The sequence below is a fragment of the Manis pentadactyla genome, chromosome 4 (genome assembly GCF_030020395.1).
Source record: "Manis pentadactyla isolate mManPen7 chromosome 4, mManPen7.hap1, whole genome shotgun sequence".
NCBI classification, from domain to species: Eukaryota; Metazoa; Chordata; class Mammalia; order Pholidota; family Manidae; genus Manis; species Manis pentadactyla.
In genome coordinates this window covers 175,839,002-175,954,645 of record NC_080022.1, presented here as the reverse complement: position 1 = coordinate 175,954,645, position 115,644 = coordinate 175,839,002, and the positions used below count along the sequence as shown (strand labels likewise).

The 115,644-nt window shown below is 52.3% G+C and overlaps 6 protein-coding genes across 8 annotated transcripts; 4 read left to right on the top strand and 2 right to left on the bottom strand.

The window, feature by feature from the left end:
* Positions 1-9,884: 9,884 nt before the first annotated feature.
* ICAM2 (intercellular adhesion molecule 2) lies at positions 9,885-27,513 on the top strand. The gene is made up of 6 exons (XM_036899781.2): positions 9,885-10,021; positions 20,097-20,202; positions 21,976-22,242; positions 24,162-24,476; positions 25,151-25,284; positions 27,109-27,513. The coding sequence occupies exons 2-6, from the start codon at positions 20,130-20,132 to the stop codon at positions 27,136-27,138; spliced, it is 819 nt and encodes a 272-aa protein (XP_036755676.2). The 5' UTR covers positions 9,885-10,021; positions 20,097-20,129; the 3' UTR covers positions 27,139-27,513.
* Positions 26,179-28,565, bottom strand: PRR29 (proline rich 29). 2 transcript variants are annotated; one of them, XM_036899784.2, is made up of 6 exons: positions 28,471-28,565; positions 28,129-28,204; positions 27,876-27,973; positions 26,714-26,940; positions 26,524-26,594; positions 26,179-26,321 (listed from the first exon to the last, which is right to left on the bottom strand). In XM_036899784.2, the coding sequence occupies exons 1-6, from the start codon at positions 28,528-28,530 to the stop codon at positions 26,293-26,295; spliced, it is 561 nt and encodes a 186-aa protein (XP_036755679.2). In that variant the 5' UTR covers positions 28,531-28,565; the 3' UTR covers positions 26,179-26,292. The 2 variants fall into 2 exon arrangements, with proteins under 2 accessions (XP_036755679.2, XP_036755677.2); XM_036899782.2 differs by having other exon boundaries at positions 26,179-26,594.
* A 5,907-nt stretch (positions 28,566-34,472) lies between these two features.
* SCN4A (sodium voltage-gated channel alpha subunit 4) lies at positions 34,473-77,131 on the top strand. The gene is made up of 25 exons (XM_036899889.2): positions 34,473-34,571; positions 48,618-49,286; positions 49,377-49,495; positions 49,618-49,707; positions 49,998-50,126; positions 50,588-50,679; positions 52,560-52,856; positions 53,748-53,811; positions 54,049-54,190; positions 55,032-55,241; positions 55,811-55,964; positions 57,657-57,895; positions 59,680-59,853; positions 60,633-60,989; positions 65,059-65,547; positions 67,368-67,500; positions 68,318-68,472; positions 68,999-69,172; positions 69,287-69,409; positions 70,685-70,963; positions 71,243-71,296; positions 71,491-71,628; positions 72,138-72,242; positions 72,783-73,053; positions 73,834-77,131. Exons 2-25 carry the CDS (start codon positions 49,014-49,016, stop codon positions 75,054-75,056), a joined length of 5,484 nt encoding a protein of 1,827 aa, XP_036755784.2. The 5' UTR covers positions 34,473-34,571; positions 48,618-49,013; the 3' UTR covers positions 75,057-77,131.
* A 3,529-nt stretch (positions 77,132-80,660) lies between these two features.
* CD79B (CD79b molecule) lies at positions 80,661-84,082 on the top strand. 2 transcript variants are annotated; one of them, XM_036899900.2, is made up of 6 exons: positions 80,661-80,832; positions 81,482-81,526; positions 82,479-82,781; positions 83,016-83,134; positions 83,349-83,390; positions 83,477-84,082. In XM_036899900.2, exons 1-6 carry the CDS (start codon positions 80,766-80,768, stop codon positions 83,573-83,575), a joined length of 675 nt encoding a protein of 224 aa, XP_036755795.2. In that variant the 5' UTR covers positions 80,661-80,765; the 3' UTR covers positions 83,576-84,082. The 2 variants fall into 2 exon arrangements, with proteins under 2 accessions (XP_036755795.2, XP_036755793.2); XM_036899898.2 differs by having other exon boundaries at positions 81,479-81,526.
* A 7,385-nt stretch (positions 84,083-91,467) lies between these two features.
* Positions 91,468-93,477, top strand: LOC118919713 (somatotropin). The gene is made up of 4 exons (XM_036899896.2): positions 91,468-92,252; positions 92,446-92,562; positions 92,751-92,912; positions 93,186-93,477. The coding sequence occupies exons 1-4, from the start codon at positions 92,049-92,051 to the stop codon at positions 93,384-93,386; spliced, it is 684 nt and encodes a 227-aa protein (XP_036755791.2). The 5' UTR covers positions 91,468-92,048; the 3' UTR covers positions 93,387-93,477.
* A 10,397-nt stretch (positions 93,478-103,874) lies between these two features.
* On the bottom strand, positions 103,875-114,927 carry LOC118919669 (intercellular adhesion molecule 5). Its single transcript, XM_036899800.2, is given in 9 exon segments — positions 103,875-104,351; positions 104,541-104,783; positions 107,093-107,386; positions 107,921-108,184; positions 108,420-108,740; positions 109,594-109,845; positions 111,278-111,353; positions 114,359-114,488; positions 114,764-114,927. Coding segments are annotated over 9 exon segments (1,950 nt in total). The 3' UTR covers positions 103,875-104,145.
* Between the last annotated feature and the right edge of the window lie 717 nt (positions 114,928-115,644).

The window sequence follows — 115,644 nt, the reverse complement described above, 5'->3', positions numbered from 1 at the left end:
GGGTCCTACCACTGAGCTTTCTCCTTCCCTGCCCCATCCCCTCTGTGGAACTGGAGGAACTCTGCCCACCAGGAAGGGGCCGCTCACAGGACCACCGCAAGGGCCCTTCAGCCTCTGTGACAGCATAGGTGGGCTGGTTCCTTCTCCACCCACCACACCCCACTCCCCCCTGACCCCTTGCCAACTAGGCACTGCGCTGGGGCATCCTGTGCCCTGATCATACACTGGCCTTATTCCTCTCTTCCTGAAGACCAGTGTTTCCCAGGATTTGAAACACTGAACACTTTAGTGAGAGACTGGCCAGACCCTTGGCCAAGGACAAAACTCAGGTCATGAGCCTATGTCTGGGCCAATTATCTGTGGGCGGAGGGAGCAGGGCTCGTGAGAACATGACAGTCCCCAGGAAACCACGTTGACAGATGGCAGGGATTGGAGGAGACAGTTTCCAGAAGCAGGAGGCACAGGAACTGCAGGACAGTCACTGGGTAAGCCTGGCCTCTAGAAAGGTTGGCAGGCAATCCCAGCAGGGGTTCTTCCCCATCCCCTCCTCCCTTTGCCTCTGCAAACCCACCGTCCCCTTCCCAGGCCTGCATGGTGATGTGGATGAAGCCATAGAAGCGTGTTCACTAGTTTGCCCACAGGCAACACAAAGCTGGAAAGAGAGACTAATCACCATGTGATTCGTGATCCAGTCAAGGTTCCAGAAGATACTGAGCAGCAGGAATGCTGAGCCCAAACCCAGGAGGTGATGAGATGCCCTGCCTTGGCATTAACACTGGGGCTGGGTGGGAGGTGTGGCTGCAAGGAGCTTGGGAACCGTCACGGACGCTTGAAGAAACGAGATGGGTCCTCAAACAACTGTCACATGAGGCGGAGCTGGCCTTGCTGTCTTGCTGCAGAGGGTTTAGGCTGGAACAGGGGGAGCTAAGGGTCCGGGGTGGGTGGCAGATTCCAGCTCCAGGAGGAAGGGCTGCCTGGCAGCTCGTGCTGCTCAGAAGAAGGCTTTGCAAGTGAGTGAGTGCTGAGTCTCTGGGGGAGCCCGACAGGCAGGGCCTTTTCACAGAGACTGGAAAGAAATTCTTCCTTGGACCAGAGGTTGGACTCAGATCCCTTCAAATAAGCACCCGTGGTCTGAGGCCCAACCTCCCTCTGATAGGTTCCTGGAAGAGGGCTGGGTGTGAATCACAGGAAGCAGGGAGGGGCGGCACCACAAAGAGCTGTGGGCCTGGGTGGGGGCGGGTGCCTCGGGGCTCAGACACATGCCCTAGGGGGGCTATTCAAGGTAAGAGAACCGAAGTTCACAATTGATTCATTTAGGACAATTTCCCAAAGCTTGCACCTCAGAATACCAGTTCCAAGGGACATCAAATCGAAAAAAGGGCTCAGTGACCAAATTTGGGGGAATAATGCTGGATTAAAGAGCCCATATTTACTGCATTGCTGGTCAGAGGCCTTTCATTTGCTAACAGGATGTACCCATATCTCCAATTATTGCCTGTAATTAAGAAGGAAAGAAGGAAGGATGTTTGGAGTGGCAGAGATAAGGCTGTCTTCACTCCATCTTATTTTATTTTCCTCCTGGATCCCCATAAGCCCACCTTCTTTCTCTTGTGCTGCAGAGGGAAGAAACTGGCACGAAGAAAAACAATGATGAAAAGAAAGAAAAAAGCCACAGCTGTGGCTTAGCAAAGCTGCTCCTCCCTGTCAACAGGTGAGCCGCACTTTGTCACTCTCGGTGCCTGGGGGGACTGTCACAGCGGGTGGGAGGGCAGACAGCGGGGAACATGTCAGTTGAAAGGGAAGGCCTCTTAGGATTTGCTGGAACCAGGTTGACAAAGCCCATTGCTTTTGTTTTGTCTTTCTTACCATTTTAAGCTAGGTTATTGATTTTCAAACTTGGGGGTTTGTTTTTATTAGCCAAATTTTGTTTTTATTATGTATTTTTAATTGAAGTATAGTTGACGTATAATATACTGGCTTCAGGTGTGCAACAGAGCAATTCAACATTTATAAACATTATGAAATGCACCCCACAGTAAGTGTAGTTACCATCTGTTATCATACAAAGTTATTGCGTTATTACTGACTGTATTCCCTGTGCTGTACTTTACATCCCCATAACTTATTTATTTTATAACAGGAAGTTTGTACTTCTTAATCCCCTTCATCTGCTTCGCCCACCCTCCCACCCTCCTGACAACAACGAGTTTGTTCGAACTTTGATCATATCAGAATCGTGGGCTGGGGAATTTGGTAAACATGCACAAGCCCAGGCCCTATCCTGCTTCAACAGACTTGGGACTCTGCATTCTGTAACTTCCAGGTGGTTCTGACATACTCTGAAGTTTGAGAATCATATTGTAGAAAGGAAGTTCACAAGATCACCGTCATTCGTGCTTTGGTGCGTCTTTCACCTATTAGAAATAAATGTGTATCAGCTTGAAAATCTAAATTTGAATGATATTGTATATACTTAAAAAAAATCCTGGATTCCTCAAGCCAGTCCCTGGGACTGAGAAATAGCTAGCTGGTCATCAAAACCCACAGCCGGGCGGGCGCCCTAACTGTGTTAGGGTCAGGGCAGAGCTCATCTAGTGCTCTTAGCTTCTGGCTCCCTGAAGTAACGTGGCCAAGCGCCCCGTCAGACCTCCAACACCCACCTCACCCCCCCAGTAGAGTGTGTTGTGTGGAAACTTTTAGGGTGGCCTTTTATGCTTGTTTGCAGTGGCCCGTCTAGGTGTGGGTCTTTCTCCTTCATTATGCTGGTCACTGTGAGTCCTTTCAACCCAAAGGTTTGTCTTGCTATTAAAAGTTTGCTTTTGTAAGTTTAAATAATTGTCTCCCCTCCATTTTCTCTGTTTTTATTTTCTGGAACTTTCCCAACAGTAGAATGTTGGAACTCTGGGTTTGATCCTCTGTTGTCACTTATCTTTTCTTATATTCCACTGGTTGATTTTATTCCGTCTGGAAAATTTCCTGGCTTTATTTTCCAGATTTTCTAAGATGATTTTCTTAGTTTCAGCAATCATTTTTGATTTCCAAGGGTTCTTGATCTCTGTCCCTTTCTTATGGGGAAATTAGTATTTGAGGATGCAAATCAGAGTTTTTTTAAGTTTTCCTCAGTTTCCTATATTATCTCTGTATTTTGGGGGGCAACTTTTGTTTATCTTAATCTCTCTCTTTCAAGTTGCTGATTTTCCTAAGTGTCTGGTGATGCTTGATGAGTTACACTTACCCAAAAATGAGTCAATAAAAAGCCAACTGAAGCCCTGTGTTGGTGGATAGAGCTTGTCAGTTAAAGAGCCTTGTTTTTAGGTAATTATATGGGGAACCCTGAAATGCCAGACTGCAGAGAGGCCTTTGCTCTGAGGTTCTTGGTCTTTAGGAAAGAATCTTCTGTTCCTTGGCCTGGGATTGACTGCTCCTGTTTGTCCTTCTGCATCAGGGGTAGGAAAGGGTTAAATGTTCTGTGAACCAACTTCTAGTTAATTTCGGTTCCCACGCGTCACTCCAACCTGCACCATCCCTCCCTGAGCCTCCCCTGAAACCTCTCTGGTTCTGCTGGAAGAGCTGCCCCTCCTCGGCTGGGCATCTGTCCATGTGTTCCTGCAGGCAGAGGCAACTGCCCTCGGCTAAGGCTGCAGCCTGCAGAGGAAACTAGCCTATTGAGGGCGGGGGTACTGAGTGGGCACAGCCACCCAGTGGGGCAAAGAGGGGACATCAGGGGAGTGGATGGGAAAGTGGTCGGCCTCCGGGTCCAGACGGACAGAGGGAGACAGGGACATGGTCAGAGGAGATTATGGAAGTGAAGACCGTAGAGGTGGAGCAGTATTCTCATGAGGACAATGTAAGATTTGGCTGCAGGGGTGGTGATGGAATGGAGATAAAGACTAGTAGTTCAGGAAGTGAGCAGATGTGGAGGCTCAGGTGTAAACACCGAGGTTGCCAGGGTGACAGCAAGAGTCAGGTTGGGGAGCAGGTTGATAGGAAGTCAGAGCCAAAGTCCTCCTTGAATCCTGGGTGGGAGAATGGCCTCGAGAGGAGAAGTGCCCTCAGGGAGGAGCAGCACACAAAGGTGGGCTTGCTTCCAAAAGGCCGAAATCCTGAGCAGCCAGCCAGGGCCCAAGGCTGGCCCAGAGTCCCCTCTGGGGAGGAATGGGGAGGCAGGGAAGAGGCATCCGCAGAGGAGGGCCTGGCTCCAGCAGGGCAAGGAAGTGGAGGGGGAGGGCCTGTGAAGAGGTGAGGGGTGCAGGCAAATTTAACAGGTTTCAGAGGGCAGGCAGGAGATTTGCAGGAAGGGAAACACCAACTGATAGAGTGAAAGGTCAGGGGCTGGTGGGAAGGGAGAAGATTGTACTTGAGACTGAGGAGGCCCGTGGGTGGATTAACCTGCCTTTGGCCTCCAACTGTAACGTATAGAAAGTTGCTCAGAAGCCAGAAGTGACCTGGTGCCCTGCAGGCTGCTCGGGCTTAACTGTGCCAGTGGCTGGAGCCTGTGTGTACACCGGCAGAGGGACTGAGGCAGTTCCCTGCTGTCCGTGCGGAGCCAGACTCCGGCTGGCTGGCCTCATTACGGCCGGAGAGGCCATGCAGCGGCTGGGGAAGCAGGCTGGATGCAAGCCCAGGACTAGCCTGATGAGGTCCAATCACTGCCGCTGGGGACCCCACACTGTCACTTCTAATCCTGGACACAAATTCTAGTGGTTCTATTTGCAGAAAGAATATGCAATTAGAGCCATTTAAAAAACATAAGTGCCTGGTAGTATTACACTGATTGTTTTAAAATAATCTTTATACTCAAATATATCAACAAAGAGGCCCCTAAGAGAACAGCCTCACAGTAAAACTAACCAAAAAAAAAAACCATGTACCTCTGGACTGTGCCTTTGCAGTCCCTGACAAGCCAAGGAGATGTCTTCGGCATCCTTCCTGAGGACACTGTCTTGCCTGCTGAGTTCCTGGTAGGTCTGTAAATAAGAATCTACCTCAGTTTATTCTCTCTTGTAGGAAGGCTAAAGGAGGGAAAGGGCAGAAGGTGGCACCTTGACGTCCACATTTTCCAGCGGGAAGACACTGACCCTTCTGTCAAAGGCCCTCTCAGGACCTCCTTCCCTCAGCTCTTTGTCTAGAGGGTGTTTATGGATAAATTTGCTGCATCTGCATAGATCACCCCCATTTTTTAAAAAGTCTCCCATTTTAAACCTACTTGTGATTGTAAAGAAATGTGATCCATGCTGCCACACTGCTGGGGGACCATAATTGTCCTGCCTTTTAGACTGGGGGTTTGGTGGGGGGGGGCACTTGCTCACTTTAGCCACTAGATGGCGCCCGCGTGCAGCCTCAGTTCCTAAGGGACCCCCAGTGTCCTGTGTTTGTCGGGCCCAAGGCATGGCCACTGCTCTTCCTCCTCCTCTGCATGCTAGGATTCAAACGGAAGACCAAAGGCCTGGTTTTATCAATAACTCAAGTCCTTCATGAGCTGGTTGTTTTTCAAGTAATGCATATTCATAAGCACATAATACGGGCAGGCCCTTCTCTGTATGGGGGATGGTCTTGGGGTCTGACATTCTCTGAATCCATGCAATAGTCAAAACTCGAGCTACAGTGTCCTTGCACACAGCCTACAAGGACACAGGTAGGTACATGTCCGGGGACCAGGATAACCACCACCACAAACTTGTTGAGTGCTTACCATGTACCAGGCTCTGAGTCAGTGTTGTACAAATCATACATTTATTCCTCCAGAAGCCCTCTGAGGGGGACTCTAAGGTGGCTGAGAGGGCCTTAGAGCTGAGAAGTGGGATTCCAACTGCCTGGGCTGATCTCTGCTGAGACCGTCGCTGCTGTGTGCCGCCTCACCAACAAATAGCTCAATGCCCATAATAGCAAGCATGACAGAAATGTTGGCTTATGACCCACAGTTTACAGATGAGCAAACTGAGGCTCAGACAAGTTAAGCAACTTGCCTGACATCACACAGCCAGCAAGGAGCTGAGCAGAGGTTCAAACACAGGTCCCTGTCACTCCACTCTGCCAGACGGACCCCCACAGTCTCCGATGTCAAGTCTGTAGGCCAGTAAGCCTGCAGTCCAGTGACGCGCTAGCCTTCCATGGGCCTGGTCAGCTGTTCTACTCAGAATCTCTGGTTTCTGCTTGTAGTTGCGATTAACTTTATGTCATTTAGACTGAAAGCACTTTCTCATTCTTGCAAAAACAGTGTGGCCCCAGGACCAGGAGCACTAACATCACCTGGGAGCTTGTTGAATGCAAATTCTTGCCCCAGACCTGCTGAATCTAAAACTCTGGGATCAGGGCCCTCCGGTGATGCTCATACATGCTCCAGTTTGAGAACACTGCTGTAAAAACATGTCTCATAACCAAGCCATTAGCTTAAGTCCAACAAACATTTACTGAGCATGCTCTTGGTGGTTTAAAGAAAGCGCCAGAAATGTGGCAGAGAAAGGAAGTAAGTAAACAGATACGGGAAGTGGCCTGCACAGAAGCTGCAGAACAGGGGCAGTGGGCAAGGAGGACTAGGGAAGGGACTGGCCCAGATGATTCATCACAACTGTCTGGGTATCTTTTAAAGCAGGCGCAGAGGGGTTATAATTGGACAGTTCTGGGGTGGGCCCAGCACCTCTGCTGCTGAAAGCCCCACAGACAGCTCCACCCTATTAGAGACCGTTTTTGGGGTTTCACAGCTGGGCTTCAGTCAGGCTTCCACATCTAGATGGAGTAGCATGTTTGCAGTACAGAAGACGGCACCCTCCCTTCTGACGGGAGACCTCCTTGGCCTTTCCCCCCTCCTGCCCCCTCCTGGGGTTTGCACGTGACTTCCTGCCTCCTCAAGCACCTTCCGTCCCCTCTGCCCACAACTGACCCTGCCACCCCAAAGGCACTAAACCAGACCATGCCTTCACACTCCGCCCCCAGGGACTTCTCACCCACCTTTCTGCTCTTCTACCCCGTGTGCTGGTCTCACCATTGAGCACATTAGAATCACCTGGAGAGCCTAAAAACCACATGTATATACATGCATACCTCTCTATATAGCCATCCACACAATATGCAACTACTGCAATATGCCATATTTGAGACATACTACAAGTAATTTATCTGAAATTCAAATTTAACTGGGTGCCCTGTATTTTAAAAGAGCCAGAAATTGTGTTGGTGACCTAATCTAGACCCCCAGGACAGGAAGACCGGTCAGTGAGATCTACTGTAATCCCTGGGCACAAGCCTACTTTCTCAGTCCCTTCCCTCATTTTGCCCCCACTCCCAGAGCAAGCTTGGGTCCCCAGGCACATGCTCAGTCAGCAGGGTGGTCTTGAGGCCTGCCTGCCAGCTCCAGGTTATTACAGACCCGGCTCAGATTAGTGATCATGGGACCTGGTGCCACGTGGCCTCACATCTCTTTCCACAGAACGACCCATGCATTCCCCCCTTTGCACCCCTGGCCCACAGAGTGTCCAAATGCAGGGAGACCCTCTGACAACATAGACAAAATCTGGATCATGAAGGAGCAGTATGTCAGCAGCAGCAATCTATGGCAGACTGCTTACACACTTATATTTTCCTCAGTATTGTGCATTTTGGTTTCAATGACTAAGTGAATTAGAAAAGCAATTGTCGGAATGCCAGATTGCATACTACAGCTTGGATCAAAATATGCGAGGAGATGTTCCCAAACAGTGAAGCCTTTCCACCCACCCTCTTGTGAAGACCTGGTACCAAATGAATCCACTAGTGCCCAGGCCAGTCCAAGCCATGTGCACTTTACTCCTTTGTTGTCTGGGGAGGCTCTTTGGCACGATTCATGGACTCTTATTCTGGACTCTGGTTGTATAGAGCAGAAACCAGCTGAACTGACTTAAGCAAAAAGGGCAAAAGGATTGGCTCCTCGAAATCAGCTTGCAGGACTAGGCCTCAGGAAGGACTGGAACCAAGGGCCAGAATACCATCAAGACACCGGCAGCTCTTCTCTGCATTTTGCTGTCTTCATCCTCTACAGACCTCCCAACTCCCCACACCCCCCGTGAATGGGGATCTGTCCTCCAACCTAGGCAAGTGGGCAGGGAAATGTTCTCTTGCCCCAGATTATTAAAAAGAAAAAAACACTCAAGAAAAGACCAGAAAGTGGTTTACCACAATGCCAACCTTGGACCAATCATTTGGCCAGGAAGGTGGGGTTGAGTAGGAGGACAGACACCACAACACCTGTCTAAAGTAGAGAAAGGACAGGTGCACCTCAAAAGCAGGGCAAGTCCAGACTTAACTCCCAGGGAAATCGTGAGTGAGACATGCATCCCAATTCCCATCTGTGACAGACGCCGTCTATACTTAAAGTCACTGGGCCCCTCAAGCCTTGGGCCTTGATGCCCCCCACCCTAACATTCTGCATTGGCTTTGTTGTATCAGCAATTTGATAAAGATTCCAAAAAGTTTCTCTGAAGAAACAGAAAAGTCCGAAGAGAGATTGCTCCAGAGCCCAGCAACCCTCAGCGTTTGTGGCCTTGACTATCCAATTGGTCCCTGACATGATTGTATTTGTGACTTTGCTAAGCCAGGAGTTGAACTGGTACGTGCTGTGGGGCTGCCTGTGGGAGCAAGACCCCCTGCTTGTGGGTGAGCCTAGCTGGCCGCCGAGCACCCACCTCTGCCCCCAGATCTGACACTCGCTGCCTATTCGCACAAGGGCACTCTGCTAGGGCCGCTTTTTTAAGTTGCCAGATGAGCTGGCAGATGTAAGAAGATCTGAGAAAGCAGTGGTTCTTAGTTGCAAATATAAGTTTTGGTGATGGGGCATGTTAAATACAGGGCAGACGCAGCTCTGTGGTATTGACAGCCTACTGCTGGGGCACAACAGGTGGCTCATACTAGAACTCTCTTTCATCAAAAACCCCCATTGGTGCAGAAACTGCACAGCAAAAGGGAGAGCAGGGGAAAATGGCATAGAGATTCCTTAAAAAATGAAATGCAGGACTACCGTATGTAAGGTTGGAGGCACCGGAGGGAGGGGTGAGCACGTCGGACACTGATGACATGCCAAAGCCCCCTCCCAACCTGAAAAATGTGCCTTAGGCTAGCCAATCCTCACGCAGCTGTAAATCTAAGCTCTGCCTCCCCCTACCTTCTTTAAAAACTCACTGCCTGCCCTGCTGAGCGCAACTTCCCCGGCCTGTGACTAGCCAGACCGGGGAACATCGCCCGGGATTGCGCTCAAATAAACTGCCTGGCCCTTTGTTGCCTCTCGTCGCCTGCTTATTTCGGTTAGAATTTATCTTACACCGTACGATCCAGCAATTCCACTTTTGGGTGTATACCTCAAAGAGTTGAAAGCCAGGACTCAAAGACATACTTACACTCATGTTCACAGCAGCCAAAAGGAGGTAGCAACCCAGCGTCCATCAACTGACGAATGGATTAAAAAAGGTAAACATGCACAGTGGAATGTTTTTCCGTCTTAAAAAAAAGGAAATTCTGACACACTGTGACATGGATGGACTTTGAGGACATTGTGATCAGTGAACTAAGCCAGTCACAAAAGGACAAACACTGTATGATCTCACTTATATGAGGTCCCTGGAGTAGTCAAATTTATAAACAGAAAGTAGAACGGTGGCTGCCAGGGGCTGGGGGCGGGGGTGTAGTGTTCAATGGGCACATGCTCATTTGGGGAAGATGGGAAGGTTCTGTGGATGGGCAGTGGGGATGGCTGCACAGCAGTGTGGGTGTACTTAATGCCACAGAATTGTGCTCCATAAATGGTTAAAATGGTCCCTTTTATGTTGTGTGGATGTTACCACAATTTTAAAAAATGGACTGAAAGTGAGGTTGGTGGGAGGTGGGAGCTGCCACAGGAAGCACGTGGCCCCTGGGTGAGGGAGGGGCAGAAGCCGCTTTAACACCCACGGATTGGTGGCTGGGCGCTGGCCTACCCCTCATCCTGACCCTGGGGTGTGCGGACCTGGACCTGGCTGTTCTCCTTCCCCATCAACGTCTCCGTCTCATTGGGACGGTAAGGTCATGCTTCTCACTTCCTGCTTGGCAGCCTGGAAAGGGTCTCGGACGCAGCATCAAAGCCGATTCTAGGTCCTTCCCCTCTCTGGTCTCAATTTCCTCATGGCTGGGTCCCCTGCTCTGAGAAACTCCCTCGTTGTCTCTTGATTCTGAGGACCCAGCTTTGGGCTTGTTTCCTGTTTTTGTCCTCTCTCTTCCTCTCCTGTCTGCCATCCGGTGACCGATTTAGAAGCGTGAGGCTGCCTGCTTGTCCATGGGCCCATGTGGGTGCGGCTTGAGCCATCTGAGCCGACGTGTATGGGAAGGACAGTCCCTTCTCTAGGGATTGTGTCTGGGGTTCTTGATGACTGTCATTCAGTGAAATCCTACTGACTCAATGAGAAGATAACTTTTCTAACCCGAGGCTCACATTCCCATGAAGCTCTTCTTTCTAGATATGTAGGAATTTCTCTTTTCCCTTTGTATTCCTAATGTAATATGTGACATAATGTTCACATATATATGTAACATCTACATTATACAACAGATACTACAGTAATCCCTCATCCATGGGGAATACTTTCCAAGACCCCCAGTTGGTGCCTAAAACTGCAAATAGTACCAAATTCTATATATACTTTTTTTCCTATACATATATTATCTATAATTAAGTTTAACTTATGAATCAGGCACAGTAAGAAATTAACAGAATGATTAATAATAAAATAGAACAATAACACTATGTTAGAATGTGAATGTTGTCTCACAAAATACTGTACTTTATCCACCTTCTTCTTGTGATGATACGAGATGATAAAATGCCTACATGATGAGATGAAGTGAGGTGAATGACACAGGCATTGTGATGTAGCCTTAGGCTGCTACTGGCTTTCTGACGCTGTACTGTCAGAAGTAGGATCATTTGCTTCCAGACCATGGATGACTAGGTAACTGCAACATGCTGCAACTGTGAGTAAGGGGGGACTGCTGTATAATGAACAGCCCTGAACCCATAGCTCAACCCAAGGATGGAATATCACTACATCTTACAACTGTATGTACTCACCTCTCACCCAAAGGTAACCATCCTCCCAAATGTTGTTTATTGCTCTCCTCATTCTCTTTTTGGTTTTAGTGCTTTATCACATGTGCATGGCTATTTTTATTTTACCAAACACTTATGTAACATTTACTGTGTGCTAGGCACTGTTTTAAATACTTTAAAATTAACTTATTTAATCTGTTTAATCCACACAACCTATGCTGAAGGCAGTACTATTAATACCATTTCACAGAAGAGGAAACTGAGGCACAGAGATTAAGTAACTTGCTCAAGTTCACAAAGGTAGTAAAAGAACATGTCTCTTTGTTCTTAGTACAAAATTTAGCATATATATCCAAGAGTGGAATTGTGGGTTATAAGGTATAAGAATATTTGGTTTTATAAGATAACGTCTAATTATTTCCCAGAGAACCAATATACGCTCTCACTGGCAATTGTAAGTTCCTGTTGACCTACAACCTCTCCAACAATTACTTCTGTCAGAGTTTTAAATTTTTGCAGTTTAGATATAAAATGGTGTCCAACTGTGATTTTAATTTTAATTTCCCTGACTACTATTGAGTTAAAGCATCTTTTCATTTGTTTAGACAAATTTCCTCTCTGAATTGTTTAATGTGTGTTTAATGCAATCAGTCAATAATTGTTTATTCTATAATTAGTGACTTTGGGGTCTTGCTTAAGAAATCCTTTGCTGCCCCCAAGATATAAAAATACTCTCCTGTATATTCTTTTTTTTTTCTCCTGTATATTCTTATAAAACCTGTTGAAGTGTTCCTTCACATGTATGTCCTTAATCCAAATGGAATTGATTTCTGCATTTGGGATGAGGTAGGGATACATTTTCCCCCCTTTTTTCACTATATAGTCAACCAACTGATCCAGCATCATTTATTTAATAGACACTTCTTTCACCCAGTGATCTAAGATGCCAGCTTTGTCATGTGTCATGTTTCATGTTTCATACAAATTATGTCTGGGCTCTTTGTTCTGTTTGTTAATTTGCCTACATCTGCACTAATGGTGTATTTTATAATAAGTTTTAATATCTAGTAGAGCAAATCCCCTCACATTATTCTTTAGGGGTGTCTTGGTCCTTTTGTTCTTCCATATAAGTTTTAGAATCAGCTTTCAATTTCTATGAAAAACCCTGTTGGGATTATTTGGAATTGCACTGAATCTGCAGATCAGTAAAGGAAGAATTGACATCTTTATAATACTGAATCTCTTATCCATGAACATGACCCATTGCTCCATTTATTTAGATTGCATTAATGTCTTTCAGTAAAGTTCTGTAACTTTCTTACTCTAAGTATTATACATGTTTTGCTAGATTTATTCCTTTTTTTTGCTGTTATAAATGGTGCACTTGTAAAATATTTTTATGTTACTGATATACACAAAAGCAACTTATTTTGGATATTAATCTTATAGTTAGCTGCCTTGTTAAAATATCTTATTTCAAATCATTTGTCTGGTCATTCTCTTGGATTTCCTACCGAGGCCATCATATCATATGAAAATACTGATGATTTCGCTCCTTTCCCATCTTTAGGCCTTTAATTTCTTTTTCTTGTCTTACTGCACTGTCCAGGATCTCTGACACAGTGATAAATGCAAGCAGAGATAGTGGGTATCCTCATGTGATTTCTGATTTTAAAGGAAATGCTCCTAAGATTTACTCACTAAAAATAATACATATGTAATCTTTTTGGAAATTCTCTTTATCAGGTTAGAGAAGTTCCCTTTCTAATCTGCAAAGAGCTTCTATCATGAAAGGATGTGAATGTCATCAATTTTTTTTTTTTCCTGGATCTGTGGAGATGATCATATGTTTTTTCTTCTTAAGTCTGTTAATGTAAGTTTTTTGTTTGGGCTCCTTTAAAAGCAGAGCCTAGAACAAGGACCCAGGTTCAGTCAGGTTGTTTGAGAGGTGACTCCAGGAAACAGGGAGTGAAGGAGCAAGGAGACTGAAACAGGGAAGGAAGAAAAGCCAATTAAAGGTGCGTGACTAATGTCACAGCTGTAGGCAAAGGGAGCTTGATTCTCTTGGGACCTCTGATTAGCCTACAAGATGCCTCCCAGAACTGCCCAAGGAGAAAAAAGAGACTGTGCATGCATCTACCAGCTCCTTTCCCAAGTTCTCCCCAGCATTTTAGAGAGTCCAACTCTCTCCCACACTTGTGGGTAACACCAGCAGGCAGATAAGTGGCTCCTAAAGCATTGAAGAAAACTCTCAAAACAAAAAGCAAAAAGAAACATGTACAAACTTGAGATGGGATACTGGCAGCATAAGGTGAGTCTAACTGCATGAGATTACCCACTTTAAGTACAGCCGATGTCAGAGAAGAGCAGAGTGATATGACGTAGAGCACCAAAATCTGCTGTTACCCTCATGATAAATGACATTTGTAGGTTTTTCTTTTCTATTGTTAAATCACCTTTGCATACCTGAGATAAGCCCAATTTGGATGTGATACCTATTTTTAATACACTGCTAGATTTGCAAGTGTTTTTCTTATAATTGATGCAACTATATTCATGAGTAAAATTGAACCCTAATTTTTCTTTCTCATCCTGTACTTGTTTTGATATTAAGGATACACTGACCACAAAGTTAAAAGTGTTCCTGATTTTTCCATTCTCAGAGTTTCTATAAAATTAGAATTATATCTACTTAAACTTCTGTAAAACTATTTGGACCTGGTATTTTCCTTGTGGAAAGAGTTTAAATTACAGATTCAGTTTCTTTAATAGTTATAGAACCATTCAGGCTTTTTGCTGCTCCTTAAATCAAATTTGGCAAGTTATATTTGTCTAAGATTTGGTCTACTTTGTTTCATATTTTTTGCATAAGTATTTTTTTTTTGTTTTAATTGCGGTAAAACTACACATTACGTAAAATTTACCATCCTAACCATTTTTAACGGTACAGTTGGTTGTGTTGAATAACTTCACATTGTTGTGCAACCAACTCCAGAACTTTTTCATCTTGCAAAATGGAAACTCTCCACCCATTAAACACTAACCCCCCGTTTTCCCTCCCCCCAGTCTCTGGCAACCACTGTTCTACTTTCGGTTCTTATGAATTAGTATCTTCTTGGTAATCTTGTAGTTATGTTTCCATTTTCATTTCTAATAATGTTTATTTATGCCTCTTTTGTTTATAAATAGATTTCACCAGACATTTGTCCATTCTACTAGGTTTTATAAAGAGCTAACTTTTCTACCATATCTTTGTTTTCTATTTTATTGATTTCTGTTTTTATTATTCCCTTTTCAGTTTCTTTAGTTTTTTTGTTTACTTTGCTTGATTTCTGCTATCTTTATTCCCCTTTTGGTCACTTTTTGGTTTACTTTATTCCTTTTTTAACTTCTTGACTACTTAAACTGGATAGTTGTTTCAGACTCTTTCTAATACAACTATTCAAGGCTATAGCTTTCCCTCTAAACACCACTTTTGATACATCCCGTAAATTTTAAGATATGATATTTTCATTGTCATTCAATTCTAAGAATTTTTAAATGTGTTGTTTTTCTATCTTCTTTGGCCCATGGGTTAGAGTATCTTTTTACATTACCAAATACATGGGGTTTTAAAACTTACCTGTTGAAGAATTTGTATTCTCTAATCTTTAGGTGCTGGTGAAGCTTTTAAATTGTGTTTTAGCTCTTCCATTCATTCACTGACATGTTTATTTGCTTCATTATTCATAATTGAGCTATGTGTATTAAAATTTCTTGCTATGATGGTGGTTTTATCACTTTGTAGTTCTTTCAAGGTAGGTGCTTACAAATTTAAAAGTATGATAATTTCTTGGTGAATTGACCCTTTTATCTAGACACTCACTTTATCCCTAATACATATTTTTTCTTAAAAGTCTTCTTTGTCTGATATGAATAGAGTTTTCCCAGCTTTCTTTTGCTTACTGTTTGCCTGATATATCTTCTTCCATCCTTTGACTTTCAACCGTTTCAGATTCTTATGTGTTGAATATGTCTCATAAACAAATAGAACTGAGTTTTGAGTTTAATATCTTTAAAATCTAATTTTGGAATGACTGAGTCCATGACTATCTGTAAACCTTACTAAGAGTTAAGTTTGAAAGTCTGCATTATCAACAACAATCTATAGTTGGCAAGAGTCCCAGCCCAGAAGGTTCTCTTCGGAGGTAGTGTGTTTGAGCTATTTTTTAAACAGACTTTTTTTTTAGAGCAGTTTTAGCAAAAGAGGGGAAGGTGCAGAGATTTCCCATACACCCCTCGTCCCCACAGATGCACAGCCTCTCCATCCTCAACCTCCCCCACCACAGTGGTACATACGTCATATTCAGTGAGCCTCCACTGGCGTATCGTTATCACCCAAAGTCCGTAGTTTACATCAGGGGCCACTCTTGGTGGTGTACATTCTGTGGGTTTGGGCAGATGTATAATGACATGACTCCACCATTATAGTATCATCCAGAGTAGTTTCACTGCCAGAGAAATCCTCTTTCTCCACCTATTCACCCCTCCCTTCTTCCCATCCCCCGGCAGCCACCGATCATGTGGTCAACCACTCATTATACGTAGGTTTTCATCTCAGCTTCATCACCTAATAGCTCTGTGACTTGGCCACATTAGTAGTTCACCTGAGCCCATATTTCCTCATATGCACACCCAGAGTGGATTTTCCTTTTTGTATATTTGGTGTGGTAATTAAATAAAATAATGTAGTAAAACCTCAGCTTTGTCCCTAGCAGAGAATAAACATCAACCAAAAGAGTTCCCGTTTCCGTCCTCCTTTCTCATGAAATCATGTTTAGCTAAGAGAAAGTAGAGGCAAGTACCCTGGTGACTGTGTATAACCAGGAGCTGAGATTAAGATGAGGGGAGGGAAGGGAAGAGGACGAAGGAGAACCAGTTGCTGCCAAGCTCTCTTTCCAACTTGGAAAATCCCTCCCTGTCTGCTTTCTGGCAGGAATGCCGCCCTCAGGCATATCCGTTTTCTTAGCCCAGCACCGTCAACCTACATCTGACAAATACGCAGACACACTGGTTGTCCTTTAAATTGTTACAGAAGCTGAAACGATTTAGAACTGAGTGTGTGCAGGACAGGGCACCGGGTGACTCAGGATCTAGGTCATGCCCATCTGCTGCTCACGTGGGATTTTGTTGTTTCCGAGGGAATCGACTTGGGTTTTGTTAAAAATTTGAGGAGTTGTAAAGATAACAGGCCCAGGCGCTATTCCTGTTCTTCTGGCCACTCTGTTGTGACTGATTTATGAATTCAAGGCACTGTCCTTGTTTTAAATCCAGACCTCAGACAGGAATAGACTAACTCAGGGCAAGGATTAAAGAAAAAATTCTGAGAATCTCTTTAACTGTAATTAAATTTTTCATCTTTGTGATTATTAATTAAGTTGGACTTTTTAATACCATCTTTTAAAAAATGTACATCTGTTCCACTTTTTTGGGCTATTCTTAATTTTTTTTATTGAAAGTTGTTTGTTTCTATACCATTTTAACCTTCTCTACTGGCTTAGAATTTACGTATTATCTCTGCCAGTTTTCCTTGAAATTTTAACATGCTTGTATAACTTAACATGTACCCTCCCTCCTCTCTTACATATTATTGCCCAGTATTTTAGTGTTGAGCTTTTTGGAACTTCTCAAATTAAATATTATAAATTACGGTTTCAGACAGTGGTTGTTTGGAGTTACACGCTCATTTGCAATTTTATTTTCTCACACTTCCTTCTTGCATAGAAAACTGACCTGCAGTCACTTTCCCGGCTTCCTGATATGCATCTTAAGTGTTCCTTTAGCGTGGGTATCAGGGGGATGAGCTCACTCAGCGTTTGTTTATCCGTATCCGTGTCTTTATTTCATGTTGGTTTTTGAAAGACAGTTCTGCTGGGCACAGTTCTAGGCTGACAGTTCTTCCCTTTCAGCAGGAGTATAAGTGATAGAGTGAAGTCACTGGACTCAGACCCATCAGAACACAACCCTTTAAAGCCCCACGGGAGAGATGAGTTTACTTCCTGAACTGACATTCAACCTCCCCTCCCCTCAAGTTCTCTCATATCTTCCAGAAGTATCTTAGCTCTTCTGGCTTTATCATCCCCCTCACTGAAGAACTCAGAGACCTAAAGAATAAGCTAGAGAGCGCTTGATGGTGAGACATTGTTCCAGGAAGGAACACCTGAGTTTCTTCTCTCTTCTGCATGATGGTTGGTTTTCTCTCATCTCTTGGCAACTTCTTGGCATCAGAAAGCTCAGGCCTCCCCACTCTGTTTGGAAGCATTCATCATGGCATCCTAGGATCTGATCCTCAGACCCCCAGATCCTGTTCATTCTCTCTCCCAGAGGGCCTTGGGCCTCACATGAGTAGAGCACTCACCCCCATCCTGCCTCACCATCCCTCCCTGCAGGTCACTTCACAGTACGGGCCTCCTACACAAGCGCCCTAGCCTGACTCCCTTGGGCAGGTTTAAAGGGCCAGAACCTTCCAGCCTGCAAAGCTCTTTCATTTCAGCCTCACAGAATCATCACCAGCCACTCAACCCAGCCCCCCAGTCACCAGAGCCCACCCCGCAGCCAGCACGTTACCTGTGAAAATTCTGGATCACCTTCCCACCACTGCTGAGCCAGCTTTCCTTTCTATGAGCCTCTTCACTTGCAGGGGCATGTCCGTGCAGACAGCTGCTGGCTGCCTGGTGCCTGCTGTTCCTGCTTGTTCCTACCAGCTCTGGGTCAGAAAGTCCCAGGAAAAACCCTGCTCAGCCCTAACTCTGAGTATGCCTCCTCGGGCAGTAAGGGACCATGGGTGGCCTCAGTTAATGGTCAGCCCAGCCCTGTGGCCTGGGGGGACCAACAGACATCAGCAGAAGGAGAAAGATACACTAGACCCCAAAGAAAGGCCCTCATCGAAGCTTGTTTGGTTTATAAGCCAGGACAAACTACTTTCATTCACCTGCTAATCCATCCATCCATCCTCCTACTGGTGAACAGTTACTAAGCACCTGTGTGCCAGGCAGTGTTGTATCTGATGTGTATATAGCAGTGCATGGGATTCAGCTTCTGCCTGCGTGGGTGGACAGACCAGAGAGGTGTGTAAGCTATCAGAATGCAGTGCGCAGGTCTAACAAAGCCATGCTCACACACCTGGTGTGCCACATCGAGTAGGGCCTGCCCGAGAGAGATGGGAGAGAGGTCAAAGGAGGGTGTGGTGGGCAGCAGCCAGGGCTGGCCGGCTCAGGGCAGAACCCGTGGGCCCCAGAAGCCTCACCTGGACACCAGTGGGGATGGAGTCAGGCTGTGTGTGTGGCTGGAATTCACAGGCTACTTGGAGCTCTCTGGGGGTGAACCACCCAACCTTCCCTCAGCCCTTCACAGCAAGAAAGGCCCCAGTAGTTTCCTCTGGCCTTCCCCTGTCTTGCACCCCCCCAACCCCCTGAGTGTCTCCTGGGGATCTAGCCCCTAAGAATCTTGCCCTTGCCCTTTTGCCCTGCTGGGCTTCCCCACTCACTGGGGCTGCCTCCCACTCAGTGACTTCACTGGCTCCTAGCCATGAGACCTCAATTGCTCTGTGCCTCAGTATCCCCATCTGTCATATAGGGACAGTAACAATACCTATCTCATAGGGCTGGGGGGCCAATTTTTATTTGTAGAATGCTTATGACAGTGCCTGACCTGTTAAGTAACTGCTCACTGTTGCGTTCTTATTATTTTTGTTGTTACTGTTCTCTTATTCCGACCCAGTGGCCCCCACAGAGTCTCCACGGCAGCAGCACTGCTCCCCACCCCCCGCCAGCATCTAGCCTGGGTTGGAGGAGTGTTTCCTGCAGTCCCACATGGGAGCAGCTCCCTGGGCTGGGGTTACAGCACCCCCTTTCCTCCATCTTCTCTCTGGAGAGGGTCAGCAGCCTGCCCAGGGACTTCTCTGGATGCAGGCTGACCAGGCAGCACATGACTGCACACAAAGGTAACAGCCTCTGGCCTCAGCAGCCAGACGAAGGACACAGTCTCGCCCGCCCTCCCAACACAGGAAGGAGTTAGACCTGAGCCCTGAAAACACTGGAGCCTCCCTTTGGAGGGGACCCTCTGGGGTCCCCCTGAGAAAGCAGAGGAACCTGCTGCTCTCCTGCCTCCCTGGTGCCTGCTGCTATCAGGGGCTCCCAGGCATAACTGGGGCATTAGAAGACTGATGTGTCAGACCAGAAGCCTCCTGGGAAAGCCCTCCCGACCGTCAGAAACCCCCTCACCTGCCCACCTTTTCTGGGGATTACCTCAACAGGTGGCAGGCCTCCCTAGAAACACTACAGGCCCCAATCCCACCAGGCCAGGCTCCCTGCCAGGAGGGGTGGGTCAGGCCTGGGAAGTGCAAGCTGAGGTTTCAGGCTGCAGCCAGAGGGGCTCCACGTCAGTGCTGGGCCTGCAGGGGGCCATCAAGGGAGCATTTCCCTCAAGCCATCCCTATCAGCTGAGTCAGGGACAGGTTGAGGCTGAAAGCTGAACGGGATGTTAAGGTTTAAGAGGGCTTGTGCTGGGCCGTGAGCTGGAGAACCTCCAGTTCCTGCCCAGGTTTCCTTAAAAAAAGCCCAACTCTCCAGCTGCTTTGCTCTAGTGACCCTACATCCTAGATGGGTCCTGACTTTGGATGTCCTTTTGCTAGAGGGGACCCCAGCAACGTGTCCTATGGGATTTGGGGTTCCCCAGATATGTGGCTTGTAGACATTGCCATCCCCTGTACACACACAATGGACCAGAATCCTGAGAGCAGACACACTACGCGCATGCCTGTCCCTCGCCCTGCCCCCTGCACACTACGGGCCAGGAGAACTAGGCTGTGCCCCTGCTTATCGTTTGCTTCCCAGCTTCCTCTGCCCGGGTTGTTGTAGGCCTGAAGCCCCAGGAGCTGGCCTTCCACGTGGCTTCCCAGAGGCCTCTCAGATAATGAGAGGAAATGTGGTCATCAGCTCACAGAAGGCTGGGATTCGGGCTGTTGCTTCCGGCCACCACTCCCTGACCCGCGCACTCTGTCTCTCCTCAGGGGGACCCTCGGCTGTTCCTTGCAAGACTGTGGATGCCACTCGGGATGTCCCCTTTCTGTTGCTGGGGCCTGCCTGTGGCCCTTCTCACCCTGCTCTGCTCCCCAGGTGAGCCGGTTTCTGGGGTTCCTGACTTGGCATGTGCCAGCCCAGAGGGTGAGCTTTCTCCAGCAGCTTCAGGTCGGGCAGAGGGTTGTCCCAAAGCTGCTGAGGCTTTGAACACAGTAGCTGCCCGCCATGGGCATAGGACGCTGTGCCACCTGACTGCTCCCCACCCTGGGCAGTGGGAAGGGGGGGGGTCCTGGCCTTCTAGACACCTGGTTGAACAGGCCCCACAGCTTCAAGGCGTGTGGATTGGCAGGTCAAGGAGGCTGAATGGCGGACTGGGTAGGGGCTTCAGGAGGCAACGGGGTGTTAAGGTTTAGGGAAGGTAAGGCCACACCCCAGCTGGGCTTCCAATGGAGCCTGGGGCACAGCAGGGGCGTTACCTTCCTGTTCCTTCAAAGTGAAAATGAAACCCCTTCCAGGGGGTCAAAGGGACTGTGAGGTAAAATGCCACCATGTGCTGAGCACTCTGTTTTGGATGGCCTGCCAGGTGTTTTTCAAGCGCTGTCTCATCCAGCCTTCACAACAACCCCATGGGCAAGAGATTACTAGCCCGTCTGACCGATAAAGAAACTGAGGCACAGAGAGAGGGCGCCTTGCGCAAGGTCACACAGCTGGTACAAGGCAGACTCAGGATTCAAGCCCAGCTCTGTCCACCCGCAAAGCCTCTCTCGCATTACATGCCACTTGCGGAGGGCCTGGTGGGGGTGGGCGGGGGTGGTGGGAGCAGAGGACACAGGACAGGCCCAGCTGGTTGGGATCAAGGACCCTCTGGTCCTAACCGAGTGGGAGGTGAGTGCTGAGGGATCAATCTTCATGCCTCAAATACTTCCTGAATGTCTGCCATGCACAGGGCAGTGTGCTAAGCACAAAGGGAAGCATGTAAAACCTGGGCCCAGCCTTTGAGAGAATCTGAAAATACAAGGCAGAGTCTGCAAGACTAGGAATCATTTGCAAGGTGGTCTCATGACCTTCCTGACCTTGTCTCCCCTGCCTTCTTCCTCACTGAGCTCTAGCCCCCTGACCTCCTCCCTCTGCCTCAAACACACCGAGAGCACTCCTTATTCAAGTTCTTTGCACTGGTGGTTCCCCCTCCCTGGAACACTGACCCCCAGATATCTGCAGGGCTCACCCCTACCTCCTTCCTGTCTTGGCTCAAATGTCTATGTCTCTGTGAGGCCTGTGCTGACCACACTATTTAAAATGGCAAGCCCACCCCACTCCCTATTTCCTCTTCCAGGTGCTTGTCCCCCCTTCTGCAAGGCGGTATGTGTATTTCACGTGTTAATTATTGTTCGCCTCCTTCATTAGAATATGAGCTCTGCAAGGGCAGGGCTTGGCCTCCTTTGTTCACTGCAGTGTCCCCAGAGCCTGGAACTTCTGGCACGCTGCAGGTGTTCAAAAGTATTTGCAGAAGAGAGTAAACGAGGGAGGGACCCAGGGCCACAGGGGCTCAGAGGACACAATCCACCTCCATATCAGAGAGGCCTTCATGGAGGAGGGGTCATTGGTCTGGGTCTTGAAGGTTGAGTAGGATCCTACTCCATGGAGATGGAAGATGTCCATGAGGAAAGACTTACTTGGAAGTGATGAGCTGGAAGAAAAGAACCCAGAGGCAAGGAGACAGCTAGGGAGCTGCCTTCTCGGTTTAGATCCAAGGCAATGAGACCCAAACGAGGACAGAGGAGCAGAAGGGCATCCTTAGCCTTTCTTCTTGGGCCCCTGCCCCTTGATCAGACTGCCAGTGTCGGCTGCTCAGTGTTTTTGGTCTTCCAGGGTCTGGCAAGAAGGCGTTCGAGGTACACATTTGGCCAAAGCAACTGGTGGTGGAGCCCGGAGGGTCCTGGGTGATCAACTGTAGTACTAGCTGTGCCCATCCAGATGCTGGGGGCCTGGAGACCACCCTAACCAAGACTGTGCTAAAGGAGCAAACTCAGTGGAAGCAATATGAGCTCTCCAATGTGTCTAATGACACAGTTGTGTACTGCCACTTCACCTGCTCTGGGAAGCAGAAGTCGGAGGACCTCAGAATCAGCACGTACTGTGAGTGCCACACGGTGGCCCTCCTCCCCCAGGGCAGAGCGTGTGTCTGCAGGATGCGCCCAAAGCTGCTCCGTACTGCCCCTGGCCACTCTCATTATTATCCCCTACCTGCCTGGGCTCTGGGGGCCGCAGGGAGCAGGACCCAGGCCATGGGCTTAGATAGATTCTGCTCGCACCCTCCACTGGCCTCTTTGAGCCTGCTGGAGTCCCTGGGTTTGAGGCTTGCTCAGAGGAGGGCTGTCCAGTTATGGCTGACACAACTGCAAAGGTCGCTTCCCACACAGCGCTCATAGTGCCCTCCCAGCTCAGCCGCGGCCTCGCCACCAGAACAGGGAGTGGGGGCACCGTCAGGAGGGCCAGCACTTCTCTCCCTTCACCTCATGGGGAGAAGGTTGACGTGTCACCTGGTATTTTTATCTTCCCCTGAGGGCCCTCGGCAAATGTGTGGCCATCACACACACACCTGCCACGGGCCATGGAAACCTTCCAGTAGGCCAGGAGTCTCTCCACCTCTCAGCACCAGGGGTGTGGCTTGGGTCCTGCACAGGACCCAGGATCAGTAGAGCAAATGGATACAAAGGTGTCCTAAATCCAGCATCTCCTAGGGGATGGGGTTAAGGTAATCTACTTCAAAAGGAAATCCAGGGTATCACTGAGGGCCCTGTTTAATAGATAAGGGACTGAGGTGGCTACGAACCTGATCCCCGCAAACCAAGGCAGGTCTGACCCCCACCCCCACCTCTTCAGGGGCGACCTCACCGGTCCAGCCCAGTTGCAGTGACACCCCCTTCTAAGCCTCTCTCAGTATAATCATCCAACTGTTCAATTTTTGAGTCTGTATTTAATTTCTAGAGAGGCAAGAGATCCAAACTTTCATTTGTTTTCATGTTATTTATGCGTTATTCCAGTCAAGAGTAAGATAGTTCACAGTTATGTTCCATTAAAGACTCAGGTTTGGGTGTCTGTGAACATGTTTAGAAAAAAAAAATGGAGTCTTATGAATACATGACCCCCAGAACCAAAACCAGGTTTAATGAGACTAAGTATTAAGACCCCAATTCTGGCCCCCACATCACAGATACTGGCAAATAACTGAGGTTTGTGAGGCCACTGCAGCTGCCTAGATATTCTGGGGCCCCAGAGTAGTTGTTCACAATAAATAGCTTTTCTGAAGCTGCCCAGAGTTGGAAGGGATTGATTTTCCCAAATCATAATTCACGGAGATCAAGTATGATGCTATGTTGTGCATTCAGCCACCTAAATATTTCTAGGTCTTCCTTGTTCAGACAAGGTAGCTGGAAATGCACTGATATTTATGAACTCTTCTGCTAATAAACACCATAGTGGGGACTTCACAATGGTCCTGTACCTTGATGGCGATCTCAAGGAAGAGGAATTAAGACTGCCATTTTTAACATACAGCTATGGAATAGATAAGGACATAGAAGTTGAAAACGGGGATGCCTGTGCTATTAGCATATAAAAATCCACTTGTTTCATTTATGACATGAAGGTTCAGTGTAAATCCTGGGCAAACACAACTCTAGCCCACACAGTCAGCAGGAAATTTTTATATTAAAATGAATATAATAGTACAATACGTAGGTGCAGATCCAAACCATTATATCATCCTAGTTGGCTGTACAATTTCTGTACCTTCTTTGTTAACACTGACCACCTCCATTCTTGTCCGTTCTAGAAACCATCATGTCTGTAAAACTACCATCCGGTACATCCTTCACCCTGAGCCACTTCTTTGTTCCTGTCTTACATTCTAGAGCAGGCCAGGCCACAGCCCACCTCGGCCCCACTAGTCCAACCGAGGACATGAGGACACTGGCAACGGGGGAGGGCCTGCCCAGGTGGGGCCTGCCGGGACTGCACCCCTATCCTGACCAGACCTCCTTTCTTCCCTGCAGGCCCTCCAAAGCAAGTGCTACTGAAGCTGCAGCCCGCGTGGGTGGCTGTGGGCAGACCCTTTACCATTGAGTGCAGGGTGTCCGCCATGAAACCCCTTAAGAATCTCACTATCACCCTGCTCCGCAGCAATGAGACCCTGCACATCAAGACCTTTGGGGGATCTTCTCCCAAAGAGGCCAGGGCCACACACAGCATCACGGCTCACAGGGAAGACAGCCATCACAACTTCTCCTGCCAGGCCGAGCTGGACCTGCGGTCTCTCGGTGGGGAAGTGGTCCGTCGTATCTCAGAGCCCCAGGAGCTGATGGTCTACGGTGAGGCAAGCCTCCAGACAGAGGTGGGAGGGAGAGGGACTCCTTTGCAGCCCTTGGGGGAAGGGAAAACCGTCGCCCCACTCTCTGCCAGCTCAGGGGGCAGGAACCCAGGGCCCCTTACTTGATCCAAGGGTTCCCTCTTGCCCTCCCTCTTCCCTAAAACTCTCCCCAAGTTCCCAGCTTGGAGCCCAATAGTTGCTTGGCCTTTGGTGAGCTGTATGACCTTAACCAAGTCCACCTCCTCTCTCTGGCCTTGGCCCCTGTCTGGGATGAGGGTTTGGCCTGACCTACCCCTCAAGCCCCCTGGAGCTCCGCTCTTCTGTGGCCTGGATGGCCAAAGCATTCCCTGTCTTCAGAGGTGGGTAGAAACTCACTCAGCTCCACCAGGGAGGGGCTTGGCCTGGGCCATGCCACTGACAGGCCATGGTGTCCTGTGACCACGTGCTGGTACCAGGGGCTGGTGGCAGGGGCACGTCAGCCCTCACACACTCACAGAGGCAGAGGCCTGGCAGGACCCGGGCCACCTTTCCTCTAATAATACACCATTTTCCACTCATCTCTGCAGGACAGTCAAGGGGTGGGTGGGTAGGGTGACAGGTGGACCTCTCTTCCACCTTGTGCTGTGGCGCCTGGGATGAGAGGGCCTCTAAGACCACTGCCCCCTTCCTCCCCAGAGCCCATGCAGGACAACCAGATGGCTATCATCATCACAGTGGTGGCAGTGCTGCTGTTCCTGTTTGTGACGTCTGTCCTGCTGTGCTTTGTCTTCGGCCAGCACTGGCTCCGGAAGCGGATGGGCTCCTACAGGGTATAAGATCCTTGGAGGGTCACAGCCTACATGAGTGGCAGGGCCACTACATGTCAGTGACTGGGACTCAGCATAGCTCCTGAGGGTTATGGTCCAGCCCTGGCCGAAGGACTGGATAAGCAGCAGAGGACTGTGGGATCATTTCCTTTTCTAGTCTGCATATAAATACCTGGGCTTAACCCCATGCCTCTGTGTCTCCTCCTGAGATAATAATGGCTAGGAAAGGGACCCACCAGGCCTGGATTTTTCTCGCCCAATGTCTCTTCGGTCTCCCTCCACTCAGTCCTTTGCAGGGGCCTTCCAAAGCCCTGGCCAGCCCAGGCCCTGGGGCGTCCCCAAGCTGACCAGCCCAGGCACCAGACACCCAGGCTCACTGGGCCTTGAGTGACTGATTTCTCCTGATGGACAGAGGGGGAAACACTCCCTGACTGGCAGGGCAGAGAGACTTTCTGTTCCCCTATGGCCTTCTGGGACTTCAGACCACTCCCGGCCGGAGGAGGACATGACCTCTCCTTGCTGCCAACAGCCTGCTTCCTGTGGTGAGGATGGGGGCCCCAAGGGAATGGGATCAGCTCCAGGCCTCTCTCTCGTCACTGGGCCTTCCAAGAACTGTGGACAATAAACATAGTCCTCTCCTCTCACCTGCTCCATCGTCAAGCCAGACCAAGACCTCACAGCCGTGGCCATCCCAGCAAGGGGTGAGGGAAGGAGGTCGAGGGAAGACTATGGTCCCCAGCCTCCCACTAGCCAGGGCAGGAAACGGGGCAGAGTTGAGCTTTCATGTGGCTTCTGGGCCCTGGACAATGCTCAAAGGGGCTCTTACTGCAGAGCAGAGATCAGGCTGCATCAGGGTCTCAGTGGGCTAGGGCCTCATTGGGGCTAAATGGGGAAAAGAACTGCCAGGCCTGGGTGTAGAGTTGGCGGGCACTAGAGGGGTGCTTGGTGGCTCTGGGGCCGTTTCTAGCCCTGCGGTGAAGCCGGCGTAGGTCCCAGGGCCAACATTTGTCCTCACGGAAGGTTCTCGGCGTCATAGTAGTCTGAGGAAGACAGCACCCTCATCTTGACTCCCTTCCATCTCAGCAGACCCCAGGGAGTCAAAGGGAAGGAGAGAGGCGAATTGCCTGCAGTGGTGACAGTGGGGACACCCCCGCCCCATGCCCCAGGCAACAGGGCCCTCCTGGCCTCCTGACCCATCCATCCCTAGGCCTGAGTCCCACTGCCCAACCACCATGTCCCTACCTGAAGCCGGAGGTACATCTGCACCCACAGTTCCTGTGGCACTGGGGGGCGGGGGTGGGGGCACCGCTCTCCTGAGATGAGAAAGAGAAGAAAGACCCCCATCAGAAGTGGCCTCTGCAGTTTCACCCACAGGTATCTCCACGCCAGTCCCTGACCAGGAATGCCCAGACACCCCTCCAGCCTCACTTACACCCCCCTTTTCTTGGAGGCAGGAGGGTAGTGCTCAATCCTGGACATGTTCTGCAAGTGGGGCTGGTGGAGGGGTGGGGAAAGGAATGGGGCTGGCCAGGGCAGCAGGGGGCCCAGGGCGGGCCCAGGGCAGGGCAGGTAGTGGTGGTGGAACACCAAAGGCCCTCTGTCCTGGGCTTGCATCTCTTCCTCCTCCGCATACACCTCTTCAGTGCCCCCCAGGTAGACCTGCGGATTGTGTGAAATGGGGAGGGAGATGATACAGGGATGGGCTCCCCTTTCCCCACTCCATTCCTCTGAATTACTTCTCTAGAAACACATCATAAACTGGCTATCATTGATTGAATATTTACCACATGCAAGCAAGATACTTTGGAGACATTCTTTATTTTGCAGGTGGGAGAACGGGAGGCTCAAAGAAGTTGAACGACTTGTCTGAGGTCACTCAGTGAATAAGTGGCCAAGCAGGGACTGGAAGAAACCAGGTGTGGCTCTGGCAATGGGTCAGGAGGCCAGCAATCTGCCTCTGGCCTCGCGCCCAGCTCCTGGGCCCACCTGGGCCCCATCAGTGAGGAGAGTGTTCACCCCAGGGGCCCCCTGAAGACCTGGGGGTGAGGGGCAACAGCAGCTCCTGCCAGCCTGGATAATAGACACGCCCCTCACCTCCTCCAGGCATCAAAATCCCACCTACTTTTCAAGGATTGGTTCCAAGGCCACCTGCTCCTCCATGGGGCCTCTCCCACTCCCCCAGAGTGTGTGCACTCACACTTTGTACTTCTCTGTGTGCCAGTCACAGCCAAAGCTGCCTTGTATTCATTGTCATTCATTTATTCACTCACTTGTTCAACAAGTATCAGTCGAGCCCCTAATAAGTATCAGGCACCCTGCAGGCCCAAGGTTCAGTAGTGCCCGCCATCCTGGGCCTGCAGTCCAGTCGGGGATGCACTGCAGGGAAGCCTTGAAACAAGACCTGAGTGGTCTGGATTCGGTGATCCCCATCCCCACCCTAGAGAGGCTGGCATGGGGCCTGGCAATAACAGATGCCAAACATACCCAGCCAGATAGGTGTGGGCTGGCTTCCTGCTCCTCTGCCGCCTGCCCCAGAGGAAACCCCACGGGGGGACCTGCAGGGGGAGTCTCGGTGCCCCCCGTCGCCCACGCACCTGCGCGGTAGGCCCAGGGTCCACCGCCTCTGCGGCAAGGCGGCCCAGCAGCAGCTGGTACATCTGCGCGTTCTGCAGCATCATCAGCTCCAGCAGGCCTAGGGCGCAGGAGCTCAGCACGTCTTCACCACGCCTCCCCCGCCATTTGCCAGGACGCCCAGCCCCGGGGGTCGCGGAAGGGGGTGCAGCAAGGATGCTCGGAGAGTGTGCGGGGCAGAGGGGAGCAAAGTAGGGGCGGAGCCCCTCTTCTCACCTTCTTTCACGCAGCCCGGCTGCGCGGGCGGAGGTGGGACGGCCCACGGGAGTGGCTGCAGGACGGTCACCCAGGGCTGGGAGAGGGAGACTCAGCCACGCCATGCAGGGAAGAGATGGGAGCCAACCTCCCTCCACCCCCCTGAGCTGCCTCCCTAACCCCGCGGGGGCTGCGTTCTCCTCTCCGCGCCCCACGGCCTCCTCACTCAGTCTCTTCCTCTCTGGCTGGGGTCGCTCTCCTCACCCACCCCTACTCCCACGCCAAAAACGGCCCCCCAACTCAGCCAATCCCCACCCTGGCCTCCCCGGTGAGGTGGTCTCTGCTCCCCAGCTCAGCCCTTACCGTCGGGGCTGCGCTCTGTGGTGGGAGATGACCCCAGCTCTCTTCATGCCCGGAGGCCATGGCTGGCTTCCGCGCGTCAGGGTTACCCTGGCAACCCCGGCGACGCCAAAACCTACCACGCATGCGCAGGTCCTGCCCAGGCTCCGGGTGCCGGAGGCGTTCGCCCTGCGTTGCCACCTTCTGCTGTCCTCTCTCCACCTCCAGGGGCCTGGGTCCCCGAGGACCAGTCTCCTCCTCCTCCGGCCTCGAGGCCCTAATCTGCACCTCCAACCTCCCTGCGCCGGGCTCTGCAGGCCTCGGTCTGATTCTTCGCTCTACCTCCCACCCTTGAGCATCCCCACCCAGTACCGGCCCGGTGGGAGCAGGGAGCGGGGAGCAGTGCCTGTTGCGTGAGTGAGTGAGGGACTGGGAAGCCCGGCCCCAACTCAAGACACTTGGTTTTCGGGCCCCAGAGCCTAATTGACTAGGATGATGAGTTTATTAAGCAGGAATAGAGAATTCTGTAGGAGTAGGCTTGGGGGCCCAGGTGCGTGAGGAAGGCGGAGAATCTGCTCCGTTCCGCTGAATCAGAAGGGCATCCTAGGGTCCAGGGGGTTTCTGGGGCAGATGAAGGAAGGAAACACACCAACCAAGTCCACAGAAAAGGCCGGGCCCTAGTCAGGAAAGGGTGGCTGGCCCTTGACTCCCTCCTTGTAGCTGTCTGCTCCCTGGTTCCTGGCCAAGGTGAACCGCTGCTCTCAGAAAAGAGGCCTGCGAAGTTCTGCACCAGCGCTCTCATTATTGTCCCTCATCCTGGAAGAATTACCAAAGCATGCATTCTTTTGACAGGAAGTTATCAAGTTCTTCTTTGCTTAAGAACAGGTGAGGGGAGAGATCTATTTCGGCAGCTGTGACCATTCTAAGATAGGCCCTCAGCAGCAGTCAAGGAAAATCCGGACAGGAAGCTGGGATTAGCACCCTCTGAGCTGCCCTTCCCTCACTCTCCACTTCCCTTCAGCTCCCCTTCCCTGAAGTCCTGGTGTCTAGAACCACAACGACCATTCCCACGTCCTCCTTTAGGCCTTAGTCCCTGTCTCCAAGGGAGCAGGCCTGTGAGCAGTGCTTTAATGGAGAAATGGAGTTCTGAGGGAGGCGGAGGCCCTTGGAATGGGGCCAAGCAGTATTGGAGGGAGTGGGCAGCCCAGTCTGGGGACACAGCCTGAGCAAAGGCCCAGAGGCAGGAACGGTCGGGCATGGAAGGATCCAGCAGGTCAGACCACCTGGCTGTGGTGAAGGGGCTGGGCAGAGAGAAGTCCCAGCAGCTCGGGCAGCTATAGGTTAGACTCGAAGGCCAAGTTACGGAAGTTAGGCTTTGCCATGTGGGTACTAGAGAGCTCTTGGTGGGTTTTGAGCAGGAGAAAAGTAAGGAGGCTATGTGGGCACAGCCATGTTTCAGGAAGATTCATGTTGTTCCTCATATTTTTGTTTATGTCAGCCAGAATTAAAAGAACAAATGTCTGATGGAGATGTATCCTCCTAATGGAATACTATATCAGCCACTGACAGTTTTGGTATACAGCACGGCTGTTGATGGGTGGAATGGTGTCAAAGAGAGTGGAGCAAAACAATCAATAAGCATAGTAAGATCTTATTTTTGTTTTAAAAATCACATGTATGTATGTGCACGTGAATGTACATGTGTGTGTAGAGAAAGAGAGGGAGAGAGGGCCTGGGAGAGAGCAGGCAACTATAGAGAAGCTGTCAGGCCACACACCACCCCCCTCCCCCCGCCTGGGGTCTTCTGCAATTGGTCTCACACTCACCTACAGCCTCTCCACCTGGGGGCATTTCTGGTCACAGATGAGGCAGGCCAGAGCTGCTCCAGGAGCAACCCAGAAGCATCAAGGGACAGGAGTTGATGCTAAACTCCCCAGCCTCCTGGCTTCAGTGGGACAATAGTGAAGGGTCTTCCCCACAGTGTCAGCCATGCCCATGGCTTTAGTCCCCATCTGTCCCACTAACAGCCTGTTCATGGACCCACACTTTGTTGGCTTTCCTCGTTCCCTATCCCTTCTCCACTCCCTCACAGTGTTTCCTGGGATCTTCTTCCAATTAAACTACTTGTTTCTAAATCCTTGCCTCAGGCTCTGCTCTGGGGGATCCAAACTAAGATACCAACTCCCCACATTCTCCACATCTGCCCCTAGGCTGCTGAAAACTCCTAGAAAAGGCTATTATAGTAGCTAGATAATAGATTTCTGTCTAGTGAAGTGAAATACCAACATAGACACTCATTGAAGAAAATTCACCTAGGAGTATAAGGCTCACTGGATTAAACTGAGGCAAAGCTGGAGGCAGGGAGGCCAGCAAGGAGGTCACCACCCTCATCCCTTTAAAGGAAGCCCAGAGCAGGCTGGAGGTGACTAGAAAACAGAAAGGACCAGGTGGTCATTCAGTACAAGATTGGGGTTAATCCTACCTGGAACCTGTATTTTGGAAGACAGGGCTGAGGTAAAAACTATCTGGCTTCTGTGTTCAAGTTCTTTGTCAAGGGAAATTGAAGCTTTTGCCTCTTGAAGAATGGAAAAGCCCGTACACTCACCTGCCAGAGCTATTTTACCTACAGAAGATTTAACATCAGCCCAGCAGTGGAGGAGGTGACCTTCTGGCTACCCGCCCTACCTACTGTTATTTTCTTTGAGGCATTGTGCACTCCACCTATTTCCTTTTCATTTTTTCCTCAATTGGGACTCTTTTTTGCATCTTTGGTTTTGTTTTTTGTCTTTTTTGGTGTTGTTTTGGGGTTTGTTTGTTTGTTTAGTCTCCCAAGACAATATGTACCAAAAGTCCCTCTATTACCTTGAAATCTATTTATGGGAATAAACTAAATATGAGAAAAAAGATTTCTACTAAAATATGTCCATCACAGTGTTATTTTTAAGTGCTGAAAATGGAACATTATCTGAAGTCCCATGATGTGAATGGTTATTAGATGAAGGCAATTCACTCAAATGGGCAGAGGCATGAATGGGAAAGAGAGCTGCCCCCCCCCCACCCGCCCCACCTCTCCTCTAAGGCACGCGGAAGGGAGGAGCGGACTGTCAGGAGACAGGGACCAGGAGTTCAGACAGTGGAAGCGGCAGAGCAAACTGGAGCCACACCAGGGCCAGAAATGATGCGAGGGACCCCAAGGAGCAGCGCTGGGGAAAGATAGGAGACAGAATGGCTGCTTTTCCTCTCAATGCTAGAAGCAGACCATTGCAAAGAAGAAACGGGCAGGCAGACAGGCAGACACCTGGGTTACAGTAACAATAAAACTTGCTAGGCAGCTGCATCTGGAGAGCTTTCTCCCCACACAACAGGTGAAACCTCAGTATGGATGGGGGAGGGTTCTGGACTCCAATGAGAAGGAATTCACGGACAGTCAGGTGAGTGTAGGTACGGAAGGAATTGAGTGAAGCAACAGTAGCAGCGAATGGCAGCAGCCCTGCAAGCAGCAGAGACCAAGTAAAAGCAGAGGCAAGAAAGGGAAGCTCATTGAACTCCTGCTCCACGTAGGGCACATCCCTTGCAACTCCTGAAGCCAGGGTCACCTGGCGTCCAGTGTCTGCTTGGATCTGCAGTGCGTGGGAACTAAGCCCCCACCACCCCAGGATTTGGAGGAGCCATAGAGCACTGGATGGAGTGAGATTATGTTCTGAGAACTTCCCAAAGCAAAGAAAGGAGATTTTTGAACAGGATCCTGAAGAGCATGATCGTACAGTGTTTGGGTCACCCAGGTGACGGGAACTTGCAAGCCCAAATCAGAGATCTCGCTAGCTACTTGTCTGAAGTAAGACAGTGAGAGTGAAGACTTGTGGTTAAATCTAGAAAATGAATGAAATAGCGAAGTTACAAAGATGCTTGCCACTGGGAAAAAGGGTCTCTTAATTAATCTCCAAGAGGCTTGGAAGAGTGCAGAGACAAAACCCGGTAAGTTGAGCAGCAAGAAGGCTTTATTTAAGGCAAAATACACAAAGGGGAGCGCAGGCAACTTCAGAGAGCAGGCGCACTTAAAGCTTAGGATTTGTGTCCTTGAAGGATTTCAAGAATGAGGCCAAGGGCCAGGGGGCATGGGCCTGACCTGAGATCTCATGATGTCTGTCTCCAGGGAAAGACATTATGTCACCATCCACAGTCAGTCCTCTAGGTAGTCTGTAAGATAAACTTAACACAGGAATTTGTTGATCCTGTTCTTCTCCAAGATGGTGGTTACTCTCAAGCGCTGGGAGCATATCATTCAGGACTGCTTTCCCTGTCTTAAGAGAGGGTATTGGCTAATTACCATAAAGTATGTTAGGAATATTACCTCCTAACTCCCTGGTTTTTAAAATGTAATCTTAGCCTTAAGATGGAGTCCCTCCTGTTCTTACTATGCTGTTTTTCTGCATTTTCATCATATGCAGGAAAAATTAATCGTGATGTTTGTCCCATGTTCCCGCTCTACCTCAAAACTGCATGGAAAATGTTTGTCAGAAAGGCCAGTGAGCAAAGCAGGATAAAGACCTGTGCACAGAGCACACAAACACTCACACATAGGTTAGGAAGACACACCTCTGAGGGTGTGAGTTGACCCACCTAGGGTGAGATGTGGGCAGTCCAGGCATAGCAAGAACTTCTCAAAGCCTAGCCCGGCCTGGACCCCAAGGAGGGGCTCGACAAGACTGAATCTGGATGCGCAGAAAACCTCTGGAGGAGAGGTGCCTTGGGCCCACCCCCAGGACCTAGGGAGACCACTCCCCAGGCCTCCCTGTGCCCCTCACAAAGGGCATTCTGTCCTGGGCTCAGTTCAGCCGCAAGTTTGGCTTCCAGAAAAGGTAGTGTCAGGGGTGGGCGTGGGAAACGGCAGAGGGCAACAAAGGGAGCGCTGGGGCACCCTCAGTTCCCCGGATTCACCCAGGGCGTCTCCTGTTGGCCGGTGGCAGGCGCCAGGGGCCAGCTGGGAGATGGGTCATTTCACAACAGCTCCACTAGGGGTCGCCTCAGCCCCAGAGTGGAGGGTGGGGGAGGGGGTAAACCAACCTCCTCCCTCCCCCGAGGACATCCCCTCCCCAAGCTCTGCGGACAGATGTCTAGTCAGTGGGATGGGGGCAGGGGGGTGGAGAAATGACCCTTAAGATTGCTGCTCTCTCCAGCCAAACAGCTCCTTGTGTGTGTGTGTGTGTGTTTCTTAGTATGTGTGTGATGTATGCGTGTACAGATAGGCATATACCTGATAAAAATCTAGGGACAATAGGTATTCATAGGTGGCCCTGGTACAAGTGAGCAGAAGTGTGTATATGGCACAGACAACTGCATGGATATAAGAAACATGCCTGGAAATGCATGAATGCATGCACATGACTGGTGTGTGTGCACACACACTTGATAAAATTCTAGTGTCCTGAATGTGTGGCATCTATGTTCATCTGGGCAGGAAAGTACATGAGTATGTATGTATAATACATATATATGCACAAGTCTGAGATGAGTGTGTGAGCATGTGTGTGTGTGTGTGAGCAGCAGGCATGTGTGTGAATGGGTGTGACATGCAGTGGAAGCATTGGTGTGAATGTATGAAGGGCAATTTCTGTGGGTGGCTGAGCCTGTGTGGGTGTGGCATGGGGTGGTGGCAAGGGTGTGCCTACAAGAGCACATATGTGAGTGTGTCCCACCATGTGTGAGTGTGTAGGGCGTGTGCTGAGGGAGTGCTTCTGGGAATGAGTGTGAAAGAGGATTCACTTGTAAGTAAGAATGAGCCTGTGTAAGTTTGGCAAGGGAGAGAGAACTGGGCAAGTGGCTCGTGTGCCCTGGTGAGTGGGCGTGGATGTGGGCATGCATGCACTCCGTCACCCAGGGTCAGTGGGCCCCCAGCCCGGGCGCCCCGGGCTGAGCCCACAGCACACCCAGGGAGGGAAGTCCGGCCCAGGCTCCCACCTGAAGATTGGCCCAGTCCTCAGGTTTCACACATGACCCTGTGACATCAACAGCAGCTGTCCCGGCCGGCCCGGCCCCCCCGGCCAAGTCCCCCAGAGTCCCAGCCCCAGCCTGAGGTGGGCACAACGCTCCGGGTCCGGCAGCAAGCACTCTGCTCCCGTCCCACAGTGAGTACTGTGTCCCTCCGCACCTGGCTCCAGGCTGGGCACCCCAAGGGCAGGCCACCCCAGGGGCAGGGTGCCCTGGCGCCAAGCCCAGCCTGGCTCCAAGGAAGTCACCGCTTTGCTCCAGGCACCACTGTCCTCCTGCCTGCACGGGCCCTGCTCTGCAGCTGCCCCTGCCAAAGCGCCTGTGTCTTGACCCCCTGTCCCCCACACTTGCCTCTCCCTACCCTGTCATCTGCTCTCTGTACCCCTGGCTGGCTGGCTGTCCCTGCCCTCAGCAAGGGTCCTCACCCTGGTTACAAGTGGCCCAGTGCCTAAGGCTTGGCTCCTGATGGTCACAGGGCGACCCAAGGGACAGAGCCTGGGCTGTGTCTGTGGGAGAGGCGAGTGGAGCAACCCAAACTCAGCCTGTTTGCAGCGGCTCAGAGGGCAGGGGCGTCGGGGGGAGGGCGGCCGGAGGCCGGGCGGCGGCGGCTCCTTTGCTCTGCTGAAACAGGCGTCTGTGAGGTGCCAGCAGAGGACGTCTCCGGCTGCGCCGCCTGCCCTGGCGCTGTCCGCTGCCCCTGGCTCTCCAGGGCCTGCTTGGGGCACAGTTGGGCTAAGTGGCCCAACATAGCAGAGTGGGGCGTGGGGATGGGGACCAGAAAGCCGGGCTGAGGGGACTCTGGGAGATTCAAGAGGAGACTCAGAGCCAGGTTGTGGGGCAGAAGCTGGGGCCGGGGTGCGGTGCCGGACTGCAGGCTCCCTCCCCGCGCCCTGCTGGCAGGGCTGGGCACCCAGGACAGGGGAGGGCTGCTGGGCAGTGGCCACTGGAGGAGGTGATCTGGAGGCCTGTGGTGGTGCTCAGCAGAGGCGGCATTTGTTCTGAAGAGTGGGAAGGCCCTTAGAGGGCCCTGGCTGGGGGCAGGGGCTACTTGAGGCTTTTCCCAGAATTCGCTGGTGTGGGAGCAAGGCCTGGCCCCTTCCTCCACCAGGCTGAGTACCGTGTCTCCCTCTGTTGGGGGCAAGGGGCCAGATCACGATGAGGGCTCCCTGTGGAGAGGCCAGCTTTCAGGTGGAGACTAGGCACATCCCCTCCCACCCATACCACCTGCAGTGCGGCCTGCACTAAAATAAGTCACCCCAGAGCCCGGGAAAGTTAGAGCCCAATGGAGCCTTGAGGGCCATTTTATTCAGCCCCTAACAATCAGCCAGTCTGGGGAGTATACCTAGAGACGACTTTCCCACCAGTCCAGCTAGTCTGGAGAGAGCAAGGGGCTGACAGAGAGGTGGGGCGGAGCCGGAGAGGTCACCTGTGACCGAGGCTGTGACTGCCGCCAGGGGCCCAGAGCCGGGCTAAGGAAACCCCAGCGGTGGAGTGACTGGACACAGGTGTGCTGAGCTGGGCAAAGGGCCGATTCTCCCAGGACCCTCCAGATTTTTCTGGGGTCATCCCCGGTCCCCTTCCTGTGGCCGGCAGCCTTGCTCTGTGCCCCACTGGTGTGGACAGCTGTGAGCATCACACTAGTGTTCGGAGCCACATCACCTGTGTGTGGATGACTCAGGGGCCCAGACATCCCCATCTCCACCCCAGGCATCTCTCAAGTGGTTAGCTGGGATTTTGTCAGGTTTGGGGAAGGTAATTAAGGGTCCTTCACAGGTGGCCCTGTCCCAGGCTGACCCTGTTTGTCATTTCCGGTTGGGAAACTGTGTGGGATGGGGGCTCAAGGCCCAGGGCCCCTGAGCTAGGCTGGCCTGGGTGTCAAGGTCTGCTCAGCCAGCTTCCCTCACCGGGGTTTCTGTGCCCAGGCCCGAGGCTCAGGCCAAGGGGCAGCCCTAAGTTAGATGCTGAAGGCATAGTATGTGTGGCCAGATGTTGGGGGTGGGCCTGACAAGGTCCCTACCTTTGGGTGACTCTGGTCACCAGAACAGAGAACAATGTAGATAATGGCAGGGAGGGGTGGGGGTGGCCCAGCTAGGGGTGGAGTTGAGAGAAGGCTCCCGGGGGGAGGCATAGCCAGAAAGGAGAGAAGGGATTGGGCCTGACAGAGAGGAGTGGAAAGGCTGCCTCCAGGTCCAGGAAAGAGCTGCGTTGAAGGAAAATGAAAAACCCGAGGCCTGAAGCCTCCAACAGCGGGTAGGGAAAAGGGAGGGCACAGAGGAGGGCAGACATCCACAACCATGGTATAGCTTATACAAACCCTCAGTTCCTGAGTCCTGGCTCAGGCTCAGAGGGTCCTTTCACCTACCCGGGGCACACAGCTAGTGAGCCGCCAGGACTCTGCCCACTGCGGCCAAGGCCCCTGCTCCCAGGGAGGAGCTGATGCTGGAGGGGGGCTTGGGGCTGCGGGGCAGCAGGTTCACGTGGGCAGCCCTAGGGCTTGTGCAGGTGCTGGGCCTCCTGCAGGGGTCCCCAGCTCTGCAGCGGCAGAGACAGGACAGGACCCCCTGTGGCTCCATCCGAAAATGCTTGTGGGGCTGAGAAAGCCCGGGTGCCCTCCACTCCACAGCCCCTGCCCCAGGCCTTGCATGTGCTCTGGCCCCCATTCTGCCTCATCAGCAGCAGCTATTTTTATTCCCTGCAGTTTTCAGTCAACAGCCCTTGTTGGGGGGATGGGGCAGCAGGAGCAGACAGGCAGCAGGGATGCCGGGGAGACCCTGTGCCTCTCCAAGGGCAGCCGCCCCCTACCTGGAGGACTCCCTGCCCTCTTTCTGGATGAAAAGTACAAAACTGCAACAGTCACCAGACCCCATTCTGCTTCGGAACTGGTTTGCGAAGCCAGGGGCTCCCCACCCATGACACACACAAGCTAGGTGCTAGAAGGTCATGGTCCAGTTTAGACAGGGGTGGGGTGGGGTGGGGTAGCGATACAGCTTAGTGTTTGAGAGCCAAGGTCTCTTCCGAGATCCCTGAGGGCCGGGCTTCCAGCCCCAGGTTACTACATAAAAAACCTCTGGCACATTACCTGCCTCCTTGTGCCTCAGTTTTCCTCATCCATCAAATGGAGTGATAACGATAGGATCATGGTCAGGAGTAAATGAGCCAATGAATGTGGGGTGCCCAGAACACTGTTTGCCAAGCAATCAGCTCTACGGAAGTGTTAACTAGTAGTCATCACGGGGGTTACCAGGCTGTGACTCTGGACTAAGCGCCCCTGGTGAGGGGGGAAGGAGCCATCAGAAGGTAGGGCTGCCTGGCAGGAAGCAGGGGGACCTCACCCCATGCTGGGCACCCTGCACAGCTGGGAGGCAGTGTATTTTTCTCCTATCCCACGTGAGGGAGATCTTTTTATAAAATGGACAGCACAGCCCCTTCTACGTGGGTCTGCGATTTGCAAACGTTGCCATGAGTGCCGCAAAGCCAACAGCAACGCTGGGTCCCTCCTTCGCACCCGTGAGTGAGATCTGCCAGTGGCTTGGGTCTTTTCTGAAGCTTGTAGGTTCTTGATTGGCCTAATTTTGAGAAGGATCTTTTGCCGGGATAGATGGTGAGAAAACATCCCTGGAGCAATTTCTGAGATAGAGCCAAGTTCTCTGAGTGAGTGGCAGGGCCAAGCTGGCTGAGGGGCGGGACACAGTCCCCCAGCCTTCCTTGGGGGTCTCAGGTTATAGGCCAAGTTCTTGGAAAAACAGGGCTGCTTTTCCTAGTGCTGGTGGCTAGGACTCCCAACTCCCAGGGCCTGGGGCCTGAGCAGGGTGGGCTCAAAGCCCATACTGCCTGAATGGTTGGGGTTGATGGAGGGAATGGGGAGCCAGGTCAGCCCTGGAATTCCCCAGGCTCAAGATCCGCTTTGAATAGTCCTCTTGATGGCCTCTCTGTGGACCCAAGGCAGGAAAAGGGCCTGTCAGCTGTGCATGGGAAGGGAGGCTGCAGGGCAAAAGAGAAGAGGGCAGAGGCAGGCATCTCCTGGGGCAGACCTCAGGTAGGGGCAGGCAGGGTGCAGAGGCAGCCCTGTGTGCAGGATGGGGATCTGCCCATGGGTGGGCGAGGTGGGCCTAGATGTGTGTATGTAAGAGGGCGTGCACGTACAAGTTTGAGGGGGCATCCATGGAGTCCCAGTCACCATGCCTGGGGGCTCCTTAGAGAGAGCCAAGCCAGCAGAGGGTAGGAAGCACCAGGCCTGGGTGGAACAAATCAGCCTCCCCTCCTTTTGGAGCAGCTGGGAAATGACTCATAGGAGCAATGAGTGAGAGTGTGTGTGTATGAGTGGACTGCAAAGAGAGTTGGGGGTTTTGTGAGCGTCAACTGGTGCAAATAAAAACCATACCTGCATGAAGTCTCTTTACCAAACTATTGACATGTAATCCCCACCATCCACAACTTCTGTCATGAAGCCCAGGAGGCCCTGCCAGAGCCTGCCCACCACAGCCCACATGTTTTAGGGGCTTAGTCCAAGGACTGTGGTCCGTTTTTTGAAGAGGACAGACAGGTAAGGGGCAGGTCAGCCCAGGGAGCAACCTGGACAGGACCTCCATCTGGGCAGGCCCTGTGCTGCGGGGGGCAGGCAGCCAGCCTCAGCCTAGTTCCCCAAAGTCTGCAGGGAGGTGGTGTTTGTAGTAGCGGGCACATGCATTTGGCGTGAGAGCGCTGCATTCAAATCCTGGCTCTGCCACTTGTCAGCTGGGATGACAAATGTGAAGCAATTGGAGCAGTGCCAGCCTGCAGTAAGCACCAAATGAATGTATCCATGACCGCTTTTCATCAAGAAATAATTCCTAAGCCTCCGCCTCGTGGGCCTGCACATGTCAGCATGACAGGAAAACTGCTTAGATTTGGGAGCCAGAGAAACCAATCCCTCCCACTCATAATAGACTCTCCCAAGCCGACAGAGGTTGTAATTCTATGTCTTGAGATAAATTCCTTTGATTTAAACTCAGTCTTGAGCCTTTGCTTCTAGGGAAAAAAAGGTTTCCAGGGCTGGCAGATGAGCTGGGCATGGTTTGCGGGAAGGGGGCACAGTTCACAGAATCCAAACACAGCCATTTGAGGACTTTTTCTCATTTGTGGGTCTTTATTTCGTAAAGTCCCTAGACAACCAAAAACCCTCTGGGTGGAGAAAAGGCTCAGGTTTGGGAGGAAGAGGCAGGTTGGGAAGAACTAACTGATGTTCTTTGACAACGTGGGGATTGGCAGAGAATGGGGCTGACTGTGGGGGAAGGGCTGCCCATACAGCCCAGACAGGAAACCAACCTTGGCCACCAGCAAGTGTAAAATAAATGTGGCCACCACTCTCTTACTCTTGGGGAGGACAAACTATCAGGCTAGTTGAATCAGATGCCTAAAAAAAGGGAGGCTTGTTTTGATCCAGTGAGCCAGGCATGGAAAATGCAACCAGCATTAGCCCACCCCTCACCCAGAGCATTCCTCACGTGACCTGATTGTTTCCGGAGCTCTCAGGGCTCCTGAGTGTCCTGAGGTTTCCGCTCGGGCTCCCGGCTCCCGGCTCTAGGCCTCCCTCCAAGACCTCTTGGAGCTGACTTCCTCTGCAGAGAGTGTTAGACCAGGAGGAGAGGGCCACCCGAGGTGACTTCCTCCAGGCCCCTGGCCTGCCAAGGTTAAGGCCCTAAGTGCTGGCAGAGAAACAGCACAGCTACCCCTGTCCCATCCCCACCCCAGCCTGGCCCAGTTGAGAAAAAGCTGTGACTTGAGCTGTACAGCTAGGGGAACATGGGGATCCATTTTGCATTCTTGGAGCTGGGCCACAGTGGGAATGGAGGAATTGGGGAAGTAGGCCACCCGAATGCCCGGTGGTGCTGTCTTTGGCCAGGGCAGAAAGAGTTTGATCTGTTTCAGTCTCCCAGAAAGTTCTGAGTCTGAGCCCCCACTGTAGGTGAAGCTTAAGGAGGGGTCTCCACTGATCACATGAAGCTCTGTCATCTTGCTCCCAATCACAGAGAAACAGAACAGCCTGACCTGGATAGAAGATGAAAGTCCATCCTTTGCTGGAGATGAAGGCCATGTTTGGTTGACAGGAGGCATGGTGATTGAGGCCAACAAGCTGATTACCATCTCGGTATCCTTGGGGAAGTGCCCTAGAGTGAACAGGGAAGGCTCTGAGGGGCAGGTAACATCCGTTGCTAACCTTCCAGGGGTTTCTCACAGTGGCTTTTACATCCTAGGCTGCTAGGGCATGGCTGAGCCTCTTGGGAGGTTTCAGGCTGATGCTGCAGTGCTGCTAGGTGGGTTTCTGGATGCTTGAAGGACCCTCCTTGAAAGCATAAGTGTCCTAGAAGAGAAGGTTCTAGAAGCAAATGGCAGCAGGAGGTAGGGGTGGTATTTGTCCTGAGCCTTATTTGGCCAATAATTTGGGATAATCAGTATCATAGACATCCAGCTGTGAGGGAAGGCCTTGAACTGAGAGCAAAAACCAAGATCCAACAGGCCTTCCCAAAAGACTGTAGGTGAAAATGAGCAATGAATACGTGGAGCTTAAATAGAGATAAGTGTAAAATCCTACACCTGGATTTATTAACCTTGCATATTGAAACCTTGCTGTAGTCATTATTAGTTCAGGAGCTTTTTTGGTCAATTCTTTAAGATTTTGTACATAGACAATCATGTCATAAATCAAGGCAGTTTTATTTCTTCCTTTGTAGTCAGTATACCTTTTATTTCCTTTTCTTGTCTTATTGCATTAGCTAGGTCTTCCAAGGTGATGTTGAAAATGAATAGGAGAGGTGACATCCTTGTGTTTTTCCTGATCTTAGTGGGAAAGCTTCTAGTTTCTCACCATTAAGTACTGTGTTAGCATATGTTTTTTTATAAATGTTCTTTATCACGTTGAGGAAGTTCTCATCTATTCCTAGTTTGCTAAGTTTTTTATCATGAATGATTCCTAGTTTGCTGAAAGTTTTTATCATGAATGGCTGTTGGATTTTATCAAATGTTTTTTCTGCATCTATTGATATGATCATTTGATTTTTCTTCTTTAGACTACTGAGTGATGGATTACATGAATTGCTTTTTCTTGTGTTGAACCTGCCTTGTGTACTGGGGATAAATTCCACTTGGTCATGGTATATAATTCTTTTCATATACTGTTGGATTTGATTTTCTAATATTTTGTTGAGTTCCAACTATATTCAAAAGAGAAAAATCTATTACACAATTTATAGGATGGGGAAGATCTAAGATGACCACAGTTCATGAGGAAAAGATCCCGGGGTAAATGCAAACTCCACTTTGTGAGTGGGCTGCTGAAGAAGTGGTTGGATGAATACAAAGGGTATTCTCCCAGGCCAGGGAGAAAAGGCTTCTCTCTGTGGTCAGACTATATCTGGAATTGGATGTGCCGATCTGGCAGCCCCACAGAGAGACAATGCTGGGCTGGCCCTGCTCCAGAGAAGAGCCGCCTCGCCCTCCAGCATGTCCTCACTCTCGGCTCCCTGCCTGCCTGCTGACAGCTGGCCCCGGCCTGACTCCCTGACTCCTTCCTCCCCCACCCTCACCCCGACTGCTCAGCACTCCCAGGCCCCCAGGATAGCCTGACTTTACCCTCCACTCTGCCCAAACTTCCCTTTTGGCGCAGGTTCTGACTGGGCTTCTCTCTTACCAAATGGGTTTTGGCCCTGGTGCCCCCAGGAGCTGGATTTTGGTCTTGGCGTGGTCTCTCATTTATCATTCTCTAAAATTATCTTATTTGCTTCCCTGTTTGTTGTCTGCCTCCTTCCTCTGGAATGCAAGCTCAGTGAGGACAGGGACTCTGCCACTGCTATATTACTGGCTCCCAGAAGAGCCTGGCACCAAGCAGATGCCCAGGGAATGTTTGTTGAATAAATAAATGTGTGGTATAGGGGGCATGGGTGATCCTCCCTGGGCCTCAGTTTCCCCATCTATAAGATGAGGGAGTTGGACTTAACTGATCTCTCAGGTCCTTCCAACTCCAACATTCCTAAATTCAGTGGGAAGACATTGCCTGGAGCCTCCCCAGTCCTCAGCCTTCACATCAGAAATAGGCTGGAGCCAAGACTGGAGTCTGAACTCTGGTGGCAGGAGGAGGTTTTGAGCTGTCACGTTCGTCCCCTTTCCTCCGGGCTGCGGCCAGAGGAGCCCCGTGGAGATCTGCCAGTGTGACACCCAGCCCATGGTATGGGACGCCGTCACTGCTTGTCCCTGCCAGGAAGTCACCATGCATACATGTCAGGACCCTTTCCTTCCTCCACTGGTGCCCACTGCAAACAACACAGCTTGACCGTCTATTCTAGACATGTTGAAAGGGGTTCAGAAGGCACATGTATGCTGGCCAAACATGATCCCACCCCAACCCGCAGCCCCTGTGAGGGGCTCTCCAAAGCCACAGAATGAAGTCCAGAGTCCCAGGCCTGCCATTCAAGGCCCTGGCCCCGACGTCCTGCCCACCTCCCCCAAATCCCTGAGCAGATTCTGTGCCTCACAAAGCCTGGCCTGCGTGTAGCACCCTGTGTCCTACTTCTGTCTGCGCTGGCAGTTGCCTCCCCCTGGAGTGCCGTTCCCCTCTGCCTCCTGTGTCCATTGAGGCCCAGCTGAAAACCCACATATTTCCTTTCTGCATCTAGAAGTAACCACTCATCCACGTGAGCTTCTGTAGTACAGTCAGCCTCCCTCTTTAGGGTGGCCATCGCTTTCTCCCTATCTCAGAGTTACACGTGCCCATGTCCACCTTCTCCCCAACTATCAGCGCTCAGAAGGTGGGACTCCCAACTGAAGTGTCTTTGTGTCCTACTCAGAGCCCACTCAGCTTCTGGCTTTTGAACTGGGTGGACAGATAGATGGATGGATGGATGGATGGATGGATGGACGGACAGACAGATGGGCGGATGGATGGACGGACAAACGAATGAATGAATGAATGAATGAAACCTATCAGGATCCATTTTATCTCTGGAAAGCTCTGTTCCCAAGGCCTCATCCATTCATTCTTTCAGCAAACATGTCGCGAGTGTCTCCTGTGGGTACAGTGCTAGGACTGGCGATGGTGACCTAGACAGACACAGTTCTGCCCTCTTGGCATCTCAGTCTATTGACGGAGACAAATAAATGAGGCAAATAAACAATTACCAATTATGATAAATGATGTCAAGGAGAATACAGGGGATTGGGATCTAGAGAAAAGGAGGAGAAAACCTCTTGCAGAAGAGACATTTGAGCCTAGACTGGGGGGTGAGAAGCAACAGCCCTGTGAAGGTGGGGAGCACCGAACTGGGTAAAGGCCCAAAGGCAGGCGTGTACCCAGTGGTCAAGGAGCTGGAGGGAGGCCAGTGGGACCGGGGCAGAGTGAGCAGGGGGGCGAGATCAGGAGACAAAGGCAGAGAGATAGGCAGGGGCTGGATCATCGGGACCTTGGAGGCCACCATAACTTGTTCAGGTTTTATTCTAAGTACAACAGGAAGTTACTGGAGAAATTTTATCAGGAGAAACAATACGATTAGTTCCTTGTTTTTTTGTTTTTTTGGTTTTTTTTTTGAGAAGGCATCTCTCATATTTATTGATCAAATGGTTGTTAACAACAATAAAATTCTGTATAGGGGACTCAATGCACAATCATTAATCAACCCCAAGCCTAGTTCTCAACAGTCTCCAATCTTCTGAAGCATAACGAACAAGTTCTTACATGGTGAACAAATTCTTACATAGTGAATAAGTTCTTACATGGTGAACAGTGCAAGGGCAGTCATCACAGAAACTTTCGGTTTTGATCACGCATTGTGAACTATAAACAATCAGGTCAAATAGTTCCTTGTTTTTAAAAGACCACCAGCTGCTTTACAGGATTGATTTGCAGTGGGTGACAAAGTAGTTAGAAGGAAACAGCTATTATAAAAGATTTGTGTGTGTGTGGTATGGACTGGGGTAAGACGTATATTTTGAAGATAGCATTAATAGAACTTAGGACAGGCTGGATGTAGAAGGTAAGGAAAAAAGAGAATTCTAGGAGACACCCTAAATTTCAAACTTGAGCAACCGATGGACGGTGGGGCCATTTCCTGGGTTAAGGAAGACTGGGTGAAACAGTGGAAGAAGGTAAGTGTTTCCTTCTAGACTCTGTAGGCTGGGATGCCTGTTAGCTATCCACATGGAGTGGTCCAGAAGGCAGTTGATTATATAAGCCTGGAGTCCAAAGGAGAGGTCTATCACATTCTTGCAACACTAGAGTCAGGAATGATGCCGTTCAGATCCAGACTGAGTTCTGAGAAACTTTAGAGAATGGGGAGAGAGAGGAGGACAAGCAAAGGAAATAGAGAAGGAGCAACCAGAGAGGTCAGAGGGAAGCCCTGGGTGCGCTCTGACGGAGACTGAGAGAATAAAGCATCTCCAGGACGGGGCTGCGGCCACCTGGGGTGAATGCTTCCGAGAGGCTCAGGGAGGTGAAGACAGAAATGTGCAGTGGACAGTGGACCCGGCAGCAGGGAGAGTGCCGGGGACTTGACGGAGCCCCACTCAGTTGCATCACGGGGAACAGAAGCCTAGCGAAATGGATTAGAGAGCGAACAAAGGTAAGGAAGTGAAGACAGCTGGTGGAGACGCTGTCCAGGAAGTTTGTCCATAAACAGGAACAGAAAGATGGGCAAGACATGAATGGAGGTGTGAGGCTGGGGCGGTAGTTTTTGTCACCACTGCCATTATTTTTAAGAAGGAAGAGCCTATTTGTAGATGGTCAGAGGGTGATGGCAGTAGAGAGAAGTTAGCCAGCGAACCAGGCCTTAGGCAGACAAGAGGGTCGTGGCCTGGCCTGTGGTGATTCCTCTTCCACTACAGCAAGTGGAGGAAGGACACAGGGCAGTGAGGATGGTTCTGCCAGGTGCGTCCTCTGCTCCAGCAACCTCAGCTGCTCGGGGGCTGACTTGGGAACAGTATAGCTGGGACAGGCATGCTGGGGTGTCCCCAGGTGAGTGGGACAAAGTAGAGAGAAGGCTGGAGTTGATGGTGTTTTTGAGAGAGGGATTGTGGTGATGCTCTGGTAACTGAGGCTGGGCAGGGAGGAAGTGAAGCCAGAGGGCCTGCTGGAGTGGGGAAGGCACAGCATCAAGGGCTGAGGGCATGAACACCCCCCTGGCCTACAGCAGCTGGCCTTGAACATGAGCTGAGACCTGGGGTGAGAGGAAGGAATGCTTAAAGTGGTTATGATTTAGGCTCGGGGTGTGCTGAAAGGAGAAGGGAATAATTCATGCATTCGTTCATTCATTTGGTAACCTTTTATTCAAATTAGGCACTCTGGTGGCACAAAGGAGTGATCCACTCAGCCAGAGTGCCCCTGAGGGCTTCCTGGAGGTGGTGGTTCTTGTGTAGGTTGCATCTGGAAGGATGAATTAAAGATCTCAGGGGTGACAAAAAGGAAGGGTGCTCCAGGAGGCAAGCAGACCATAAACAAAGACATGGGGGTGGGGCTGTAAAACAGCTTCTCCCATTTGTGAAATGGAGGTAGTATGGCCAGAGCTGGGCGCATGTGGGGAAGGAGAGGGCAGGGAAGCGGGGATGGGTCACGGAGGGCCTTGGGAGCCAGCTGGAGGAGTATGGAGACAAGCAAGCAGTGGGAAGCCACTGAAGGATTAAGCAGGGAGGTGACATGATCAGTTTTGTGACTTTGGAAATATGAATGGTAGACTGGAGGGAAGCCGAAGGAGGTCGGGAGGCAGTGGGAGGTAATTTGAACAGAGCAGACGAGGGGTACTGAAGCCGCGGCAGCTGGAGGCTGCAGAGACATGGGTGCTGGAGGGAGCACAGCAGGGAGCTGGCAGGTCGCACCCGTGTGCGGCAGCCCTGACCCAGCCATGCCTCACCTGGCCTGGCCGAGGAGGCGTTTCCCTTTTCACACAACAGGACATCCAGACGTGAAGTGGCTTCAAGACTGGTGAAGAGGGTAGGAGGAGAGGAACTTAGGATGAAGTGCAGAATTTGAAGGGACAGATGAGGAGTCCGTTTGGGGCCAGCTGGGGGACAGCAGGAGGAGGTACGAGGCTGGCTGTGCCGTCAGTGGGGCTGGAGCTCAGGGCAGGGCCCAGAGGAGGGGAGAGATGTGGGGGCCATGCAGCAGTGTTTCAGCAGACATGTGCCAGGGTGCCAGGCCCCAGACTGGTGGCCCCCGGGCCCCGGCTGTGAGGAGTCCGGTAGGGGAGACAGACACCAGAGGTCAATCACACAAGCAGGGCGTGAATTACCACAGACCTGGCAGTTCCAAAGGCTATGGCTGTGCATGAAAGGGAGCCGTGACTGGGGCCATCGGGGAAGTGGGAGCAGAAGTGGCAACCTGCAGAGACCATGGAAAGGAGGTGGGTACTGGTGGTTCTGGTGGCATAGCAGCAGGGGGGTGGGGGGGTAGCGGGAGGAAGCAGGGCTGCAGACGGGGCCCTGGAGGAGCAGCATCTTCCAGGGGCAGGAAGGAGGAGCAGCAGATGGAAAGAGGGCCCAGAGGGGCAGGCCAGGGTCTTCTCTGGAGAAGAAAGGCAGTGGCCTTGTGCGAAGCCTGCAGGAGGCCAGGAGGGCCAGATGAGCAGAAACCACTGGGTCTCTCCCCTGGGGGCCTCTGGTGCCTGTGGCAAGCGTAGATCACATGAATGCAGGGCTAGGGTCAGACTGTCTCTGGTGTTGGTGATCCCACTTGGGCTCCTGTGAAGGAGGGAATGGCAGAAAGGAGCCAGAGGATTGTTGCCGAGCAGGACCTGTGACCTGGGAGGGGGCCCAGCGGCCACAGGGTCCCGCCAGAGCCGTCAGTGTCTTCTGTATGGGGATGTCTGCAGGGCCGCTGATGGGATGAGGTGGAAAGGTGTGTAGCAAACAGTAGGATACAGCTTTGGGGTCCGAGTGAGGGGTGGTTTCGGGCTGGGGGTGTGCATGTGTGTACATGTGTGTGCTCACACACATGCCCTCCCACGCACACGATGTGGCCAATGAGCAGCTGCGGGACGGGGTTAGCAGGAATGAGCAGAGTCATCCCCGTGGAAACACGACTCCCTGGGTGACAGGAGGGAGCAGCTGGGCTGCCAGGCACGGGGGAGTGGCCAGCTCTGCCAATGGCTCTGGCCTCTCCCTGGGCTGCCCTCCCCACCTGTTGACCAAGGCTAAGGAGGTCTCCCTGCTGGTCAAGCAGGGGAGCTTCTCAGGCATCTGGGCCACTGTAAGAGGCTGCCCTCCGGCGTAGCTCCTGGTGCCCCTGGGGATGCTCTCTCCAGGCCCCTCTGGTGGAAAGGAGGCTCCAGGGTGTCTGTTGGTGCAGGCCTGGTGGTGGCCATGTGTGTCGGGGCTGCGGTGGTCTCCCTGTGCCTGCCTGCTGACGTAGGTCATCTCCTGGGGCCTTTGTGATAAGTGACCTGCCGCCTCCCTTCCGCAGGGACCAGACCCAGGAGGGCTGGGCAGGACAGGGAGGGGCCAGGAGCAGCCAAGGGCTGGCCAAGGAGACAGTCCACACAGTCCTCCCAGGCCTCAAAAGTTCCAGGTGTTTGCCCCTGTGTCCACCCAGTCCGTACAGAGACCACCAACCAACAGCAGCCCCTGCAGTTAAAACTATCCACGTCTTTGTCCCCATGACCTTTCCCATGTGTCCTCGTCCTCCGTGCTAGCATCTGTGGTCTCTCTTGACATGGCCCCACACACACCCTTCATCCTCCCGCACCAGTTCCCCCGCCAACCCTCGGGTTAGGTCCCACAGGTCCCGTGGCAGGCAGCTGCTGGAACCCCCTGCAGGGCCTGTGGCCCTTCCTTCTGCCCTCGCCCAGCCCATCACACTTCCCCAGAGTCCAGGGCAGGGTACTCTACACCTCCACGTCTTCTTTTTCCCTTCCCTCCAGGAAGATGAGCCACATTCTGCTTTCTCACGCCCCTGGCAGACATCACTAGTCAGTCACGGCAGTGTTTTTGTAATGAGTCTGGCTGCAACCTTGATGGTCTCTGCCTACATCTCCAATAGCAGCCGATCCAAGCAGCCCTCAAGATGATATCCATTTTCCATCCCTACTTTAGGCTGATCCCACCAGGCCCCTCATCTGGGCCCATCCTCTGGGCCCACTGCACATTTACAGCTGACTCCTCTCTGCCTCACTGCGGGATAGAGGCCATGTAGGCCTACCAGCTGTGGTTCTCTCTCTCTGTCCTTGTAGGCTGAAGCCACACAGTTCCCAGAGCTTGGGCCCAGAAGGTGCCTGAGGGCACTGGGACATTAGCCCCAGGTCCCCGAGGCCGAAGAGAATCTGGTTGGTTTGCAGTCACTCCTGAGGCAGCCAACCCCCTGCTGGGGAGAGTGTGGTGCGGGGCTTGGGGGTGATGCTCTTGTGTCCAGCACCTGTACGGCCCCAGCACCCAGGCCTTGCAGGCACATCTCCCAGTCCCAGCAGGGCCTGCACGCCAACCTCCCCAGCCTGGCCCCTGGGCAGGCAGGAGGTGAGTAGTGGACGGCAGGCCCAGGGTGGGGTGGCCGCCCAACACCCCAGGGGCTGCACTTTGCAGCTGCCCCAGCTGGCTACCACCCTCCCGGCTCTTGAGCCCGGGATGCAAGGATGGCCAGGCCATCTATAGCCACCCTGGTGCCTCTGGGCCCCGAGAGCCTGCACCCCTTCACCCGGGAGTCCCTGGCAGCCATAGAACGGCGGAGGGTGGAGGAGGAGGCCCGGCGGCAGCGCAGCAAACAGATGGAGATCGAGGAGTCTGAACGGAAGCCGCGCAGTGACCTGGAAGCTGGCAAGAACCTCCCCCTTATCTATGGGGACCCACCACCAGAGGTCATCGGCATCCCCCTGGAGGACCTGGATCCCTACTACAGAGACAAGAAGGTCTGGGCCCGGGAGGGTCCCCTCTGCCTGTCTGTCCATCGTCCGTCTGCCTGCACGTCCCTAGGCCTCACCGCTCTCTCCCTGCCTCAGACCTTCATCGTGCTCAACAAGGGCAAGTCCATCTTCCGCTTCTCTGCCACACCTGCCCTCTACATGCTGAGCCCCTTCAGCATCCTCAGACGGGTTGCCATCAAGGTGCTCATCCACTCATATCCTGCCTGAGGGGCCAGCCAGCGGCGGGAGGGGCAGGGAGGGCACAGCCGGGCTGGGCAGGAGGTGCTCTGCCCTCCCCCCGCCGCCTGCTGCCTCACTTTCCTTGACCCTCCACCACGCTGTTCAGCATGTTCATCATGATCACCATCCTGGCCAACTGCGTGTTCATGACCATGAGCAACCCGCCCAGCTGGTCCAAGCACGTGGAGTGAGTCGCCCGCTCACTGTCCCCCAAGCCCTCGGCCCCAGACACAGCCCGTCCCCAGTGTTTGCACTCTGAGGATGCTCGGAGTGGCATTGCTCTTGTCTTCCGGGAAGACGTGCACTGCCACCGTCACCCCCACTGACACTTAGAGCCCCAGGGTGGCTCACACTGCCACTCTCACCGATGTCCTCAGACCCCGTGGTGGCATGTGTCACTTCTGCGACCTCCCTGCTTGTGGGGCCATCATTGTCACCCTGCCTGGAGGATCCCATGCCTGGCCCTCTCCCTGCCAGGTACACCTTCACGGGGATCTACACCTTTGAGTCCCTCATCAAGATGCTGGCCCGAGGCTTCTGCATCGATGACTTCACATTCCTCCGGGATCCCTGGAACTGGCTGGACTTCAGTGTCATCATGATGGCGTGAGCAGGGCCCCGGGGACGTCCTGAGGCTGGGGTGGGTGGGGCCAGGGGCCAGACCTAAAGAGGGCGGCTGAGCGGGCTGATCTTCTCGGTGGGTGGAGGTGTGCAGTGACCTGCACAATTCCAGGAGCCATCTCTGCCAGGGCCTGGCTGGGAGGCTGCCCCATGTCCCCTCCACACTTGGCACATGACCACACGCAGCAGCCCTGGGCCCCAGTCCCACAGCCCCCACCCACTGGGGGCTACCCTTGCCACCCTCACTCTGCAGCAAAGCTCCTCCCTCCCTTTCCCAATTCTCAGGCCCCGTGGGGTGTCTGATCAGGCCCCTCCCTCTCCCCCGTGGTAACCCCAGCTATAAGGATCACTTGGGAATCCTCATTCTGGGCCATTCTCAGGAAGATTTCTACCCTATCAGCTACCCCCTGCTCTGACACAGCCCTCATCCCGCACCCCCTACCCAGGTACCTGACGGAGTTTGTGGATTTGGGCAACATCTCAGCTCTGAGAACCTTCCGGGTGCTGCGGGCCCTGAAAACCATCACAGTCATCCCAGGTACTGGGGAGGGACAGGGACCCTCTACCTGGCCAACAGGCCTCCCCCCATGCCCAGGCCTGCAAACTGACACTCAAGTTCCAGGAGCCAGACCCAGGGTCACAACACTCCCAGGCTACGTAGGAGCCACATCAAAGCCTGGACACAGAGGGAGCCCCTGGGGCCAGAGCGGAGAAGGGGCCCCACATGGGGCGTTGGGCATTGGAAGGCAGCAGAGCAAGGTGGCTAGAGCACAGACTCTGGAGACGGACTGCCTGAGTTCAATTCTCACATCCACCACCTCCTAACTTTGACCTTGGGCAAGTGGCCTGACCTGTTTGTGCCTCTGTTTCCATATCTGTAAAACAGTACCAGTCATTGGGTGGTTATGAGAATTAAATGTCTTCATATCAATACTTAGAACAGTGCCCGGTAATGATGTGTGTTAAGTACAACAAGCGGATGGGGCAAAGCAGAGACCTCCACCCGGGAGCGACACACAAAGGGGATCAGTGATGGAAAGGCCCAGCCCTGAGGGCTCACTAAGCAACATGCCACACAGCCACTGAGCGAGGAGGCCAGGGCAATTCCAAAGTAATGCATCAAGAAGCATGAAATAAATAGAATCTGGATCATCCAGCCCCTCAAAAAAGCATGTGGAGAAACTGGAGAAGGTTCATTAAAGGAGAGAAAGATGATCTGAAAAGAGGTGGAGAAGTGACTCTAGGGGAGTGGGGGGGATTGTTAAGTCTTCATGCTAGAAAGTACCTCTGCTCTTCTCCGGTCCAAAGCCCTCAGACTGCAGCTGAGGAAGAAGGGACCCCCAGAGACCCCAGACCCCAGGAGGGGAAGTGCTTACCAAAGACAGCATTGCACGTTGGCCACTGGCCAAATACCTTTCCTCGAGGCCCCCAGCATCCTCAGTGCTCAGAGCGTTCTGATAGGGAGGCTGCTGAGCACCTGTTTTCCATATCAGGATAAAAAAGGAAATGAAACTACTATTTAACGAAAGACACTCTGACTGGGCTCAAGGAAGAAGTTATGGTGCTTCCATACATGATGGGAATCCATTTCTGGAACTCCCTAAGAGTTGTTTAAGCCTTCGTCCATCCGAAGGAGCAGGATGCAATGATATTTCTATGGCAGTCTAGCGATTCTCAGAGTGAACTGTTCCTTGGGTGTTCATAGGCATTATCAGAAAGTATTCTGTGGACAAATAAGTTAGGAAAACATGGTATTAAAATTTGTGTTTGTTTCAGTAGGACTTGTCAGAGCCTTTGAGGGGACAGTCTATACAATGATTCTCCAAGAGTGGAATATAGAACTGAGCCTTGCCCACACATTATTTTTTTTTAAGTTTCAACTGAAGTATAGTTGATATAATATTATATTAGTTTCAGGTGTACAACATAGTGATTCAACATTTATATACATTATAAAATGCTCACCACAATAAGTGTAGTTATCTATCCTCTGACACCATACAAAGGTATTACAATATTTTTGACTCTATTTCCCATGCTGTACTTTTGATCTCCATGACTTATTTATGTTATAACCGAAACCCCCTTTCTAAGGTCACAGCTTGGAAGAACACACTTTGGTAGTGCTGATCTGACAGCATTTATTCAGCTCCACCATGTGCCTGTGTGTTGCTCCATGAGTCAGACAACAACCTGTGAAGCCTTTTAGTCCATCCTTATAGTGGCTGGCATTCTGTGGCCTGCATTTGAAGGCTCTGCATTGAGGATGTGATGAGGGAAGGGCGGGGCTAAGGTGGGAAGGCTTCAGGGAAGTGGTGCCCTAGTGAGTGAAGCCTTGAAGGAGAGGGAGTAGGCGATCGGGGAGTCACTTGTCCCTGCCCTGCCTGCCCCCCATACTCTTACCCTCCCTACGGGCAGGGCTGAAGACCATTGTGGGGGCCCTGATTCAGTCAGTGAAGAAGCTGTCAGACGTGATGATCCTCACTGTCTTCTGCCTGAGTGTCTTTGCCCTGGTGGGGCTGCAGCTCTTCATGGGAAACCTGCGGCAGAAGTGTGTGCGCTGGCCGCCGCCCTTTAATGACACCAACACCACGTGGTACGGCAATGACACGTGGTACGGCAATGACACGTGGTACGGCAATGACACGTGGAACAGCCAGGGGAGCTGGGCCAGCAACTTCACCTTCGATTGGGATGCCTACATCAATGATGAAGGTAAGAACGGAGGGTGCGGAGGCCAGTGGGGTCTTTCCCATGCCCGAGGGCAGCCTTTTGTGAGCTCAACAGCATGGGAAGGACCTGAGCTTAAATCCATCACTTACCAGCTTGGGGAGCCTCTGGCAAGTCCCTCGATCTCCGTGGCCCCCAGAGTCCTCAGGTTTAGAGACGATATTCTCAGAGTGTACACATTTGTGTATTTAAAGTGCGCTTGTGACAACAAATGCCAGACTGCTTCCCAAATCCTCAAGTTTTCACCTTAAAGAGCAGCAGCCCCATAGTTCCTAGTCCCTAACCTACACAATCCCTGTTCTCCTTCATCACGCTCCGTGCTCGCATGCCAGCAGGGCTACCAGGCACCCAGGCACCCACATCCTCTGTAGCTTTGGGAGAAGGGGTTCCCCACCTGGGGCGAGTTTTCTATGAATCCACACCTATTCACATGCTTGCCCTACACACACACACACACACACTCACACACACACACACACACACACACACACACACACAGAACACACATTCTCACACAGCCCCTATTATTCCACACAATACCGCTGGCGAACTGGAAGAAGGTACCCCTTCCTCAGCCTGGACTCTGTCCACCCACCCTGACACCCACTCCCCTACTGTCCCCGCTGCATCCCATCCATAGAACCACGCTAGGCACCCAGCTGGCACTGCTTGGATCTGAGCCCCCTGCAGTGTATCCACCCAGAGATCTTGGCACGTGGAGCTGCCCTTAAAGGAGAAGGGTTCCCAGAGAGCACCCGTCATGTGTATGTGGTGTATGTGGTCCACACAGATGCGTCCGCAAGTGTGCAATGGGGGCGTGTACCTACAGTGTGTCCACATGGGTGACGTGTTTCTTTTGTGGCCTGACTCTCAAAGGGAACTTCTATTTCCTGGAGGGTGCCAGTGATGCCCTGCTCTGTGGGAACAGCAGTGACGCTGGGTGAGTGATGTTGGAGGAGTGGGAAAAGGTGTCCCAGGATTGTTGGAGGATAACAGGGGTTGATTAGGGACAAGGACCTGGGGTGGATGGGAAAGTAAGGGAAGCCCATGGCATGGCTGGAACACTTCCCTGTTTGGGGGACACAGGACTGAAGGACTTTTTTCCTTGGGGTCCCCCATCTGTCCTCCAGCTACAGTTCTCATCCCTCCCTAAAATCAGACCCTGTCCTATGCACAGGCACTGCCCTGAGGGTTACGAGTGCATCAAGGCCGGGCGGAACCCCAACTATGGCTACACCAGCTATGACACCTTCAGCTGGGCCTTCCTTGCTCTCTTCCGCCTCATGACGCAGGACTACTGGGAGAACCTCTTCCAGTTGGTACGGTTACCCCCACCCCGCTTCTCAGCCTCACAGTCACCTCTGTCCGTCCCCACAGCCTCCTCGGGGCTTGGCAGGGCCCCCAACAGGGCCATATCCTCCATGGGACCACCTCAGCTCCCCTACATATGGTTCCTGGAGCTTTCTAACACTGGGTACCTGCCCAGATATGAGCCACAGCCTTTCTTCTTCCTCCTCCTTTGCCTTAAGAGCTAATATTTGGGTCTGGCACAGACCCCCGGGCCTCGCAGTAACCAATAGGGCAGCTTAGAAATTCAGCTCTGCCCATACACAATTATTTGGCTTCTACTGTTTGCAGGGCAGGCAGATTGAGTCTGGAACAATAGTGCCTTCTAGTCCCTGATGATGTTTCTAACACTGATGATGTTAATGATAATAGTAATAGTGATTATTATTTACTAATAAAAGAATTATTTACTAATAAAATTATTATTCTTATTATTTAACAATAATAGGTACTATTTGTTGTGCTCTTACTAGATGCCAGGCACTGCAGCAAAGCTAAGGTTCAAGCTGACCCCAGTCCCCTGTATACCATTTTTTATCCTGCATCTCTGATCTCCAGATTTCTGGTTGGGGTCCCCAGGGTTCTCTGAGCCAGAAGACCAGGAAAGTCTAGGGCCTAAGGATATATTGTGAAGCTCCCTGGAATGTGGCTTAGCCTGCCAAGGATGGCCATACCCTGTCTCAAAGGTCCTCAAGCACCAGGCTGTGTGAGGGACTCCCCCTGTTTACGTATCCGGGCATTGGGTGTGCAGAGAGGGGTGGCAGGTGAAAGGCAGGTGCCACGTGATGCTTCCTCTCCTCTCCCCCATCCCAGACCCTTCGGGCAGCCGGCAAGACCTACATGATCTTCTTTGTGGTCATCATTTTCCTGGGCTCCTTTTACCTCATCAATCTGATCCTGGCGGTGGTGGCCATGGCTTACGCTGAGCAGAATGAGGCTACGCTGGCTGAGGATCAGGAGAAAGAAGAAGAGTTTCAGCAGATGCTAGAGAAATTCAAAAAGCATCAGGAGGAGCTGGAAAAGGTCTGTACAAGGGTGTCCCTGCCCCTCAGCCTGGGTTCTCCCAGGCAGGCTGAAGGTGAGAGAGGCATGGGGTAGGGGCTGCAAGGCAGGAGGAGCAGAAGGCCGCAGGCTGGAGGTTTGGTGGGATGGGAGGCATCCAGTCAGTAGAAAGAGTATTTTGCAGCTCTGTGCCTCAGTTTCAAATATAAGAAGGAATCTGGAGTAGTTAAACCTGAAGCAGGCTTCCAGCTCAAATATCTACAGTTTTGTGATTCTTTCTGGGCAGTTTGTGGGTCTATGCTGAGAGAGAGGTGGGTCCTGATGAGGACCTGCCCACTTCCTAGTCATCTCATGAAGTGCAGGGTCAGTCAAGGCTTTAGAGAGTGAAAGGTCTTCAAGGGTGAGGGTCCTCAGCTGCTTTGGTCCCTTCCCTGTCACTCCCACCACCAATGAAGTTACCCCCTACAACCTGCACTTGGCTTAGTGCAGGGCAAGAAAAGGGGCCCCCATCCTAAAGGACTCTGGGTCAGTTAGTCCCTCTCCCTGGCTCAGAGATGGACTTCATGCCCATCACCCTTGCTGGTCCATAGGCCAAGGCTGCCAAGGCTCTGGAAGGTGGGGAAGCAGACGGGGACCCAGCCCACGGCAAAGACTGCAACGGCAGCCTGGACACGTCCCCCGGGGAAAGGGGGCCCCCGAGGCAGAGCTGCAGCGCAGACAGCAGCATCTCAGATGCCATGGAAGGTGAGTGCCCACCTATTCCGCTTATCCTCCCCAGGGCCATCCCAGCTCCTGAGGGCAAGGGAGGGCCTGGCTGGGCCCAGCTGCAGGGGGACAGTAACTTAACATTTATATCAAAGAAGTGGCCACAGTAAGCAGCACCGGCTTAACCTGACCCAGCTCCGCCTGCAAGGCCAGGTTGCTGGGGACTGGGGGTCTCTGGGAGGCTTGGGAGCTGCCAAGGCGACAGGGAAGGACAGGATGATAACTAACTGAGGAGGACCAATGTTCTGGAAACTGGAAGTCCTGCTCCTCATGTCTTCTGGGTAAAAGCTGAAGGTCAAAGGTCACACTCTGCCCAGGTAGTCCTGGACTCCCCCAAATGCCTATGTCAACCCCAAGTCTCATGAGGAGAATAAAGTAAAGTAACAAGGAGAAGGTGGATAAACATACACACAGATGGACGGATGGATGGATAGACAGGTGGATGCTGAGCTGAAAGATTAATGGATGGGAAGGGATATGGGCGTATGGATGGATGAAAAGAGGGAAAGAAGAAGGAGGGGAGAATGGGGAAGCAAAGGAGGGAGGAAGAAAGGTAATCTGACATGAAAGAGCTCTGGTCCCCTCCCTAGGCATGTGCCAGGAAGGACTTGGAAGGCCTAGAGGACTTAGCAAATATCTAGAAGGCACCACCTCACCTGCCCGTGTGTGACAGGCATCCAGGTGTCTGTGTGCCCTGCCAGGGAAAGGCCCAGGGAATGCTGGGCACAGCTGGCCCAGGAGTCACTCAGTGCTACTCTTGCTGGGACCACTGAGAAATTTTGGGCCTCAGACATGGTTTGTGGCACCTACAGTAGCACCCAGGTTTGGGGTGGGGATGTTACCAACACACTAGATCTGCAGCCCTTGAGAAGTCCAGTTTGCTAATTTCTGGTTGGGGATGAGGGTCAGCCACCCCCACCCTGGAGTGCCCCAATCATGCCCTCAAACCCAGGTCTCCATGCGGTTGCCCCCGACTCCAGTCCCCTTTCCTCATCCATGAGGTGGGGGCACTGGCAGTATTCATACATTTCTGGTGCTAATTAAATGAGGTCATGCCTAGGCCAAGGACTCATAGGCAGCAGAGACCTGGAAGGTCAGGAGGAGGAGCTTCATCCATGGGCCTCACAGAGTCCCAGGGCCTTAGAGCTGGGTTGGCAAGAACAGGAGGTGTTTCCAGAAAGCCACTCTGATGGGAAAGGGCGGACTGCCTGGGGACAGTCTGGAGGGGCCAGCCTTACAAGCAGCAGGAAGGAGAGTCCTCAGGGCAATCCTGGTCCGGTCCCTCCCAGTGGCACAGGCAGGTGGCAGGTGGAACTGGGACCCAGTCCCAGGAGATATCAGGGTGTCTCCCCTGCCAGGATGGCAGCCGTGGGCCACAGGCAGGGGTGGGAGTCACTGAGGGGCAGGGCTTTGTGGGGTGTACTAAGAAGCCAGAGCTTTGAGAGAGGGGTGTTCAGAGGTGAGCTCACTGAGGGGTGGGGTTTTCGAAGCTCAGAGCACTAAGGGGTGGGGCTTTGTGAGCACGGTATTGAGAGTGGGTGGGGCCTAGAGGGGCAGGACTTGAAGGTGATGTGCTGAGGGGCAGGCTTGGAAGGTGGGTCGGAGGATGTAGATGGAAGGAGCACGTCCAAGGGGATCCTCACTGGGGGTCTGTTTCCACCCTGCCCCCAGAGCTGGAAGAGGCCCACCAGAAGTGCCCACCATGGTGGTACAAGTGTGCCCACAAAGTGCTCATATGGAACTGCTGCACCCCATGGATGAAGTTCAAGAACATCATCCACCTGATCGTCATGGACCCCTTTGTGGACCTGGGCATCACCATCTGCATTGTGCTCAACACCCTCTTCATGGCCATGGAGCATTACCCCATGACTGAGCACTTTGACAGGGTGCTCAGTGTGGGCAACCTGGTAGGGAGGGGACAGGGAAGAGGTGGCATTCCCCGGCAGGACAGGAGAGGGGCCACAGCGCCAGATGGGGCCATCTGGGCTTTGTGGAAATATGTGGCACTATTGGGGGACATATGGGGACAGGCTGGGGTATTTTCCCAGCATCTGGGGGGCATGAGTTGATGTACAAGGCAGGTACACTGGTATTTCAGGGTGTGGAATTCAGGTTTAAGGTATTTGGGGGCAGAAAGAATGGGGATGAGGTGTTGGACTTTTAAAGATCAGGACTCCAGGGGGCTGGGATCCAGGCCATGTCCTAGAGGCAGAGATGGGGGACTGTGGCATGGAGGTTGGGAGGGGAGCTGGGTAACAAGTACCTCCACTTTCAGAGGGTGTTGTGGACCGAGGGACCTGGAAATGGGGGCATATAGCCATGGGCACCCAGGCCCATGAGGCTCCAGCTCAGCCTGGAGGCCCCAGGGCACGGTCCTCCTCAGCCCCTTGCCCGCTTCCATTTCTCTAGTAGGGCCAGGTCAGCTCCCGACTCCAGCCCTTCCAGCTCCGCTATTGTTGACACACACTGATCCGCCTGCTTATCCCTGCCCATTAGGAGCATTATCACCTCGTTGCCAGTCCCGGTGGAGCCTGACAAAGGGAAAAAGCTGCCTTCACCTCCGGCCCTGCCCCACCCTTCCCAATTCCCTTTATAATCTTTCCAGGATGGCAAATGGGTGAGGGGAGCCCAGGGAAAGTATGAGCTGAGGCCTGGGCTTGGAAGGTGGGACAGAGGATGGGTGGGTAGCATGGAAACCAGACACTGGACTTCCTAACCTGCATGGCAGGCCTGTCTATCCGATGGAGATGCCGAGGCAGCCATGGCCAGGCCAGGCTGGAGGGTCAAGGGTGTGCTCTGGACTCACAGCGCAGCTGCTGGGGTGTGCATGATGGGCCCAGCCCGCAGTCTGCCCACCCCCTGACCACACTATGCTGCTGTCTGGGCACCTGCTATGGCCAGGGACAGCTCCTGGGTGGGGCTCAGCATGTGCCTGGGCAGGCCGTGGACCCAGGGCAGCTGGTGTTCCGCAGGAGGGGGGCTGTGCCCAGGGAGATTTCAGGGGCCATGCAGCCCTCAGACCCTTACATCTGGGGTTTCAGGGGGCAGCTCTGGTTTTCTCATTTATCCCTGACTTTCCCCCTTTTGGCTCCTGCCCTAGACTTCCAAGTCCACCAACATTTGCTGGGTCCTGGGACCTCCACCAACCAGGGTAGAGAGGCTGTAGGGTGTAGAGACAAGAGACTGAAGCAAGCCCCAATACCTGGTTTGGGACCTAGCTCGTTCCCAGACGGGTGGTGTGACTGTGGGCTTGCTGCTAACCTTCCTGAGCCTCAATTTTATTACCTCTGGGATGAATGTGAAAATCCCTCCCCAAACCACATAGAAATCGGCATACCAGTGAAGTGTGAACCAGAACACATTCTATGAGTGTTGAATATTATCATCATTGGGGTGAAGCCCCAAGAAGTTCAGTGGTGGCCCACAGTCACAAGGCCAGCAATGGATGGGTTCAGGTCTCTGGGTGGTGCCCTCTCTGCCCAGTGGCATGGCCATTCTGCTCCTCCTGCACTAGCATGCACACACATGTGGGCCGTGGGTACCACCATCTGTGCCCCTCAGGGCTCTGGACCCCGCCGCTCAGCCCCACAGGCTCTCCCAGGAGCTGGGAGGTGGGAGGTGGGTGGGGGAGACACAGGCCCTGCACTCCCGCAGGCTCTGTGACGGGACCACACCATACCACACCCCACAGGTCTTCACAGGCATCTTCACAGCAGAGATGATACTGAAGCTCATTGCCATGGACCCCTACGAGTACTTCCAGCAGGGTTGGAACATTTTCGACAGTATTATCGTCACCCTCAGCCTGGTGGAACTGGGCCTGGCCAACGTGCAGGGCCTGTCGGTGCTCCGCTCCTTCCGTCTGGTGCGTGAGGCCCCAGGGCCAGGGCTGTGGAGGCAGGGGCGGAAAAACTGGGGAGGTGGGAGGAGAAGCCCCCAGAAGCCAGAGAGCTGGAAGTGAGGCCCCTCTGCCCTTGTGCATGCCACATCTGCCTCTCCGAACCTTTCTTCATGGAAATAAGAAGAAAGGGGGGGCCTCCCCATTATCACCCAAGGCTGCTGCGGGCAGCTGACATTTGGACTTGACGCCTCAGTGATCCTGGGTGGCAGTGGAGTGGGGACCCATTTTGCAGACCTGAAAGCTGAGGCTTAGCTGAGGCAGACCCGAGCTCATCAGTAGTGGAAGTGGGACTCTGTTAGTGTCTTTCCCACCATCTCACAGGAGCGCGCTTTTATTATCTTGTTCAACTTTATCACAGGACCTTTCATGCATCCACAAAAGTATAAAGAATAATGAACCTTTAGGTACCTATCACTCATCTGCAACAGCCACCAGCCTCCACAGCTGTTTCATCTGTTGCCCCACTTTTCAATGGGTGGAGTATGTTAAAGCAAATCCGACACATAATTTCACCTGCAAGTACTTGCCTGTATCTTTAAGAGAAAAGGACTCTTTTCTTTTGGACATAGGAAGAAGATGAGGTGGTGAGACAAGTATTCCCATTTAACAGAGAGGCAGACCGGGGCCTCAGGTCACTCGGGGGATGGGGTTTCAAGCTGCTCAAGAGCGTTCTTTCTCCTAAGGATGGGGCTCCCTCGGGTTGGGCCAGGGGTCCCTGAGCCTCATTTGCCCCTGCCCGGCAGCTGCGGGTGTTCAAGCTGGCCAAGTCCTGGCCAACGCTGAACATGCTCATCAAGATCATCGGCAACTCGGTGGGGGCGCTGGGCAACCTGACGCTGGTGCTGGCCATCATCGTGTTCATCTTCGCCGTGGTGGGCATGCAGCTGTTCGGCAAGAGCTACAAGGAGTGTGTGTGCAAGATCGCCGCGGACTGCAGCCTGCCGCGCTGGCACATGCACGACTTCTTTCACTCCTTCCTCATCGTCTTCCGCATCCTGTGCGGAGAGTGGATCGAGACCATGTGGGACTGCATGGAGGTGGCCGGCCAGGCCATGTGCCTCACCGTCTTCCTCATGGTCATGGTCATCGGCAATCTGGTGGTGAGTGAGGCCGACTGGGCGGCTCCCGCCCTCACCCAGGAGACCCAAGCCTGTAAGACACGCCCAGTTCCTTTATTTCCTTTAAATCGGGCTGTCTTTCAAGGACCTGTTTCCTACGAGGTTGAACTGTACGAAACTGCCGATACTTGATTTGGGTTTAACCAGTGGCTCTCCAATTCTAATCTGTCTAAGTATCCCCTGAGAGTTTTTTATTTTATTTTAAAACCTACATTCCTGGCCCCTCCCCAACTCCCCACCTGCCAGTCTGGTTCAGCAGCTCCAGGCTGGTGCCTGGAAATCTGCATTTTAACGAGCTCCGGGCACCGCTGTGGCTGCTGGTCCAGGGACCCCACTGCGATAGCGCTGTTGAGACTCACTGTTTAGGGCAAAGTAACATGATAACTAGAGTCAGACAGACCCACATTCCAGTCCCAGCTCTGTCCGCTTCTGTGTGACCTTGAACGAATTACTGCCCTCTGGTTGACTGGTTTCTCTAAATTCATCAGGAAAGAGAAATGGTCAGTACCAATAGGGTGGCTGGGAGGACTGGCTGGCAGTGCGGGAGGAGACACAGCACCGGGCTGGTACCAGGGACTCCTGGGCCTCTTGTCCTCCCACCTCTCACCCTTCTCTGTTGCTGGGCATCAGGCCCCAGGCGTTGAGGGAATCCAGAGACGGCATAAACTGCAGCCGTTCAGGCACTTTCTGTAGCCCATGGCTTGGCATGTGGGACTGGCAGGGGAGCAGCGGCAGGAGCTGATGAGAAATAGGGGTGTGGGGCTGTTCTCCAGCTGACGGGTATTTCTGTGGCTAGGGCCTGAGGTGGCATCTCCCCTCACCCTGCTGACCCCAACTCCTCCCCTTCTCGGGGTGGGGGTCACTCTGCCAGGAGTGCTGCGCCCAGCTGCCCCCTGCAGTGGCCGGCGACGCTGTCCTGGGCCGTGGGGGTGGGAAGACGCACGTCTCCACGTTCCGCAAAGGCCGATGGATTCCTTGGGCTGCTAGGTCAGCGCGTCTCAGATATCGCTGAGCTCCCACTGGGGGCAGGGGTGGGCTGACGGGGAGGAGTGTCACCTTCACCGAGGAGGGGCCCATGGGATAAGGTCTCGAGCCCCCAGGGACAGGCAGGCAGGAGAACCCAGGCTGGCTGTCCCTGGGAGGGGCGTTTGGGGAGGCGGGAGGAGAGGGAAGATGCACCAGCAGAACTGTGGGGCAGGGCTGATGAGGCGGGTAGCAGGCTGTGTGTAGAAGTTTGTGAGCTTGAGGGCCTGGGGGTGGCCAAAAGGGTCTGCACAGGGTTTCCACCTACATTCCTGTAAACCCAAAAATGGTTCAAGCCCCTGCTGCACAGCTTACTGACTGGAAAACCTTGAGCAAGTTATTTAACCTCTCTCTGGCCTCAGTTTTTCTCATCCGGAAACTGGGGATGCTAATGGTGGTGACCTACTTCACTGGTGGTCCGAAGAATTACACGACACATGTCTAAGCGCTTAGCAAAATGTTCAGCCAGTGAAGCCAAGGAGGTTCAAATGTTACAGGTGCGTGGTGGCAGTGGGGGCTTAGGTCCTGCCACTGGCCTCTCAGTCCCAAGTGTTGGGCTCTTGCCATGTGCTGGTCCCTATGAGAAGGGCTTAATGTGCATGATCCCTAATGCTCTCGCAGTGCTGATGAAGCGGGTACCATGGGCTCTGTGCTCCAAGGAGGCACTGCCCAGAACCTCACAGCTGGTAACAACCTGGGCCTGGGTAGAGCCTGGGTCTGTGTAGCCCTAATAAGAGCATCAGTCTAATAGCAGCAGTGACGATGATGTGCCAGCACCAGTGGGAGCGCTGACGCCTCTGCTCGTGGGGATCTAGCATTCTGAGCACTTTCTGTGGATTCACCTCTTAATACTCACCACCTCCAGTGACGGGCCTGCCATTTATCTCTGTTTGTAGGGGAGGAAGCAAAGGTTCAGGGGGTCTTGAGGATCTGGACCCAGAGTCTGGAACCCCTACACTGCATGGCCTCTTTGCATGCGTCACCCCCACCCTCCCATCACAGACACACACACACACACACACACACACACACACACCACTGACACCCCTTTCCGGCCCAGCTCTGTGGCTCTCCCACTTTGCTGGAGCTGCCAGGGGAGGCAGCACTGTCAGCTCCTTGGGCACTGTCCCCACTCCCTGCCCACACCCCCAGGCTTTATGGAAACAGGTGTCTGCCAGAGGGCACTGGGGCCTCCTGCCAGGGAGTGTGTGTGCCCGCTGCATCCATGGCACATAGGCACTTCTTCTGGGTTACTGTGAAAAAGAGGAAATGACTAGGTCATAGGCAACCCACCCCTCAGAGCCCCTGGTGAAACATGATGTCCATCCCCCTTCCCTCAGACCCCCTCCCCGCGCCTTGCCTGGCAGCTATTTCTGTCCCAGGCAAGAGCCGTGTGCAAACCCTCCTGACCCAGAGAGCAGCTAATTCCCATCTCAGATGCGTTTCTGGCAACTGGACGCCTCCCCACGACAGAGGGAAAGAAAGATGAAAAATTTTGGTGGGAGGCAAAGGCAGGAAAGTAGCAAGGGGACACAGAGATGGGGAGCAGCCCCCCAGCACATTCTCCCAAAGAGTGAATATATATATAATGTACAATACCTGTATCTTAGAGACACGTTAACAGGATATCTTATGTTATGATATCAAGACAATGACAAAAAGACCTTAGAGGACACTGGTGAAAGCCAGACAGTGAGAGACATGAGGAGGAGATGGTCAAGGGTGGCAGATTCACATGCACAGGCTCCCCTGCTACCTTATGTCCACCCATGCACCCATCCCCACCCCAAGGTCCCCAGAATAAGATGTGGCCCTGCCTCTGACTGACAGGAGTCAGGACCCGCTGCTGGGCCTCACCTTCCTCCTCACTGCCCCAGGAGTCCGGACCGGTGGAAGGCAGGGCCACAACCTCTGGGGTTGCCATTCACATTGGAGTCTAAATGAATGATGTCCCATAAAGGTGTGCAATGAATAGAAACCTGGGTTCTGGTTCTGCCTGTGCTGTGTGTCCTAGGGCAAGTCATCCCATCTCTCTGGAAAAAGCTGGCCTCAGAGTTCATCTTACTCTTCCCTATAGCTTGTATAGTCTTGTATTATTGCACACATAACAGCCAACATGTTTTGAGTACCTACTGTGTGCTCTACTTTAATCACTCTTTAAATCCTCACAACAATGCAGGGAGGTAGGTACTGGCATCCTCCCCATTATATAGATAGAGCAGTTGATCTGACTTGCCTCAGGACACCCAATGAGTACACTGGGGTTCAGAGCCAGCCAGCATGATTTCAAAGCCTGGGCGCTCCAGTATTTACTGCCACGCAAACCCACTGCATTGTTGTTGTCTGATCCAGTGTCTGTCTCTCCTAGGCAGGCAGCTGCCTGGGGCCACTTGCTCTTGCACACAGTGAGGCTCAGCAAACACCTGTGCCCTGGGAAGTATGGTTGACAGGGGCAGACTAGTAGCCTCTTAGGTCCCATTTGGCAGAGGTAAGGGCAAAGAACCAGGAGTAGGTGGAGCAAAGAACCCCAAGGGGAGAAAAGGGGGTGAAAAACTGTCCGTCAAATGGCCCTTCCAGAGCAATAGGGAACATGCACCTGAGCACAGAGAAGCCAGGGATAATAAAAGTCCCACTTAACACAAGGCAAAGAAGGCTCAACAGATTCAGTTTACCAGCACGTCCTGGAAGCTCAGAGTCGGGAGCCCCGTTCCTGTCCTGCATGCCCCGGCAGTGGAGGACATAGTTATGCAAAGAGTTTCTGTCACCCAGTGGGCCTCCCCAAACTCTGCCTCTGCCTCAGGCAGCAGTCCTATCATGTGCCCAAGCCTCAGTTTCCTTATCTGCAAAGGGGGGGTGATAGTAACACCCCACTTCCAGGAACAGTTGAAGGATGCCATTAGATGATATCCTAATGCTCAGCATGTGGCAGATGTGACCTGGAGGTCTGAGGACCCTTGTGCTGACCGAAGTGGCCCCCTCAGAGGCCCAGAGGCTGAGCTGAGGTTTCCTCCCAACCCCTGATCCCCAGGTCCTGAACCTCTTCTTGGCCCTGCTGCTGAGCTCCTTCAGCGCTGACAGCCTGGCGGCCTCAGATGAGGACGGTGAGATGAACAACTTGCAGATTGCCATCGGGCGCATCAAGTGGGGCATCGGCTTCGCCAAAGCCTTCCTCCTGGGGCTGCTGCGTGGCAAGATCCTGAGCCCCAAGGACATCATGCTCAGCCTCGGGGAGCCCGGGGAGGCCGAGGAGGCTGGGGAGGGTGGGGAGAGTGCACCTGAGGACGAGAAGAAGGAGCCACCACCCGATGAGGGGGACAGGGACCTGAAGAAAGGCAATCACATCTTGAACCACATGGGCCTGGTCGACGGCCCTCCGCCCAGCTTCGAGCTGGACCACCTCAACTTCATCAACAACCCCTACCTGACCATCCAAGTGCCCATCGCCTCCGAGGAGTCTGACCTGGAGATGCCCACAGAAGAGGAGACGGACACTTTCTCAGAGCCTGAGGATGTCAAGGTGAGCCCATCGCAGGGCACAGTTTGAGGGGCTCAGGGGTCAGATAGACATGGCTTCAAATTTTTGTGTGACCTTGGACTGGACACAGATCCTCTCTGAGCCTGTTTCTCCAACTGTAAAATTAGAGTAATGGTACCTTACAGGGCAGTGTTTTAAGCATTGAAGAGATGCTGTGGGTAAGGCACACAGTAAGCTCTCTGCGCCTGGTGACTGCTGCCACCGCTACTGACAGTGGTTGGTCCCATCTGCCCCGCCTGTCCTAGTGCCTTCGTCTCCCTTCTCTCTGGCCTCGCAGCTCCCTCTGGACCCCTCCCACCAGCAGGTGGCACTCCTGGGCAGGGTATTCTTACCTGTGGCGCCTCAGCAGGGCTGGGACCCTGGAGGCCCCTCTTAATCCCCCTCCGGGCGTAAAGCCCCTGCCAAGTCCTTGCCATTATCATGTGTTTCTGTTTAGACCCCTCCCGGGGTTGGTGCCAACCTCCCAGTGTAAGACCAAGCCCTGGGTCCAGGCTGGGGGCCCTGAGGAGAGGAACCAGGGGGCAAGCGGGGCTGGGTACAAGAGGGCAGAGAGCTGAGCGCAGTGCCAGCAGGAGCCCTGGCCCAGCCCGTCAGGGGGCCTGCTGCTGGGCTGAGATGGCCGCTCTTGCCCCTCCCCTAGGCTGGGGCCTTGCCTGAGCCCCCATGCCCACCCTGCAGCTCTGGCAGGGGAAGGGCCCCCTGCCCATCCCCACGCTGTCGCCCTGGGCCTGGCTGGGCCCCAGAGCCTGAATGAACTTTGCCCTGAAAGCTCTTGACTCCTTATTCTCCCCAAATATGTGGCTGACTTACCAGGGGGCTGAGTGCCTGCCAAGCTATAAATACCCCGGGAAATGCGGCACCGACCTCGGTATGAGGAACAGGGATGGGGAAGGGCTAGAGAGAGCCCAGGGCCGAGTCCCTGGGGACTCGTTAAAGAGGGTCAAGCAGGGCTCCAAGGGGGACTGTGGACATTGGGGCACCCAGGATACAGCAGCTCAGTGGGGACCCTCAACTAACACCCTGTGCCTTCATTTCCCTTTCTGTCAACTGGGCACAAGGACGTCCCTAATTTCTGGCCACCATTCTAAACAGAGCTGCTCCCCAGGGTGCCCTCTCCATCTTCTCCCTCAGGGGCCTCACCCCACATAAAGGGGTCCCCTTGAGGAGGGAGGCCCGGGCCGGGAAGCTGGCCTGGGCAGCAGCGGAAGGAGGTGCGGAGGCCTGGCTGGGCTGGAGCACCAGCCTCCACCCCCCCAACCCCCCGCAAGGTTCCCTTCGCCCTGGGCTGGAGCTCTGGCTGGGGAGAGTTTCCCATCCCTTCTGGACCCTCAGCCAGACAGACCCTGGGGACGGGAAGGCTCAGACCTTCAGCCCCAGGTCCACCTTGACCCCCTTTCGTCCCCCCCTCAAAAGTGCCTTCAGGACTCTCATTCCTCTGCTGCCCACCCCCACGCCGCCCCAGCCTGGCTGCGCCGCACACCAGCCCCCGCCTGCTTGCCTCCCAGCCTCCTTCCTTACTGGAGGCCTTCCCGGGTCTCCTTGTGCCCTCGCTGCGCCTCCCCAGGCCTCCAAATCCAAGTGTCATGCGGGCAGGATACTGGCGGCCTCGGGCCCTGTGCTTCTTCTGCACAGGGCGCAGTGCTGGCTGCATAATCCAGGGCTGAGGGAATGGATGACTGAGTGAATGAATGAATAGGTCGGCTGCACCCCCCTCTCTCCTCTCCCTCCTGGTCTCCCATCCTGACCTCCTCTACCCTAGTGGTGGGAGGACCCGGGGGTCATGTGACCATGTGGCCCTGCAGAAGCCGCCGCAGCCCCTCGACGGGAACTCCTCCGTCTGTAGCACAGCCGACTATAAGCCCCCCGAGGAGGACCCCGAGGAGCATGCCGAGGAGAACCTCGAAGGGGAGCAGCCTGAGGAGTGCTTCACCGAGGGTGAGGGCAAGCCCGCATGCATGCACCTCCACCTTGCCCAGTGCCCCCCAACCCAGCAGACCCAGAAGAGACAGGCCATACAGAGCCTGAGAGGGGGCAACAGTCCGGCCCAGCCCCAGCCCGTTGCCTCCTCTGGGACATTCCTGGGACATCTCTGGGACATGAGCATCACCAAAAGCATGCAGGGACTTCTTCCCCCGATGCTGCCCTGCCCTGCCCACCCCAGGAGAATACAAGCCCAGGGAGGGTTGTCAGCCCGGCATGCCTCCCAGCCCCGACCCCCTGAGCCTCAGGTGTGTGCAGTGGCCCCCGAGGAGTGCCCGCACGACCCCCATGGAGCCGTTGGTGCTGCCTGGCTCAGGAGTGGCCGCTCTAAGGCTATCATCCTCCTCAGCTTGGTCTTCAGGGATAGAGGCCTGCCCACCCTTCAGCAGACAGACCTGCAGAAACATTTTTGCCCACAGGGTCCGGGGTGACAGAGTGAAGGCTGCCTGGGCGAGGTGGGGAAGGGCGGTGGCCTGCACCCCTGTGTGTCTCTCTTCCCGTGTCCGTCCTGGGATGCAGGTGGTGCCTGGGTGGGGTGGGCTGCAGAGAGAGGGCCTGAGGCCCCTGAGTGCGGGGAGAGGCTGGACCACCCTACTTCCCATCCATTTCCAAGCAGCGGTGGAGGACATGGAGCCAGGTGCCGGGAGGAGATGGGGGCTCCGAGTCTGGGGGCCAGTGAGGTGAGGGCTGCAGGGGGCATTCTGGCAACTTGGCAGGAGCAGGCAGCCCCCAGACCTGTGACACGGCACCCTTGCTCCACCCCCGACCTCAGCCTGTGTGCAACGCTGCCCTGTTCTCTACGTGGACATCTCCCAGGGCCGCGGGAAGCTGTGGTGGACCCTCCGCAGGGCCTGCTTCAAGATTGTCGAGCACAACTGGTTTGAGACCTTCATCGTCTTCATGATCTTGCTCAGCAGTGGAGCCTTGGTGAGCACGGCGCTGGGGGCCAGGCATGCGCAGGGGCAGGCCAGGCCTTCCCAGGGCTCCCTCCTCTCCACGCCTGAGGAAGGATGCAGCCTGGACGGTCTCGGGCCCAGAGAATCCTAAAGGAACTTACCTGTGGAGGCAGGATGTGTTGTAGAATGTATTCATTTCTTAAAGCAACAGATGGAGTCTAAACCTCTGTGTATCCCTGGTGACAGGTGCCGCCCATGGGGTGGTGGGGAAGGCCCTGGGGATTTGGGGCTGAGGGTAGATTGCAGATGTGTCACCCTAGCTGATGATTGACTGTTGCTACTTTTAGAGACTGGGGAATGGGAGCCAAGGGGTTCCCCCCCCTGGGAAACTGTCTCATCCCCTTGATGGGCACAGGGAGGCTGGGGGAAGTCAACAGCCTGCCCCTCGCCTGGCCCCAGTGCCAGACCCCTGGGCACCAGCAGCAGCAAGCAGGGCAGGGGCGTGGCTGCTGCCCCGGTAGCCGGGGCCCTGGCCACCCCCTTGCTGGTGCCCGCAGGCCTTTGAGGACATCTACATCGAGCAGCGGCGAGTCATCCGCACCATCCTGGAGTACGCAGACAAGGTCTTCACCTACATCTTCTTCCTGGAGATGCTGCTCAAGTGGGTAGCCTATGGCTTCAAGGTGTACTTCACCAACGCCTGGTGCTGGCTGGACTTCCTCATCGTAGATGTGAGTCCACCCCACGCCCAGCCCCGCAGCCTGATCCAGAGGCCATCCAAGTGGCCAAGGACCTTTGGAAGCTCGAGGCCCTCACTTCCTGACTACCTGACCCTCCCTTTGCAGGTCTCCATCATCAGCCTGGTGGCCAACTGGCTGGGCTACTCAGAGCTGGGGCCCATCAAGTCCCTGCGGACACTGCGGGCCCTGCGTCCCCTGAGGGCACTGTCCCGATTCGAGGGCATGAGGGTGGGTGCTCAGGGCTCTGCATCGGGCGAGGGGCTGGGGGAGTCGCCACTGCAGGGCAAGGAATGCACTTCTGCACTCTGACCAGGGGAGGCAGAGGCCTCAGACCAAGTGCCCTGCCGAAGGCCGCGTCTGGGGCCCCAGACATCCTCCCACAGCAGCCCAAGCGCCCATTCCTGTCTTCAGCCACTCTCCTGAGCTTCTCTGCCACCCCTGGGTGGCAGCGGAAGCTGTGGCAGCATCCAGGAGGGCCATGGGGCACCCTGTCGGGACCTGGAGGAGGAAGAAAAGCAGGTGTGCGGGCTGTAGGTGTCCCTCCCCAGCCTCAGACTGGGGCCCCCAGGGCTCTGAGGCCTCAGCGAGCTGGAAGGTGCTGTGCCCTGGTCCTGTCCACCCTTCCCTCCGACATTTGAAACCGGAAGTGGCAGGTAAACACAGGGCATGGCAAGACAAATGGGACTTCCCCTGTGAAGGGAGGTCTGTTGGAGCAAGACCCACCTCCAGAGGGACAGACCTCCTTGTCGCAGCTGGCGGTAGGCTGGCGGTGCACTCAGCTCCAGTGGCCGCCTCCTATTCATTCAAGGGGCCAGCTGGCGCTGGGCCCTCCCACTCGCAGAGCCGGGGACCTGCCCACCACCGCATAGCTGGTTGGTGCCCCAGCCAGGAATAGAGTTCCCCTGGGCATCACCAGCCTTGCACCACCCACTCTGTCTAGGGGTCATGAAACTGCCTCTCCTTAGGGACAATTGTCTGATTTAGCCCAACCTGAAATAGTGACGTTGGCCCATGTGGCCAGGGCTGTGGTCCCAGGGGTTCCACTGCTTGAAGACTCCAGTGGCTTCTTTTCTGTGTCTGTGTCTTTGACGCTGTGAGCAGATGAGCAGGGGGCTGGGTCACGGGGACTGAGTTTCCTCCGGGGGCCGAGGAAGGAGTGTTTGTCTCCTGCTTGGTGACCCATGGCTGGGCTGCTTCCAGAGAAGCCCAGCGCCGCCATTCTGGGCTGATGGCTCCAGCCAAGCAGAGAGCCCTCTCCAACCACCAGACCAGCAGCCCCCAGCCCTCCTCCTCACTCCTGACCCCAACACGTACAGCCCAGCAGACTTCCCCTGGCCTGGCTCACGTTGGCCCTCCTCCAGGAAGCCTTCCCTAAATAACGATGCCCGGCTCTGCCTGGTCTCCTGGTTAATGTAGGTGGTGAGGACCCTCCCAGTGGAGACCTGGAGTCCTCGGCCTGCCTGGGGGAGGCTGTGGTGGTGACGCCCTCCCCCGGCCCCCCAGGTGGTGGTGAACGCCCTCTTGGGGGCCATCCCCTCCATCATGAACGTGCTGCTCGTCTGCCTCATCTTCTGGCTCATCTTCAGCATCATGGGTGTCAACCTGTTTGCCGGCAAGTTCTACCACTGCATCAACACCACCACCTCCGAGAGGTTCGACATCTCCGAAGTCAACAATAAGTCTGAGTGCGAGAGCCTCATGCACACAGGCCAGGTCCGCTGGCTCAATGTCAAGGTCAACTATGACAACGTGGGCCTGGGCTACCTTTCCCTCCTGCAAGTGGTAAGCGTAACCCGCTGCCCATGCACAGAACTGACAGGGAAGTGCCCCCATGTTCTTGTACCTGAGCCCACTGCCACCCCCTGTTTGGGGTGCTGCCCACCCTGCTTCCAGTGCTGTGGGACCCTGAGGTGGTATCTAGACCTCTCTGGCCTCTATCTGATGCTTGCCCAGCTCTAAGCAGGCAGCCCCTGGGGAGGACCAAGCTGGGGCAGGGAGAGGACCTCAGGGGCGAGGGAAGCAGGGAGCAGCCCCCTCCCTCACAGCCAACCACTCTCGCAGGCCACCTTCAAGGGCTGGATGGACATCATGTATGCAGCTGTGGACTCCCGGGAGGTGAGTGGGGTCTCCGAGATGCGGCTGGTGAGCGAGCCAGGGGAACAGACTCAGGCTGGAGACACAGTGGCACATGCCACCTTCGTGCCGCTTCCTCAGGCACCCCTGGAGCCCTGGCAGCCTGGGGGTGGAAGGGTCTGCCTCTGGGCCCCAGCCTGCCCAGCACACCTTGTCCCACCCTGTGGCCTCCACAGAAGGAGGAGCAGCCGCAGTATGAGGTGAACCTCTACATGTACCTCTATTTCGTCATCTTCATCATCTTTGGGTCCTTCTTCACCCTCAACCTCTTCATCGGCGTCATCATCGACAACTTCAACCAGCAGAAGAAGAAGATGAGTACCCAGCCCGGCCTCCCCGGGCCCTCTGCATGCCAGGCCCTCCTCCCACCCTCCACCTGTGCAGGCTTTCATACAACCACAAGCTCCCCGGCACCCACCGTGCTGTCGCTGGCAGCACAACTGAGGCAGCACGCGTGGTTCACGTCCCACTGGGCAAACTTCAGCCCGTGACTTGGCCTCCGAGAACCTTGATTTCCTTATATACAAAATGAGCTCGATGCTGCCTACCTCACTGGGCCGTTCTGAGGACCCAAGAGGATATCAGGGGAAAGTGTCTGGCTCAAAACAGGCCATGAGGCAGTGCTGGGCCCCTTCTCTCTTCCTGCTCTCCCGCTTCTCTGGGCCCCTCGGCCCTCCTGCTCCTTCCTCCCTCATCCCCCGTCTCTGGCCCCTCCAGGTCCCCCTGCTGGGGTGGGGGCTGCTTTAAGGGTGGTGCTTGAGAGGGATGTCCTGGAGGCAGAGAACGGTGACCCCCAGACCTTACGGGCCCCATCCCACTGTACTTTGGAGGGAAAGACATCTTCATGACGGAGGAACAGAAGAAATACTATAACGCCATGAAGAAGCTTGGCTCCAAGAAGCCTCAGAAGCCGATTCCCCGGCCCCAGGTAGCAGCCCTTGCCGGCCCAGCTGTGTCCCTGGGGTGAGGCTAGGTCCGCCTACAGGAAGCTGGGTCCACCTGCCGGGAGGGGCACCTCTTTGCAGCGGCTGCTGATAAACTCGCCACTGGTTTACCCCTCACTGAGCCCTGCACAGCCCCCAGGGTCCATCCTCCTCCTCAGCTGGCAGCCTCTGGGACATGAGCCCCTAGAAAGGGGAGGAAGAAGATGTCCAGACACCCTACCTAGTGAACAAAGGCCTTGGGAGAAGGACGGGGGATGGCTGGGGGACCTTGATGGGAGGAAGAGTCCCAGACTGAGGAAGGGAGCCCACAGACTGCACAGAATGGCCCGTTCTGGTGGGTCTCCCCTGCCCACCACGGGGAGGCACTCCCACAAGCCCTGACACCTCCTCTCTCTCTGTCCTCTCGGTCACACTGTTGTGTCATCCTGTGCCTGCTGCCTGTCGGTGTCCTGTGCGGATCCTGACCACGGCCCCCGCTCCCCGTCCCCACCCACGTGCATCCCTGCACTCCGTCCGTGCTGCAGAACAAGATCCAGGGCACGGTGTACGACTGCGTGACCAATCAGGCCTTCGACATCGCCATCATGATCCTCATCTGCCTCAACATGGTCACCATGATGGTGGAGACGGACGAGCAGAGCCAGCTCAAGGTGGACATCCTCTACAACATCAACACGGTCTTCATCGCCATCTTCACGGGCGAGTGCGTGCTGAAGATGCTGGCCCTGCGCCAGTACTACTTCACTGTCGGCTGGAACATCTTCGACTTCGTGGTTGTCATCCTGTCCATCGTGGGTGAGCAGGGCAAGGCTGGCTGAGTCATCTGGGAAGGCCTGGCACTCCCATCCTCACGTACACACACCTGCTCATGCCCCTGGCATGCTCACACATACACAAACACACATAAGTGTGTACCTGGCATTCACACCTAATGCTCAAAGGCACATAGGATGGGCTCACTGGCAGCCTGTCACCTGCACCCTCATGGATACACCTCAGGAAACATTCACCTGTCCAGTAGATGCAAACTCAGGTGCCCATGAGCTTAGTGAAAAACATAGGAACGCAGCTCCAGGGTCTCATGCACTACATGCATGTAACTGTGCTAGTTACTGGCTACCATTTCTGATCATTTCTTAGGGGCCTGACACTGTGCCATGCACTTTACAGGCACTGGCTCACTAATCGTTTATAACAATACCACGAGGCAGATATGTTATCGCCTCCATTTTACAGGCAGGAAACTGAGTCACAGTGACATGCACAGTCACACACACAGAGCTGTCCTCCCTCTCCTCTCGTCTGTGGCATCTGCAAACAACCTTGGGTATGGGCCATACCCTCACTCCTCAACTTTGGCATATCCAAATGTGTCAGGGCAAAGATGAGATCACTGGCCCCAAGACCCTGGAGGAGCCTGGCCTAAAGGGTCGGGCCATTCAGGCTGTTTCTGAGGGCTGAACTTTCTGGGAAAGAGCACCCCAGGCTGGACCCCCTGCACCCCACATGCCCCCGACTCCCTGACCCCACCTTCCACCCTGAGGGGCAGCAGTCCTCACCCTTTTCTCCCTGCAGGCCTCGCACTCTCCGACCTGATCCAGAAATACTTTGTGTCACCCACACTGTTCCGTGTGATCCGCCTGGCTCGGATCGGGCGTGTCCTGCGGCTGATCCGTGGGGCCAAGGGCATCCGGACGCTGCTTTTTGCCCTCATGATGTCGCTGCCTGCTCTCTTCAACATTGGCCTCCTCCTGTTCCTGGTCATGTTTATCTACTCCATCTTTGGCATGTCCAACTTTGCCTATGTCAAGAAGGAGTCGGGCATCGATGACATGTTCAACTTTGAGACCTTGGGCAACAGCATCATCTGCCTCTTTGAGATCACCACGTCGGCTGGCTGGGACGGGCTCCTCAACCCCATCCTCAACAGTGGGCCCCCTGACTGCGACCCCACACTCGAGAACCCGGGCACCAGTGTCAGGGGGGACTGTGGCAACCCCTCCATTGGCATCTGCTTCTTCTGCAGCTACATCATCATCTCCTTCCTCATTGTGGTCAACATGTACATCGCCATCATCCTGGAGAACTTCAACGTGGCCACTGAGGAGAGCAGCGAGCCCCTCAGCGAGGACGACTTTGAGATGTTCTATGAGACATGGGAGAAGTTTGACCCCGACGCCACCCAGTTCATCGACTACAGCCGCCTCTCCGACTTTGTGGACACCTTGCAGGAGCCTCTGAGGATTGCTAAGCCTAATAAGATCAAGCTCATCACGCTGGACCTGCCCATGGTGCCGGGGGACAAGATCCATTGCCTAGACATCCTCTTTGCCCTGACCAAAGAGGTTCTGGGCGACTCTGGGGAGATGGATTCCCTCAAGGAGACCATGGAAGAGAAGTTCATGGCAGCCAACCCCTCCAAGGTGTCCTACGAGCCCATCACCACCACCCTCAAAAGGAAGCATGAAGAGGTGTGCGCCGTCAAGATCCAGAGGGCCTACCGCCGGCACCTGCTCCAGCGCTCTGTGAAGCAGGCGTCCTACATGTACCGCCACAGCCAGGATGGCGGCGGGGATGGGGCCCCGGAGAAGGAGGGGCTGATCGCCGAGGCCATGAACAAGATGTATGGCCGTGAGGATGGGAACAGCAGGGTGCAAAGCAAGGGTGAGGAGAGGGGCCTGATGGACACCGGACCTGCCATTGGGCTCACGCCCATCAGCCCCTCAGATGCTGCCCTCCCTCCTTCCTCAACCCCGGGGCAGACGCTGTGCCCAGGGGTCAAAGAGTCTCTTGTCTAGCAGGCAGCAGCAAGGTGGCCACCTGAGCCATGCACAGCCCCGAAGCTCACCCACGGTGCCCGCTCACTGAGGGGGCAGGGTGCTGAGCCTGGGGCTGATCCAGTCCCGGTCAGGGACAGGATTTGGCCGTGCTGGGGCTGACATCCAGACCACGGAAAATGGGAATTATGCCCAGAGGCTCCGCACTGGGCCTGAGGCCCCTGTCTCTAAGATTTCACCCTCAAGTTGCGCTCACCTCCTTATGGGCCCTACTGCCCCTCCTCTTGGCCTGGGAGGAAGTCAGAATATCAGAATCTCTTCCCCCACTTGGGGAGGAGCTGGCCTACGATGAAGGGATTGGCTGCCTTCTGCCACCAGTCTTAAGGGCTGCTGGCCTCTCCTGCAGGCAGTGGCTCCGGCCCCTAGCCCCTCCAGGACAGAGACGGCTTAACTTCAGTGAGAGCAGACACCTGACCCCAGGGCCTGTCAGCCCTCCTCCGACTCTGGGATGCAGCTTCACCCTGCCACATCGGGAATTCCCTGGAAAAGTGAAATGTTGCTGGTCCAGAAATGGCTCCACAAACCTGACTGTCCCCTGATCCTGACATATCAGCCTTGGTTAGTGGCCCCTGAAACCATTTCCCTGTGTGTCCGTTGTCCGGCCCCTTAGCTCCCCTGGCTGGCCCCTGGGGGATGAGCAGAGAGAGGAGTCCACCTGGGAATTGTCTTTTCCTTGGAATCATGGCTGGGTGGCATAGGCTGAGTCCCACAGCTGGGTCACTGCAGCGGAGACTTTCTGGGCCTGAGAGGCCACCCCTGGGGTGGGGTCGGGTCCCTGGCATGCAGTAAGTAGATTCCTATTTCCTCCTTCCTGTCGTCAGTCCTGCGTTAGCAGAGCTGGGCTCCCTGTAGCCTCACCAAGCCTAAAGATCCCCTTACCCCCACCATGCCCACCTCTTTCTCCTGCCTTGTCCTTTTTTCCCCTCCTCAGACTGATCCTAAGAACACTATAGTTGAGCCCATGTTAGATTTCAATGCTGGGACATGCACAGCTTACCTGGCTCAGGCCCAGCCTTCTAATTTCCTGCTGCCTGGAAAACCAGGCGGCCCTTCTGTTGGCACCACTATTGGGCACAGCAGTGCCAGGCCTCTGCTGGCTCCCAGAGAACAGGTGGAGACGGCTTGGAGGAGAGGGCAAAGACCTGCCCAGGGGCTCTGGACATACTCACCTGTATGTGTGCCTTTGTGTCTGCTTTATGCCTCTGTGTGTAGCCGTGTGTGTGTGTTCAAGTATGTGAACCACCGTGCCCACAATGCCCGCCTGTGCACATGCGTATGCGTATATCTGGGATATGTGTCATTGTGCCCCTGTAGTGTCCAACCGGTGTGTGTGTGTCTTCTGTGCAGACCTGTCCATGTGGTGTGCCTGTGCTGAGTGTGTGTATGAGTGTGAACACATGTGGATAGGTTTGCACGTTGAGTCCCTGTTGACCTTAGTTCCTCTTCTCTTTGTTCTTGTTTCTTGTGAACAGTTTGATTAAAACTCAGGAAGCAGCAAAACCTCCAAAACAACGTGTATGTGTGTGTGTGTGTGTGTGTGTGTGTGCGTGCGCACCCAGGCCAGAGCCTTCCTTTCCATCTGCCCTGCTCTCTGGCCTCCTCACGCCCTGCCCGGGCCCCTTCCCGCTCCCCATGCCTCTGCTCTTCTCCCTGCCTCTGGTTCTCTTCATCAGTCCTGTTGCCCCAGTCAGGCACCCTGTCTCCTGCCTGCATCCTCTGTGGAAGGAGGTCCCCTCCTGTTCTCTTCCTTCAGAGGGTGCATCCAACAGGGGCTGCCTCCTCTGCCCAGCACCCTGCCCACTGCCTTTCCTCGGGCCTCAGCCTGGCATGGCCCCAAGTGCCTCAGCATCTGTTGGATAGATATTCTCCACCTGACCATGCAGAGCTACCACTGCCTGCAGCCCCTCCCCTGCAGACCACACCCATGTGCACCTTGTCCTGGTGGGAACAGGCCCAAGCCCGGCCAGCAGACGGCTCCTCTGTACAGTTCTTACAATAAACCTCCCCGCCAGTGCCTCTGACACCAGGCTTCTTGCTTTTGTGTCTCTGAGTGTGGGTGTCAGCAGGGGCCGAGGGCAGCAAAAGCATGAAGAGGGTGGGAACTGGAGCAACGCGGGGAAGATTTGGGGAGCCTCTGAGGGGTTGGGAGAGGCCCCACTCCTTCTGTGGCCCAGTTGGGCTTGGAGTGCAAAGGCCCCATGAGGACAGGGGTCCTTGCCCCTCCTCCCCTAATAGGCAGCACCACACTCCCTCTCCTGACCCCTGAAAGCACCCAAGAAATAGGTGTTGAGAGCCTGCGGCCCCAGCCCTGCCTCTCTGGATGTCCCCTTCACCTACCTGCCCCTCTAGAGGCCCAAAGGTACCTGAGAGACACACAGGGTGCCCCCACTCCTCAGAGATACTATCCCCCCCAGGATCCTGATCCCAGAGAGCCCGGAGTCCCATGGGCCCGTGACAAAGCATAACATAATGAGCTCGGTCCACAATTCCAGTGGGTGAATGTAATTTTATATATATAATTTTGTTTTCTACAGCTTCATTTCTGACACCCAGGTATGTATTCCTCCACACCAATAAATACAAATACTTAGTCCTTTTCAGGATTTCTGTACCCCCTTCTCCTGGGTCCTGAGGGTGCATGGCACCCATGCGGGCTGGGGAGGGCACCCGTAGGCTGCCCCAACCTGCCTCAGTCTTGTCCCCGAGGCTCCTCCCACCTTGCTGTCCTCTTTGTTGTGGGGAGGGGGGTTGAGGTCCAGCATCCCTGCCTCGTCCTCTGAGCCCCTGACCCAGCTGCTGAGCTCTGTCTCACTTCACCCACGCCTGGGGCCCTCTGTCTTCAAGGACAGGAAGCTCGCAGGGTGCCCCAGCCTGCCCTTCCCCTGAGCCTTGAATGGCAGAAGAAAGAAGGCAAAGTATGGGTGAAAAACAGATAACGTAGGCTACTGTTTCCAAGTCATCCGTGCCCCAGTTATCAGGGCTGCTCACCACCTCTCTGAGGGTGGACTGGGCCCCGCACTCCTCGCCATGCACTGCAGATACAGAACGTCCCACAACGCTCACAACCACCCCGTGGCAAAGGCATTGTTAGGGTTATTGCTATATTACACAAATGAGGACACTTGGTCTCTGAAAGGCTAACAATGGGTGTTGTTTAATGGGTAGCTGCTGGCACACGGGGCGGGAAACTGCTTTGTGAGACACCATCCCTCCCAGTGCACGTCCATGAGGCCAGGGGCACCCATTGGTCACTGGGACCATTGCAATGGCCCTGGCACCTTTCCAAATGCTCCTGGAGTGAGCTGGGACCACCCCTCATTCGAGAACCACCAGGTAACTTGGGAAGGCCTTCTGGCTGGTACACAGCAGGGCCGGACAACCCACGTCCTCAGCCGGCGGGCCTCCTCCCACAGCAGCAAGCTGAACAGAGCCAGTAAAGGTCTTGCCCTCTCCCGCCCTTCTGAAGCCTGTTGGGGGTCCCTGCTGTCTGGCTTTCCCAAGCCCCTGAGCCCTTGCCCTCTCGGCCTTCTCTTGTTTCGATGCCGCCTTCCCAGAAAGGTGGGCAAGAGCTGCCAGATGTCAGGGTGTACGGCTTAGGGTGGCCCGGGCAGAGCAGGGGCAGGTTTATGAGGCCCCCCTGTTCCGGGAAAGAAAAGGCGTCACAAGCCCCAGCCAGAACTCGGTCCTGCTGTCACCAGAGAGGGAACAGCACAGCCCCAAATGGAATAAATAACCCTGCAGGCAGCGGGGGCCGCACTGCTTCTGTACCCTCCTGAAAATGGATCCCTGCCTGGCATGAATGGGAATGAAGTCCAAAGGTCACATCTGCATCGCTGCCCGTGGGGGGTGGGGATGTGTCAGTCTGGACGCCAACTGCCCCCCGCAACTTCCATACCCACCACAGTCACCATGTGCCCCAGGAGCAGTTCTTGAGCAGGCCTCACACCACGCAACCTGGCAACTCCCCCGTGTGAGCCTACACATGCACCCACACATGTGTGCCCCGAGGAACCTCCCAGCTCTAGGGGGACACTAGCCCCAAAGCTGACCAAGCCCTCCATCCCAGGAGGTACTTGGCCATGGAAAGAAACATTGGATTTTCTCCATCACTCTAGAGGGTCTCCAACCACCCCCACCCACAGTGGGGCTCATGGTCCCCAGGTTGACCTCAGGAGGTGTTTACAATCCTGGGCTGTTTGTTCCGTGAACTGAACATCTAACACCTTTTCAGAGAAATGTTTTTTTCATTTGGAACATCTGGAAACAGCAGAACATCTGGGACAGCCAGGAACGAGCTGTTCCGGGGATGAAAACTTAACTCTCCTGTCTCCACCACCCATAGCTGCAGTCCTGCTCACACACCTCAGGCGTGGCCCCTGCCGTGCCAGGTGAGGCCTGTACCCGAGACCAAGGAGGCAGCCCCCAGACCCCTGCCTTCCTCCTTGCCAACCCCGGCGTGGGAGGCCAGTCCGCATCTCCCCAAACCCAAACCGACCCACAGGCAACACAAGCTGTTTGAAAAACAGAGGGTGGTAGGGAGAATGAGATGTAGGCAGGGGACACATAGGATTCAGCACCTTTCTCCCATTCCTGGGGGTCAGGAAAAGAGAGTGAGGGGACAAGAGAGAAAAAAGGAGACAGAAAAGTCCGAGAGGGCTTGGCTGCAGGGCTGAGGTACACAAGCCTGCCATGTGCAGTGTGCAGGTTATGCACTGCCCACGGGCACCACACACACATGCCCAAAGGGGCAAGTGTTGTGTCTGACCCCAGAACAGGGGCACAAAATTGAGCTTAGAGAAGCTCCTGAACGCTATGGTTCCACGTATCACCGCTGACTGAGAGACAAAGCCAGAGAACCCCTAGTTTCAGAACCTGAAGGCTCCCCCACACTAGCCTCCTGTCCTCTGCCCAAGACCCCCTGGAGCCGTGGACACCACTTCAGTGCCCTGGGAGTCCCCTGATTGCTGAGTGGCGGGTTTTCTCTAAGCTGTCTCTATCAAGTCCACCCCCGGCAAACTCTCCCACCAAGGGAGGAAAGGAGCCTCTTGCAGAACCAAGTCTTCTCCCAAGCGGCCGCCACACCTGGCCTCACTCAAGAACCTCTGTGGCTCCCTTCCTGCAGTCAGATTCCCATCAACCCCCAGCATGGCTGCTCAGTCCAGCCAAGAGGCTGTGCTCTGGGCCCCTCCGTGGCTGCCCCCCGAGCACCACCAGACCATCCTTCCTCGGTGCTCCTCTTCCTGAGAGGTGCGGGCTGGTCCAGGGTAGAGGAGCCACACCAACATGCATCCGTAGGACCCATGTGCATTCAGCTCAACACCTGTGAATCTAGCCTGGGGTGGGAGGCTGGTGGGCCCCGGGCATGACCATCAGTGGGTGGGTGCACAGGGAGGGGAGCACAGGCTGCTGTCAGATGACTGTGGGCCCCAGCTGCGGCGCCCAAGCTGGGGTGATCTTTGAGCCTTAGCAGCACAGCTGACAAGAGAGCCCGCCCTCCCCCAGGGTCCCGGGAGAGCTGGTGCCTCCCCTGGGTCTTGATTTGCATGGCAGGAAGGGGCCTGGCGGGGAGGAGGTGGGGAGGACACAGGCTCCAGCCCAGGCAGTTACACGTTTTCCCCCCAGGAGCCTCCGTGGTCAGCGCGGCTCGGGGTCAGAGGCGGAGCGGTGGCCATGGCCGGGCTGGCGCTGTCGCCCATGCCCAGCAGCTGGCTGGTGGTGGTACTGCTGCTGCTCTCAGGTACAGCTCCCCCGCATCGCGGCCTGCTGGTTTCCCTCCCTGCCAGCGGCTCTCCCTGCCGTTCTGCCCCCTGCTCTCTCCACCCTCCTCCCTCTCTCACTTTCTGCCTCCTGTCTCCCTCTGACTGCCCGGGGGGTCTGGGTCTGTGGGTATCAACGTGCTGATGAACTCAGGGCTCTGCGACCCCAGCCCCTCTCTCGCCTGGAGGGTGCCAGGCTGAGCTGGGCGTGAGAGCTTGGTGGCTATGACTCCCGAAGAGCTAGGCCGCGGAGGAAGAGAGGAGAAGCTCCGGAGGGCATGCGGGGAGGACCCGGGAGAGGCTGCCCCCGACCAGACCCTGGGTCGCGCATGTTCCAGAAAGAGTCCCTGGTCTGGAAGGCAGGCTTCCTTCTGTCTCAACCAGATGCCTGCTCAAGGCCACCCATCAGGTCAAAGGCGGTAGGGGGCTTGCGGGGTGGACCTCCTGGTGACCCCACCCCACCCTTGTCTCTCCGGAGTGCTGAGGAGGGCTGGGGGGTCTTGAACCTGTTGTCCTGGGCAGAGAAAGTGGGTCTAGGAAAGCGAAGGGCCCAGGGCCTGCAGGGGAGGGGCAGCCGGCTCCCGTGGGGAAGCCCTGACCGGGCCCCGCCCACTTCCTCCCTCCCAGCAGACGAGATGGTGCCAGCAGCCAAATCAGAGAACGTGGACCTTAAAGGTCAGTGACTTCCCCTGTCCCTTCTGGGGGCAAGTGTGTCTGTGTCCAATGCCAGTCATGGCCGCCCCCGGTGCCCCAGAGCTCCCTGACTCTCCCCACCCGGGACCACCACCCCTCCGCCTCCTTCAGCCCCCCACTCCCGCCCCCGCTCAGCTGTCATCCTTGTTGCCTGGGCCACCCACCTAGGCTCTCCAGGCCCAACTACTGAGCGCCTGGGCTAAACGCAGGATATGACTGGGGGCCAGAAGGAATTCCACTGAGAACTCAGGCTGGGTCTGTCTAGCTGGGAGTCGGGCTCAGCCCCCACAAGCAACCTGCAGTCCTGGGGGCTCTGACAGGGGCTCAGGGGTTCCACTAGGGGGCCACTCACTGGGAATGAGGCCAAAGGGAGGCTTCATGGAGCAAGCGGGTGGGAAGAGCATGCCAAGCTGAGAGAGAAGGTTTAGGAATAAAAAGTGGAGCAGGACCACATAATTAGGTAGGGGCAAAGGACTGCCGTGCAGGACCTCAAACGCCATGCTAAGGATTTGGCCTTTATCCCCTGGGGACAGTGCAGAGCCCTCAAGCATTTTAGGCGTAGGGCAGCCCAGAGCAGGGAGGGGTGGGAGCACCAGGCCAGGTGGGACGCTAGCCTATGGGCCTCCAGGCCCCAGAGGGTGAGGCCTGGATCAGGCTGTTGTAGACATGGAAATAAATCAGGAAGTTCTAGGGCCCTTCTAAAGGAAAATCAAATGGCGGGAAAAGGGTGCAGTTAAGAAGGGGCTGGGTCCAGTGCTTTGGCCTGTGGTCTCCCATGCAGCTCAGCTCCCACACCTCTGCCTCATGACTGTCCCACACCCTGAGAAGCAAGGATAGACAAGGGAGGCTGATTCGGGAGTCAGCACCACCCATGGGCAGGCGGGCAGTCCAGAAGCCACCGAGTGGGATTTGATCCTGGCCTTGGTGCCCACAGGAGGCGCTTGTTCCAGGATCTGGCAGAACCCTCGTTTCGTGGCCAAGAAACGGGGCTCCATGGTGGAAATAAAGTGCTACACGGATGACCTCGGCAACGTGAGCTGGCTCCGGAAGCAGGAGACGGACTTGGAGCCCAAGCCACTGCTGAAAGAGGACCGCATCCAACGCACTCAGAATGGCTCTGTCGCCACCCTCATCATCCGAGGCATCCAGTTTCAGGACAATGGCATCTACTTCTGCCTGCAGAACTGCTTGAAGGGGCCGCCCACCCAGGGCTGTGGCACTGAGCTGCGAGTCATGGGTGTGTGCGGGGCCTTCCCTCCAGCCAGTGGGGGAAGCAGGGATGCACAGGGCCACGGGGTGCTGGTGGAGCCATCCATACCCCACCACACCCCAGCCCACCAGCAGCGAGGGTCCACACTGTGGAGGTGGCTAAGGTCATTGAGCACCCAGGGGAGCTGCTAAGCAGCAGGTCCTGAGGGGTACAGGCCCAAAGAGGGGCCTCAGCCTCACCACCACACCCCACCTCCCCCAGGATTCAGCACCTTGGAGCAGCTGAAGCGACGGAACACACTGAAAGACGGCATCATCATGATCCAGACACTGCTCATCACCCTCTTCATCATCGTCCCCATCTTCCTGCTGCTGGACAAGGTGACTGTGCGGGCCGGAGGGCGCCACGAGGCAGGCCAGACAGGGGCAGGATCTCCATCTCCCAGCCCCTCACCGGCCCACTGGCTCCTTTATTCATGCAGTTGTTCTTGCAGAGTGCACCTCACCCCTGACCCCTCACCCCAGGCCAGTCTGGCCCAGCAGTGGATGGGGTGGGGGCAGCTAACACTCTGCTCTCCTTCTCTCACCCTGCCAGGATGACAGCAAAGCTGGGATGGAGGAAGATCACACCTATGAGGTAATGAGCAGGGCACACCGGCAGCTCCGAGGGCCTGGGGGTGGCTGCGGAGTGACCGAGGCCTGAGCTCCATTCCATGTCTCCAGGGCCTGGATATTGACCAGACGGCCACCTATGAGGACATAGTGACTCTGCGGACAGGGGAGGTGAAGTGGTCGGTGGGTGAGCACCCAGGCCAGGAGTGAGGGGCTAGCCCTCCCCGTGCCCCTGCCGGGCCCTCATTGACTACTTCGGAGCCGCCCCGCCCCAGACGTGCCCTCTCCCCTGGACCCCCATCAGCCTCTGAAGCTGGCCCACCAGATCCATCTGCCCCTCCAGCCCCTGATCCCCAGCTCTTGCCAAAGAGACTGGAGTGGAAGGGCCACAGGACAGTGATTTGGAGTGGGGGATCCTCGGGGGATAGACTGGACCCAGCCTTCTGGAGGTGCTAGGCAGGGATCAGCCCCATGGTCCGGATGGGGGAGGCAGAGACTTGCCTGGAAACTGCACGCGGACTCAGAGCACACAGCTTTCCTGCAGAGCCTGGGAAGGGCCAGGGCCCACCCCTCCTCGGCCGCAGGTGGGCTGCAGAGAGCCTCACCTCATTCCCAAGCTCTCCTATCCTCTCCTGCCCCAGGGGGCTCCCAGCCGTGATCCCATTCTCATGTGGAATAAACAATGTGTCTTGAGAAACCACACACACGGGCTGTGACTCTGTGGGTGTGGGGTGGGTGAGAGTATCCGTTTTGGCACCAATGTCTGGACATCCTTGGGCCTGGGGGTGTGGGAGGGGGTGACCACCCCCGGGCTCATGGACCTCCCATGCTCACTGGCTTCTCTCTGAGGGCCCAGTTGGCACTCATGGTCACATCCTAGCTGGGCGCAGAGCAGCTGGAGAGAGGCTCGTTGGGCTGGCCCTTCCTGGTGTGGACGGCCTCACCTTGATTCTCTTTAGCCAACAAGGAGCACCTGAGCCCTGCTCCGTATGGAGGGGGTCTCCGCCCTGAAGGAACTTACCCTTCCCCGCCCATCCCACTCTACCATCCTTGAAGGCCCTCCATCTATAAGAAGCCCTTCCAGAGCGCCCCAGTCCTGCCCAAGCGCTGTTCGGGCTGGCCTCTGCAGCTGTGGCCCAGCTACTGCCTTGTGCTGCCCACGCTGGCTTGCTCTCCAGTTAAACTAGAAACTCCCTGAAGGTAGGGGTCCCCCTGCCTCCCCCACACAGCCCCACCCCCTGCCCCCAACCAAGCCTGGAGATTTTTTTTTTTGACCCAGAGCCATGTAAGAGAGAGATTCCCAAAGAGGGAAGCTTTGCGGTAGGAAAGTTTGGGGGTCCTTAGTCAGGTGAACTCTTCAAACTTTCCTAGCACCACAGCAGGGGCCCTTTTAGGGCCCCAAGGTCCCCACAGAATGGTCCCTAGGGCCCTACAAATTAGGCCCCAACCTGCCAGCTGCGGGAGTGACTGGGAGCAGCTCACAGCTGGGGGCTTCGGTGCAATTAACCTCCATGTGCAAAGCCAGGCTGTTCTCCGCTTCCTGTTGACCTGGGGGCACCCTGGAACACCTCCGCGCCATTCATGTGGGAGACATCCCTGCCCTCAGGGAGCTGCCAGGGTCACTGGAGAATGACGGCAGTGTGCGGGGACCAGCATGAGGAGTGCCAGCTTCCACCAGCTTCCCTCAGGAACTCCAGGTGGGGCCGGCGGCTGCAGCACCCATGCCTGGGGTTTCACACAATCTCTGCATGGCTCAGTGATGCCCACTGGGAGCCACGCAGGACAAGCCAGGCAGGATCTGCTCCCTCCCAGGTCTCTGGGCTGCCAGAGGAAACTGGCTTGTTTTGGCATCTGCCTCCACTGAGCTGGAGCCCTTCCTCTCCTGCTGCTTTGCATAGTGGCACTAATTCTGTCCTCCTGCATCCACCAGGGACCCTAGGCAGCAGGGCTGGGGGTGGGCAGGAGTCTTCACTTCTTCCCCTGAGCAGGGTCTCCCCCAGCTTGGGGCTGCCCTGAGTTCGGGGAGGCCTTGGCTTTACCGAAAGACAAATACCTTTGAATAACTGAGTTTCCCTAATGCTTTGAAGGGCCGTTGGCAGAGAATCATCGAGCAGTGAGGCCTGCCTCCTCCCCTAGACACCCCCAAAGGCATTTGCCTTCATAGCTATGGTGTAGAAGTCCTCCTTGGTCTGCTTCTCTGTTTTAGGTGCTTACCCTGTGGGAGTCGTCACATCTAACAGATCTCTGGCCCCCAGAACTGACTTAGGCAGTGGAAACAAAGCTGGGTGACGCTTGTGGAGATGATAAAAGCCTCAGGTCTCAGTTGCTTTATCTGTAAAATGAGAATCACAGAAACTTGCCTCAGAGAAGAGAGTTGAACCATATATTTTAAACATATATCATACAGTAAAGTTGACTTTGTTTTCTTTTGGGGTATAGTTCAATGATTTTTAGCATATGTACAGATTTGTATAACCACCACCACCACCACAATCAGGATACGGAACATGAACCAAAACCCTTTATTGGATCCCCAAAATATTTATATGTTGGCACCTCTTCTATGCCAATAAAACTTTATTGAGCACCACTGTAATCACTTACGTGATCTGCTTAAGCCCCCGCATAACCCTGCAAGGGGGTAACATGACCATCATTTTACAAATGAGGGAATGAAGGCACAGGGAGATCACTATAATTGGCCAAAGTCACACACAGACCTTCTGGTCCCAAAACCAGCATTCTCTCCACTCGACCACAGCGCCTCCCTCAGAGGACTTTGCAGCCCCGAGACTTTGAAACGGGGGAGGAAGGCAAAGCAGAAGCAGGGAGGAGAGAATCCTGGGACGACTGGCCATCCTCAAAGGCTTCCCACTGTTCACAAGTCCCAACCCTGCGAGGGCTCCACTCCCTTCTTAGTGGGGCTGAATGCCACACGCCCTTCCACATGCCAGACATTGCACCGCACAGATGGCATATCGAGATGAACAAAAGACACAATCTTTGCTGGAGCGTATAGTCTATGAGGAAGAGGGACAATAGCAAATAAATAAACACAAAGTGGTAAAATACATACAGAAATTCACACTGTGGAAAAGGCTATGAAGGAAATAGCAAAGATGTAGAGGTGACAGAATAGCCCAGGAAGTCAGGAACTGGGCCATCCTTCCAGGGGTCCAGCTCTGGGCGGCGCCTGTGGCCCTCCTCCCCAGAATGCAGCCCCGAGGCCCCGTGGTGGGCACATGCCCCACTGCCTACTGGGGGAATCCAACCTGGTCCCTCGGGGCCCTGGGGTAAGCACAGGCTGGTTCCTCCTCTGTTCTAGCTTGACTTCCGGGCCTCTTGGTGCAGGTGCTGCTAGGCCTGGGCTCCGGCCTGAGGGCTGGGGTGTTTTTCCAGCAGAATCGGAGGTGAGAGAAAAACAAAACAAAATGCCAAAAGCTGCACCTGTTTGGGTGTCACGGCAGGTAGCACTTGTCCCTTCACAGGTGTCCAGGTCTTCTGCGAAGGGCCTCAAGGCCATCTTCAAACACAAGGCTTGGGATTCCCAGATTCCATCCTCACAGGCTCTGCGCTCTTTAAACGACCCCAGTAGCTGGGTTCAGAGCCCCATCTGTGAAATTCCTGGGCATGCCCCGGCTCTCCACCCTGCTCATGGCCATGGCACCCTCGGGACCTGACACTGACTAAGTTGCAGACAAAAAACAATAACAGCAAACCTTCGACTTGGGACCCCTCAGCCGCTGTCTCCAACCCCAAAGCCTCTACTTGGAAACATAAGTGACTCCACAGAGAACAAAAGTTAACTAGCACCAAATCCTGAACTCTGAGTATAGCTTGTTAAAAACACATTTAGACAGACCCTAATGCAATCTTCAAATTAAAAACAAAGTCACCTTTCTCTCAGACATAACACTACTCTCTCACCTGGCAGGAGAGGGAGGGCTGGCCACTGTGCGGAACCCCATGTAGGGCTCAGTCTCTGCAGGTTGTTATGTCCATGTAGAACATTTGTGTGCACTTGGAAGCAGCACACACATAGTGCCTCATCTACTTCTCTTACTTACATTTTTTCATGCATGTATTGCTGTGCATTGTTATTTTTCTGTGCTTGTTATTTTAAACTCATTCTATGAGGATGAGACACTGTGGCCTGCCTTACCATTTCTGGCTGGGGGGTATTTGAGTTCTTGGCGCTGCCCTTCCATCCATTCCACTCAGCAGATGCTTGTTGAGTTCCTGGGCCTGGGACTGCGCCCACTGACAATTCCCCAACTTCCCGGCCTATTCTGTCACCTCTCTACCTTGACTATTTCCTTCATGACAATTCTCACAGTGTGAAATTTCTCTACAAATTTTACCATTACGTACTTATTTGTTTGCTATTGTCTCTCTTCCCATAGACCATAAGCTCCAGCAGAGAAAGGATCATGTCTTTTGTTCATGTAGATGTGCCCACCTGCCTGGTATGATGTGTGGCATATGGAAGGAGCACCAACCACTTGTTGATCAGTTAATGCATAAATAAGAGAATGAGTGAATGCATGACTCCATGAAAGGCAGGTCCAGCCTTAAAGGGCATACAGTCCCATGAGGGGCATGACATGTCCACAAAGAACCACAGAATAAGGTAAGAGGAGGCAAAGGTGATTTCTAGTTGAGGCACCCATCAGGAAAGCACCCTAGAGTTCCCACAACTGCTGGATAAACCTCCATATTTTCAATGGGACTGTCTCCCTGGGGAATAATCCCCAAAGTGGGAAATATTTAGTAGGTCCAGTCATACAGGTTGCTCTGCACTTCCAGATGGCTCAGAGACCCTCAACCAGCGTGAACAACACCCCTGTCAACCCCTCCCCCCACCCCCCAGCCCTCCAAAGCCCTGCCTCCATGCTTGAACCCTCTGGCAAACCCAAGGGTCCGACGAGATAAAGGAAGTGAAACGTGATGTACACTGAAACGTGCAATACACATGTGAAGGGATGTGACCTGGTTCAGTAAGTCCAGCTACACGGGGTTGTTTGTTCTGCCTCTCTTCTTGCGGCGGTGGATCTCATTCTGGGCTGAAGCTCCTTGTGTTCAATTCCCCCAGCTTCACTGAACATCCCCCGAGGGGGGACTTGATCCTGCCCTGCTAGCTTTGTGCTGAGGAAAGCCCTGTCTATGCCAGCAGCGCACTGTCTTTCCTGGGTGAGGGCTCTGAAGAGCTCGTGTGGTGGGAAGACCCAGGCCTTGGGTGGCCACCACTGAGGAGTTGAGAGATTTTATCCCTCTGAGCCTGAGTGTCCATGCACGAAATGGACCTCACACCACCTGCCACCCGGTGACATGACATGGACACTCACAAATGTTGGTCTCCTCCCCTGCAGAAGCCCTTGGGAGTCCCCACATATTCTCTGAAGGCCTTGATCCAGTACTCTGAGTGATCACATGTTCAGACTGAGGCTGGAAGCAAACAGGAAGTGGAGGATGTCCTGGCGGCAATCCCTGCCTCTAGCCTCAAGAAGGCAGCGCAGAGCCCGCGGTGGAAAGTACGAGCCTCACGTGGCCACGGGGGGCGCAGGAGGAGCTGTCCTCAGTCCTTCTGAGGCTGTCCCTCAGACTAGGACACACCTGACTCTGCATGAGATGGGCCCACGGACTTGAACTTCACAGGGGCTCTAAAGCCTGGAAGGGGCCACTTTCAGATCAAGAACCCTGTGAGATTCCACAGTAGATGCAGAGAACCCCAGAGACGGTCAAATCCGGAGATATGAAGGCTTCCAAACACCCTGGAATTCATGGATTCCAAGATGATGGCGGATTTGTCATGAGCCTTTTGAGGCTGACCTCGGAGGTGGTAACCACAGCCCCTGCCCACTGGCCGCCATGCAGAGGCCATTGTTGGGCAATCCCTGAACCTGGAGGAGCCAGTGGTGAACCCCGGTGAAGCCCCAAGAAAGGGTGAGTGACTCCCCAGCACTGGAGGGAAAATGCCAAGGCTAATCCAAAGTTTATCTTCTAGTTATATATGTGGTCTCCTCACCCAAGGCCCTGAAAAGGTCCCCACCAGAGAAAAGGGTCGCCAGCAGCCACCCACCACCCGCCAGTTCTTTCCTCTTTGGGTGGGACGGCTGCCACTATGGCAGGCTTTGTAAGGGTATATCCCCAGGGGTCCCCAGAGTCCTGTGGTCCAACCTAGTCCTGAGGTCAGCATTAGCGGGTTTGTTGAGAGGAAATGCTCCCCTGCCCTGGCTGGTCCCACCTGCTCTAGGCAGCAATCTGCCTGTGGGGAGCCTCAACCATCCCTCACTGTGCCCACTTTGCGTGGCTCTTGAGCAGTCCCCAACTTGGACTCCTGTATCCCCACTCGTAGAGGAGGTCTGAGGCTTCTTCCATGGTCCACAGTGTGCATACAAGTCCCCCCAGCATTAGCTAGAAAACTGTCATGAAGGGCTCCACACCAGGGCCCCTTTCCTGGTGACACAGGAGAAAGGAGCCCCTAAGAGGCAGAAGGCTGATGGGGCTCAGTGATCCTCCTCTGCTTCCTGCCTGGCTTCCCCTCTTTGGTGGAGCTGGAAGGAGGGGAAAAGGGTGTCTCCCTTCCCTGTGGCCCCACCCTCCTATATCTCTAACGACACCCCACTCTGATCTTCCCACAGTCCTGCCTGGAAAATAACCCCCACAAGTCCCCGTGTCCTCCCTGGAAGATCACGAATCAGGGGCACAGTTGGGCAATGGCTCAGGAATGATGGGGGGAAAGGAGCTCTATCTTCTGGTCCTAAAAGGCGGAAGTGGCAAGGCATAGGCACTCACGTTCTGGGCCACAGGGGTGTGACTTTTCAATGCTGGTTGCCAAAAGCATGACCAACTACCTCAGTAGGATTTGCTTCTTCATTTGTGTGTTTTCCCACAGGGTCAAGTGCTAACTGTTCTTAGACTCAAGGGGTGGGAGGTTTAAATGGAGGGGAATGTATTCTTTCCTGCTTTTATCCCTGGGGGCGACTTGATGCTGGTGACCTCCAGATGCTAAAACAGCCCTTACCCTGGGCACCAGGAGGCTGGAAGGCAGTGGTGCTCGCCTTCCTGTCCTGTTGTGGGGTCTCCAACATGCACCCCATGTCGCTGGGCCAGTCTTATCAGGGAAATGAGGGACAAGATTCTGCCCCTGAGGGAGGTACCAAACAAGACAAAGGGACCTTTGTGATTAGGGCAGGGCGGGATCCCTGTATTTCAGAAGAATTTAGAAGTTAAAATAATTGAGCAGCACCTACCCAGTCTGCTCTGGAGAAAGGTCTTGGGATGATGCAACATAGGAAGTGCAAGGCTTTGGAGATCTGCTGTCTTGGCTGAGGTGGCTTGTGCCAGTAAGCCTCTCTCAGCCTCAGTCTCCTCCTCTGTGAAATGGGGTGATAATATCTTTTTCACAGGATGGGCGTGAGGGTCAAATGTGGGAATGCATAGGCATGCTTGTCACAACCTGTTAAGTTCTACATAAATATTGAAAGGAGGTGAAGGAAGACTAGGAGGATACTACAATGTCTGAGAGCACCTTTTAGGGTGCTGTACCCTGAGTTCCAGTGCTGGGGGCCAGACAAGCCCTCAAGAGCTCTTTCAGCTGTGAGATTCTCTGATGGGGACAGAGCAGCAAGAAGAAGCACTTGTGGCCCATGTCTGTTGCCACGATTTGTGCTTCTGGGTGTGCATCTCTGCAGCAGGTGCCAGGAGTGGGCAAAATGCCTCAAGTTTTGGTCCTTTGCCCCATCCACCTGGGGGCGCTCCTACCTCAGAGAAAGGGAAGGGCATGTGTGGGGCTGGTGCCTTCTAGTGGTCAGTGTTAGCACTGCACCCAGCTGCATCCGGCTGGACCACATGGTGGGATGGCCAGAGGATGGTGATAGCTGCAAAGGTTGGAATCTGGGGCTGAACTGTGCCCAGAAACCCCAGAATCTATTGCTGTTCTATGGCCCCTCTCCCAACACACATACATTTTCTCCAGTAGATGGAGGGGAGCAGTGCAAGGAGGAAGAAAGGCAGAGAGTGCGAAGAAGAGGTCAGCACAGCTCTCAAGGCACCTCTGGCCTAACATAGCCCCCCTTTGGGACACCCCGGCGGACAGCCCCACAATGATACCCTGACAGACTGCACTTAGAACCCAAACCTCCCCCTTAACAAGAGGACAGATGGGGTGAGGTCTCAAGCTGAGACCCTGTGAGCACAACCCTCAGGGCTGGTGACAGTGGAGAGGGGAAAATGACAAGCCTGGGGGACCTGACCCCAGGAGAGGAGCGGAACAAAATGAGTGGGAGGAGGTTCTAAATTATCCATTAGCACAGGCCCGTCAGTGGCCCCATGCATAAATGTGTAGAGAAAATTGGGGGGAGCGGAAGGGGGGAAAGAAAAAGAGCCAGGGTATAAAAAGGGCCTGCAAGGGACCAATTCCAGGATCCCAGGACCCAGCTCCCCAAACCACTCAGGGTCCTGTGGACAGCTCCCCCCGCTGTGATGGCTGCAGGTAAGCGCCCCTGAAATCTCCCTGGGCATGGTGTGTACTGAGGGGCCATGTGGGGACCCTAACTCTGGGCTCCAGGGCTTCTGAATGTGCACATAGACATCTACACCCAGTCATGCTCCACCTTTAAAATGTTCTCAGTCCTGCGAGGCGGAGAAGGTGAAAGGAAAGGCCCCCGGGGTGGGGAGCAGGATGGCAGGAGGCCCAGCCCCTGGCCCCGCCCGTCCCTCTCTAGGCTCTGGGACCTCCGCGCTCCTGGCACTGGCCCTGCTCTGCCTGCCGTGGCCTCAGGAGGTGGGCGCCTTCCCGGCCATGCCCTTGTCCAGCCTGTTTGCCAACGCTGTGCTCCGGGCCCAGCACCTGCACCAACTGGCTGCTGACACCTACAAAGAGTTTGTAAGCTCCCCCGGAATGGGCGCTGGTGGGGGCGGCAGGAAGGGGGCAGGGGAGGACGTAAGGGGGGAAACCGAGTTCAGGGTTGTTTTACCCAAGTGAAGATGCCGGCGGGCGAGCATAAACTCAAGGGGCTTCCGAATAAAGCAGCCTGAGCAACTGCAGCAGCTTAGACGGGCGGGCGTTCCTCTCCCAGGAGCGCGCCTACATCCCGGAGGGACAGAGATACTCTATCCAGAACACCCAGGCCGCCTTCTGCTTCTCGGAGACCATCCCGGCGCCCACAGGCAAGGACGAGGCCCAGCAGAGATCCGTGAGTGCCCGCCACGGCCCGGCAAGGACAGCAGCCTCTCTCTTTCTCTAAGATCGCCCCCTCCCTTGGCAGGAGCCGGGTGGCGCGGCCTGCCCGCGAGGTGGCGGGGCTGGTGGGCCGGCGGTTTGGCGGCAGGGACCGGCGGGCAGAGGCCCGGCGCCTTGCCCACTGCCCTCGCCCTCCCGCAGGACATGGAGCTGCTGCGCTTCTCGCTGCTGCTCATCCAGTCGTGGCTCGGGCCCGTGCAGTTCCTCAGCCGGGTCTTCACCAACAGCCTGGTGTTCGGCACCTCGGACCGCGTCTACGAGAAGCTGAAGGACCTGGAGGAGGGCATCCAGGCCCTGATGCGGGTGGGGCCGGCGTTGTGGGCCCCCCCCCTCCCCGGGGCCGTGCCCCCTCCTGGGCCTGGGGCCCCGCGGGCCTAGCTGAGGGCTGGGGGCCTCCGTGGGCCCGAGGAGACCCAGGTGCCGCTGTCTTTGTGGCGGTCCTGCCTTGACCCCGGAGAAATCTTACCCCACGTTTCCCCTTTTGATTGCTCCACTCCCTGGTGGGGCGGGTGGGAATGTGGAGGGGCGGGAGAAGGAGCAGCTCGCCAGGACTGGGCCTCCCCTTGCCTTTTGCAGGAGCTGGAAGATGGCAGCCCCCGGACTGGGCAGATTCTCAAGCAGACCTACGACAAGTTTGACACCAACTTGCGCAGTGACGACGCGCTGCTCAAGAACTACGGGCTGCTCTCCTGCTTCAAGAAAGACCTGCACAAGGCCGAGACATACCTGCGGGTCATGAAATGTCGCCGCTTTGTGGAAAGCAGCTGTGCCTTCTAGCTGCTGGGCATCTCTGTACCTCTCCCCAGTGCCTTCCCGGACCTGGAAAGTGCCACTCCAGTACCCATCATCCTTTCCTAATAAAATTAAATTGCAGCATATTGTTGGAGTATTGCCATTCCATTATGGGGTGTGGGGAGGCAGTACAGGATAAGGAACGGTTGGAGAAGACAACCTGCAGGGAACTTTTGGGGGCTCCTAGGAACCAAACCACTGAACCATAACTGACTCGGTTCTTCCTGGTCTGGAAAGAAGCTGACAACACTCCCCTCTGTGACTCACCAGTCCATCCCCAGGTGTGTGGGCCCAGTTTACTGGGCAGTCACAGCTCAGGATCACCCCATTAAGTCCCAGCACCACAGCCCCAGACCTACTCCTGAAGAGTGGGAAGAGATAAAAGCAAGATGGGCTATTATAAAGCACAGAAGCAAAACACCCCAACATGTGAGAAAACAATGAAAGAAATCAGAATTTCATAATCACTCTTATGTAGAAATCTTAAGGTGAACACACATTAGACCCAACTACCCTTAAGAAATGGGAATAAAATAGCTTTGGGATGAACAGAACCACAATGTTTGGACACTGAACTGGGCCAAGGGAAGTGGAAGAGAGATGCTGAATTGGGGGCTGCAAATTTTGTGCCAGCTGGTTTCAGGTATATAACTACATAGGTAATGAGGGCTGGATGTGAAGGGATAAATCATAACTGATTCAGCCCCCTTGTGAGGGTACAGCATGAAGGGCTGGGGGCCAGAACAACCTAGAGAGCTCAGGTCCCAGCGGAGGGGGCCTATCTAGCCTTGTCACCATTCAGGTCTGCAGGAACAGGCTGCCAGACCTTCTGACTCCTGGAGACAGACAGGACATACAGGCTACACAGACAGGTGTACATGCTGTCTTGCCAGTGGGTTTCAGCCCCAAACAAGTTCACTATGGATTCAATGAGACCAAAGAATTGACAGTGGAATGTTCTTGGAGTGAAAGGGTTTAGACCCAATTTTATTCCCACGGTGGCAGGTCAGTCACTAGAATCCCATCCACTCAGAGCCACTCTGCATGCAGCAGGCCGGTCTCTGCCTCTGGGCCCCTCTGCCCCTGCAGCCGTCTCAGTCTCTGTCCTCAGCACTGCCACCACTCCAATCTCATCTCTGCTTTCCTGCAGCCTTGCAGCCATACCACCATGTCGCCCAGAACACCAGGCAGAGCTCTTTCTGTAGAGTCAATAATGACGTATTGCCCACACGAATGTAGTGAGCTAGCTAACCAGGGCCAGGTGAGAATCCTGGCCATAGGAACCTTCACTTTATCCACATATGCAAATCATCATTTTTAAACTTTGGGATAACTTGGTACAAGGGAAAGACTCAGAAAGACTTGGACTTGAATTTATGCTTATGAATAGATTACTTAACCTCCCAGAGACCCAGTTTCCTCACCTATAAAATGGAGATAATAATATATTGCTTTACAAGGTTTATAAGATTAAATGAAATGGTGTTTCTGAAGTAGTTGACACATTACAGGACTCAAGAAATTACAGCTGTTTTTGCAGAAAATTTTGGGGTATTCCAAGTTTTCTAATGGAATGTTTAAATACCTGTTATTAAAGCATATTGTTTTCCTAATGGCATCTCAAATATCCCTTTTTTATTTCCAAATGAACTTAAAAGGTCAGTGATCAGTGCTTTAGAGTTGAGTTTTTAATCACCGAGGCACCTTGACTAAGTAGTGACCTATAAATCAGCACCGAGATACTCGAAGTAATATTATCCGAAGGTGAGTTTACAGAGCCAGTCATTCTTTTACAATGCAGGCAAGCTCCTAATTAGTCTTCCTGAAAGGTTCAGATTTTCACATGCCATAATGAATTTTCTTTAAAACAGGACTCACCTTATAGAGAAAATGGAAGTTCCCATGGCCAAGATTCTCACCTGGCCCTGGTTGGCTTGCTCATTACACACGTGTTGGCACTATGTTGTTATTGACTCTGTATAAAGAGTGCCGCCCAGTGCTCTGGGCTGCACAGCTGCAGGAGAGCAGAGGCTGGAGCGGTGGCCACGCTGAGGACAGAGACTGAGACGGCTGCCGGGGTGGAGAAGCCCAGAGGCAGAGACCTGCTTGCTGCATGCAGACTTGCACTGAGGCGGATGGGATTCTAGCGCCTGACCTGCCACCGCGGGAATAAAGTTGGTTATACACCCTTTCACTCCAATAACATTCCATTGTCATTTTTCAGTCTCACTGAATCAAGAATGAACTTGCCCAGGGCTGAAACCCATTGGCAAGACACACCTATATTCATTTTGACTGTTTTACATTTAGTAATATAAGCCCTTTGGGAGTGGTGAAAATGGGAATAATCAGAACCTCAGAGCATCTTTTCTTAGCTCAGAAACCACTCGTCTGCCTTAGATCATTCTTTTATTGTCTTGCTTTAAAATCATGGAGTTTTAGGATTGGGAGGGCCTCAGAGATCATCCTAATTCTTTCTAATTTAGGAATCTTACTGAATAGCATCCCTTAAAGATGGTGCTCACCTGTGTAGCACTAGCATCAAGCGAATTGCTATTTCATAAGTCAACTTACTCTATTAAAATGCTTTGGTGTCAGAGGAGTATTTCTTACATTAAGCTGAAATCGATATCCTTCATTTGACCTTAGAATTGTCTTTAGGAAATTTCATGGTCTTTAGAAGTTGAATTAATGAGCACAGATATAATTATTTCGTGGTTTGATTAAGTGTTTTAAAAGAAAATGTGAGCCATCTTAAGTACTGTGTTTGAGTGAATGTGACCAGAGAATGGTGCCTCCAGAGGGGGGCGTGCGAGGCTACCAGAAAGAGGGTTCTGAAGGGGTTGTCATTATAGCAGTGGACTGCAGGGGGAGCCAGACTCCAGGGAGCATTCCAAGCTCAACTCTTGGGTTTTGCTCAATTAATTCCACAACCAAGGCTGGTTGAGAATCATGAAGATGCCAGCTGCTTTTGCAAAATTTTGGAATTTAAGGTAAAGACCTTAAAGGCCATCTACCCTAAACTCTTTGGTTTGATAACTGTTATTCTGCCTTTCAGCACTTCAGTTAGGCAGTGGATGGCAACCTCCACTGCAAATTAGAAATAGGATGTTTTCTTTTCTTTTTTTTAAAGAAAGCAAAGTAAGTTCTTTTTTGTTGTTGTTGTTTTGTTGTTATCATTAATCTACAATTACATGAAGAACATTATGTTTACTAGGCGCCCCCCTTCACCAAGTCCCCCCAACAACCCCCATTACAGTCACCGTCCATCAGCGTAGTAAGATGCTGTAGAATCACTACTTGTCTTCCCTGTGTTGCACAGCCCTCCCCATGCCCCCCCCACATTAGACATGCTAATCGTAGTGCCCCCTTTCTTTTTCCCCTCCCTTTTCTCTCCCTTCCCAACCATCCTCTCCAGTCCCTTTCCCTTTGGTAACTGTTAGTCCATTCTTGGGTTCTGTGATTCTGCTGCTGTTTTGTTCCTTCAGTTTTTCTTTGTTCTTATACTCCACAGATGAGTGAAATCATTTGGTACTTGTCTTTCTCCGCCTGGCTTATTTCACTGAGCATAATACCCTCTAGTTCCATCCATGTTGTTGCAAATGGTAGGATTTGTTTTCTTCTTATGGCTGAATAATATTCCATTGTGTATATGTACCACGTCTTCTTTATCCATTCATCTACTGATGGACACATAGGTTGCTTCCATTTCTTGGCTATTGTGAATAGTGCTGCGATAAACATAAGGGTGCATCTGTCTTTTTCAAACTGGGCTGCTGCATTCTTAGGGTAAATTCCTAGAAGTGGAATTCCTGGGTCAAATGGTATTTCTATTTTGAGTTTTTTGAGGAACCTCCATACTGTTTTCCACAATGGTTGAACTAATTTACATTCCCACCAGCAGTGTAGGAGGGTTCCCCTTTCTCCACAACCCCGCCAACATTTGTTGTTTGTCTTTTGGAAGGTGGCGATCCTTACTGGTGTGAGGTGATATCTCATTGTGGTTTTAATTTGCATTTCTCTGATGACTAGTGATATGGAGCATCTTTTCATGTGTCTGTTGGCCATCTGAATTTCTTCTTTGGAGAACTGTCTGTTCAGCTCCTCTGCCCATTTTTTAATTGGATTATTTGCTTTTTGTTTGTTGAGGTGCGTGAGCTCTTTATATATTTTGGATGTCAGCCCTTTATTGGACCTGTCATTTATGAATATATTCTCCCATATTGTAGGGTACCTTTTTGTTCTATTGATGGTGTCCTTTGCTGTACAGAAGCTTTTCAGCTTGATATAGTCCCACTTGTTCATTTTTGCTTTTGTTTCCCTTGTCCGGGGAGATATGTTCATGAAGAAGTCACTCATGTTTATGTCCAAGAGATTTTTGCCTATGTTTTTTTCTAAGAGTTTTATGGTTTCATGACTTACATTCAGGTCTTTGATCCATTTCGAATTTACTTTTGTGTATGGGGTTAGACAGTGATCCAGTTTCATTCTCTTACATGTAGCTGTCCAGTTTTGCCAGCACCATCTGTTGAAGAGACTGTCATTTCCCCATTGTATGTCCATGGCTCCTTTATTGTATATTAATTGACCATATATGTTTGAGTTAATGTCTGGAGTCTCTATTCTGTTCACTGGTCTGTGACTCTGTTCTTGTGCCAGTACCAAATTGTCTTGATTACTGTGGCTTTGTAGTAGAGCTTGAAGTTGGGGAGCGAGATCCCACCCACTTATTCTTCCTTCTCAGGATTGCTTTGGCTATTCGGGGTCTTTGGTGTTTCCATATGAATTTTTGAACTATTTGTTTCAGTTTGTTGAAGAATGCTGTTGGTAATTTGATAGGGATTGCATCGAATTTGTATATTGCTTTGGGCAGGATGGCCATTTTGACGATATTAATTCTTCCTAGCCAAGAGCATGGGATGAGTTTCCATTTGTTAGTGTCCTCTTTAATTTCTCTTAAGAGTGTCTTATAGTTTTCAGGGTATAGGTCTTTCACTTCCTTGGTTAGGTTTATTCCTAGGTATTTTATTCTTTTTGATGCAATTGTGAATGGAATTGTTTTCCTGATTTCTCTTTCTATTAGTTCATTGTTAGTGAATAGGAAAGCCACAGATTTCTGTGTGTTAATTTTGTATCCTGCAACTTTGCTGAATTCCAATATTAGTTCTAGTAGTTTTGGAGAGGAGTCTTTAGGGTTTTTTATGTACAATATCATGTCATCTGCAAATAGTGACAGTTTAACTTCTTCTTTACCAATCTGGATTCCTTGTATTTCTTTGTTTTGTCTAATTGCCGTGGCTAGGACCTCCAGGACTATGTTGAATAACAGTGGGGAGAGTGGACATTCCTGTCTTGTACCTGATCTCAGAGGAAAAGCTTTCAGCTTCTTACTGTTCAGCATGATGTTGGCTGTGGGTTTATCATATATGGCCTTTATTATGTTGTAGGTACTTGCCCTCTATGCCCATTTTGTTGAGAGTTTTTATCATGAATGGATGTTGAATTTTGTCAAATGCTTTTTCAGCATCTATGGAGATGATCATGTGGTTTTTGTCCTTTTTGTTGATGTGGTGGATGATGTTGATGGATTTTCGAATGTTGTACCATCCTTGCATCCTTGGGATGAATCCCACTTGGTCATGATGTATGATCCTTTTGATGTATTATTGAATTTGGTTTGCTAATATTCTATTGAGTATTTTTGCATCTACGTTCATCAGGGATATTGGTCTGTAATTTTCTTTTTTGGTGGGGTCTCTGCCTGGTTTTGGTATTAGGGTGATGTTGGCTTCATAGAATGAGTTTGGGAGTATTCCTTCCTCTTCTATTTTTTGGAAAACTTCAAGGAGAATGGGTATTATATCTTCTCTGTATGTCTGACTAGGATGTTTTCTAAACAATTCTTGCAGTAGCCTCCACTCCCTGCGATTCTGATTTAATTGGTCTGGAAGGCTTCCAGGCAAGAATGGTTTTAAAAGCTCCCCAGTTGAGTCTAACGTGCAAACCATGCTGACAACCATAAGTATGGACCACAAAGATGAAATACACTTGTCCACAGCCACTATATTGGTAAAAAGGGGCAGAAGGAGCCGGGGACCTGGGCCAGTTGTGGCACTCTCTATTTCTAATTCTAACCAGTCATTTAAAACTTTTCTAATAAGCCAGTAACAAAAAGACAAGTACTGTATGATTTATTTCATACTGAGATAGGGAGGCAGCAGGGAGTAACTCCTGCCCAGTTGAGGACAGTGTGGGCCCTTGAAAAGGACAGTCTTACTGAGGCTTCAAGAATGTAGAGAAAGAACAGGGTGCTTGGGATTCAAACAATGTAACAGTGTATTACCCCCACCAGGAGCCAGTGATATGAAACAGCTCATTGCTCATGGTCATGCAGGCCCATTAGTTTACAATAGGGTGTCCGGGTAACCTTCACAGAGATAGGTTAAAATATAACTAGCATTCTGGCTGAACCTATAGAAAACTGCTACTGCAACAAGCATAAAACTCTAGACACGGAGGCCCCAAGCAGCAACCTTCCCCTCCTTGCACCTATGGGGAATACTTTCTCTTATCCTGAATAAAACTCTTTCTGTAAATCTCTTACCTTGCTCGCTCACAAAGTTCATTCTTTGACTCTGTGAACAAGAACCCCAGCATCAGTACGAGGTACTTAGCTACATTCAGAGACAGAAAGTGGAATGGTGGTTACCAGCGTCTGGGAGTTCGGAGGAAGCTGTTCAATGGGGACAGTTTCAGTTTTGCAAGATCAAAAGAATTCTGGATATTGGTTGCAAAAGAGTGTAAATGCATTTGACATTCCTGAACTGTACACTTAAAATGGTTAAGATGGTTAAGTTTCATGTTATGCATATTTTACCACAATTTAAATTTTAAAAAATACATTTTTTCTAATGAGAAATCTTTCCCATGGTAAGTTACTGAGATGTGCACAAGAAAGAGTTCAATAGGCAGAGCTCAATTAATCCTGGACCCCCTGGAATAATATTTTCTTGACATCATGTAATCTTCTAAAATTTATTCTAACCTAAAATGACCACTTCTGAATTTCTTTCATCAGCATTGCTGTAACAGAATAGTGAGTTTTGTCTCTTTATACACATTTGAGAGCAGAATGGACACTTTCCCCTTTCTTCACAAGTCCCCCTCAGCATTACAGGGCCTGGGCTTCCTGGCCAGGCACATGTGACACTCTGCCTTGCAGCTTCTTTAATTCAGACCCCCCGGCAATGCTGAGAAACACTTTGGAGATACCAGTATCAGGGTCACCAACTCATCTCAGCTTGCATGAGACTCTCTCAGTTCTGGTGCTGAAAGCCCCGTGTCCCAGAATCACTTAGTTCAATGCAAAACGGGGACAATTGGTCATCCTAAATTTTAGGGAATAAAAAAAAGGGGGCTGAGGGGTAGAGAAAGGAAATGGAAAGGAAGAGAAAGAGAGGAAGATAGAACACAGTGGAAAAGAGAAAGGAGGTGATGGTGTATATGACTTTTGATGGCCCTCAATGGCTACCATGATTTTCTGACTCTTGCTTTGAGTTTATTATAATTATGGATATAATTATCACCATTATTAGTATAATAATAAAAACTAATACTTGTGAACACATGTATATAATACCATGTTAGTGTTTTTACAAGTTCCATGTCAATTCTTTCTAACTATAATCCTATAATAGGTAAATACTATTATTATCCCATGAAGATTTAACTTGTTTTCTCAGGTCTGAAAAGAAAGACTCCAGAAGTCACCTTGACTTTAAGAGGGTAAACTTTTGGAGTATTAAAGGCGGCTCTTCCCTTGAAGATAACCAGGGCAGCTGTCCTTAATTGTGTGAGCTAGTTACTCTGTTGTTCATAAAGAGTATGACCTAAACCTTTTAGGGGGTGAGGCCCTCTGGAGACAAGGCAGCTACCCTTTGGCCACCAGTGGTCAGAGACTAAAAGAGGTGTGGGACCTTTTGTGCTTTAAGAACTGGTTGTACGGCCCCCTGGGGAAGGAAAGGGAGCAGAGGTTCCACATCTACATTGGGGAAGAGCCTACCCAAATCTGAAGAGCCCTGTTGGACGGATAGTCCAAAATACGGAACCCCAAGAACTGTAACCTTGGAAATCCATGCAAGGAGTCACCACTAGCTGAACTAAGCCCTGAGGAAACCGGTTGTCCTCCCTGAACACGGCAGCAGAATCAGGAACGCAGACCTGCAGAACTGCACGGTTTGTGTCGGACACGCTGTCAACAGCGACATCATGTGGCAGTGAGGAACAAAGGCAGGAGCTGGCTAAGCCACCCAGGCTCTCCGCCGTAGAACCAGGAAGGCCGAAGGACCCCCTTCCTCCCTCCTTTAGCATTCACTCCGCAGGAGGGCTCTGGGGCAGGAAGTGAGCCTTGCAGAGGGAAGTAAGCACACACATGATACAGCTGATATACTGAAGTGGCTCGAGATTCCTGGATTAGGCTGCTCTGTACTGTCTTACACCTGCATCCTAAAGTATTCCCCCAAGTGCTTAATTCAAAAAAGTGAATGATTTATATTACATGCTGAGAGAGCAGTGGCTACAATATTTAGTGGAAAAACTGAGGCTGAGGTCATTTTGGGGAGATGCTGTTTTGCAAAATCAAAGTATTCCCAGTCACCTACCGGAAGCCGTCCTCTTATCCCGTGTTAGGCATTCTCATAAGAACCTGTAGTCTCCCAGTCATAGGAGTTAAGGTGCAATTTTAATTTTCTGTTGACTTGATCTAGCTTCCCTCACAGACTGTAAGCTTGTTGAAAGAAGGGACAAGTTTCATTCACCATTGTATCCCCACTGCCTTGTATGTGTTGAAACCAAAAGGTTATTTTTATACCTAATCCATAACCCAGGCTCAGGGAAGAATGAGAGAGAATTTTTTCACTCTGATGCCTGTTGCTGCATTCTTTCTAGCGAGTGTCTACAATTTGGAAGGCTGTGGACCTCTGGCTGGAAGTCTGAACTTGAGTTTTGAGGGCAGGTCAAACAGGCTGCTGCTCTGAGCTAATGTGCCACCTGCCCTGGGTTGGTTGTTTATGCTACCAACTTGACATTCTTTTCTTAGAAACCATGCTCAAAGTACAACTCTCTGGCTTAATAAAAGCTTTCAGCAATGACACAGATGAGAAATACTTTCAGATATTCAATATTCACATATTTCAATAAAGTCACTTTTATTTTTACCATATCCAACATTTCAGTGACCCATACACGACTGATTTTGGGAGAAAAGATCTGGTTTTATGATTCCCCATGTCTTCTCTAGGGGTGAATATACTCTTCCCAAAGAACAAAGATGGAAGCTGAATCATAAGATCATATGGTAAATATTGTCACAAGAGACCTCCTGAAGCTTAAAGGATATAGTCTGTAGACATATGAAAATACATGCTTTTTTATGGAAAGGGGGAATAAACATGGGAGCTCTATCCTAAGAGTCTATATAGAAAAAAAAATATGTCAATGTGAACTCACAGATGATTATAATGGATATGAAAAGGAATTCAGAGATACTTGAGGCCCTTAACTTATGAGGCTAATTTAATTATCAATGAAAAATATGTCAAAAATCACCTTGAAAATAAAGACAGAGTTTTATTTGAGCCAAATTTAGGACCCAGGCCCAGGAAGATATAACTCCTACAGGTGGGCAGGAGATATGTTCCAAAGAGTCCAAGTCATATAAATGTTTTACATCTTTGGGGAGATAGACAAGACAGACAGAACTTCAGAGGGATACATTTCAATCATAAGTGATGCAGAGAAGAGAGGGGGCTGACATACATCCTGGCATGGAAGGAAAATTAAGGGGAAGAGCAAATGTCCTTGCATATCTTTTAGCAGGAATGTGGATGCTACTTTAGCTGTTAATTAACAGATGGTCTTGTAATAGTTAGAAAGTTTAAGTTTTCATGGGTGGCCATTTTGAGACACCCAGGGTCAGTGAAACCTTCAATACTTAGGCCTTAGATATCTTCTGGTGGTCTTTAGTATGGTGGTCAGCTTTTCTTTAGTTCACAAATGAACTCTAACTTCCAGGTTAGGGACAGAACACTGGGTTAAACAAGTGCTTGTCTGACCCAACATGTAATTTCTTACAATTTTTACACTCCTGAAGGCATACAACAAATGGTTAGTGAGCTGATGCCTAGGCACCCACTGACCCCTAGTGATGTCATCAAGCTCAGCTATGGGAGCCGGCCTTCCAGAACCCCGGGTTAGGGGAGCGGGGGACTGCGTAGGCAGGAATAGGGTTTTGAGTCCTATCCTTTTGGGTGGTACTCACTCTCTTTGATGTCCTGTCTCTCTGGACTAAGAAATTGGTTCCCACTTAGTCATGAGAAAACCATGAGAAATGAATTGCATTTCTGAGTTATTTCTATCTCTTCAGTCTGATGTTTGGAAGCAAAGGGAAGTAGGAAGGGGGATGATGCGGCCAGGGCAGGATCTTCTTTTCTGAATCTACAAGTGGACAGATGAAGCACACAGTGAAGAGCAGGGGGCCCTTTAGCTAGTTGAATAAATAAGACTGGAATTCCTAGTGACTGGAATAAATTCAGAGTTGAACTTGTGGATAGATCAGATACAAGGGACATGTTTTATGGGACTGCAGAACACAGGATAACATCTCTTCCATTCCCCTCTACTTCTCTTTCCTCCCTTCGGAAACCCCAGTAGTAAAGATCACCTCCAACCAAAGAGCTGTTTCTATTTAGCAATTATGTGCGTTGCACTCTTCTGCTTGCTGAACTGCAAACTGGCTTTCCTCCCCTTTATTCTTCTCTTTCTGCTTAGAGGGCAATTTCTGCCTTTCTGTTTTGCAGGGCTGATAGTTCAAACACAGGGCTAGGGTGAGTACAGCCACTCCAAGGGCGACAATAATAATGAAGATGGTGGAGCTGATTCCTTCATCCAGACCTGCCCAAGCACAGAAGACAGAACTGGAAGGTTTGAGGGCGAGAATCACCCGGCCCGAGCCCACCAAGCCCACTTCTCAACTCAGCTTCCTCCACCCACTGAAATCTTTCTCCTTTCCACGTTCGGAGAAGAATCCCCGCCCGCTGGGCGAGTTCCATCCTGGCCCTGGCAGCAGGGGGAGCCAAGCACCTTGAACAACCACAGCAAAGTTTTTGCTGACGGAGCCCAGCTGGTCGGCAGCTGTGCAGCAGTAGGCTCCAGTGTGGTTCTGGGTTGCCTTCTGTGGCACTTCAAGGCCGAAGATCTCTCCATTCCACGTACACACCACGGTTGGAGTTGGGTTTCCCTTTGCGACGCAGGCAAGCATCTGCCCCGTCCCCTCCAGCCACGTCTGGTTGCCAGGGCAACCAGATTCCTCTAACCTGGGCTTGTCTGGAAAAAAGACAGTCCCCCAGTGAGCTAAACTCAGTGAGCCACATCCCCTCCTCACCTTCACGTCAGCTCCCTCTCCCTGCCCTAGTCCAAATGCCTTGTCCCCTCCACCCAACAGCCTTCTTTCCAGGGGAGGGCCCTCTGTTCCCTGCTTTGAGCCACTCTTCTTTCCTCCTTTCCCCATGGACAAGGAGGCCGAGATGCAGCAAAGGGCATCTGAATGGAGTCAGACTAAATAGTCCGGACGGCTCTATCAATGGTGGCCCTGGGGGCCCTGCTTCCATCTGTGCTTCTCGGTGAATGAGGACATAGGCAGGAGTGAACCCAGAGATGAGGATTTTTCTACTTTTCAAAATACAAATTTTTTTTTTTTTAGATAACTATTTTTTATTGAAGGGTAGTTGACACACAGTATTACATTAGTTTCAGGTGTACAACACAGTGATTCGTCATTTATATACATGATAATTCTAGGTTCCAGCTATCACCCTACCAAGTTGTTACAATATCTTGACTATATTCCTTATGCTATACATTACATCCCGGTTACTTATTTATTTTACCATTGGAAGTCTGTCCTTTTTTTTTTTTTTTTTTTTTTGTGAGGGCATCTCTCATATTTACTGATCAAATGGTTGTTAACAACAATAAAATTCTGTATAGGGGAGTCAATGCTCAATGCACAATCATTAATCCACCCCAAGCCTAATTTTCTTCAGTCTCCAATCTTCTGAAGCATAACAAACAAGTTCTTACATGGAGAACAAATTCTTACATAGTGAATAAGTTACATAGTGAACAGTACAAGGGCAGTCATCACAGAAACTTTCAGTTTTGCTCATGCATTATGAACTCTAAACAGTCAGTTCAAATATGAATACTCATTTGATTTTTATACTTGATTTATATGTGGATACCACATTTCTCTCTTTATTATTATTATTTTTCATAAAATGCTGAAGTGGTAGGTAGATACAAGATAAAGGTAGAAAACATAGTTTAGTGTTGTACGAGAGCAAATGTAGATGATCAGGTGTGTGCCTGTAGACTATGTGTTAATCCAAGCTAGATAAGAGCAATAAAACATCCACGTATGCAGAAGATTTCTCTCAGAACAGGGGGGGTGAGGTTCTAAGCCTCACCTCTGTTGATCCCCAATTTCTCACCTGATGGCCCCCCTGTGACTGTGCCTGTCTTAGGTTGTTCCTCCCTTGAGGAATCTTACCCGTCTCTGGCTAACCAGTCATCTTCTGGGGCCATACAGGGAAATGTAAAGTTGGTAAGTGAGAAAGAAGCCTTATTGTTTGAAAAGGTTAGCTTTTTACTTCTTTGCATATTTATGCCCTGTGGCTTCTATGCCCAGCATTTGTCTTGAGGTATCTTTACCACTTGGAAGAATTATGATACTCGGTAAATTCAATATGAGGCACAAATTCTATTTAGGGGTTGTCATTACGAAGGAAGAAGAAAAGCTATAGAAGTAGCAGGTGGAAGAAAACATGGGAAGATTGATTATTTCTTTGACATTTCTTCTTGTAGAGTAACTTCAGCATGTATAGGTTTTAAACTACTAATTAAATTGTGCACACACATTAACATAATAGGAGTACAGTTACATAACCAAAGCATACCTGTAATTACCAGCCATCTCCAGTGAAACCAAGAAAACCAGTTAGGCACCTTAGACATTTGTGAAAACTTATCTATGATATGGTGGATATTGTCCAACTGAACTTGAACAGTCTGGGAGAAATCAGACAAATTAAAACAACCCATTCCTGGGGAATGTTCACATCCTTTATGTTCTTTTAACAGTAAATAGTCTGTAGTTGTAAGATTTTGGAGCGCTACAATTTGCACTTCTCCTAATTCTTGGTTGAGTTCCAACAGTATAGATCCAGTCAAATTTGTTGTTTTACTGTTTGCACAGGCCAGCTTAGATATCTCCTTCTTCATTCCCATGGCAAGTCCAGGAACTGGTGGGATGAGTGCATCTACACCTGTCAAAATACAAATTTTTATGTGGAAATTTCCCTTCTCATCATAAACTCTAACTATTGATTCCTATGCCCTCAGCCATCAGCCCTCTAACACCACCTGATCACTTTAACCACATTCTCCTTTCTGTCCAATTTCCCCTCATGTTTCTCTATATTCACTTTCCTGGGAGTAAAGTAAGCCTGAAGAGCTTTAATTTTATCTTCTCCTTTGATTTTTTTTAACTTTAATGAGAAAAACGTGGCAACTCTAATAATGAAGCCACTGGCCAAGAGCTCTGCAAATGGGTGACTAATAATCCTTATTTTGACAGCAAAGAGCAGGCCTCTACTCATATAAGACATGGAGCTGGACTGCAGTGTTTCTCATCAGTCGCTGACCCTATACCTCCAAAGAGGCCTCACAGGAGAAATTTCGGCCATCATCTTCCTCCTTGGTGGTAAGGAAAAGCCAGGCAGGCTCCCCAAGGGCAGGGAGGTCTGGAGCTCCCTGAAGCCAAAGAGTAGGGCTGGGTGATGTTAATACATGCCCTGAGCAGGTCACATTAATGTCTGTCCCTGCCAACGGGTATAATTCTTCTATCTCCAGGACTGGTGGAGGGAAGCCTACTAGGAAAGGAAAAAGAGAATCAAACATAGTTCTCAAAACCAGCAGCTGTTTCCATATTCTCTCTGCTGGTGGTATCCCCTGGCTAGGGAGACAACAGGAGAGAGACGGGATACCATTACTGCTCCTGTGCTGAGCGGCTGGAGCAACAGGGTGGTTGGGGAGTTGGAGAGTTTGTACAACAAATGCAGCATGCACATGTCTGGCTATGCCGAGGCAGCAAGGAGAGCCAGATGTCTCTTCCTCTCACAGCTCTCCTCCTCACCTCAAGTAATTATTCCTAGAAACAAGTTCAAGCATCTACATCACTCTGTGTAGGATGGCCTAGGAAACTAAGGGAAGGATGGACAGAACTGCTGCCTAAATGCATGTCTCCAGGCTGCCTGCACTTACCAGAGGAAGATGAAGGCTAATGTTCACTTGCGAGTGTACCTAGCAAAAGTTAGCAGGAATATTTGCAGTTGAATCACCAAGCCTTTACCGGGAGTTTCCCAGAGAACCCTCATGGGGAAGGGCAGATGCAGGTCACTCACTGTAGATGTGCACGGGCTCTCCTCTTTTCTGTTCCATCGGACCCAGGGATACAAGGTAAGTCAGCTCCTGCTCCCCAGGCTCCACGGCCTGGACGGAGGCATTGGCCCAAGCTGTGTCCCCCTCCCAGGAAAGGAAGGGGCTCAGCTCCTGGTCTCCCAGGAACATGCGGAACACCACCTCTTTGGCTGAGAACACCCTGGCCACCTCGCAGCTCACAGTCTCCAGAAGCAGAGAGACCCAGATTTGGGGGCTCTGAAAGAATTCTGCCAAGAAATGAGGGAAGGAAAAGGAGAAAAGCCAGGATAAAACCACAGTGTAGGAAGGGACTGGGGCTAAAAGCTCTCTGCCCCCCAGGGGGAGTTTAAAGCCCAAATACAAGTACAGCTTAATTACCATCCCACCCTCATCCCAAACCCTGTGGGAACTTAGTCCCAACGGCCAAGGTAAGAGCGGGTAAATGAGCCTCAGGATTCCTCCCACACTTGGGCTCCGACTCACCAAAGGTCCAGAGCACCCTGACAGCTGAGCTGCCGCAAAAGAGCCCTCCGCCATGTGTACTCAGGCCCAGGACTGCACGGCAGGAGAAATTGCACCTGTCATCCTCCCTTCGGGCTCTGTCACTGATGGTGACCTCAGCTCTCTGGGAGGCCACAGCCAAGCTTGGAAAGTTCTTTCTATGTAGTTCCTGGTCACCCTGGAGAAGGGTGAGGGTGAGGTTCTCCAGGGGCACCACAGTGGGCACATGGCACTTCACTGTAAAGTCTTCATCCACGGCCACCCATGCAGGCTGCGGCTCCAGGATCACCTGCTCTGGTGGCTCTTGAAGACAAAAAGGCAGGCTTGATGACAGAAAGCTACTCGCCTCTCCAGAAAGAAGTGGTGCAGGACAGGAAGCCTGAGGCAGAAGGTGAGTGCTACCCCGAGGCAGAGGCAGCTCTCTGCCACCCCTGCCCTCCATGAGTTGGCCTTTCTGGCTCTTCTGCCCATCAGAGGAGGTGAACGCCATGGCTGAGAAATGTTGAGGGGTGGTCCCTTGTTTTGTCTGTTGCTGCCATTGTGGAGCTTTTTCTCTCTACCAGGGCTGCTTCAGAGGCATGAGCAGCTTCTCAGGAGCCCCTTAGCATCACACAAGAACTATACTGTTAACCAAGCTCTTACCACACAGAAATCACCCTTACTCTTACTGCCCTAGCTTTACCGGTGCTCTCTGCCCACCTGAAAGGCCCTCCTCACCCATCCCTCTCACTTCAAATCCTATTCATCCTGCAGGAGTACAGCTTAAGGGGTTCCTTTTCCATGGAGACTTCTCTAACTACCCCAGCCCACAAAGACCCTCCTTTTTCCAAACTCTATTTATCCTAAGAAATTGTAGCAAATAATTCATTGATTTTATACTTTTTTGATCATTTATAAGGGTGCTTTATTAGCATTTGCTTCCTGTATTTGAATATATTCTCAAGCACAGATGTCTGGATGGCCTCTATGGTCTGCTCCTAATTTAGAAGCCTACACCAAAGAGAAATAGAAGTAGTTGGCTCTAGAATTCATACAGTATGACAGAAATATTTAGTAAGGGACCTCATTCTCTCCCCTAAAATAAATCTCTAATCTTTCCCTAAATTAGACATAGTCATGTTGCCCCACTCCCTCCCCAGCCCTGAGCCCCACTCACTATACACGGTGATGCCAAGGCTTGTGTACTTTTGTGTCCCAGCGCAGGAGAAGCGGCACTGCAGGATGGCATTCTCTGTGACATCCTCCAGGAGAAACTCCTTCCACTGAGGCCCCCGGCCCACCTGGGTCTCAATTTCACCGGGTCCCGGGTCTGGACAGGTAGTACTACAGTTGACCATTAGGGACTGTCCGACCTTTACCAGGGCCTGATCAGGCCAAACAGAAACCTCAAACAGCTCTTCAGTGGCCCCTGAAATGATCAACCACATATGCCAAAGACTCTGGTGAGGACCACGAGACCCAAATAAAACACAGAGACTATTCTATCTATAGGTTAGAGAATAGGAAACCTACCCTGAATAAAAGATACAGGGAACTGGATGAGAAAAAAACCCTAGTGAAGAAGATAGAACCCTGATTCCATCTTCATTCCCTCCACTCATCATCTTTTTTGGGATCTTGATTTCTCCAGTAGGGTCACCATGGAAACTGGAGCTGCTAAAAATCATGCCCAGGAAACCATTCTCTTCTCAAACTTCCAGATGTCTTGGAAGCTCCCAGGATTGGCTGCTGAGGGCTCTCATGGGGTTAGTAGGCCCCTAAGAAAAAGAGCTCTGTTACTTATATCTCAAATTTTGTTTCTCTCATAACGATTTCCTTCACCAGAATCACCTGGAATGCTTGTAAAACTGTGAAGTGTAGCTCCACTTCAGACTGAATGTTTGAGTTTGGGAAAGTGGGACCTGGAAATATGCAAGTGAGCAAAACAAACACTCCTGCTGATCCTTATTCATGACAAATTATGAGAACCACTAGCCTAGAGGTGACTCGCAGGGTCATTTAATTCCCAAGGAATTTTTTACCTCTTCTCAAAGTAATCCTGTCCCATTTTGCTTTGTTGCTAAAGCAATGGATGTTTTTGGATGCTTAAGAGTTTAGTCTGTTACAGGAACTTTCTCAGGTGCAATGAGGGAAACAGCAGATAAATCTTAGATGCCTGATGTTGGTGAGGGGCACAGTCTCCTGAAAGCTTCCCTACAGGTTCCCTTTAGCTATTCCATGTCCACCATTTACTTTGTCTCCCAAATACCAGTCCCCTCTGGAAATACACAACTCTTGCAGCAATGTTACCCACTAAGGCTCCAGTTCCTTCCTGCCATCTTGAGAACTCCTCACATCTGAGCCATGGGGCCCTGTCCTATCAAAATCCTATTGTATCTTAGTGAAGGGGGGAGCCTAGTAAACAATGTTCTTCATGTAATTGTAGATTAATGATAACAAAATAATAAATTTAAAAAAACAGTATAAAAGCCACACAGAAAAAAAAATCCTATTGTAGTTCTTCATGATACAAAGGATGGCAACAAAGAAATAAAAATATTCTCAAGAACAGAAAAATAGGACAGTCCTGGGGTAACAGGGAGTCAAGCAGAGAAGGCATATTTTTTTTTTTAGAAGGCATATTTCTTAAGGAGAGTTCTATTATCCTGTCCCTTAATTTAGGTTATCCCAATTACAATTCTGTGTCCTAGTGATCCAAAAAATCAGAATGTCTCCCAAGGGCCCAGATAAGGGAATACGCAAGTGTTGCCCTGCTCAGGACTTCCCATCCTCTTCCTCATTGACCAGCCACTTGTGTCTGGGCACACAGTGACTAAAGAAACTCTCCCAAACAGCCTCACCTGGGCAAGGGATCAAGGTCAGCAGGGCTCAGACACCAATCAGTAGCATTTCTATCTTTATGAGAAGGTCCAAAAGCTGGAGAGAAAGAAAGGAGACAGCAATGCTGGAGAACGTGACCAAAAAAGAAAGAAAGAGGGTATAGAAAATGCTTTCTTTGATATTGTTAAAAGTCAGCCCCTTTCCTGAATCCTGGCATGGTTTCAGAGAAATTGCAGGAAGAGTATCAGTGGTGTGGGTGTCCTAAAGGAACATCTTGCTTCTGTTTGTTTCAGTTTGGCTTATGTGTATAGCAAAATGACACAGAAAAATAATAGTAGCTATTAGATGAAGTGAGATTCCTGTACTGCACTTATCTGTTTATATGTTTGCCTTCATCTATTTGGATCAATAAAAGAAGTCTGTCAGCATGAAAACATGAAAAATGAGGTATAGAGAGAGGAAATTCAGCAGTGATTATTTACCAACATCCGATGAAAAGTGACCCTGAATCTGGAAATCAGGGTCACTATGGCCCCATTCTCTGATGTAAATAAGAAATGTTTCATCAGGCCTCTCTCTTCATGACCTCTATAAAATATTCTTCAAGGTAATCCATCTCTTTGTGATCTGCCTCTATCATCGAGCAACTTTTGGATCATTGGCTGAGTTAAGTCTGAAGGATCCACTTCTCTTTTCTGCACCAATCCATACCAACTTTCTTCTTTCCAAATGTCATTCAAGCTATTTTCTAAAAAATGTTTCTTAACTAACCCTCTCCTACTTCACAATCCCTCACTTATTACACATTTTCTGTACCTCATTTTATGCCAAACATGATTTCTGAAGCTATGCACATTAAAATAAAATTCACCTTAAAAGAATTATTTTAATGATGTAATCATTCCTTGAGGACAAAGGATTAGTCATCTTGCATTTCCAGCACCAAGCAGTGCCTAGCATGTTATGGATATATCATAAATGAACGGCTACCCTCAAGTCTTTTGGGGAGGGTACATAAAATAAAATGCACAAGTCTTAGTGCAAAGCTCAATGAATTTGGGTATGTGTATACACTCATGTAACCATCACCCAGATCAAGATAAAATAATCTCACTAATTTTTCCTCTTTAACCTATTTCACCCATTCTCCCATCCTCTCCCCTATGACAACCACCAGTATGTTCTCTAAGAGTCTATTTCTGTTTTGTTTGTTCTCAATCCCAAAGAGTTTTGAATCTGTGTGGTGCCAGACTAGTGCCACTTTGGTGGGACTACAGGATCTCCAGCAGGTGTGTTTCAGCATAGGCAGGGTGCCAGAGACTACCCTGATTAAGTCGGGAGCAGGTATCGCCCTGACCCTGCTCCCATCTGCACTATCAGTATGAGGGCAGGAACATAAACAATGGTGCTCACCCTGCTCTCCTCCACACTAGCAATATGTGTGTGTGTGTGTGTGTGTGTGTGTGTATGGTGGGTGGGAGGAGGGGTTGTAAACAATGGTGCTTTCCAGCACCTCCAATCCTAGAGTTCTGGCAGTTTCCTTACCATTTGGCAAGTACTTTAGTTCTGAAAGTTGGTTTGCCTTTTAAACCAGTTTTTTTTCTGTGCCCCAGAGCAGGCAAATCAATGTTCTGGTAACTCAGAACCTACCTACTGCAGGGCACATTCAGGGTGGGGCATCTCTCCATTACCATGTCTCCATGTTTCCTAACCTTTTTTATGTGGTCCTTATATCCCTCCTTATGCAAAAGGTGTTCATTCAGGCCTCAGTTCTTTCTCAGAATAAATTACTTGGTGTGTAGGTACAGACTGGTGTGTATGTGAGAGCAGGTGGGTTCAGGCTCTTTCTAAGCTACCATCTTGGACCTGCCTCTCTACCTTCTAATTCTCTACCTCGTAACACTGTATTTGAATTTTCATATGCTGGGCTCTGTACAGGTATACCTTTACTTGTATGCTGGTCTGAAAGGATTAGTCTTTTTTATGCATGCATAAGATAATAGGCATGTCAAAATTTATACTCCGAGGTGAACGTTACCCTTCAAAACAGTCACTTTGGGAGGCTATAAACTTATTGCAGTGATGACACCATTATTCAAAATTTCTTTGGGGAAGTGATTTATTTAGATCTGGCCTTTAAGCTACACAAGAAAAACCAGTCTCTTTACTATTCTGTTATCCTTTGAGCAAAACTGGTATTACTCAGTCGTGTTATTTGCCAAACCTAGTGCTGGCTGACTTAATGTCTCTTTTCAAGGAAGTTCTCCTATCATTGAAGATATTCTAACGTACCCTGGAGTCTGAAGGAAATTTCAAAACAGAAGTTTTGAGGAGTAACAGCTCACTTGGAAAAAATACCCCCCAAGCAGGACTATTCATATTTATACATTCTTTCAGCAAACAATTGTCGAGCAACTAGGACATACCAGGCTCCTAGTAAGATGTTGAAGGTATCACCACCCATCCTGCAGTAGGAATTCCTGGGAGTAAGTGGAAAGACACATGTAAATAAAAAATGTCAATACACTGTGCCAAATGTTATTATGAACACTGGAGTAGGGGACTAAAGTGAGAATAAATGAGTTACTTGAAGCTAAGTTGACCTCAACTCCTGCCACATAAGCCTTCAATAAATGTGACGATGCGGCGGTGCTGTTGCTAATGACGCGCTTTGTTTTTTTTACACTGATGTATCTAAGCACACAGAACGGTTGCAGGCATTCAACAAGTATGAATGAATGAATGAACTAGACAAAATATTTACAAATATTTGAGTGGGGGACCTGTGCCCACCCACTCGTCTACGGAGCGTAAGGCCAGTTCTTGCTGGGAAGGGGTTTCTTGCCCAGCGAGTACACAAGGTGGCTCTCACGCTCTCAGTCCAACAGGCCAGGTAAGCTTTTAAAGGTGGATGATATTTAAAATACTAAAAAATAAGTGGGAAAAAAATACTTCAGTGAGCGCTCCTCAGGGTTTCCAGCTCACTAACGTATGAGGAGGTGAAGCCCGCCATGAGGCCTGATCTTGACAAACTTGGACGGGAAAGCCGGGAGGAGCTGCCAGAAAGAACCTGAATAAACCAAACCAACCTAAATCCTCACTGAGGGCCACTCCTCGCCGCTCCCGCCGCTCCTCCGGTAGCCAGGCCCCCGCGCCGTAGGGCTCGCAGCAGCCGTCGCGCGCTCAGACCGTTTGGTGGGCACCACCGGGAGAGGGCGTGCGAGGACGCCCCTGGTTGGAGGATTTTTCTGATCTGCCTAGAAACTCATGACGTCTTGCATATGCTTAACAAGGGTTGGCTGAGACAGCGAGGCGGGCGGGAAACTAAAACGACTGGAGAGGAGCGCCGGAAGAATGAAGATAGGTAGGGAAGCGTGTGTCCTGCTTCGTGGAGAGCGCATGTCTGCCCCAAGATAATGGCTTCTGAATAAAGCAAAGTGAGAACAAAAGGGAAAAGATTGTTGTAGCAAAGAATGGCCAAGGTCAAGGGTTTGTCGGCCCCTCACCCGGCCCGTCCGTGTCGGGCCGGGCTGCGCACGCTTTCCCGGCGTTGGACCGCGGTACCCCACTCGCCAAGTTTGCCCGGGGCTCCTCTGTCCTCTTCCTGGGTGAGGCGGGAAATGGACGCCTTGCCAATATCCGAAAGCCCTTTTTGTGCCCGGTCCCCCATTTCTGTGCCGCACCCGCCTAGCATTCCCTTCCTCACCTCCTACCGAACTTGGCGGCCCCTGCTCCCCCGCCTAGGAGCTGTCAGTACGCCGTAAAAAGGTCAGTGAGCGAGAAAATCCTCTTCCGTTGCGTCTGCACCCCGGGACCCCTTTTCTCAGCTTCCATATCAAATATCTTCCGAAGGCTGTTTCTAGACATTTCCCCAGAGCCCAAATTGGGCCAGTCTTCTGGGCATCCTGCTGCGTCCTTGGCTCTCCCTCAATCTTTGGTCTGCCCCTGAGCCATGGTCTGGGTTCCTTGGTGCAGTGAAATTTGAGGATTGGGGAGCTTGTTTTAAAGAGGACGGTTTTTACGTGCTTCCACTATCTCATTTAATGTAACTACCTAAGAGGGAGGCATTACAACTAACCCCATTTCTCTATATGGAAGTGGCAAGCAAGGAAATTATTAATGTGGTTGGCAGTTTTGGTGTCCAGTGTAAGTCTTAAGAACTGTATTTTTTTCTTTTTAGACTATGAATGAGTGGCTTCTTGCCCTCAGGCTAACTCCTTTGGGCCACCCAGGGAAGTTGCTCTTCTTGAACCCTAGTGTACCAATGCCTTGTCTCCTTCCCCATACTAACAGTCTGAGGGAGAATAACCAATGGGCCGTCAGAAGCTTTGGGGCCAGGCAAGCCTGTCTTATGAATCTCTCAATGTCTTAACAGCTTTGGTACCAC

What these genes read in the sequence shown, in the direction of transcription:
- ICAM2 (XM_036899781.2), top strand. Translation starts at nt 20,130, where the DNA reads ATGCCACTCGGGATGTCCCCTTTCTGTTGCTGGGGCCTGCCTGTGGCC. An exon ending in CCTCAGAATCAGCACGTACT is followed by an intron (nt 22,243 to 24,161) that starts GTGAGTGCCACA and finishes TCTTCCCTGCAG; the next exon opens with GCCCTCCAAAGCAAGTGCTA. An exon ending in AGCGGATGGGCTCCTACAGG is followed by an intron (nt 25,285 to 27,108) that starts GTATAAGATCCT and finishes TTTATTTTGCAG; the next exon opens with GTGGGAGAACGGGAGGCTCA.
- PRR29 (XM_036899782.2), bottom strand. Translation starts at nt 28,530, where the DNA reads ATGGCCTCCGGGCATGAAGAGAGCTGGGGTCATCTCCCACCACAGAGC. An exon ending in ACCCTGGGCCTACCGCGCAG is followed by an intron (nt 26,941 to 27,875) that starts GTGCGTGGGCGA and finishes CACAATCCGCAG; the next exon opens with GTCTACCTGGGGGGCACTGA. An exon ending in GCCTCCAAGAAAAGGGGGGT is followed by an intron (nt 26,595 to 26,713) that starts GTAAGTGAGGCT and finishes TTCTCATCTCAG; the next exon opens with GAGAGCGGTGCCCCCACCCC.
- SCN4A (XM_036899889.2), top strand. Translation starts at nt 49,014, where the DNA reads ATGGCCAGGCCATCTATAGCCACCCTGGTGCCTCTGGGCCCCGAGAGC. An exon ending in TGAGGAGTGCTTCACCGAGG is followed by an intron (nt 67,501 to 68,317) that starts GTGAGGGCAAGC and finishes CCCCGACCTCAG; the next exon opens with CCTGTGTGCAACGCTGCCCT. An exon ending in TGCTCAGCAGTGGAGCCTTG is followed by an intron (nt 68,473 to 68,998) that starts GTGAGCACGGCG and finishes TGGTGCCCGCAG; the next exon opens with GCCTTTGAGGACATCTACAT.
- CD79B (XM_036899898.2), top strand. Translation starts at nt 80,766, where the DNA reads ATGGCCGGGCTGGCGCTGTCGCCCATGCCCAGCAGCTGGCTGGTGGTG. An exon ending in CACTGAGCTGCGAGTCATGG is followed by an intron (nt 82,782 to 83,015) that starts GTGTGTGCGGGG and finishes CACCTCCCCCAG; the next exon opens with GATTCAGCACCTTGGAGCAG. An exon ending in TCTTCCTGCTGCTGGACAAG is followed by an intron (nt 83,135 to 83,348) that starts GTGACTGTGCGG and finishes TCACCCTGCCAG; the next exon opens with GATGACAGCAAAGCTGGGAT.
- LOC118919713 (XM_036899896.2), top strand. Translation starts at nt 92,049, where the DNA reads ATGGCAGGAGGCCCAGCCCCTGGCCCCGCCCGTCCCTCTCTAGGCTCT. An exon ending in ACGAGGCCCAGCAGAGATCC is followed by an intron (nt 92,563 to 92,750) that starts GTGAGTGCCCGC and finishes GCCCTCCCGCAG; the next exon opens with GACATGGAGCTGCTGCGCTT. An exon ending in GCATCCAGGCCCTGATGCGG is followed by an intron (nt 92,913 to 93,185) that starts GTGGGGCCGGCG and finishes TGCCTTTTGCAG; the next exon opens with GAGCTGGAAGATGGCAGCCC.